Source organism: Archocentrus centrarchus, chromosome 19 (assembly GCF_007364275.1).
Source record: "Archocentrus centrarchus isolate MPI-CPG fArcCen1 chromosome 19, fArcCen1, whole genome shotgun sequence".
NCBI classification, from domain to species: domain Eukaryota; kingdom Metazoa; phylum Chordata; class Actinopteri; order Cichliformes; family Cichlidae; genus Archocentrus; species Archocentrus centrarchus.
The window spans coordinates 26,423,461-26,566,454 of record NC_044364.1 but is presented as its reverse complement, the minus strand read 5'-3'; the positions used below and the strand labels follow the sequence as shown (position 1 = coordinate 26,566,454).

Sequence of the window (142,994 nt, the reverse complement as noted above, 5' to 3'; positions counted from 1 at the left end):
ATAACATAACATAACATAACATAACATCTTTATTTATAAAGCACTTTAAAACAACCAGAGTTGACACAAAGTGCTGTACATTAAAACAAATAAATAACAATTAAATAACTCTTTCAGGTTAAAAAAAAACAAAACAATACAAAAATAAACAGTTTAAAACTATATCCCGCTGGAGTTATAAGCCAAGGAAAAAAGATGGGTTTTAAGACGAACTTTAAAAGTGGACAGTGAAGGGGCCTCTCTAACCTGCAAAGGCAAGTCATTCCATAACTTAGGACCAACAACAGGGAAAGCCCTGTGCCCTCTGAGCTTCCTTCTTGATCTTGGGACCTCCGAGAGCAGCTGGTCTGCTGACCTGAGAGACCGACAAGGTATGTAGGGGTGAAGAAGCTCAGAGAGGTAAGGTGGGGCAAGATTGTGCAAAGATTTAAAAACAAACATAAGAATTTTAAAATGAATCCTATAATAAACAGGCAACCAGTGAAGTGAGGCCAGGACAGAGGTCATGTGCTCTCCCTTTTGAGCTCCCATCAAAAGTCGTGCAGCAGCATTTGGAACCAGCTGCAGATGTGAGAGTAGTGACTGACTGACTCCAAAATAAAGTGAATTACAGTAATCCAGTCGAGATGAAATAAAAGCGTGGATCACTGTTTCAAAATGCTGCCTAGATAGAAATGCTTTTACTGATGCCAATTGCTTGAAATGATAAAAAATGGACTTAACCACAGCTCTGATTTGGCTGTCCAATTTAAAATCACTGTCCACCTTAAAACCAAGATCAGTAATAATGGGTTTAAAATATACCTCCAAGGGTCCCAGGTCAACAGAGGAGGACTCACAGGAGCCACTGGGTCCAAACACCATCACCTCTGTTTTCTTTTCATTAAAATTTAAAAAGTTCAAGGCCAACCAAGCTTTAATATCACCTACACATGCCAGGAGATGTTTTATGGAATGGACATCCTTCTGCTTCAAAGGCTTGTGCTGCCTGGAGTTGTTCGAACCATTTTACAATTAAAACGGGATCATATGGGATTAGCTTTCACAGATAAGACTGAAGAATTGTTTTTGAAAACAGAATTTGCAGACGTTGCAGTGATATAGTCCACGGTGCACCTCCAAACAATGAAGTCAATCTAATTTAGCTACATTGGCTTGAACTAACAACTCAGATACAAATAAAGACTGATTAAGGTCAAATTCATACCTTCTGTTTGTTGCACATGAATCTCTTTTTGCATTTTGTGCTTCTTGGCCCCTTGTTTTTTGTGTAATAATAATAATACATTTAATTTATGAAGCACTTTACAAAAGTTGGATATAGCGCATTTTTTCTGTTTTTACCTTTTTAACCATAAAATTTTATTGTGCAATAAAACATGAATGTATAATTTTAGTATACAGTTTTACTGTTAAAAGAAGAGTTGATCAGTTTCTATTGCAGTTTCTTATTTTAATTTGTAAACTTTGTTCCTTTTTTCGCCTTAAAAATTGTCATTAATAATGCTTAAAGTGATGAAAATCAGTGAATAAAAAAAATGCTTTTTTGAATTCAGAAACCTGCAGATATTATATATACATGTCAGGACCTGGTTATTGTAGACATTTCTCATCACAGTAACAATGTTATAAACATCAGTAGGTGTAAACACTCATAATAACAATAGAAATACATAGGCTGGTTTGATGCCTGCACCCTAACATTCGTGGATTATTTAACATTTATAATTATCAAAGAAAATTACATTAATTTTTGTGCGGCGTCTAGGTATATCTGTCTATGTCTGTGTTCCTTGGTAGTAGTCTCGTCGCCGAGGTGTCCGTGCAGATGCCTGTTCAAAACACGGCAAAGGACAATAAAGCTTCTGAGGAATTCTTTGAGAGAGAGGGTGTCCCGTTTGAATCTGCATCACCTCCTGGGATGTATTCTTGGATGAAGTCGGACAGAAATGTAAGCAGTGTGTTGTTGCAAGGTGATCGGCGGTGATCGACTCTGCGCAGGCCCGGTTCACTTCTTCACTTCACTTATTATTTTAAAGAAGAGAGAAAATCCATGGACACCATGAAGGACGTGGATTATCTGCATCAGCCAACCAGTGGCAGACTGCCTGAGGAGAAGCCCGAGACTAAACGCCTCGGTGCCCAACAGCAGCAGGATGCTGATCTGAACCGAAGCTCTGGTAAGAATACAAACACATTTAATGTTTAATAAAGCTAGCTGTTAGCTCGTTTTGTGGATTACTGAAAGGATGATTCACATAAAAATGTTTGTTAAGCTGTACAAATGCAAAAATCTCAGAAGAATGGAGCTTGTTGTTTAATCTGTTAATCTCAAATGTGGATAGTAACGTTTAATACAGTGATCGTGACGGATTAAACAAAACCTGGCGGAACTCAAAGTTGACGTACAGTGCAGCATCCGGACGGTTTAACAGCGCGCACACAAACATTATCTTGTAGTTTAACCTCATTAGAAAGCAGAGTTTGATTTTTGGATTGATTAACTTAATAAACACGTGGGGCGTTAACCCACTTAAACTTCAGCAAGAGTTTAAACGTTAATAACGTGTTAATAGGATCCAGCTTGGTATATAAAATCTAATCTTTCATATGAAGCATCCTGAAAATTAAAATAACAGGTGAAAGTGAGGCACTTTCAGCGGATTTTTTTCAAGCGGAACACTGAACTTACTCTGGATCAGAACATGTGTATATCATGAGGTGAGGTGAAGAGAAATACACTATAATACCTAAAGTATTTATTCACCCATCCAAATCATTGAATTCAGGTGTTCCAATCACTTCCATGGCCACAGGTGTATAAGCCAAGCACCTAGGCATGCAGACTGATCCTACAAAGATTAGTGAAAGAATGGGTTGCTCTCAGGAGCTCAGTGAATTTCAGCTTGGTACCATGATAGGATGCCACCTGTGCAACAAGTCAATAACAACTTCATAGCATAGGACAATAAATAAGGAAGTTGTTACATTTTAAGTTACATAAAAAGAGCAGCTTCTTCAGCCACTAATTACATTGTAAAACAGTAGACATCGCCAGAAATAGTATGATTTACTGTACTTGCTGTAACTTTCTTATTTCTAGTTCAATTTGCATGATTCTGGTACCATTGGAAAGCTTATGAGCTCTACAAGACTATACTACGCAAATTCCAATATTTAATAGTTTCAATTAAAACATGACTGGCTGAAAAAAATTGAAAATATATGGTGAGGAACAATAAATGCCTTGACTAATCAGAGAACACTATTTTGCTCACATGACCACATAGTGCTTAACCGCCAGCTGCCCCACAATGACTTCCGCATTAAAGAAAACAAACTTTGCATTATCAGATTTTGATGAGATTAGGCAGAAAGTTAGAAAACATATTAAAGTAATGCCCTTTTTACCTATATGTCATAAACTAGGGATGCGCCGATCCGATATTCAGTATCGGTCCGATTATGACCTAAATTACTGGATCGGATATCGGAAAGGAATAAAAAATGCAATCTGATCCGACCCACATTAGCTACATTACAGTTCTTTGTTATCGTCTTCTTCTTGTGGGTTTGCGGTTGACCAAACCAGCTTAGAGATGCATTACCGCCACCTACTGGAATGGAGTAGGGGATCAGGAGTTAAAAAAAAAAAAACCCCTCAGATTCTGAAAAGTTCTCTGTCACTGCGACGGATTCCCTTTAACATCATGGATCATCGCTGACATATTTTTCCACGCCTCCACCACTCTCTACCGTGTTTGTGTGTTGTGCTCGCTGTGCTGAGAATATCAGCTGTTATTTTTCGCTCTTTTTTTTCTTTTTTTTTTTCAGCTCCCAGTTTGCTAGCAAGCGCAGCTATTAGCACTGGTGATCGTCCGGTACCGGAAGGACCCCTTCCCCGTCAAAATATTTTTTATACTTTAATCCCTGATTAGTGACTAAATATTGACCTGCAGTAGAAACGTATCCAGGAGAATGCTTGTGAATACAAAGCATTACAACAGTACGCTCACACAGCCCCCAGTTTTTCAACATAAACACTGATGATGCAACAACAGCAGTCAGCTGTTTTACGTGCAGTCTGTCTGCACAAGCGCAAAGAGGCGGCGCCGGTGAGCTCAGATGGAGCGAAAGGAAATGTTTTTCTAGCGTCCGAAAGAAGCTTTTTTTCCCCCTGTAACCTCCATTAAACCTTTACTGGGAAACAGCTGGAGGTCCTTCATCAACCATCTGATCAGTAAATGAAGAAAAGAGAACTTTGTAGCTGTTCCATCCACCCTGTTTGTTTCACACAGGGAAAAACTGCAGTACAGAAGTTAAAATATAGAGATGAACTGTTAATACGAAAAAGTATTTCTTATCCAGTTACTTGGGTAATCGATGGAATAATCGATAAAATACTCGATTACTAAAATAATCGATAGTGGTAGCCCTAATGAAATTTGCAACATACCATAAACCAATGCACCACCTTCTCACATAGGAGCAACAGGATTCAGGTGATAGAGCGATTGTTGTAAGTAATTAAAGTTTATTTATATAGCGCTTTACTCAGAGAACAAGTCACAAAGTGCTGTTCTGTAATTAAAACACAATATCAAAAACAAAACATATAAAACACCATGTTAAAAACATATTAACATTACCATATTTAAAGAATAAAAATAAAGTCAACAGAAAGCCTAGTTAAACAGAAAAGTTTTCCAACTGTTTTTTAAGATGCCACAAAGTCAGCTAAACGAAGCTGGAGTGGTAAACAGTTCCAGAGCTTTGGCACCACTGCCTGAAAAGCTCTGTCCCCCCTGGTCCTTAGTCTTGTATGTGGGACAATTAAAAGATTTTTATTTAGTTGTGTGAGATACTTTTGACTTGTATCCAGGCATTTAAAAACAATTGGGTTCTTTTTGTTGTTGTTTTTTGTTTTTTTTGTTTTAAAAAGATTGGATTTGTATCGGTATCGGCAAATATCCAAATGTAAAATATCGGTATCAGACATTAAAAAAGTGGTATTGTGCCATCCCTTTCATAAACATCTGATCCAGGTGGGTCATCCTACACCTCTGGTATTGGGGTTCGGGTGGGGCTTCGTGGGCCTGGCTGGCAATGTCCTGGGGTTGCTGTTGGCCCTGGGGGGAGGGGTGTCTGCTCGCCCCCACTTCAGAGGGTGGGTGGATGTGGATGAATGTGTGTTTTTCCCAGCAGCCTTGTGAAACGCTGAGGACATGCATGCTACCACATTGCAATCATCAGCTTTAGTGGGGATTGTTACATACCTGATCACAGAGCAGGTTCAGTGGATGCTGAGGTGCATAGTGCACACACTGAAAGAAATGTAACATTGACTCAACTTAAAAAAATTGAAGTAATCTGTCACACCTAATATTTTAGCATTGACCAAATGTAAATAAATCTATTAGTGTAACCTCAAATTTTTAAATTCATGTAAACTAATTTATAAAGGTGAAGAGAACTAATTCTTTCAAATTGTTCTAAATCAAAATAAATACATTGGCGTTATTACTCGATGTAAATATTCTACTAAACCTAACCTAAAAATGTAAAGTTGATGTAAACCACTGAAATGTTTGAGCATATTATTTTTTTTTTTTTAAACTTGGCTTAAATACTGTTATAAGTTGTTCATAATTTGTGCATTTTAGAAACTTTTATTTATGGTGCGTAGGTGGCTTAGTGGTTAAAGCCAGTGCCCACATACATATGCCATGCTGCGGTGCAGGCGGCAAAGGTTCGAGTCCCTTTTTTAAAAAAAAACTTTTATAACATTTTGATTTAAACTCAAAACATTTCTTTACACAAACATTTATTGTTCAGTGAACATCCAAAACATTACATTTATTTGAAAATGTATAAACATTAACAGGCCTGTCGAACAAAAATGCTCTTTGCATTATAAATTGAGAGAAAAAAAAACAATCAAAATATGTCTGCAGTTTTAGTTAACATACTTTGGAATGGGTCCTTGTTAAACCTGCTAAGGAGAACCATACTAAATGTCTTCGTAAAACAAAATCAGTAGTTGCCCCCTTTTCAAAACGGTCAATATAAAATATGTTATCAAAATAATACAGTGAGCGCTATTTCAAAAGGAATTATCATCAGTTCCATAACTTTCAAACATATGGGTGGGGAAGGTTCAGCCCCTTTCTTGGCCTGAAAAACAAACACTGCAAGTCCAATTGCTCTCCAGTTTTTCAGCACAGTGATGATGTCTCTAAACTTAGGTCGTTCTGCAATTTGCATCTCTGAATGCGAACCTCATAAAAGGTAATGGATTCATTTACCAATAGAAAAGTAAAATCAAGTAAGTCAAATTCAACAGCTGTGAAGTTGGGTACTCAGCCTATAAACCTTTGGGGATGTAGTTTTTTCAACCAAGCTCCGTCAGGACTTTTTGAAAGAGTTCAAGAGTCCATCCAGCCATTCACTTATGCTTATCCAGTTTGGGGGGGTGGGGGGGTGTGCTGGAGCCTATCCCAGCTGACATAGGGCAAGAGGCAGGATACACCCTGTACAGGTCACCAGCCTGTCACAGGGCTAACACAAAGAGAGACAGACAACATTCACACCTATGGGCAATTTAGAGTTTCCAGTTAACCTAACCCCAGTAAGTACGTATCTTTGGACTGTGGGAGGAACCCAGAGTACCCGGAGAAAACCCACACAGACACAGGGAAAACATGCAAACTCCACACAGAGAGAGAGAGAGGGGCCTGGATGGAATCAAACCCAGGCCTTCCAGATGGTACTCTAACTGTGAGGCAGCAGTGCTAACCACCACGCCACAGTGCTGAGTTCGAGAGGGTGCTGCTGCAGATTTTTAATCAAGAGTCTGTGATTAGTAAGGACAAAGTGAGGTCAGCTATGAAGAGTATGACGAGTGGAATAGCAGTTAATTCAGATGACATACCTGTGGAGGTTTGGCGATGTCTAGGAGAGAAGGCTTTTTAAACTGATTGTTTGCAAGGGGGTTGGTGTGACGGAGGAGGATGCTGGGATAGGGTGAAACGGAGGCAGAAGCTCCACTGTGGCGACCCCTAAGGAAGGAGATCTCTCTTTCTAGTCCCTGTTTTTGATCAGGTTAAGGCTTTTCAGGGATCTTTAGAACAGCCTGATAATAAGGAATTACAGCACACCAGCCTACTAGCAGTAACAGCTGTATGGGTTCGTTTTTCAGCATCAACCAGCCTGAGAGAGGATGTTTCTAATTTTGACAGTATCACGCAGAAGAGAGAAAGCAGTGCTACAGGTGTGTAGTGTGTGAGTAAAAGGACATATTGTCAAAAAATGACTCAGAGGTTTCTAGAGGTGGAGAGCATGCCATTCAAAGGCAGTATCTAATTACACGCCATGTTTTTTACGGCATAATAACTTTGGTTTTGTCTGAACTAAGAAGTAGAAGTAGGTCATCTCAAAGGCATACCTGTAGTTTAACTCAGGGGCTGGCAACCTGTAATCAGGAAAGAGCCATTTGAACCCAGTTTCCACGGAAAACAAAACAGTGAGAGCCGCAAATACTAGCGGAAGCCGGGCTACCGCGAGTGACGCATATATTGAGAAACGAAAATAAATAAATAGATAAATAAAATGATTTTATTTTAATATTTCAAGATCACAATAATGTTCCAATTTAAAACTACAACAAAAACTGAACTGACAAAAATAAAATGCACTTCAAATGGATACTTATAATTTACTTCCGCGAGCTGCACAGAGCCGCAGATTAAGCCTGGATGAGCCTCATGCGGCTCTGGAGCCGCAGGTTGCCAACCCCTGAACTAACTGATATATGTTGTCTGATTTCCTACATGTATCACACATAAATATAGCTGGATATTGGCTTAATAGCAATGACAATGTGAAAGTTTTTTTTGTTCAAAATAATATATAACATCTATATAATGGTTTTTTTAAGCTGAGGGTCAAAGTTCTGTGCTGTTGTACAATAGTCAGTTTTTCATTATGTCCATGTGTTTCAGTGTCACCTGAAGATGTTCAGCAGCTGTTGGTTATCAAAGAAGTTCCTCAAGATTGGAGCCCCGGACAGGACCTGCAAGCCCCTGACTTTCTCTACATAAAGCAGGAGCAGGAGGAACCCTTGAGCAGTGAGGAGGGACAGCAGCTCAATGGGCTGGAGGAGGCTGATCTCAACAGGTTACCATTCACTATTGTCACTGTGAAGACTGAAGATGATGAAGAGAAACCTCAGTGCTCATATCGTCATCAAAGCCAAACAGAAGACTTCACACAGACAGCGACGCTAACAAACTGCTTACCTAAAAAGATTAAAACAGAAATTGAGGAGGACTGTAGAGGTCTGGAATCAGCCTGGAACCCAGATCTAAATTGTCATTTATTACTAAATAATAAAAAGGCTTTAGACTCTTCTGAGACTGAAGTCAGTTATGAAGATGATGAAGAGGAGGAGGTTTGGCAGGAACCTTTGTCAGATTCTGGACCTGAAACCGAAATGGGTGGCATAGCCTGGAAGGAGAGCCGTGTACCTGAGTCTGAGTTTGTCGGTGATGTGTGTGTTAAAACATTTACACAACAGGACAATCAGAAGCGACAAACCAGAGGAGAGAAATCATTGGCTTGTGGTGTTTGTGGCAAAACATTTAGTTGCAATACACATCTTAAGAGACACATGACGGTCCACACAGGAGAGAAACCCTTTAGTTGTGAAGCTTGTGGAAAAAGATTCGGACTTGAATTTACTCTTAAAACACACATGAGAGTCCACACAGGAGAGAAGCCATTTGGTTGTGAAGACTGTGGAAAAACATTTAGTCGTAACACACATCTTAAGAATCACATGCGAGTCCACACACAGGAGAAACCGTTTAGTTGTGATGCTTGTGGAAAGACATTTAAATTTAAGTATAGTTTTAAAGTACACATGAGAGTCCACACAGGTGAGAGACCTTTTGGTTGTAGTGTTTGTGGTAAGGGATTTACAGAACATGAAGGTCTGAAAAGGCACATGAGAATCCACACTGGAGAGAAACCATTTGGTTGTGATATATGTGGGAAAAGATTTGGACATCAGAATGCGCTTAAAAGACACACAAGTGTCCACACAGGAGAGAAGCCATTTGGTTGTGATATTTGTGGGAAAAGATTTAACCGAAGCACGCGATTTAAGGAGCACTTAAGAGGCCACACAGGAGAGAAACTGTTTGGCTGTGATGAGTGTGGGAAAACATTTAGTTCTAATACACGTCTGAAGAGACACACAAGTATCCATAGGAGAGATAAACAGTTTTTGTGTGGTGTTTGTGGTGAAAAGTGTTCAACATCTGAGCAGATGAAGCAGCATGAAAGTTCACACATGTTACTGCAGGTAGAGACTATAAAATTGTAGGTTCTCTTATAAAATTTTAGTGTATTTGTAATATTAACAAGCTTTTTTTTCTTATCTTCAGTGAATTTAAAAAAATAAAACAAAAAGGGCAGCACGGTGGCGCAGTTGTTAGCACTGCTGCCTCACAGTTAGAATACCATCTGGAAGGCCTGGGTTCGATTCCACCTTGGCCCAGGCCCCTCTCTCTCTCTCTCTCTCTCTCTCTCTCTCTCTCTCTCTGTGTGGAGTTTGCATGTTCTCCCCGTGCTTGCGTGGGTTTCCTCCCACATTCCAAAGACATGCACTTATTGGGGTTAGGTTAATTGGCTACACTAAAATTGCCCATAGGTGAGAATGAGAGCGTGAATGTGAGTGTGAAGGGTTGTTTGTCTCTCTGTGTTGGCCCTGCGACAGGCTGGCGACCTGTTCAGGGTGTACCCTGCCTCTTGCCCTATGACAGCTGGGATAGGCTCCAGCCCACCCGCGACCCTGAACAGGATGAGCGGAAGCGAATGGATGGAAGGATGGAAAACAAAAAAATCCCAGAATATTTCACGTGTTTTGTCTTTGTCTATAAATTTTCCTCAGGAATGAAGGACATAATGTTATGACGTGGTGTGATTAAAATGCATACAAACTTATATCTAGAAAATTAAACTGATTAGGTAAGCTATTCCAAGTATAATGTATATATTTTTTGTAAAACTGGGAGATAAAGTGTCAGAAATGTCATTTACTCTTTGCTGTGTTGTAACAATGTTTGCTGCTCTTATAGTGAGGTCATTTGTCAAAGATTTTTAAATGAAACTTTAAACTGCTTCAGAAATGTTAATAAAGGATATAAAAAGAACCCTGTGATATTGAACTATACAACTTACATACATACTTATTTGCCTCCCATAAGCAGTGTCTTCAGTGTTCAGCAAGGGCTTGAGCAAGAGTAGAAAAAAGTTAGAATTTTTTTTTACTGTGAAAACCACAAACATGTTTAACAAACTATTTTTACAATTTAAAATACAAATATAAGTTGTAATTTTCTAAAACATGCATAAATATAGCAAACAAACTTATATACAACTATTTACATTAAAATACTGAAATGCCGTAGGTGTTTTTGTACAACTACTTACAGAATAATCACAATAAGATCCATCCATCCATTTTCTTTTGCTTATCCAGGGCCAGGCCATGGGGGCAGCAGCCTAAGCAGAGAAGCCCAGGCTTCCCTCTCCCCAGCCACCTCCACCAGCTCATAAGGGGGGTCTGAGAGATTATATCTCTCGGCTGGCCTAGGAACGCCTTGGGTCTGCCCCAGGGCCTCCTCCCAGTAGGACATGCCCAGAACACCTCACCCAGGAGGTGCCCAGGAGGCATCCTAGTCAGACGCCCAAAACACCTCAACTGGCTCCTTTCGATGTGGTGGAGGAGCAGCTCTACTTTGAGCCCCTCTGAATGGCTGAGCTCCTCACCCTATCTCTAAGGGAGAGGCCAGCCACCCTTCGGAGGAAGCTCATTTCTGCTGCTTGTATTTGTGATCTCATTCTTTCGGTCACTACCCAAAGCTCATGACCAGAGGTGAAGGTAGGGAAGCAGATTGACCAGTAAATTGATAGCTTCATTTTTACGCTCAGTTCCCTCTTTACCATGACAGACCGGTGCAGCATCCGCATCACTGCAGACACAGCCCCAATCTGTCTGTCAATCTCCCATTCCCTTCTCCCATCACTCATGAATCAGACCCCGAGATACTTAGACTTCTCCACCTGGCACAGCAAATCATTCCTGAGCCAGAGTGGGCACTCCACTCTTTTCCGACTGAGGACCATGGCCTCAGACTTAGACGTGCTAAGTCTGAGGCCACTTCACACTCGGCTGGGAACTGTTGAACTGCAAGCTGGAGGCCACCACCTGATGAAGCCAACGGGACCGCATCATCCGCAAAGAGTAGAGATGAGATTCTGAGGCCACCAAGACGAAAGCCTTCCTTCACTTGTCAGTGAATATTATGAACAGAATCTGTGACAAAGGGCAGCCCTGGCGAAGTCCAACACCCACTGGAAATGAGTCTGACTCATTGCCAGTAATAGGGACCAAGCTTTCGCTACGGTTGTACAGGGACTGAATGGCCATCAACAATGGGTCAGACACTCCATACTCCCGCAGCACCCCCCACAGGATACCAGTGTTATAATAGTTTTGGATTTTACATTATAATTTAGTTTTATTTCATTCTAACTTTCTTTTCTCTAATTCAGTGATCGAATTAGTTTTTAGAGTGGTTTTACTTATTTTTATTAGTTTTTATTTTTTTGTTTAATGCTCAGTTTTAGTTTAGTTTTTGTTAGTATTAGTTTTTCATACTTTATTTGTCAGGTGCAAGATTCAAGATGCAAGAGTAACTATTGTGCAATAAGACCTCAACAATTATACCATTAAAAAATTATGCTAATAATTATTAGCATTATGTGCTAAATGTGTGTAATATTAAGGACACACATCAACATCATGAGACATCAACAGAGAGCAACATAAAGAAAAATCCAATAAACTTAAACTCCTAATAAACTCTTATCTTAAAAATATGTATCTCAAAAATTGAAAAATATGAATAAAAATTGTACTGTTGCACACTGTGACCCTGTGTGCTATATTGAGATTCATAGCCAGCTAAACTCGCTCTTACATCACTTCCTCCGGAACCCTGTTGGTGGGAAAGAGGCATTTGTCTTTGTTGTGAGGTGGTGCAAGTTCTGCATGTTGGTTGTCAAGCATTTTCTGCATGAATTCAACAAAGTGTGCTTTCATTTCTGGTTTCTTGTGGAGCGTACGTTGCAGGGACATGAGCCACTGGTAGGCATAGGACCGGTTGTCACGAAGTTTGCATCTGGGGGTTTGAAATGGGAGTGGTGCAACCCAGCTGTTAGTGTCATCTTTGAAGAATCCCTCCATCTTCTTCAGGAAGATCATGTCTTCAACAGAATGAGTGAGCTGGTTGTCTTTATTGGTGCGACAAACCACAGCCTCTCCTAAATTCTCAGCTGTGAGCTTTTCGTGTGGGTGAACAGGTGGCAAGTTATTGGAAATGGTTTTGGCTTGGCTCAGACTAAAGTCCTCCTTTACACTGAAGCGACTGTTGCAGGGAGGGAGATAGCTTGGGCGGCCATTGTCCAATACATGTGTTTTCAGAGCGTTCACTTCACTTGGCTTGTGAGTGTTGACGAGACACACCTCACCGATGATGACCCAGCCCAGGTCAAGCTTCTGTGCAAATGGGTCATTGTGTTTACCGTTAATTTGCTCCCTCACCTTGTAAACTCTCAGAAGGTTTCATCCTATTAGCAACAGTATATCTGCACTTGGGTCAAGAGGTGGTATTTCAGCAGCTATTGCGTTCAGATGGCGGTGGTGTAAAGCAGCTTCTACAGTGGGTATCTCTTCCCTATTGTTGGGGATGGCATTGCACTCTATGAGAGTGGGGAGAGGTAAACTCATTTTTCCATCTAATGACTCAACTATGTAGTCACATGCTCTTCTACCAGTCACTTGTGCTATACCACTACAGGTTTTCAGTGTGTATGGTTCAGTTGGGCTTTGTATATATCAAATACGTCAAAAAACTCTGTCTTTGCAAGAGACTGGTTGCGTTGATTGTCGATTATTGCATACATTCTTTTGATGTTGTCTTGCTGACCTTTGGGATAGACCTGCGCCAAGCAGATCTTAGAACAGGATTTCCCTGCGATTTCGTTTCCACATACCTTTGTGCATGTGGCAGTAACATCTGAGTCCTGTGTTTGTTCTTTGTTTGCTCCCCACCATGCTCTCTATGGAATGAGGGAGGCTTGGACATTTGTGGAGCAGGGCCAGAGTAAAGAGCTGCCAAGTGTTTCTCACTGTCGCACTCTTCACACTTCATCGTGACCGTACAGTCTTTTGCTCGGTGGCTGGTGGAAGCAAGGCAGCGATAGCAGATGTTATTGTCTTTGACCAGCCTTTTCCTGTCGTCAAGCAGCATAGTTCTGAAACCCCTGCATCTTTTAAGTGGGTAGGGTTTGTGACGTATAGGACACTGTCTTTTAATGTCTTTACCTGCTTCTTTGGTCCTGGATCTCTCTGGTACTACATCTGTCTTGTGCACCATGACTAATAGCTTTTAGTTGTAGTTGATTTCCCTTTTTTGTAGCTGGATGTGTGATTGGCATGCGAGAGAGTTGTTGTGGCGAAGCTTGGGTCATTCCTTGCTTTGGCTTGACCTTTCACAAATTCCACAAAGAATGAGAAAGGTGGGAAGCTAACATGGTGGTCTTTAAACTTTGACCACCATTGTCCATTTTTCTTGGAGATGGAAGGGCAGCTTCTCTACAATTGGACCTACTCCTTTGGCTGTGTCAAGGTAACTTAACCCAGGTAAATATCCATCTAGCTTTGCGGCTTGGAGCTCACACAGTAGATCTGACAGGTCACGAAGCTTGTGTGGTTCTTTACTGAGAGCTTCAGAAAGCTTTGTATTCTGGCAAACAGGGAGTTTTCTATTGCTTCTGGTAAGCTGTAACATTCTTCTAGTCTCATTCATATCATGTTCAAACCAGCAGGTGGATGCTTTATGTTGACTGCTTTTAGTCTCAGGACCTAGCCACTTAATAAGTAGATTCATTTCTTCACTGGCTGTAAGACCAAGGTCCTTGATGGTACTCTGGAATGTGGCTTTCCAGCTAAGGTAACTCTCTGGCTTATCATCAAATTTAGACAGCCCTTCAGTTACTAGCTGACTCTTAGCTAGAAATCTGGCAAGGTCGCTTATTGTGCTGTCAGCATTATTATGTGGGCTTAATCCCTGCTGTGGCATAAAAGGGTATTGCACTGGTTCTTGTTTGGGACTAAGGCGTGTGTACATTACTGGTTGTTTGCATTGTTCATTCTGATGTTTGCTGTCATCATGTTGAAATGTGTCTCCATTGTCTTGAGCCAGGTCAGTATAATTGTGTTTATTTATGTATTCACTCACTTTTTGCTCTGGGGTTGTGTGTAGGGCCAAAAATCTCAACTCTTCCTTTGAGTCAGCTATGTCAAATTGAGCTGCTGCTGACTCCATCATGTCTGCTTTAGCCATGGCTGCATCAGCTTTCTTTTGGAGATGGAGTATGCCAAGAGATGCTTCTAGTCGGGCCTTTTCAACCTTAAAGTGTTCATCTCCTTTTCAGCGTAGGCTAATCTGGCTTTTGCTGCTTGAGCTTCTGCTTGTGCCCATGCTACTGCCATACTGGCTCGGGTTAATGCTGATGACCTACTTGAACATCCTGCCAATGATCTAACGGTAAGTTTTACTGAAGACTTTGAAGACTTCGTTGAGTGAGTGGACCTTGATTCCTCATTGTTTTGACCTTCAGCCACCGACTTCTCCATGGTTGGGTCGAACTGCCACTCATTGTCCCTCGTCAAGTGCTATGATTTCACTGTACTGTTGCACTTAATGTGACTCCGTGTCCTATATTGAGATTCACAGCCAGCTAAACTCTCTCTTACATCACTTCCTCCAAGGACCAGGCACATGTTGTAGTTGGACAGGATTTAATCTAAAAAAGTGTGAAACTGAAACAATCAAAAATACAGAAAAAGTACTCAGTATACAAATTATAATATGTCCACTTAAATCAAATAAACATCCCCTTTGATATTAAAGGCACATTAAAGGGTTCATTTCAACGTAGCAGTCGCACTGCATGAACTCAGATTGGATTTACTAGATTGACACATACAGCATATCAAAACATCTCAAACTTATTTGAATAATCACTTGCATAATATCTAATAATCACAGACAACCTTGAAACTTACTCATATTGCCACTCAAAGGGATAGAAAGGAACAGATGGCTTTGGGTTGGCAGAGATGTACCATTCTTCACTTGCCTCATGAGAAAACCTACTGCTCATTCCTTCTATTCACTAATCGGCTCAATATAGTGAACTGTGTACACGTGCGCCCCTATAGGCCTGGAGAAACAAAACTTAAAAACAGTTCCAGTACAAAAATATTTATCTCAAGAATAAATTGCACTGCCCAGCACTAGATGCAGGTCCAGCTTCAGTGCAGTAGATTAAATTACCTCTCATGTGGTGTAAAACATCAGAACACAGCAAAACATTATAAACAAGAACAAACTGAACTGAACCCTGAGCATTTGAAGGAAGCTCAAATACATCTTTTCAAGACTGTGTGTGTTTGTATTTTTGTGTGTCACATAGTGGTATGGACATGCAGTCCCAATAAACAAATTTATCAGTGCATCCTCCTGCTCGCAGTGTTCCTGTGTATTAACTAGCCAGCAGTTTTTTTGTTTGTTTGTTTTGCTTAAAATGGTCCATTATGGCTGTCACCGTGCTGCATAGCTGTGATGCTGGTTCTCCGACGGAGCTGCTCAGAGAGGTAGCTTGGTTAGATACTCGCTAATTAGACTTCTGTGCTGGGTCTTTGCTTGGTCTAGGTACACAACCAACCGTCATTTATTCTTGTGTGAGCTGCATTATGTGTGTTAATTACCTTGTGGTTGTGTGCTGATGTTTTACCTGTGGCGCCGGCTGACAAAAACAAAAAGTCCTGGGACTTTTTTCCCTCCTGGGTTCTCCCTCTTTGTGGGCAGTTTTTGTTTTGTTTGTTTTTTTGTTTGTTTTTTTGTTTTGTTTTGTTTTGTTTTTTTTTGGGGGGGGGGGGGGGGTGTTTTGTTTTTGGCTGCAAACATAATTGTCCTAGATTTTTGTGTGACACACAAAAATACTGAAGCTGGACTTGCATTGGGCAGTCCAATTTATTCTTGAGATAAATATTTTTATTAATATTTTTTTGAGAAAAATTTTAGGAGATAAGAGTCTGTTGGAAGTTTAAGTTTATTGGATTTCTCTTTATGTTGCTCTCTGTTGATGTCTCACGATGTTGATGTGTGTCCTTAATATTACACACATTTAGCACATAATGCTGCTATCTTGTGAACAGTTGATTGTTGAATAGAACTTTTTAATGGTATAATTTGTTGAGGTCTTATTGCTCAATAGTTACTCTTGCACCTTGAATCTTGCACCAAACAAATAAAGATTGAAAAACTAAAACTAACGAAAACTTAACTGAAACTGAGCATTAAATAAAAAATAATAAAAATGAGGAAAACCACTCTTAAAAACTAATTAGATTACTGAATTAGAGAAAAGAAAGTTAAAACGAAATAAAACTAAATTATAGTGTGTGTGTGTGTTCTCAATAAACCAAAGGGGGAAAAAAAGAAGAGTGAAGGTGCCTGCGTAGGTGCCTGTCTAAAACACATCAATGGTAAATAAATGTGTGCAGCTCCAATGCTGATGCGACCGTACAGAAATGTAAACAAGCGGTGATCGATCCTCCTGATCGACCCTCCTGGATCATTTCTACAGTTTATTGTAAAGAAGAGAGCATGAATGAACTGAATTGTGTTCGCCGTAACAGCTGCGAGAGTGAGCCGCAGTTCAAAGTCCATCAGCTGCAGGAAGGTAAGATCATCACCGTGTTTGTCCGAAGGAAACGGCTCGTTAGCTGCTAGCTCGTTTTAGGGTAGGTGTAATAAATTATTCACCTGAGAACCGGGCTTCTTATTATCCGTTAATATCCTACGAATCATGTTAAAACGGGTTAAAAAATGCGGAACGGAACGGCAAGGGTCCTGTGTGGTACCCGGACGGTTTACACTGCGTACACAAGAGAGTTAATTTGTAGTTCAACAACAATAAAAGGCAGCATGGGGGTGTTTGATTTCCGGTATTTAAAGTGTTGTGAGTTTTTAGCCAGTAATCTGTGAAACAAACTTGCAGTATCTGCATTAATGATATGAAGGCATTTTGAGCCAGAACCAACATTCCTGCCAAGATAGAAGCTGTGAGCAGTTTTTAGCAAAGTCACTTTTATATCCTTTATTTAAATATCCTTTAGTTGTCCAGCATTAAAAATGTCTTTTCCACACAGATCTTCCAAGAAGGCTGCAGACATTGCAAATAGCACATTACAGCTCTATAAAGTTATTCTAAGTGTTCAAAAGGATTGAACTGATTATAATGTATGTATGAAAATAATAAATTAGACTTATATGGTGCTTTTCAAGGAACTCAAAGAAGCTTTGCAATTTCATGTACACCCCAATCATACTTGGCAGTGGTAAGCTACTAATGCAGCCACAGCTGCCCTGGGGTAGTCTGACAGAAGCATGGCTGCTGATTCGCACCTACAGCCCCTCCGACAACCTCACACTTAAGTGTCTTGCCCAGGGACACAACAACAGTACGCGCTCAGTCAGGGACTCGAGCCAGCGACCCACCGGTTGTGAGGTGAGCACCTACCCACTGCTCCACTGCCACCCACGGTGATAACACAGAGTCATAAAGATACTTGTAAAACAGGTCATTTCTTTATTTTATAATGAATCCTGTTGACTGCAATCTGTTTACCAACATAAGCAAAGGTATTATACACAGAAACGTCAGAGATCATCTTTTGCACAAAGGTGAGTTATTAGGTGAAAACCTCAGACATTCAGATGGACATTAGCACGCACACAGGAGCAAAGGCAGCTATAACATGTACAACAGAATGAAAACACAATAAATGTGCAGAAATACAAGCTTGACCCTGGAAGATTAAAAACAAAAAAATCACAAGCTTATATCATTTCTCTTAATTTCATGGCAGCAATGCTGAGCATTGTATGAATTTAAGATGAAGTTAGCTGGGTTATCTGTGAAGGTTTTGTATGGTGATTTTTTTTTTTTAATCTTTTTCATATTATTTTGTGTATTTTGTAATAAGCTGCTTCTCTGTTGTTGTTGTTGTTGTTAAAGATTTGAAATGTAATTTTTGTTTTCAGCTGAAAAAAAATTATTTAACATATGCAGGCCCAACCTCAGCCTTTCACCAATGATTTATTTTATTTCAGAATTGCTCCAGTTGCACTGAATATTTCTAAAAATCAAAAACACACAGCTTTATTTTTTCACTAATAAAACTCATATCACTGTCATTTTCATATCACTAAGGCACGCTCCCCCTATGTGTTTAAGTCTTAATGATGTTTCCCACACTTTAGCAAAGGTGTCACTGTAACTAAAATAATATTTGTTGTGATTTTTCTTTAACCAAAATCAGAAAAATTATTTATGTTTGAAATTTGATCAGGTTTGTGTTTTGGAAGTGAAATATAATAGGTCTGTTCTGCTGAAAACACCAGCTGGTACTCAGGCCTTACATGCGTGTCTTATGCCGTTGAAATTATCCACAGAAATCATTTTTGCAGCCATAATAACTCAAAACATTTATTCTAATTGTATCACAAGTTTAAATCCACAGGACTCTCTGGCTGGGTGGCACTTAAACACTGTAATCTATGAAAACTGTTTGAGTGTAAATGTATTAAAGCAGCAATATGCAGAAACCAAAACTCATTTACAAAACTAAAAAAAAAAAAAAGTGAATGAAAAGTAAAATGAAATTCACCATTATGCACGGTTTATCCATAATGCTTCAAACCAAACTTTACCCCTAAAATACACATCCTACCATAACAATATGGGTAAAATGTAACAAAATACTTTTTGTCTCATACAATAGTTGTTTTTATCAATAAGGTTTGTCATGAAACAGAAATCTGAGGTTGGCAGTGCTGCACTGCTTTATTATACTTGTAAAATCAGAGCTGTCCATATGATGTCTGTTTGTGTTTCAGTGTTTCCTGTTGATGTCCAGCAGATGTTGGTGATCAAAGAAGAGGTTCCCCTTCAGCCTAGCCCCTCTGAGGACCAGTGGGGCCCAGAACCCCTGCACATAAAGGAGGAGCAGGAAGATCAGTGGACCATTCAGACCCCAGAACACCTTAAAGGGCTGGAGGAGGCTGATACTAGCAGGTTCCTATTCACTGCTACTCCTGTAAAAAGTGAAGATGATGAAGAGAAACCTCAGCCATCAGAGATTAATTTGCATGAAACAAATAAACAAATAAAAACTGAAACTGATGGAGAGGATTGTGGAGGGCCAGAATCAGCCAGAAAGCTAGATCCAAAAAGTAATTTACAGCCAAATTCAGGTGAAAAGGATTCAGACTCTTCTGAGACTGAAGTTAGTAATGAGAGTGATGAATGGCAGGGACCTTTGTCAGATTCTGGACCTGAAACTGAAGACAGTGACAATGACTGGAAGCAGAGAAGGGTTCCTGAGTCAGCGGAAAATAGCAATGTGGGATGTGATGCTACCAAAAAACCCTTTAGCTGCTCTGAGTGCAGTAAAGATTTTCTCCACAGGCAGTCTCTCTACAGACACATGAGAATCCACACAGGAGAGAAACCTTTTGGTTGTGCTGTTTGTGGTGAGAAATTTAGCAGGAAGACACATTTTAAGACACACATGAGAGTTCACACAGGTGAAAAACCATTTGACTGTGGTTTTTGTGGTAAAGGGTTTAGCCAAAAGTCTAATTTTAAGGAACACTTACGGGTCCACACAGGAGAGACTCCATTTGGCTGTGATGCTTGTGGAAAAAGGTTTAGAGTTCATTTTACTCTTAAAAGACACATGAGAGTCCACACGGGAGAAAAACCATTTGTTTGTGTTGACTGTGGAAAAACATTCAGTTCTAATACACATCTTAAGACACACTTGAGAGTCCACACGGGAGAGAAACCCTTTGGTTGTGGCATTTGTGGTGAAAGATTTGCACAGCAAGGGGTTCTGAAGAGTCACATGAGAGTTCACACAGGAGAGAAACCGTTTGGTTGTGCTGTTTGTGAAAAGAGATTTAGACAACAGAATACTCTTAAGAGACACATGAATGTCCACACAGGAGAGAAACCATTTTCCTGTGGCATTTGCGGTGAAAGATATACAAGACAGGGAAGTCTGAAGAGACATATGAGAGCACACACATGATAGATTTTCTACAATTGCAGCTTCACATGACAAACATTTTGTAGGGCTCCTTGTGCCTATACATGTCTAACCCTTTAAATGCTTAGCTTCTTTAACTGTCTGGTGTTGTCTGGCAGAGGGACATAGTTGCTGTAGTTTCTCTGGGTACTGGGGTTTGCTGGGTGGGACTTCGGGCTGCTTGCATTTGAATGTATAAATGGTGCACACAAGCGCAAAGGTGGTGTACACTGTAAAAATAAAAACCACATGACAATCTATCTGTCGCCTGTGCTAACCTCCAAAGTACAGTTCTCTATTCTGTGGTGTCATTGCTCAAAAGAAGTTTTGCTATTATTCATACCTAATTTACTCTCTGTTGCATTACTTTTGTGTTATTCTGCAACATCTTGAGTTAACAATTGGACACTAAACTTTTCTTATGCCTAAAAATCTGCAAAAATCCTAACAAGAAGGATGTGCAGAAACTCTTTCTTTTAGTTGGTGTTTTAAGTATTTGCACAAAACAGAGACCAAAGTAGATGAAAAATAGTCAGCGGGGCTCTTCACAGAAGAAAGATAATTAAAAAAAAAAAAAAAAACTTCTTTCAGCTTTTCCCTTATTCACAAAGGGCACCACTTGAGCCACATTTAGTGTCTCAGCTCCCGTGTTATTTCAGCCCGAGCGTCTCTTTTTATTTATTTATTTACTTTAAAATAGTCGGCATTCTCGTGGAAACACCTTGGAAATCTGCACCTTTTCTGGCTCCCTCCTCTGAGACGCTTATTTAAGTTTGTGCAGTCTGACTTTTTCCTTTTTCCTTGCCTCAGGTCTGCAGACTTACAACAACATTGTCCCTGCTCTCTCAACTTCAGCTCCAGGTAAACATGTGTCCTTATATAGAGAAATGCTGTATGCAGATTCCAGGCAGTGGCACGATCCTGTTGACTTCAAATGAGCCTGATTTACTAACTATACTCAGTGGTCGGTGCACGTGTCATAAATCTGACAGTGATTTTGTGCACAGGTAAAAATGTTTCCACGTACAGATTAGTAAATGAGGCCCATTGTTTTCATGAAAGGTACCATTTAAGTACACACAAAAAAGGAGGGAATGTAAATTCCCATTTTTAATACAGAATATCATTTAGTGTGTGAACTGTAACTTTTGTCTGCCTCCCATAAGCAAATTCTCCAAAGCTGGGTGCTTGTTCAAGCATCATCTTTTTTCTTTTAAAGAAGAAAGATGATGCTTGAACATCATCATTGTTCTTCTTTTAAAGGAGAGAAGGTGAATTTGTTCAGTGGCTTTTTTTATAACTGAATGAACTTTAAAATATAACATTTTATTCAACAAACATGTATTACAGTTCACTTTAAAGTTAAACTGACAGAAATCCTAGAATGAGCAAAACTGAACAGTGTTTTTATGTTGCATTTGTGATTATAAGGCCTTTAACTCTTTAAATAAGGCTTTTTTAATTTAATATTCATTTGGATGTTTTCTCACTGCAATTCAATGGACACATTGAGCTTATGGTCAGAGGTTGTTTAGAGAGTCTTAACAGTAACACTGACATTATGAACCACTGATAATGACCCAGCTAGATGTTTTCATTTGTATTTTCTATTTTTCTTTTCGAAGTTTAACTGCTCTATGTACTCCTGTGAGCTGTCTTCTTAATAAAGATTGAACTGAATTGAAACAGTTAAGACTAGAGCACTTCTGATGAGGTCAGCAGGGGGCGCAAACTGCTTTGACAACAGTCCAGGGAAGGCAGTGATTCCTGAAACAGTGGATATAAAATATGAACATCTTGAAGTGTGAAACTGTGCTCGTGCAGTATTTTTATAATAACATTATATAATAACATAGTAAATTTAATCATGATTTTAAAGAGAATCCATCAGTTTAAAAAAATCAGAGCCCTTTTTGACTGTTTTTAAACATGTTGAGAAACATATTTTTCTTGTTCCTCTTAGAGTATTGATATCTATTATTAAAGGAATTCTGATTGGATTTCGAATGTTTTTTATTGTTATTTTTGTTTGTAATATAACAGTAGGAATTAGGACCCTACACTCTTCTACAAGTGGGTCAAAAATGGTACATCTTGGTTTTATGCCATTTTTGTCAGTTTAGTGACGAATAATTATCTGTATTATATTTTGTATGTTTTGATCCACACAAGAAGGATTTCATGTTTTAAATTTTTTTTATTTTTCACTTTTCAATTTTGAAAAGAAAACAATTCACAACAGCAGGGACAAAAAAAAATGTTACCATCCATTTTATGTGTGTGCACACAAAATAAATGGCATTATTTTGGCCTCCAGTATCACTGTGAGAAGTCATGGATTCATTTTTGACCAGGATATGTCATTCAATGCACATATTTAAAAAAAATTATGTAGGATTGCTTTTTTGCATTTGTGTAGTATTTCTAAAATTAGAAACATCCTTTCTCAGACTGATGCTGAAAAGCTAATTCATGCATGTATTACGTCTAGGCTGGACTATTGTAATTCATTACTATCAGGCTGTCCTAAAAGCTCCCTGAAATGCCTTCAGCTGATCCAGAATGCTGCAGCTAGAGTACTGACAGGGACTAGAAAAAGAGAGCATATTTTTCCCATATTGGCTTCTCTTCATTGGCTGGTGACCCTGAACCCTGGGGGGGGTTCCCATGATGCACTGAGTGTTTCTTCTTCATTCGCATCTTGTCACTCTGTTTATATTCCACTCTGCATTTAAACATTAGTTATTATTAATATCTGACTCTCTTCCGCAGAGTGTCTTTTGTCCTGTCTCTCTTTCCCAGCCAGTCATAGCAGATGGCTACCCCTCCCTGAGCCTATTTCTGCTGGAGGGAGATTTTCCTTCCCACTGTTGCCAAGTGCTTGCTCATAGGAATTGGAAGTTTGAGGTAGTAATACAAAAACTGTAAATGCATAAAAGAAAAGTAAAAAAATTAAATGGCATGATATCAGTGGCATGTTTTGTGAGGAATACCTGGAATATGAACTGATACGTTTTTCACTACAAAGATATCACCGGATCATTTTTGGATCATTGGCCGGTTAGATAATCGAGCAGTTGGGGTACCTAATAAAGTGTGTGAGCATATATGCACCCCTTTTTGTTGCTCTGCTTTAAAGGGTGACAGGGTGACAGACACTCCATAACAGTAGGTGGTGCTAATGTATCAGTTCCATAAAACTCACAGAAGAAGGTGTCTCTGTCGATGCCTGCTTAAAACCACAGACATACATATGTCTATGCTTAAAACACAGAAGACGTCAGTGCAAGGTTTACTAAATGATGGAGGAGTGTGGGCACTTAGCGTGACTCTGTGTCACCTTACTGTCAGAAACGTGGGCTGCATGCTTTTGTATAGCGATGGGTGCTCATGGGTTCTGCGCATGCCTGGTTCATCTCTAATGAGCTTGCGGTTTATTTTAAAAGGAAAGCAAACATGAATGAAGTAGATTATTTCCAAAAGCACAACACCGAGAGTCTGATTTCTGAAGAAAAGCCCGAAGTTAAACTTGTGGGAGTCCCTCGGCAGCAGGATGACGCAAACCAAACGGCCGGTAAGAGAAATCTTTAATGTGGAGTAAATGAGAACTGCGAGCAGGGCTGGATGAACAGAGGTTCTCTTGATCTTAGTCAGTCACAGATGCCACACTACAAGGTTTCCAACGCGTTTCAGCCCCGCTGCTCCTCACAGCTTATAAGCAGAGAGCAGACAGTGAGAACAGAAAGAAACAGGAATAAATTACCTAAAAATGAAAACGAAATGTTAATCACGTGAGAATTAACAGTGTTTCTGTGTTTTTATGTCTAATATTTTTGCTAATATTGGTAAATAGGCTGTAAATCTTAATCCTCAGATGCACGAGCGACTGGACCCTACACTCTTCCGCAAGTGGGTCAAAAATGACATGTCTTAGATTCATCGTGTTTTTATACCACTTTAGTCATTTTGGTGAAGAATAATCCTCTATTTGAGATTTTGTATTCTACTTTTGTCCACACAAGAATGATTTCATGTTTTAAATATTTTTTATTTCTCACTTTAAAATTTTGAAAAGAAAAAAGCTCAACAGCAGCAACAGGAAAATGTCAGCATCAATTTACATGTAAAATCTCTATCACATGTCCACTATGCTGCTATGTTGTTGTGAATGATCGGACAGTGCATAGTTTTGAATTATGGGATGGCATTTTCTTCTTTCCTTTCCTAAATGATGCTCAGGTGTGTCCTGTGCTAAAGGAGGTAACAAAGGAAGCACTGAAGCACATTTCCTTATTAGTATTCAGAGACATCCAGCTTGTGCGTTGATATTTTAAATTAAATGTTATCATTTGAGCTTGCCTGAGAGTTTTGTGTTTGTTTTTTGTTTGTCTGGGCCTGCACTGAAAAGTGAGTTTAGCATCCCCATGTATGCTAATGCCTGCAATCAGACTCAGAGGTCATATGAAAGCAGTTATGAACTAGATAAGTTAACCGAGGGTTTCTTAATGTCAGTGTGAACAGGTTCATATAAAAGAGGCAAAGCATGTGACAGTCAGAAAAATGAACAGATTTGCTGGCACCTGACTGAAAAGGCCATACTCTGGGATGGCCAGCAGAGGACCTCGATGAGGCACATACAGTGTCGGATCTGAACATGCTTTTGTGCAAGCCTTAAAAGTCAACAGTAAAATCTGAAAATTGATTCTAAAATGAATGGATATCCAATGAAGGAGTGATGTTCTCTTTTTTGGTTTTAGTCTGGCTGCTACATTTTGGACCAGCTGTACTCAAACGTGTGTAATAAGTTACAATAATCTAACCTAGTGGCGATAAAAGCATGTAGGAGGGTCTCTTTGCTTGAGCCAATCTTTCTGAGTTTCCTAAGCTGTGTAAAACAAGACTGGACAACTGTACTTACATGCTTACTAAGGTGTCTATCAAAAGTCATACCAAGGTTTTTGCAATATTGGCCCAAATTGAGAGACAAGGAGCTCAGGTGTGCTGTTAGAGGAACTGAGGCCATTTTCTTGTAGAAAAGAGTAGCATTCTTTCCTTTACAGAACAAAAAATAATTTTCACTTTGTTATCCACCTCAACAGAAATAAGAGATATTTTTAAGTTGAACCATAAAACACAAAAATAGAAAAAAAAAAGTCTAGTCTAAAATGAGTCTTTTAATAACACCTCTGTATGCATTGTTTGGCATGCTCATTTAAAACATTATATATTGGCTCCTTTAACTAAAGTCACAGTCTATAATGTGCATGTGTGTCACAGTGTTACCCGCAGATGTTCAGCAGCTGTTGGTCGTTAAAGAAGAGGTTCCCTGGAGCCCCAGTCTGGACCAGCAGGAACCAGAGCATCTCCACATAAAGAAGGAGCAACGGGAATTCTGGAGAAGTCAGGAGGGACAGCAGCTTAATGACCTGGAGGAGACCGATATCACCAGCTTACCTGTGAAGAGTGAAGACGATGAGGAGAACTTTATGTCCTCTGAAGACTGCTCAGAGGCCAAAGTGCCAAACAGCAGCTCAGCCAAACAGATGAATACAGAAACTAATGGAGGTATACAGCAGTCAGATGTTAAGTTGCACACTGAAGAGAAACCATTTGGTTGTGACAGCTGTGGTAAAGCATTTAGTTGCAACATGCATCTTATAAGACACACGAGAGTCCACACAGGAGAGAGACCTTTTGTTTGTGATGTTTGTGGTGAAAGATTTACACAACAGGAAGTTCTGAAGAGACACATGATAGTTCACACAGGAGAGAAGCCATTTGTTTGTGATATTTGTAGAAAAACATTCAGACATCAGAATACTCTTAAGAGACACACAAGTGTCCACACAGGAGAGAAACCATTTGAATGTGGTTTCTGTGGTCAAAGGTTTAGCCAGAAGACTCATCTCAAACAACACGCAAGAGTTCACACAGGAGAGAAACCGTTTAGTTGTAACAACTGCGGTAAAACATTCCGTCGCCATGCACATCTTAAGAGGCACACAAGTGTCCACACTTGAGAGAAACCATTCAGCTGTGGAGTTTGCAGCGAAAGATTTACCAGACAGGGAAATCTGAAGAGACACATGAGGGTCCATACTGGATAGATACTGTACACTTACAGTTTGTTTTCGATAATACTTATCTCATCTATTCTTTCATTCTTTGTATATTTATTACAACATCAAAACCAAAAAATGAGATTACAGGTCACCCAGATTACAGGTCAATTATTGACCTATCTTAGGGAGAGAAACATGAAACTTTCAGACTGTTTGATGCCAAAAAAAAAAATCCCAAGATCAGCAGTGAGGACCAGCACTTTTGAAATAATGCACTCTGAGGAAACTAAGATGGAGTTATTTGGCCACATTAGCAGATCTAACTGGGGATGGGTTAAAAATGCTGGGTTCAAAGCCTTGATGCAGGTTGGAGAATTTTTGAACAGAAAGGCAGTAAAATACCTTTTTCATACTGATGTTAGAAAATTATGGCCAAATATGCAACAAGAAATAAATGATTTCCTATAAAAATACTTTCAGAGGTTCATTGTCTGCATGTTTTTTTATAGACTGTTACATTTGTTGAATAAATGACCAAAAAAGCTAATTGCGGTGTTGTACTGTTTGTTTGTAGAAAGTGTATTGTAGCAATGAACCCCCTATAAATATATATATATATATATATATATATATATATATATATATATATATATATATATATATATATATATATATATATATAAATAAATAAAAATGGGTACAGGGATTCATTGAAACATACTGTATTTCCATGCATATGTATATAAGGCAAAGATAGTTTTTACATTTCTGATAATCTTGAGTTTTTCCTTCCTACAGTCGCCAAGTGCTTATTCATAGAGGGTCATTTTGACTGTTGGGTTTTCTCTGTATTATTGTAGGGTCTTTACCTTACACTTGCCCATCCACATAAATGGGCGAGTGTGTCAAAACTTTTGACTGGTACTGTGAATTGAATTGAAAATTAAGCTGTTGCCAGACAGGCGCTCTCCAGGTGGTATTACATAGTGGATCAATATCTGATGGTATATCTCAGCATTCATGATTCATCAATTTTGATGAGATCTTCAATACCACTGGCAGAAAATCCTTATCCTTGTACTCATACATAGTTTTAACTATGAAAATGTGACTTTCCCTGACAATGACTGTTGCAGAGCTACTCTTATAAATTCACATGAGCAAAGGATAGCAATGCCTTTGAACATATCTAAGTGGCTCTTTAAATCTAGAATGTCCCTGCAGTTTTGCTGTCTCCTTGTCCTGAGTGAGCATTTTTGTAACTCTACATCCTCCTCTACTGCTGACATCTACCCTTCCAACCAAGTGTCGGATGTAAAAGGTTGTAGCATCAGGCTTAAACGTTCAGTTATACTATTGCTTTTGCTCTCAGGGAATGTTGAGACTAATCCAGGCCCTGATACACCGGTTCACTGTTATACCCCTGCAGACTTTAAATCTAGAACTGGTCTTGGATTAATTCATATAAATGTAAGGAGTCTATTAAATAAGATGGATTTGTTAAAGGTCTGGATAAATTCAACAAATGCTGACAGTATTGTCTTATCTGAAACCTGGCTCACCAAATCTGTGCTTGATAAGGATATTTCTGTTAATGGCTATAATCTTTATCCTGCTGATCGTCCAAGAAAAGGGGGCAGTGTTGCGATGTATATCAGAAGCAATTTTAACGTTAACTTAGTACTTAAAGAGTCAGTATCTAAGGAGCTCGAGTTGCTTGCTCTTGAAATAGAATTAACAAAGAAACACCGTATTATGTTGGTAGGATGTTATAGACCGCCATCTGCTTCTAAAAATGCATTGTCTTCCCTTGTTAAGTTCTTATCACAGCTGAAATACGGCAAATTACTTTTGGTGGGAGATTTAAATTGGGATTGGCTCACGCCTGCATCCGACGACCTGAAAGCACAATGTGATTCTCTTAACCTCACACAATTAATTAATTCCCCTACTAGACCCAACCCTAAATGTTCCCAAACAGGAACACTCATTGATTTAGTTTTAACTAACATGCCTTCCAAATATGTGGCAACTGGTGTCTTTCCAAATAATTTGAGTGATCACTGTGTGATGGCGGTCGTGAGAGACACAAGGCTTCCTAAAAGCAAGCCACACTTTGTAGAAAAGCATAATATGAAAATGTTTGTTGAACAGGCCTTCTTGCATGACCTTTATCATTTTGATTGGGAAAGGATTGCTCTTTTTGATGTTGTTGAATTAACTTGGAGTTACTTTTGTGATAATTTCAGTCGTATCATTAATAAACATGCCCCCTTGCGCAAATTCAGAACTAAAGGCCGCCATAATCCATGGTTTACAACTGAATTAGCAGACATTTTGCATGAGCGAAATTCTGCATGTGCCAGGGCTCGTAAATCAGGCCTGGAAACTGACTGGCTTTATTTTACACAGTTAAGAAATAAATTTACCTCTCGTCTCCAAAATACAAAGGCTGAGTTTTACTTGTCCATGACTACTGAAAGTCTGAAAAGTCCAAAGAAATTTTGGAAAGCAGTTAAATCTTTATCGACTACCTCTAACTTAGTTAATCTTCCTTCCAGTATGCTGGTTGATGGAAACAGAGTAACTGACAGAATAGATATATTAAATTGTTTTAACAAACATTTTATTTACTCTGGGTTCTTGTTCAACTCTAAAAACCCTGCTAAACAACCAACATCTAGTGAAAATGCCTTTAATGACATTCCAACAGCTGACAGAACCACTGGTAATATGCAGACTTTTAATTTTACACCTTTTTCTACAACAGAGGTTGCTAAAGCTCTTAAAGACCTTGATCCTAATAAATCACCAGGACCAGATAATTTGGAGCCCTTGTTTTTAAAATTGGCATCTGAAATTGTAGCAGCTCCAGTGTGCTACATTTTTAATCTTACTTTATTGACCAATGTAATTCCAAAAGTTTGGAAATCTGCATTTGTTATCCCCCTTTTGAAAGGAGGGGATCCAACTATTTTAAACAATTATAATCCTATTTCCTATTTCTAAACTGTCTGTTTTAGCTAAGGTTCTTGAATTTCTTGTCAGTGAACAAGTAAAATAATTCCTCACCACTAATTCTATCCTATCGATTTCGCAGTCAGGATTTTGCAAAAAACATAGTACTACCACTGCAGCCTTGAAGGTTATACTTGAAGCCTTAGATAATAAATAATGTTGTCTTTCTCTTTTTATAGATTTTTCTAAGGCCTTTGATACAGTGGATCATGATATTTTAATTGAACGTCTTGTAGCAGCAGGGTTTTCTGTACATGCAGTTGGGTGGTTTGCAAATTATCTTAAAGACAGAAGCCAGGCTGTCTACTTAGAGGGTGTTTCTTCTGAGGTTCAGTTTGTCCACAAGGGGGTGCCCCAAGGTTCAGTACTAGGCCCTTTATATTTACCTTGTATATAAATAATGCTGGAATGAATATCTCAAATGCAGCCATTCATTTTTATGCTGATGACACAGTCATATATTGCTTTGCACCTGCGCCTGCAGAAGTGTTTGTATATCTGCAGAATGCATTTAATAGAGTGCAAGAACAGCTTTGCCAACTGCAGCTTGTTCTAAATGCTGATAAAACAAAACTTATGTTCTTCACTAGCTCTAAATCAGCAAGATCAAGTCAATCTGTCATTGTCACGAGTAATGGTCAACAAATTGAACTTGTATCTACTTTTAAATATTTGGGGTTCTTGATTGATGACCAGTTGTCTTTTAAGGCACACGTTCAGTATACTGTAAAGAAACTGAAGTTTTTACTTGGATTTTATTTTAGAAATAAGTCTTGCTTTTCTTATAGGGTGAAAAAGAAATTAGTGGAGTCAACTTTTTTTCCGGTCATTGATTACGGTGATCTGTTACACATGAATGCCTCTGCTCAATGCCTCCACATGTTGGACAGTGTGTATAATGGTGCACTGAGGTTTATTACACACTGTGGAGCTCTAACTCATCATTGTGTCTTATACAATAAAGTAGGGATGGCACGATACCACTTTTTTATGTCCGATACCGATATTTTACATTTGGATATCAGCCGATACCGATATAAATCCGATATTTAAAATTGATCCAGGCATTTAAAAACATAAAAAAAAGAAGAAGTCAACAGTCTCTCACACAACAAAATCAAAGTCTTTTAGTTGTCCCACATACAAGACTAAGGGTGGGCAGAGATTTTTAGGCAGTGGCACCAAAGTTCTGGAACTGTTTACCACTCCAGCTCCATTTAGCTGACTCTGTGACGTCATTTAAAAAATAGTTGAAAACTTTTCTGTTTAACCAGGCTTTCTGGTTTCTGACTTTATTTTTATTCTTTTTCTTTTAATATGGTAATGTTATTATGTTTTTAACATAGTGTTTTCTGGGGGTGGGGGGGTGATATTGTGTTTTAATTATTGTACAGTGCTTTTCTGTCTGTGAAAAACGCTATATAAATAAACTTTACTTACAACAATAACTATCACCTGAATCCTGTTGCTTCTGTGTGAGAAGGTGATGTTTATGGCATGTTGCAAATTTCATTAGGGCTGCAACTATCGTTTATTTTAGCAATTGTGTATTCTATTTATATTCATTACCCAAGTAACTGGATAAGAAATACTTTTTTTCATATTAACAGTTCATCTGCATATTTTCACTTCCATACTGCAGTTTTCCCTGTGTGAAACAAACAGGGTGGATGGAGCAGCTACAAAGTTCTCTTTTCTTCACTTACTGATCAGGTGGTTGATGAAGGACCTCCAGCTGTTTTCCAGTAAAGGTTTAATGGAGGTTACAGGGACGAAAAGGCTTCTTTTGGACACTAGAAAAACATTTCCTTCTGCGCCATCTGAGCGCACCGGCTCCGCCTTTTTCTGATTGTGCAGACAGACTGCACGTAAATCAGCTGACTGCTGCTGTTGTGTCATCAGTGTTCATGTGAAAAACTAGGGGCTGCGTGAGTGCAATCTTGTAATGCTTTATATTTACAAGCATTCTCCTAAATACGTTTTCTCCTAAATACTGCAGGTCTATATTTAGTCACAAATTGGGGATTAAAGTATCAAAAAATATTTTGACGGGGAAGGGGTTCTTCCGGTACCGGACGGTCACTAGTGCTAATAGCTGTGCTCTCTAGCAGTATGTCCGGGAGCTTAAGTAGAGAAAAAAAATAACAGCTGATTCTCAGCATGGCGGGCACAACACACAAACAAGGCAGAGAGCGGTGGAGGCGGAAAAACATGTCAGCGATGATCGCTCAGTGTCAAAGGTAATCCATCGCAGCGACGGAGGATCTGAGGGGGTTGTTTTCTAACTCCTGATCCCCCTCTCCATTCCAGTAGGTGGTGTTAATGCAGCTCTAAGCTGGTTTGGTCAACCGTAAAGTCACAAGAAGAAGAAGACGACTGAGCCCTGCAATGCAGCTAATGTGAGCGAAACGTTATTTAATGTATTGGATTACATTTTTTTATTTCTTTCCGATATCCGATCCAGTAATTTAGGCCAGTACCGAACCGATACTGAATATCGGATCAGCGCATCCCTACAATAAAGTAAATTGGCCATCTTTATATGCGCGCCCCCTCAGACATTGGTACGAGTTGATTTATAAGGCTATTCTTCAGATGATTCCACCTTTGTCATCCCTTTTAATCCTGAATAACAGGGCCTACAGTCTCCATTCCCAGGACTTTTATCATTTTACTGTTCCCAAGGTCAGAACAGAAATGGGGAAGAAAGCTTTTAGATTTTCTGCTCCGAGTACATGGAACTTTTTGCAATCAGAGCTTAAGCTCCAAAGTCTGGTATGACTGAATGTATTCAAATCAATGATAAATTCCATTACAACCAGGCTCCAGGAGTGCAAATGTTTTTAATGAGTGCAAATGTTTGATTAGTCTTGCAGACTCTTCTAACTAATTTTAAAAATTCAATTTTTTTTTTTTTTTTTTTTTGGGTATATTTATGTAATTTTGTGTTGAAACTTTATGTACTGCCCTTCTTGGCCAGGTCTCACTTGCAAAAGAGATCTTGGATCTCAATGGGACAAACCTGGTTAAATAAAGGTTATAATAATTGTAATAACAATAAAAATACACATTCACCCATTCTCACACACACTTCACACACACTCCACATACACACACATTGTGTTATATATCCTTGTATATATTTATATAACTTCCTGTAATGCGCTGACCAGCGGCAGCTGTCACAATGTCGTCAAGCACCTGTGTTTGATGACAATAAAGCCTTTTGATTCCTTATTTGCTGCCAAGTTATTTTACACTGCTGGAAATGTGCCTAACAGAATACAGAAAAATGATCACTATTGTTTGGTAATTATTGTAGAGAACATAAATAAAATTTCCCTTAGATCTGGCCTAAAACTGAACCTCTTTCACTAGACTATCCATTATTGTTAAACCAATAAGGAGCCATACAGGCAAAGGTATTTGTTGTGCCCCACCCCCAGTTTGCAGCCTGGATAAAGTGTAATAAAATATAGAATGGTTGCAGTAAGAAACCAGGTAAAATGTGAGGGAATGTGCTCCTCCTGTTCCTCATGCACAGAAGCAGATGCCGGTCCTGCTGCTGGGTTGATGCCCTGTCCAGCTCTCTTGTTACCCTCTCTCCTGGTATCTCCTCCACACTCTTGAAACATGGATATGCCATTGTAGCAGAGCTGCGCAAGCTGAGCTAGAGGAGAATCACTCAGGTGGGATAAGGTGAGCGCTATGGCCACCTGCTGAATCATTCCCTTTGTGGAGTATCTTGTTGTCACTTTCATTTGCCCCAAAGCAGGTGAAATGTTTCTGCTTCCTAACTGGACACATAGATATCCCTAAAGTTTAACTGAGTTTGTGCTATACTGTGATGATCAAGTATGCAAACAAGGTAGTTACATAACATCAACACTTAAGTAATACCTAATTAACCTGCAAAACTGGATCCACGCCACGCACATATGGTTAACCTGTGTGTTATACGAAGAGACAGCAAGGCCCTTCGTATCAGGTGTGCCATCCTTCAAGGTTGCTTTTCCTCATCCTGGATGAAGAATTGAGAATGTAAGGAATCTGTTATGTGTACAGAAAAGAATAAGTGGAGAAGATGTGGTTGCATTTATGTCCACAGCTAATGACTGACCTCTGATCCCAGTGTGTTTGTGTGCTCTGTCACCGATGCAGTGCACTGATTTTAACATATAAAGATCATCTTTTAAATAGGATATAATTAGAAACTCATTTGGTCTTGTTTCTTTCATGTAAGAAACATAAAATAATGGTAAATAGACTAGTTTTTTAAAGAAGAAGAAGAAGAAACAGCTTTTATTGCCCCACAGAGGGGAAATTTGGGTGTTACAGCAGCCACAGTTATTATAAATATAAATATAATAATTTACATGATTAAGAAAAAGAATATATATATATATATATATATATATATATATATATATATATATATATATATATATATATATATATATATATATATATATATATATATATATATATATATATATATATATACATAAACAAACAAGATTAAACATCATAATAATAATAAAAATAATACTAATAATAATACTATATACAATGTACATGATGTGCCTGTGTGTTGAACCTTAACAGGCCGGACTATTTACAATATATTATCCTACAATGTGCAGGTTATTGTGGTTTTGTTGGGAGCAGTGATGGTTATACAGTCTTACTGGGAGGAAAAACACGTTTGCATTTACCTATTCATACAAGCACTTCCTTCTACAGCTAAGTGCTTTCTATCTAACATTCACACACATTCATATTACTACAGTTGCATCCAGTAGAAACTTGGGGTTTGGTATCTTGCCCAAGGATACTTTGATATGCAGACTGGAGCAGCCCGGAATCAAATCACCAACCTTCTGATTAGTAGATGACCTCCTCTACCCCCTGAACCACAGCCATCCCAAACCTTAAACCTTTACTGTCATACAGTAACTTGGAACTGTGAGTACACACTTCAAATCTCTCCCACCTTGATTATTATTTTCACAGGAATCTCATTCTTGATGATCATTACGTTTAATTTCACGCCAGATACCCTTCTGAATGCACCCCTCCCCATTTATCCGGGCTTGGGAACAGCACTAGGAGTACACTAACGAATGGCCCCCCAGTGGCTGGGTTTGACCCCTTTCTGAGAGTCAGCTCAGGTCGAGCGGTTTGGAGACCAAGTAGGAGAAGCAAGGTTGTGATAATTTGAACATGTGCATAGAAGGGAGAGTGGATATACTGGACAGAGGATGATGAAGACAGAGCTGCCAGGCAGGAGGAAAAGAAGACCTCAGAGAAGATTGCAGGTGAGGGTGAGGTAGATGACTTTTTATGTACATCTCTGGGCTCTCCTTAGACTGTCTTCAATTGGTCCAGAATGCAGCGGCCAGACTTCTAAAAACCCAATGAATTAATGTAAAACTGTATGGTTGACAGCGTGTCTCTATGCTGGTGTCATGGTCTGTGTTTCTATTTGGTTACTGAGAACTTTACACTAAAAATACACTTTAAAATGATTAGATTTCTTTAAAGTCTAACTGTAAAAGACAGTGGATCCAGATATTTTTTCTCGTGGAAGAAAGTCTTTCTGGAACATCAGAAAGTTTCAAAGCAATCACATCCTGTTACTATAACAAATGTAAGTCTGAGAACATTTTGATGCATTACAAGAAACCTTTAATAAAACACTTTGAGAGACAACATGCAAACACAGCAGTACATGCACAAAGTAGTGTTCTCATCAACAGACAGCTGAGAGTAATTTGTATTTACAGTACATAAGTTTTAACAAAATCCACTGGCTAAAATGTACATTATATTACAAAGTAGTATTTCTCAGTAAACCTGCTAGTAACATTTAGTAAAAGAGAAGAATTCATCTATTTCAAATCACCAAATCAGAATCCATTCTTTTAGTGACACTGTTGCTACTTTATCACCACCGAGGTGCCGGTGCTTGTGTCGGTTTCAATGAACCTGCGAAACTCTTAAGAACGAGCCTGTGTTTCCACCGTGTTTCTGTAAACTGCTCCTTTACGTATGAGTGTGGGCGGGTCCTCGTCTGGACACAGAAGCTGAAGAGCGCAAACGTGGGAGAATACGTCCCCCTTTCTTGTGCTGCGCACACTCCAAACAAAACTACTGCAGCATCTGTGTGCAGCACAGAGGTAAACACAGACAGCAATTATAAGCAAGACAACAAGGATGCACTTTCCGTCCTTTTATCAGTGATATGAACTGATACAAAGCAGCAAGTTCACCCCTAAGAGCCCAACCTAATTCACAGTCATGAAAATCCCAGGGCTTTTCTCATATAATACACACCACCACCAGTGAAATACTGGTAGAAAACTTTACGTTGAGATGGCAGAGTCACACCCTTCTGCCACTTTCGTCAAGCGTTCTTGGTTTGAGACCAGCTAGCTTGCAGGGCCCAAGTTGAACCTATTTTTCGCCCAAGCACTGACCACTGAACGGTTCAAATACTGGCACCTGCACCGGCACTGGAATGCCGTCGGTGAAAAAGCAACCTGTATGGGAACTAGCATAATCACTGAAATGTTTTCTGGTCAGATGAGCTTCCTTCAGAGCCACTGCTAGTCTCCCTGGGCCCTATAACATCAAATACATTATAAATAGTCTTTATATGAGCACAAGCATTGTAGTGGACTGACATATACAAACTCAGGGAAACATTGCAGCAGAGTTAATACAGAGTGCAGTCTTAAATGAAGTGTTTCTAGAAACAGTACAATCTATTTTCTGCTTGGGTTCTTTAAATAACAAAACCTTAGGGTAAGCCTCTAGTATTTATTTTGTTTAAAATATTCTAAACTATGCACTAAAGAAAAAGAAAAATGAAACGATAAAAAATCCCGGGGCTCTTACAAACACACACATGGTGAAAGAACCTTTCACAGCAAACATGCAGCTGTAATGTTTTTAGTCTGCGTGGACTCTCATATGTGAATTAAGATGCGTTTTACGATTAAATCTTTTGCCACACTCATCACAGTGAAATGGTTTCTCTCCCGTGTGGAGTCTCATGTGTTCCTTAAGATGTGTCTTTTGGTTGAACCTTTGCCCACACTCATCGCAGCCATATGGCTTCTCTCCTGTGTGGACTCTCAAGTGAGTCTTAAGATCTGTGTTTCGGTAAAACCTTTTACCGCAATCCTTGCAACCAAAAGGTTTCTCCCCAGTGTGGACTCTCATGTGTGTCTTAAGGTGTGTCTTTCGTTTAAATGTTTTATCACAGTCGTTACAGTGAAAGGGTTTCTCTCCTGTGTGAACTCTCATGTGTGCTTTAAGATGTGTCTGCTGGTTAAACCTTTGTCCACAGTCATCACAGGCTAATGGTTTCTCTCCGGTGTGGACTCTCATGTGAGTTGTCAGATTTCCCTGTTGGCTGAACCTTTTACCGCATTCCTCACAAACAAACGGTTTCTCTCCAGTGTGAATTCTCATGTGTGTTTTAAGATGTATCTTCTGGTTAAATCTCTGTCCACAACTACTGCAGCTAAATGGTTTTTCACCTGTGTGAACTCTCATGTGTGTCCTGAGATCTGAAGTTCGGTTAAACCCTTTACCACAATAGTCACAACTGAATGCTTTCCCTCCATTGTGCATTTTCTTGTGTCTCTTAAATTCTGACTTTCGGTAAAATATTTCACTACACTCATCGCAGACAAATTGTTTCACTCCTGTTTGGACCACCTGAGAATCTACATTTTGCATTACCTCAGAGCTCTTATCACTCAAACAGCTAGAAGGGCTTTGTGCTGAATGGCATGTCAGCTGTTTCTGAAGACACTGCTTGTAGATAAACTGTTGACCCCACAAAGTGCAGCTTAAGAATTTTTTGGCAGCATTACAGTCCACATCAATATTTAAGTCTGACTCAAGTGCCCTGCTCTCCTTCCAGCCACTGTCGCTGTCTTCGTTTTCAGGCCCAGAATCATCAGTAGTCTCAGAATAGTCTGAAGCCTTTTCATCAATATTAGGTTTAAACTGATGATGTAGATCTGGGTCACTGCTTGATTCGGGTCCATCACTTTCAGGCTCTGCATCTCTGTTGTCTTCAGTTTGGCTTTGATGAAATGGTAAAAACTGAGGTTTTTCTTCATCATCTTCAGTTTTCACAGGAACAGCTGTGATTATGACCTTGATGATATCAGCTTCCTCCAGACCATTAATTTGCTGTCCCTCATGACTGGTCAAGAGTTCCTCCTGTTCCTCCTTTATGTGGAGGGTCTCTGGGTTCATGCTGGTCCAGACTGGGGTTTCACTCATGGGAAACTTCTTTAATCACCAACAGCTTCCAAAAATCTGCAGGAAATACAGAGATGAGAGAGAGCAGTTAGGGATATAATAGTGTGGATATTCAAACAAGAAGATTTCATGTTAAACAGTTAAATCCACTTGAAGAGCAGATGTTCAGCTTTAATTCAGCAGGTTGAACAAAAATGTTGCATTAACCATTAAAATTAAAGCTGATTTTATATGCAGCCCCTATTTTCAATTAAACTGCACAATTAAAAACAAAAACTTTGATGGGTGGGTGTAGGTTATTTCTTTATAAATTAATGTAATAAAAGGGGTGGGGAGGATGCCAGGTGTGGCATTTGCATCTGAAAACTGGCTATAAACCAACAACATCTGGTCAAGGAAGATCTCAATGCAGGTAAAACAGTTCATCTTTAGGCTGAAAAACAAAAAAGATAGAAATGGCCAAATCACTGGTTTGTTGCACCTTCTAAAAAAGTAACTCACTGAACAACATAAAAAAGACCAGAACATTCACAGAAGATGATGGTGAATGATCGAAGGATCTCTGGCAAGGAGGTTAAGTATAGAGGGCCACTTTCATTTAGCATAATATGAAATTTGGACAGTAAAGTTAAAATGTTGTAAATAAAGTTGGCATTTCAGTTAGTAGTACCATGGCTGCCTGTGCATTTGCCCTGTATTGATGTATTTGTGAAGTAATAGTTCAAAATCAGTGACATCATTTCTTTTTAGTGCATGAACCCAGTGTGGTGATAAACATCAGTATTTTGAACAGATCATGCAAAAAAACCCAAAAAAAACCACTTGTCTCTGGTAATAAACTTTAGGAGGCAGTGATAAGTGGATGCAAATGGATGGATGATTCTTTACCAGCAAGGCAAAACTGGACATTTTGGGTCATATCTTCACTCATACACTTCTCAAAATGAAATAATAAAAATTGGAAGACATAGTCGTATAGTTCTCAATGTAATGGCACAAACTGAAGGACTCAATTCAAAGAGAATTTTGAGCCATTTCTTGTATTTACTCTTGTGTGTTTTTATTTTATTTTAACAAGTTAGTTTTGATTTACTAGTTCCTTCCTGATGCAGCTCCCTGGAGCTGTTTATCTCCTCACAGGTTTAAACCGTGTGTGTGTGTCTGTGAGTGAGTGAGTGAGTGAATGAGTGAGTGAGAGAGAGAGAGGTTTAACCAATACATGCGTTATTTTCTATTTGTTTATTTGCACGTGTACCGATGGTGCCATATTTCCTTATTTGTTTGTATTTTCATATTTTTATTATTAAACTTTAAAGGTAAAAAAATATCGGATAGGTTACTGAAGTCCAAAAAAAACAACAAAACATAAAATGTGGGATCAGCCCTAACAGGATGTGAGTGTTTCTGCGCTTCCGGTTCGGACAAAGACGCTGGAAACTGTCCGACTCGCCATCTGCTCTCTTCCCCCCCTGCGGCTGCGGCCTGCTGCCGTCCGTTATTCAGAAGCAGTTCATCTGAAACGAGCCTATAAAATCTACAAGCGCACAAATGCTGCATTTTATCGCAGTTATCCCCGCAGACTGAATAAAAAGAACTTATACTGTAAAAATAACTTAGCTGTGTGCGCGCTGTAAACCGTCCGGGTGTCCGTCATACCCTCCCCGCTGAGTTCCGCCGTTTTCATTCGCGTTAATCCTTGAACAGTAACGACAAAAATAACCTAACTGGGCTTTGTTTTTTGTCATTCGTGAACCGATTGGGATTAACGGGAGCTAAGATGCTCCGTTCTTATCGTTACTTCATCCACCCTACGATGAGCTAGCAGCTAGTCGTTTCCTCCCGGAGATTCACTCCACGTTAAATCTAATTTTTCTTACCACCGGTTTGGTTTGTAACGACCTCCAGCTGCCGATGGACTCCGAGGGGTCTAATCTCCGGCTTTTATTCAAAAAGACGGACTCTCGGTGCTGTGCTATTGAAGGTCCACTTCGTTTATTGTCTCCTCTTTTTTCCCCGTTCTTCTTTGGTGAAGAGTGGATGACAAAGCGCGTTACCACCACCTTCTGGATTGGAGTGTAGACACCCAGAACTGCAGCCTTTGCAGCAAACCTTTTAAGCTGTATTTATGTGATTTGATTATATACATTCACTTTCGCTGAAATTAAAGGTCATTTACATACATTTACATATGTAGTGTGTTCTACTTCTGCTACAAAAGGTATTGTACAGACAATCTTCTATGACGCTGTGATGACATTGTCTATCCTTCATGGTGTGGTCTGCTGGGGCAGTGGTACCTCCGCTGGGGACAGAAAAAAACAGGCTCATCAACACTGAGGTGCCCTCCTGACCCAGTGGAGGTATTGAGTGACAGGGGAATGGTGGCTAAAACATCATCCCTGTTAGAGGACACCTCCAACCCCATGCAGGACACCCTGACAGCACTGAGCAGCTCCTTTAGTGACAGTGTGTGAAGGAGGTTTTTCCTTCTGGCTCCAGTCAGACTCCACAATAAGCAACAGCAGGAAACCACATGTACACATTGGGGACTGATAAATCACAGTGTGCCGTGGTTTTCAACCAGTCTGTGCAATGTTCATCATTCCATCTCTGCTGCAGTTAACATATTCAACCCCTGCACATTTAAACATCCCATTTTGCTGCTATTAGGCACCTTAAGATAATAAACCAGTAATTTATCTCCTTATTTTATAACCAACCAGCAAAATTAGCATCACAAAGGTCTTTCACTGACAGCCTTTTGGGACAGATAAAATGGGTCTAAGAATTTCCTGGATGTATGTGTGTAATAGCTTATAACAGGGGTGGGCAAACTACAGCCCATGGGCCACACCTGGCCCATTTGTCTTTTTTATCCGGCCCGCCGAAGATCGGTACAGAATTGCCCAAATCAAATCATATCATAATTATGACTGATATCAAGGATTCTGAGAATTGCTGCAACAAAACTAACACCAGACTTCAATGCACTGGCAAAAACAACACTGTTCCCACTAAAAAGTAAATGTAAATAGCGTCACATCACTGTAATGCCTTTTTTATGTTTATGTTTGATATGTATGCATCTGGTGCTGGCCCTGCCCTTTTGTCAAATTTCAAAAAGTCAATGTGGCCCCAGAGCCAAAAAGTTTGCCCACCTTTGGCTTATAGCAGTGTTATTTTTATGACATATAACATATAAAAGCTCACATGTTAACAAGTAGTTATTAGTTATTCCTGGTTCTTATTCAGCTGTTTGCTTTTGAATTGATATGGTGAGTCACTGAGCTCATATTGCACCTCACTAAGATCTACTGAGACCTGTAATTTTGTGTTCGAGAGCTTCCAGGGATTCATGCCACCTAAATATTCTACTGCCAGGAGGCTGAGGGGGAGCACCGCTGTAATCTGGTTTCTTTCCACAGTCCAGAGACATGCATGTTAGGTTCACTGGTGATTCTAAATTGGCTGTGAGGTGCATAGTTGTCTCTCTGTATTAGCACTGCAACAGCCTGCTGACCAGTCCAGGGTGTACCCAGCCTCCTAGGATAAGCTCCAGGATTGGATAATGCAGTTAAGAAAATGGAGTGATGGATAAACACTGTCCATATTTTATAATTAGCGACATTCAATAATTTCTAGAGCCTTCTTCTTGAACTTTGTTACAAAAACTTTTATCCCAGCTGCAAAATGAAGTGTGGCATGCTCTCAGGCTATGACAGAAAGAATCACAAACCCATTGAAATATAGATTTTATTTTTTTTTTTAAAAAGAAAAAAGGATAAAATCAGTCAGTCATTTTACTATATATGAACAAAGTCTCCTTCTTTACTTTGTAGAAATGATGGAAACACTGCATAGCTTTTTCTGCACTGATTTAATTTTTAAAAAAAAATAATAAAAAGCACATTTTAAATACACACACATTCCCTGATTTGAGAGTTTTTGGTTTCTTTACCTTCCCTCCACCTCAGACCATGTGTCCTCTTTAGAAGTACATCCATGCAGTCGAGTGACAATAAATCTCAGCGGAGTCCCTCGTGGTCAGAGAGAAATTCAGGTGTGGTGGATTAACAAGCAGGTGAGTCCAAACTGAAGCAATAACCTCGTTCAACTCTTACGGTAATGAATACAAACTGCTGTTTCACATTGAAGGCACTGAAAGTCCAGTATTATGATTTAAAACGCAAACAAGAAAATAAATTAAATACTTAATGTCATAAATCTGTAGCAGTGAGCTTAAAGCCACAGTTAGTGAATCCTTTCCCTTTTCATTCCACAGTAAAACACACAGACTCAGATTATTCCCTCAGAAAAAAAAAAGGACCTCAGTCACTGCCAGCAGTGCTCTGACCATCTCTGCAGGGTGGGGATATTTTAAGCACATTGCCAACCTGATTCCAATCTTGCCAACATGTTGTGTCACACAATACTAACTTCTGATATGTGATATGATCTAAAATTCTCTGTTTTTGTGGTTTGCTGGTTTAAAGGTGGGTAGACTGCATGAAAGTCAGTTTGCAGTCCCAACTTCAGTTAGCAGCAGTAACAGAAAGGCTCACAGGAAAGCTAAATATCACTGAATTACAGACCAGAGACTGTGGAGGTAAAGGAGAAAAATAACCTTTTACAATAGAAAATCAATGCCCCTCAAGAATGCATGACTATTATTGTCTTTACAGTGTAAAGCCCCTTGAGGTGACTTATTGTGATTTGGTGCTATATAAATACTATGTGTATTAGTGCTTCAGACACTGACTTCATTATTTGAAACAATTACAGAATTAACCCATATATGACAGAAAGTAAGAAGTCCAACTGTATTTCTTACAGTCTGAACCACAGTGTATAGCAGATCATTTGGTCCAGACCAGCAGCCCTTAATCCAAAATATGTTTTCACCTTTTAACTTTTTTTTTTATTAGGATAACAGAACCTATTTTCCTAACAGTAGCCAAAACAAAGCTTCCCATGATAGATAAACATTCTTTAAATGTTAATTAGCAAAACAAATCATTGTTGAACAAATCTTCACCCTGAACAATAACAGTTGTCCTTTAAAAAAAATAATTCTCATTTCCTCCTTGAAAACATTTTTTTCCTTTCAGGAAGCTGTGAAATGTCATTTTGATATGCGCAGAATCAGTACATCTTGTTTCTCTTATGCTCTGGCGACTCGTGTGCAGACAGCGATGTGATGCATTTTCTGGTCATCTTCATTTAGTTGCGCATGTAGAGCCGTATGAGGCCGGCCTTGTGCAGCTGCTGCCACAGATCCATTTCCATACGCAGGTCGTGGTTGGCATAAAAACCCACAGGGTGATAGCTGCTGTCGTAATAATGGTCAGAGTAGTTCTTGTAGTCTGGGGTCATGAAGCCATACGCGCTTACCTTCATCAAAAAAAAAAAAAAAAAAAAAAAAAAAAAAGGACAAATAAATGACCAAAATCTGACACCTGGTGACCTGCAAACTCCTGCTGCAAAATCAAAGCTTACATGTTGTGACTTGACCCTCTCGGCTTATTTTCATTCCCTCGAGTTGAGAAACAGGTTTTCACAGAGAAAACATGCAATTAACCAGACAGGGAATCTGTGTGTAAATCATGCAGCTGACACAGTAAAGAATAAGAACGCATCTCTGTGGCTGTCTGACGCACAGCAATTTATCAGAGATGCAGTACAAGCTTCCACATAACAGCTGCTCAAAGTCAAAACAGCCTTCGGGGGCAAGTGCAACCTCGTCTCACCACACAAACAGTTGAGTGATGGTAACGTACCTGATCGCAGGTGTGCAGCGCTGCCAGCAGCATCGTGGCACCAGTTGATGGACGGTAAATGTATTTATATTTGGTTTTCAGAGTATTTGATCTAAGGAATCTGAAATCAGAAGATCACAACATGAATAAAGCTGTTGTGAGAGCTTTAGGAACTGAAATTTCACACGCAGAAATAGATCAACACCCCCCGAGTCACAGTAACTGTCAGAATGCTTGAAGTACAGGTCGAAGAGGATTAGCTGCAATCTTCAATTCCAGCTTATTAATTAATCAAAGACCCAGACAAAGCTTTAATTCTTTTGAAAGCCTGACTCTTAGTCTTGTGCATCCTAATTGGGAAAATCAAAAACCTGTTTTATTTCTTATTATCTATCGTCCACCTGGTCCTTACTCAGAGTTTCTGTCTGATTTTTCAGACTTTTTTATCTGATTTAGTGCTCAGTTCAGATAAAATAATTATAGTGGGGCACCTGGGTGGCTTAGTGGTGAAGCCAGCGACCACATACATATGCCGCGTTGCGGTGCGGGCGGCGCGGGTTCGCGTCCCGGCCTGTTGCCAATTTGCCTGCGTGTCTTCCCCTGTATCTTTCCCCCATTTCCTGTCTCTTTCCACTTTCACAAAAAAGCCGCTGTGGCTAAAAAAAAAAAAAAAAACTAATTATAGTGGGTGATTTTAACACCCATGTAGATGCTGAAAATGACGGCATCAACACTGCATTTAATCTACTCTTAGATTCAATTGGCTTCCCTCAAAATGTAAAGGAGCCCACCCACCACTTTAATCGTACTCTGGATCTTGTCCTGACATATGGCATTGAAACTGAAGACTTAACAGTATTCCCTGAAAGCCCCCTCCTGTCTGATCATTTCTTAGTAACAGTTACATTTACTTTAATGGATTACACAGCAGTGGGGAATAAGTTTTATTACAGTAGAAGTCTTTCTGAAAGTGCTGTAACTAAGTTTAAGGATCTAATTCCTTCATTGTTATGCTCTTCAGTGCCAACACAGTGCAGAGCAGCTACCTAAACTCTGCTCCCAGTGAGGTCGATTATCTCGTCAATAGTTTTACATCCTCACTGCGTATAACTTTGGATACTGTGGCTCCTCTGAAAAGGAAAGCTTCAAATCAGAAGTGCCTGACTCCGTGGTATAATTCGCAAACACACAGCTTAAAGCAGATAACCCGAAAGCTGGAGAGGGAATGGCGTCTTACTAAATTAGAAGATGCTCATTTAGCCTGGAAAAAGAGTTTGTTGCGCTATAAAAAAGCCCTCCGTAAAGCTAGGACATCTTACTATTCATCATTAATTGAAGAAAATAAGAACAACCCCAGGTTTGTTTTCAGCACTGTAGCCAGGCTGACAAAGAGTCAGAGCTCTGTAGAGCCGAGTATTCCTTTCACTTTAACTAGTAGTGACTTCATGGATTTCTTTACAAATAAAATTTTAGACATTAGAGAAAAAATTATTCATAACCATTTCAAAGATTTATCTTCATTTTCAGCTGCTTTCAGCACTGCTGATATTTGTTTAGACTCTTTCGCTCCAGTTGATCTTTCGGAGTTAACTTCAATAGTTACTTCCTCCAAAGCAGCAACATGTTTATTAGATCCCATTCCTACTAGACTGTTCAAAGAAGTCTTTCCAATTATTGATGCTTCTATCTTAAAAATGATTAATCTGTCTTTATTAGTTGGCTATGTACCACAGACCTTCAAGGTGGCTGTAATTAAACCGCTACTTAAAAAGCCATCACTTGACCCAGCTGTCTTAGCTAATTATAGGCCAATCTCCAACCTTCCTTTTCTCTCAAAGACTCTTGAAAGAGTAGTTGTAAAACAGCTAACTGATCATCTGCAGAGGAACGGTTTATTTAAAGAGTTTCAGTCAGGTTTCAGAATTCATCACAGTACAGAAACAGCATTAGTGAAGGTTACCAATGATCTTCTTACAGCCACTGACAGTGGACTCATCTCTGTACTTGTCCTGTTGGACCTCAGTGCAGCTTTGATACTGTTGACCATAACATTTTATTACAGAGATTAGAGCATACTATAGGTATTAAAGGTACTGCACTGCAGTGGTTTGAATCATATTTATCTAATAGACTCCAATTTGTTCATGGAAATGGGGAGTCTTCTTCAGACAGTAAGGTTAATTATGGAGTTCCACAGGGTTCTGTGCTAGGACCAATTTTATTTACATTATACATGCTTCCCTTAGGCAGTATTATTAGAAAGCATTGCATCAATTTTCATTGTTATGCAGATGATACTCAGCTTTACCTATCAATGAAGCCAGATGACACACATCAATTAGCTAAACTGCATGAATGTCCTAAAGACATTAAGGCCTGGATGACCTCTATTTTCCTGCTTCTAAATTCAGATAAAACTGAAGTTCTTGTACTCGGCCCCACAAATCTTAGAAACATGGTGTCAAACCAGATACTTACTCTGGATGGCATTACTTTGGCCTCCAGTAACACTGTGAGAAATCTTGGAGTCATTTTTGACCAGGATATGTCCTTCAATGCACATATTAAACAAATATGTAGGACTGCTTTTTTGCATTTGCACAATATTTCTAAAATTAGAAACATCCTTTCTCAGAGCGATGCTGAAAAGCTAATTCATGCATTTATTACTTCTAGGGTGGACTATTGTAATTAATTATTATCAGGCTGTCCTAAAAGCTCCCTGAAAAGCCTTCAGCTGATCCAAAATGCTGCAGCTAGAGTACTGACAGGGACTAGAAAGAGAGAGCATATTTCTCCCATATTGGCTTCTCGTCATTGGCTCCCTGTTAAATCTAGAATAGAATTTAAAATTCTTCTCCTCACCTACAAGGTCTTGAATAATCAGACACCATCTTATCTCAAAGACCTTAAAGTCCCATATCACCCAGACTGCTGGCTTACTTGTGGTTCCTAGGATGCTTTAGAGTAGAATGGGAGGCAGAGCCTTCAGCTTTCAGGCCCCTCTTCTGTGGAACCAGCTCCCAGCTTGGATTCAGGAGACAGACACCCTCTCTATTTTTCAGATTAGACTTAGACAAGCTTATAGTTAGGGCTGGATCAGATGACCCTGAACCATCCCTTAGTTATGCTGCTATAGGCCTAGGCTGCTGGGGGTTCCCATAATGCACTGTTTCTTTTCATTCACCTTATTTACTTTGTTTATACTCCACTCTGCATTTAATCATTAATTGTTATTAATCTCTGGCTCTTTTCCACAGCATGTCTTTCTCTCCCCTCAGCCCAACTGGTCATGGCAGATGACCCCCCCCCCCCCCGATCCTGGTTCTGCTGGAGGTTTCTTCCTGTTAAAAGGGAGTTTTTCCTTCCCACTGTCGCCAAGTGCTACTCATAGGGGGTCGTTTTGACTGTTGGGTTTTCTCTGTATTATTGTAGGGTCTTTACCCACAATACAAAGCGCCTTGAGGTGACTGTTTGCTGTGATTTGGCGCTATATAAATAAAATTGAATTGAATTGAATCTGTGGCCCTCTGTGGCTGCATAGGGAGCTTCTCTCAGCAGCTCCCTCTGTTTTCAGCTTCTGCTTCTCCTTTAATCTCAGTTACAGATTTGGAAACGTGAGCATCGCTTTCATGAGTGAGAATCTGCTCACCTGTTTCTGAGGTAGCGGATGAAGTCAGGGTGGTACATCTTCAACTTGTCTGCTGACACATCCTCTCCAAAATACTTCATTGGACTGTAAAGGAAATATGACATTATAAAAACACAAACACTGTAGAGAATAATTTTTCTACAGAGACATGAGAATATGTACAGTGCCTTGCGAAAGTATTCGGCCCCCTTGAACTTTTCAACCTTTTGCCACATTTCAGGCTTCAAACAAAGATATAAAATTTAAATTTTTTGTGAAGAATCAACAACAAGTGGGACACAATCGTGAAATGGAATGAAATTTATTGGATGTGTCAAACTTTTTTAACAAATAAAAAACTGAAAAGTGGGGCGTGCAATATTATTCGGCCCCCTTGCGTTAATACTTTGTAGCGCCACCTTTTTCTGCAATTACAGCTGCATGTCACTTGGGGTATGTCTCTATCAGTTTTGCACATTGAGAGACTGAACTTCTTGCCCATTCTTCCTTGCAAAACATCTCGAGCTCAGTGAGGTTGGATGGAGTGTGTTTGTGAACAGCAGTCTTCAGCTCTTTCCACAGATTCTCGATTGGATTCAGGTCTGGACTTTGACTTGGCCGTTCCAACACCTGGATACGTTTATTTGTGAACCATTCCATTGTAGATTTGGCTTCATGTTTTGGATCATTGTCTTGTTGGAAGATAAATCTCCATCCCAGTCTCAGGTCTCTTGTAGACTCCAACAGGTTTTCTTCCAGAATGGTCCTGTATTTGGCCCCAACCATCTTCCCATCAATTTTGACCATCTTCCCTGTCCCTGCTGACTAAAAGCAGGCCCAAACCATGATGCTGCCACCATCATGTTTGACAGTAGAGATGGTGTGTTCAGGGTGATGAGCAGTGTTGCTTTTACGCCAAACATATCGTTTTGCATTGTGGTCAAACAGTTCGATTTTGGTTTCATCTGACCAGAGCACCTTCTTCCACATGTTTGGTGTGTCTCCCAGGTGGCTTGTGGCAAACTTTAAACGAGACTTATTATGGATATCTTTGAGAAATGGCTTTCTTCTTGCCACTCTTCCATAAAGGCCAGATTTGTGCAGTGTACAACTGATTGTTGTCCTATGGACAGACTCTCCCACCTCAGCTGTAGATATCTGCAGTTCATCCAGAGTGATATGGGCCTCTTGGCTGCATCTCTGATCAGTCTTCTCCTTGTTTGAGATGAAAGTTTAGAGGGACGGCCGGTCTTGGTAGATTTGCAGTGGTCCGATACTCCTTCCATTTCAATATGATTGCTTGCACAGTGCTCCTTGAGATGTTTAAAGCTTGGGAAATCTTTTTGTATCCAAATCCAGCTTTGAACTTCTCCACAACAGTATCTCGGACCTGCCTGGTGTGTTCCTTGGTCTTCATGATGCTCTCTCCGCTTTGAACAGAACCCTGAGACTATCACAGAGCAGGTGCATTTATACGGAGACTTGATTACACACAGGTGGATTCTATTTATCATCATCAGTCATTTGGGACAACACTGGATCATTCAGAGATCCTCACTGAACTTCTGGAGTGAGTTTGCTGCACTGAAAGTAAAGGGGCCGAATAATATTGCACGCCCCACTTTTCAGTTTTTTTATTTGTTAAAAAAGTTTGACACATTACAATAAATTTCATTCTGAATACTTTCGCAAGGCACTGTAATTAATTACACATTCACAGTTTTATGTAATTAATTTACTCTCTTCTGTGTTTTAAGCTCCAACAACTGATGACCTTCCTGTGCAGGACGGTGGCTCCCATTTTTTTATTAATATTTTTATTATTTAAATCTGGCTTCTTGTGAGCAAAATGCAAAAAAAAAAAAAAAAAAGTGCCTCAAGACTTTTGTGCAGTACTACAGCCATGTGTATAAAGACTTTTAAAGAGTCTGTGACCAAATATCAGCTATAAGAGTGAGTTTCTTTGAGTCTGTTCATTAAATTTTAGTGGAAGAAGTAAAACAAGCAAAAGTCTGAATTCAACTGAAGTAACTATCCTAAATAACGACACATGAAATTCAGATTCATTAATTGCAAATCATAAATGCGTGAACAAATATTTTCGCCTTCCATCCAAAATGTGTGTGTCTTTTTTTTTTATATTTCACCAAAATGCTGGAGTAGCCAACAGGATACGGGCACTCCTTGGGCCTTGATACTGAGTTTAAATAAATAATCTAATAAATACAAGTAAGAAGAAAACATGAGTGATGCTGCAGCCTGTAAAGTGCTGCTTACTTCTTGCCCTTCTCACGCCCGCTCTCAACTAGCGTGTGTGTTGCTGCTGCTTTCATCAGCAGGTAATCTCGATCATGATCCGGCAGGAAAATGTAGCGCGTTTCCTGTTGAGCAGCAGCAGAGCGTGGCATGACTGGTTTATTAATTCATGTTCTCACTTAATAAAGACAGATGTTTAGTTTCTGTTCTCACCTTAGACACAGGGGGGCCTTCGTACCCAGCACCTGCGTAGCTCTGTATGGAGTTCATTAGAGTATTTGTGGAAAACGTGTAGTGGGTGGTCCGAGACCCCACATCCTGTTCAAAGCCCTTAATAACTGCCCCATTGGTCCTGAAGATCCCAACAATTCAGAAACACATAAGAAGAAAGAAACAAATGGAAACAACAGTAAGTGCTAAATTTAAATCTGACAGAACATCACATTATTTTTGCTATATTTTCATTGCAGAGGGAAATTTCTCTCCACTGAGGAAGCTCCTTATGCAATACGATGAGAACCTACCTGAAGACATAGTGATGACTGTCAATCTCCTTTCCTTTCTGTGAGTTTTTCAGTATCCCTCCATTCCCCACCAAAGCACAGCGTCTGCACTCTGATTTATTGTCGCGAGTCTTCCAGTCATCCAACATCTGCCAGTTAGCAGAAGAGTTGAGGACGGAGAGAGTTTCAACCAGCGCTGTTGGCACAGAAGGACTGATTTAATGTAATTTGTTTAATATTTGTATCTACCCACATTCAGTTATTTGACTGTCCCCAAAGAGCAAAAAGAATCCCAGAGGTTCCATGTGGGCACACAGATTCCATCTCTACTTGATAAGAGTCGTGCATTTCCTCAGTGAAATTATGCGGAAATACTCAGAGTCCTAAGTCTGGATCTGACAGGATGTTTAGACTCATTTTCCTGTTGTCCATATAGTATTTATAGTATTTGTGTAGTTACTGTAAATTTACTGTATTTATATTTTCAAAGACGCTAAGAGTAAGACTTAAAATCTAACAGAATTTGTATCTTTATACATCATTAGCATTTTTATCTTATTTTGAAGAGATTCTTATTTTGATATTTAAGCCCATATGGATCCCATCCATAGAGCAGCTGAAATTGTGTTGGGTCCAGACACAACTGAAAAACTGTTAAATTGAAAAAGATTTAAATTCATGAAATAAATACAAAATTTAGAGCACGGCTGTAAAACAACACATGAGCTTAAAACGTGTTTTTTTTTTTTTTAAAGGGGAGGGGATAAAACAACTGGAGGCCTGCACCAAGGCCCAGTACAAGATAAATAGGGATTATTTTGAATTGTGAATCATCCAAAGCTTCTGTAGTAAAGTCTAAAAATAAACATGTGGAGTTGGAGGAGAGCATATGAAGTTCCACTTGGTTAGAGGAAAATTATATTATAGTTATACAATATAAAAATGTGTAATTACACATTATCCACACATATACGTACACAGGACCATGCTCAAAAGCTTTGTAGTTTTAATCCTTTTTGGGGGGGGGGCTCATGTGTACATACACACACACACACACACACACACACACACAGTGGCAGGAAAAGCTTGGGAATATCCAATAACATTAATGATGGCAGCATACAGGAGGAATTGGTTCACTCAACTAGACAAGATCATCATTAGTTTTATTGAAGAAAAAAAAAAGTGTGTGCGGTCATTAGGAAATCTCACTTTTGAAATCGATCCCTTCCCAGCCATGTGCTCCTGGGTAACGGCTCAGACGCTGGTGTTGTTCACGTGTTGCATGTTTGGCCCACTGCAAAACTGGAATATTTTCCAGAAATCTCTCTCCAAACTCAGTTTTCCCGACCCGATCTCGAATGCTGTCTGAGCAGTCCTGTGTAGAGCAGATAACAGTTGTGTTGTTATCAAACCTTGTGCAGAAACTCTTTTCTTCAGACCAAAATGCAGTTACTGCATGTTCCTAATGATGATTATGAAGTCAACATCATTACTTCACCTTGGCAGGATGTGCAACCTCAATATTAACCTACTAATAAGAGTCTCACTGGGTGCAATTACCCAGTAAGTTCAGAGCAGATAGAGAACAGCGCAGGAGGGATGCTGAAGGTTTCAACCATCAAGAGGCATTATGAAATGTACAGAGGCAGACTTTGATCCATAAAACAAAAGTAGAAGTAACAAGGAAGTATGAAAAAGTTATTGGAGTGAGTGAAAAGCATGCAGGTGTTATCAGAGAAGTGTACTGAGTAGGGATGGCACGATGCCACTTTTTTATGTCCGATACCGATACTTTACATTTGGATACCGATATAAATCCGATATTTAAAATTGATCCAGGCATTTCAAAACATAAAAAAAAAGAAGTCAACAGTCTCTCACACAACAAAATCAAAGTCTTTTAGTTGTCCCACATACAAGACTAAGGGCGGGCAGAGTTTTTAGGCAGTGGCACCAAAGCTCTGGAACTGTTTACCACTCCAGCTCCATTTAGCTGACTCTGTGACATCATTTAAAAAAATAGTTGAAAACTTTTCTGTTTAACCAGGCTTTCTGGTTTCTGACTTTATTTTTATTCTTTTTCTTTTAATATGGTAATGTTATTATTTTTTTAACATAGTGTTTTCTGGGGGTGGGGGGGTGATATTGTGTTTTAATTATTGTACAGCGCTTTTCTGTGAAAAACGCTATATAAATAAACTTTACTTACAACAATAACTATCACCTGAATTCTGTTGCTTTCTATGTGAGAAGGTGATGCTTATGGCATGTTGCAAATTTCATTAGGGCTGCAACTATCGTTTATTTTAGCAATTGTGTATTCTATTTATATTGATTACCCAAGTAACTGGATAAGAAATACTTTTTTCATATTAACAGTTCATCTGCATATTTTAACTTCCGTACTGCAGTTTTTCCCTGTGTGAAACAAACAGGGTGGATGGAGCAGCTACAAAGTTCTCTTTTCTTCACTTACTGATCAGGTGGTTGATGAAGGACCTCCAGCTGTTTTCCAGTAAAGGTTTAATGGAGGTTACAGGGACGAAAAGGCTTCTTTTGGACACTAGAAAAACATTTCCTTCTGCTCCATCTGAGCCGGCTCCGCCTCTTTCCGCTTGTGCAGACAGACTGCACGTAAATCAGCTGACTGCTGCTGTTGTGTCATCAGTGTTCACGTGAAAAACTAGGGGCTGCGTGAGCGCAATCTTGTAATGCTTTATATTTACAAGCATTCTCCTAAATACGTTTTCTCCTAAATACTGCAGGTCTATATTTAGTCACAAATCGGGGATTAAAGTATCAAAAATATTTTGACGGGGAAGGGGTTCTTCCGGTACCGGACGGTCACTAGTGCGAATAGCTGCGCTCTCTAGCAGTATGTCCGGGAGCTTAAGTAGAGAAAAAAAAAATAACAGCTGATTCTCAGCATGGCGGGCACAACACACAAACATGGCAGAGAGCGGTGGAGGTGGAAAAACATGTCAGCGATGATCGCTCAGTGTCAAAGGTAATCTGTCGCAGCGACGGAGGATCTGAGGGGGTTGTTTTCTAACTCCTGATCCCCCACTCCATTCCAGTAGGTGGTGGTAATGCAGCTCTAAGCTGGTTTGGTCAATCGTAAAGTCACAAGAAGAAGAAGACAACTGAGCCCTGTAATGCAGCTAATGTGAGCGAAACGTTATTTAATGTATCGGATTACATTTTTTTTATTTCTTTCCGATATCTGATCCAGTAATTTAGGCCAGTATCGGACCGATACCGATACTGAATATCAGATCGGCGCATCCCTAGTACTGAGCAAAACTAAACACTTAAGATGATATTACTAACCTAGGAACGATAAGCGCTTTAAAAGCCACCCCCTGAGCCTGGATGATACTGTGAACCTACAGGCCGCACCTTGGAGTGATCACACCTACAGTATGTCTTTATAGCACCTATAAGCAACTGATGCGCTACCATGCAGAGCTCTTCATTTCTGGCACACCTCCAGTGCTATAAATAACATTTATAAGTTAAAGCAGTGCAATGAAAGTGCAGCATTTACCTCTAATATGAATGCAGTGGTATAAAAGTACCAAAAGCATGTCCTAAATATAATTAGTTTACTATTTATAAGTGGAAACAAAGAAGTCAGTGAACTACTTTATCTCGATCTTGTCCTCTCCCCCTGGTTGTCTGTCTGTGCAGTCATTAATGATTTAGCCCATTTGAGCCGTCATGTTGGTGATGGCTCAAATCTCGATGGTCTTAATATGTAGACTCTCAACAACAACTTTGTTTTGTATTCTTTGTTCCAGCTGCATACGGTTCCATTTAAATTTATTTTTCTCTGCGGTTGTACAACTTAATTGGCTCTATTTCAGTCAACATGAACATGGTTTTAGTCTACAGTGTGTACATAGCAGGAAATTCACAGGGTGTGAGATGTGCAGAGACTTCGAGCCAGAGATGAGTAATGTTTTAATTAAACCAGTTATACATTTCTTTTTCCTCATTTTACTCAAGGGATCATATGACAACAAAACCTTTGTTTGTTCAGGGTGAGGAAACGTGGGATTCAGGCTCCAAATGATGTGACATTTATTTCGACTAAACATTAACTGGAAAAAAACAGATCCACCCTGTAACCACAGCAGCCACCTTATGACAGCATCTCAACCCATGACTAAAACCAGATGTGTGAGAAAACTTTAACTCAGCATTGCGCAGATAATAAACCAAATCATGTGATAGGCCACACATTTACAGGGTTTAGCTTTTACTACCCACTGCTTTCTTTCCCACCACGGTCTCTCACACTAAAGATTTTGTTTACCATCATTCATTTTATGTGGATTCATGAGTATTAAAGCCTGATATGTATCTGTGTCACAGAGCTTAATTGTTGTTTATTAAAAACCATGAATGAGCCACAGTCTTGCACTGGGTGACCTGTTTCTGCATTACAAGCACGCACGCACACACGCACGCACACACATACACACACATTCATGATTTATTTTTCTAAGATGTATATTTTAGAAAAATAAGACTGATGAGCATAAGCCTGAGAGAGACACAGTGGATTAGTCAGAAGGAGATAAAAACACTAATAACAATGAGTGTTTGGGATTTGTTTACAATGGAAAAAAAAAAAAAAAATTTTTGGCAGTTAATAATTTAGCGTATGAATTACCAAAGTACAACAAGATGGCCCCTAGCCTTTTTTTTTTTTTTTTTTTTGTTTTTTTGTTTTAAAAGTCTTTGGATAACTGTCCAATGCATAGATTTTATATAGAGATAGATGTAACTTCCAGGTCTGAAAAGTGAATGAAATGTGGCTTTAAGCTCCCAGCAGGGCAACATCTTAGGTTAAAACAGCACCAATAATAAAAACAAACAAACAAACAATAAAACAAGTCAAACTTTACATAACCATATGAGGTCAAGGTCATATTCCTGATGACTTTATGTCCTCAGTTGCTAGCTTCAAAGCTTATGGCCATACTACCCTGAGCACAGCTGATCTCATATTATCTTGAAGGCTCAACAGGGTGTGCCAGATTGGACTGTTCTGCATATTTTCCACAGTTTGAATGTTTTCCTACATATGATGTGCAGAGCAACAGGTAAGATTCAGGGCTACATGTAGCACACACAAACAACAAGTGTAACACGGCAACAAAATTAGAGAAAGTGTTTTACAAATTAAGGGATCTACAGATAACCTGTGGTTTGTTGTAACAGCAGAAGAATGGTTCAGAGGCACAAATGTAATTTTGGGAGAAATGCAGTCTCATATGTATCAAAGTAAGGAAAGAGGACAAAACAGGGAATGCTCATTCACTAACAACTTGGTATTGACAAGATGGCAATGGTAACAACTCACAACAGGACTTCACAAACAAGCTCGTGATGTCATAGTGGTAGTGTCCATCTTTCACATGAAGTATATGGGCCAACAAATGGGTCAAAATCTAGATAAGTAGTGTGCTTGAACCAGTAAAGGGCAGCACACACCTTTTCACATGTTCCTACCCTATGAAGTACTGCTGAATATGTTAAGTCTGTAGTGTTTAAAATGCAGGGAAAACACTGGAAGACCCTTTAAGTCTTGGGAAAGGTCCTGGGCAATAGTTCCTAGAGCTAAGATCCACTGGAGTTTGATGAACCTCTTTGGGTCAGTCACCTCAAAAAAAAAAAACAAAACAAAACAAAAAAAACAGCTTGAGTACAGTTAGAGCTTCACGTGTTGAGAATGAACACATTTATTCAGAGCCATAACTTTAACCAGCAGCAATTACATTGCACCGAAACCTAACTGGGAAAACAAGTTAGCTTATATAAATTTCTTGGAGACTCCGATCGCTGGACTAAAAACAGCAAGAATTTCATCACCATTTCTTTGACAGCTGCTGAAATCAGATAAACATTGAGATGCATCTCATACCCATTGAGATGAAATCCAAATAAGCAGGCTGTGTACAGTTAAGGAGAACTCACCGTTTGTGGAGGGATGTCTTCACTCATGTAAAAGTCTCCTATGAAGGGAGGCTCTGTAGGTTTGGCTGCCTCCACAAGCTTCTCTGTGGGTCTTTGTATGTCAATCCTGGCTTTATTCTCTTCTTCAGACCTGGATTTGGAGGTTTCTGCATGTTTGATTGCCTGCACAGGCTTCTCTGTGGCTCTTTTGGTATCGATTCTGGCTTTATCATCATCATCAGACCTGGACTTTGGTATCCCATCATCCAGGACTTGCTTTTGCACTATGTGAGTCTTTAAAGGTGGATGTAAGGTGGAGACTGGAGGCGGGTAGGCCAACTGGTCACTGTTGCTCTGCCTGTTAAGAGGTTTCTCAGAGTCTCGTGAGTTGCTGTGGAGACAGAGCAACACTTAGTTGTGAGCCCAGCAAGACACAGCCGCACATCCATGATATAAAACCCATTTTAATTGTAATTTTTAAAATCCTCCTAAAGAGTCAAAAGACAACTGCAGTTTATTTCAACTTCCAATTAATCCAGTTTAAGAGATTTGAACCCAGAATAAAATATGAACTTCACAAGTTCAAACACATGACCTATGAAAGATTTTAGGATACAAACTGGTTCTTTTTATACATTTTAAAGGTCATTTAAAATGTACACAAAAACATCATTTGCATGCATATCAGTAAATATTACATGCATGAGTTTTGTTTTGCAGAACACCATTTAATCCCAAAACAAGATGTCAAGTTTTTTGTGACACCCTGTTTTGTGGATGTCAAAACAGGGTGTCACCAAAAAAAAAAAAAAAAAAAAAAAGGAAGGTTCCGAGTTTCAGGGATTAATCCTGAAAGTGAAACCAAATCAAAATACCCACATAAATAAACTATTTTCCAGTGAAAATGCTGACTATATGAGAATATTGGACTTTGGATTAAATCTTCATTTGATTAGAAGTCCCAGGTTTTGTTATTATTCATCTATTTGTCCATCCATTTTCATCTGCTTATCCAGGACCAGGTTGAGGGGCCAGCAGCCGAAGCAGAGAAACCTAGACCTGCCTCAGCCCAGCTACCTCCTCCAGCTCATCTGGGGAAACACTGTGGCCTTGCCAGGCCAGACAAGATATACAGGTGCTGGTCATAAAATTTAAATATTATGAAAAAGTTGATTTATTTCAGTAATTCCATTCAAAAAGTGAAACTTGTATATTATATTCATTAATTACACACAGACTGATATATTTCAAATGTTTATTTCTTTTAATTTTGATGATTATAACTGACAACTAGTGAAAACCCCAAATTCAGTATCTCAGAAAATTAGAATATTACTTAAGACCAATGCAAAAAAAGGAATTTTAGAAATGTTGGCCAACTGAAAAGTATGAACATGCACAGCACTCAATACTTAATTGAGGCTCCTTTTGCCTGGATTACTGCAACAATGCAGCGTGGCATGGAGTCGATCAGTCTGTGGCACTGCTCAGGTGTTATGAGAGCCCAGGTTGCTCTGATAGTGGCCTTCAGCTGAATTGTTGGGTCTGGCATATAGCATCTTCTTCTTCACAATATCCCATAGATTTTCTGTGGGGTTAAGGTCAGGCAAGTTTGCTGGCCAATTAAGAACAGGGATACCATGGTCCTTAAAGCAGGTACTAGTAGCTTTGGCACTGTGTGTAGGTGCCAAGTCCTGCTGGAAAATTAAATCTGCATCTCCATAAAGTTGGTCAGTAGCAGGAAGCATGAAGTGCTCTAAAACTTCCTGGTAGACGGCTGCGTTGACCTTGGACCTCAGAAAACACAGTGAACCATCACCAGCACACATGGCGCCCCAAACCATCACTGTGGAAACTTTACACTGGACCTCAAGCAACATGGATTCTGTGTCTCTCCTCTCTTCCTCCAGACTCTGGGTCCTTGATTTCCAAAGGAAATGCAAAATTGACTTTGATCAGAGAACATAAATTTGGAGCACTCAGCAGCAGTCCAGTCCTTTTTATCTTTAGCCCAGGTGAGACACTTCTGAGGCTGTCTCTTGTTCAAGAGTGGCTTGACATAAGGAATGTCTTGCATACGTCTGTGCGTGGTGGTTCTTGAAGCACTGACTCCAGCTGCAGACACACAGATATCTTCAATACTGAACCTTTTCACAATATTCTAATTTTCTGAGATACTGAATTTGGGGTTTTTATTAGTTGTCAGTTATAATCATCAAAATGAAAAGAAATAAACATTTCAAATATATCAGTCTGTGCATAAAGAATGAATATAATATACAAGTTTCACTTTTTGAATGGAATTATTGAAATAAATCAACTTTTTCATGATATTCTAATTTTATGACCAGCACCTGTATATAATCTCTCCAGCATGTCCTGGGTCTGCCCAGGGGCATCCTCCTGGTAGCATGTGCCTAGAACACGTCACCCAAGAGTGTGTCCATGATCTTGTTCTTTCAGTTACTACCCAAAGCTCACAACTACAGGTGTGGGTAGGGGCATAGATCGACCGGTAAATCAACAGCTTAGCTTTGAAACTCAGCTCTCTTTTCTCAACAACTGACCAGTGCAGAGTTCACGTCACTGCAGCCGGAGCCCCAGTATGCCTGTCAATCTCCCGCTGCCCTCTTCCCTCACTCGTGAACAAGACAAAATACTTCAACTCCTCCACTCGGGGCAGCAACTCGTCCCAAATCCCACCTTACTCTTTACTCTTGGTAAATATATTTTTACCTTCTATGTTGTTTACTTGTTTTCCCCACTTTAAAAACTTTCAATTGCAGATTTAAATACATATTTTTCAAAATTTATAAATATATGAAATATAAAACTTTGCAATGATAACAGGTGATTTCTCAGAAGGTTTTATGAACTTACTAAGTCACAAAACCCTCTTTGTGAACAGTTTATAAAATAAAATTAGTGTCACACCCACACTGTGCTGTTAAATAAACCTAATTTATTTATGAAGAACGATATTAAGGATATTAATTTGCTACTGTTAATAGGAGAAACAAAAGTGACACCAAATATTCAAGTCATGAGATCTAAAGGCTTTAATGCTCACAGTAAAACTTCAGCTTTATATTGCCAGTAAAGTCCTGTTAGGGAAATCATGATCATGTGAGAATTATGCAAATTAAACATTTCAGTGTCTTGAACCGCTGTGTGTTTACATCCCGTTATCTCAGGGAACAGAACGTTAGTCATCACCCTGTTTTTATGAGCCTGATGCACCATATGCTGCTGATGTCACTGAGGAGAAAGTAAACATTATGAGGCTGGAAACCAAGGCACAAATTCTATAAAGAAGCTGAATTAAAGTCTGTTGTAAGGTTGAATGTAGATCAAAGGTTGACTCGCAGAGAAAAGCTTGTGTATGTTTTGCATGCTCCAGAAAGCAAAGGCCTAATGATGAGCAAGGCTCCAGGGCAGAAATTTATTGTTTGTCCCCAAAATGACCCCCACTATAAGTGACAGTTTCCCACCCAGAATCAAATCAGGATTGTAGGCTGTGCCTTTGTTCCTTTGAGGGGAAAAAAAGAAAAGGCATTTAGACATTTTTAAATAAAAAATGGAAAAGAAAATGCTCACAAATGTGAATATTTGCTAGTTTTCTTTGAGAATCAAGCATTAACTGACCAATATTTGAAGACTAATGGACACCCAAACCCAAAAGAAGTCTGTGGTGTTTCACAGTCACAGAGCTCAGACAAAAACTCCAAAGAGACACAAAATGACACTAAAATAAAAACTGAGCATAGGATTAGCCCATTCAGACACTGCACAAAATCAAGCTTGAGCCGCGATCCTGATGCATTCAGATGGCAAATCTCATATAGGACAATCTTTTTACACTATTTTAGTCTACCTGTAGTAGCTGAGCATGGAAGCTACTTTGCAGCCCCCTTCCACCCCAGCTCCTCTTTAAGGCTTAATTTATAGCACTGTGTTGAATCCATGCCAGTTTTTTCACATTACTAGCAACACTAGCTAAACTGAACTCATTGTTCAAGAGGTTTAAGCTCAAATTTCAACAGAAGGAGGGACACTCAGGAACTAACTGTACTGTCAGTCACGTCAGAGCAATGAAATCAAGCTAAACTGCACATTTCTACGACAGAATATCAGACTGGGAGAGTTACAGCCTGTTATATTTTAACAGAAGGTTGTACAGTTGTTCTAATCAATTTATTGCGTTTAGACAGCAAACAGAAATCACACCTGTTGCAGTCTGCATCACTGCTGCATGTGCCATCTTTCCTGAGATGATGCACATCAGGCTACACTCCAGTTTATACCAGCATTTCAGCTCCTCTCTCAGTCTTTCAGAGTAGGTTAACCTTCATAATAATGTTATTATTAATCTCTGGCTCTCTTCCACAGTGTGTCTTTTGTCCTGTCTCTCTCCCCTCAGCTCCAACTGGTCGCAGCAGATGACTGCCCCTCCCTGAGCCTGGTTCTGCTGGAGGTTTCTTCCTGTTAAAATGGAGTTTTTCCTTCCCACTGTTACCAAGTGCTGCTCATAGGGGGTCGTCTGATTGTTGAGTTTTCTCTGCATTATTGTAGGGTCTTTACCTTACAATATAAAGCACTTTGAAGTGACTGTTGTGATTTGGTGCTATATAAATAAAACTGAATTGAACTGAAGATTTATTCATTACCCAACACACAGATTTTCACTGAGGCAGCTGTAGTTGGAGCTGTAGTTGGAGCTGTAGCGTAGCGTTGCAGTTAGTCTGGCCCCACCTCTTTGAGCAGACCAGGATACAGTACACCATAATCACAAATGAACTGGACTTTAGGAGTCAAACATGCCTGGCATCAGTACATCTTTAATATATCTGTTGTATTCTATGCTTGTTTTGTATGTATAAATTACTGCAGATGGAAGTAGCAGTCATCTTTCAATTCAAAACAGATCCAAAAAAGACTAAAGCAGCAGTCAGTCATGAAGGAGTCTCAAAGGTGGGAATTGGGCCTTTTATTTCTGTGTGCACAGGGCCCCATTGTGTCTTAATCCATCTGTGTGTATTATGGGATTTTTACTCTTCTGCTCTTTGATATTTCATGTCCCTACATGAGTCTTTCACATTCATTGCTGTCTCTTTATGTGGCCCATTTCTTCTGTTTTAATGTTTGAATTCAGTGATCTTAACCTCCAGTTCCAGATTGAAGCTGCAGCAGGAGAGTGAAGTTTATTCATATGGTGATTTTGTACAAAAGGCATTCAGATCCCAGGACAGCTTTTAAAATCAAAGACCTCTGAGCTTCAAAAGCCCACACTCACCATTTAGTGCCTGAAACAGGCCTCTCAGAAAGAAGTACCCACCCCCCACCCCGGATTTAATGCATCTAATGTGGACGTGCTGCCTTTTTAAACCTGGAGCACTGGCCGGTGTAACAAAGCTTACATTTCACATACATGTGTGTGAGAGACCTCCAGTGAAATAACTCCGAGGGATTTTTTTCATTAGTGCGGCTGGAGCGCTGTGTGGTTCCTTTGTTGAAACTACAATGATACAAGTGAAAAGGGGGGGATAAGTGCTGGTTACAGAAATCTCCTCATACCACTCATGATCTAAGAGTTTAACCCTTCACTGTTTCTCTGCACTGTCTGACCTCAAGTTCAGTGTTTGGACAGTTGTGTCTGAACCTGAATGTCACTACCATTTGGTGTTTAAGAGAGGAAGAGCCACCTTTTCTTTCCCTTCCTTTTTTGGGGGTTAGTTAGCATTTCTAAGAGATTGCAGCACCAGATTTCATTTACAGAATCTCTGAGAAATGCTTAGCGCTGATTCAGGCAGTTTAATTTTCAGACTGGGAACTACAGCAGTTTATCTGAAGGCCTACAGGAGGAAGTGGAGTCCTTAAGACTTTGAGTCATTTAGCTGCCACGTATGATCCCCAACTGTAGCCAAGTATATAGTGCTATATTTTCAGCACACAATATTTATAAATATCCCATTTCCATAGAAACTGTAAATGAACTCAGACAGTGGGGAAGTGAAAGGACACGAGCATCTGATGGACAAACATGAACATTTTTCGTGACTCAACTCAAGAGTTAGCAGAGATATATTCAAGAATCCCCTGGAAATTTTTCCTTTTATAATCATTATAAACATTTGATAAACATCAGATTTTCCCACTTCTCTTTAACAATTAGATTCAGTTACTTTTTAAACAAGCAAACAGGACTCTTAAGCTTAAACCTCAGCCCAAGAGGAGGATGATGCATAGATTTAGTTCACATTTTGAAGGTCACTTATTTTCATAGAATCAGTTCTGACATCTTTGTGTAGATGCAGCATTTTTGAAGACCTTAATTACTAGCAAAAAGATGGTATGGTATTACATTACAGGAAGTTCAGAACTTTACAATTCAGTAAGCTTTAAAGTGTTTTAGAGTTTAAAGACAAAGAAATTTGCCTGTGATGGAACTGATGAAATGAGTTGCATCATGAGAAACAGGAGCAGGCCCAGGATATCTTAGTGTCTCCTACTTACTGTTTAACTTCTTAATCCTGTTACCAGCTGCTTGAATGACGAACAGTACAGACAGATATCAAGTGACTGGTTTCTATTTGTATTATACTCTCCGCTGACATTAATGTAAACATTTAAATGGCTGGTTTTTCAGTGTGTCTATGTACCCAGGATTACAGACATCCTGTCTCATCTGCTAACCCTTGTTCATGAGTACAGAATAATTTGTAATCTAAAATTGCTGGACAGTTACCAATAGTTGAGATCATATTTTGGCAAATGCGTACCTAAAAGAACGTTTGCCTGTATGCAGCAAAAGCCTGCTCCCATGTGATTGTTACTAACAAAGTTTCCAGTACCATAAATCTGAGAGTCTACTTATTCACATGTTGTATGCAAATTAACATATAAATTAATTGGCCTTTGATGTGATTACTGTAATGACAGGATGTAATATGTAGTTATTCTTGCAAAAAAAAAAAAAAAAAAAAAAGATTTTTCCTACTATTTATTGTTGGATGAACCTGTGGAGTGTGTGCAGTAAAAGTTGAAAGTGCGTTTGTATGTATGCATGTTTGAGCATTTATGGCAATAATGGTATGTTATAAAGTCTTCTTGTGCTTTCTTCTAACCTTGCCATTTGGGTTTTCCTTCTGAAGGAAGTGTGTGTGATTGGCGTGATTTTAGTTACAAGCAGTGTTCCAGTTTACGGTTTGAAGGTCAGAAGGTCAGCGGTTCGATTCCTGGCTACTCCAGGCTACATGCCAATGTATCCTTGGGCAAGATACTTAACCCCAAGTTGCTCTCCGACCGTCCCGTCGGAGTATGAATGTGTGTGAATGATAGTTAATTAAAAAGCACTTAGCTTAGCAAACATGGAAGTGCTTGTATGAATGGGAGTGCATGGGTGAATGTAAACATGTTGTAATAGCGCTTTGAGTGCTCATACTGAGTAGAAAAGCGCTATATAAGAACTAGTCCATTTACCATATTTAACTGTTTGTATAACATCTGTGTACCAAACATGTTGTTACTGGATATTGTGCATCACTTTATGGTTGTGTTCTCTGAATGCTTCACAGATTCTTTATCAAAAGTCTTATTATGAAACAGAAGGTACCCTAAACCTGCTCCCTGAGTATCTGTGTTTATTTCAGCTTGATGACTAAAGCATTTTCTTTCATGTTTGTACTGAGAGAGGACAAATGCATGTGCTTCAAATATTGCATTTCCTTCCTGAAGTCTACATTGAATCTAGCTTCCTGCACACCTTTTATTTTGCTCTTCAGCAGGTGAAACACATGATCAGCTAAATCTACATAATTTGTTTAGGATTACTGTCCTGCTGCCATGCCCAAAAACTGAGAGAAGATGTATGAGAAATAGCTACAGGTCAAAACTTCAGCTGGATCTGAGAGTCCAAACAACAACGAGCTGTCGGACATTTTCTGAGTCTGAACTCACCTGCTCGTTCTCTGTATGAAGCTGTAGAGAGGCACCAGAGGCATCTCCAGTGTCAAAGCTAAGACATAGACACACAGGAGGCAGCCGACGGCGAGCGTGCCAAAAAGCAGCCTCTTGTGCAACCCCATCCCCATCATGGTGTGCGCAACTCCGGCTGGCAGCCTGCGTCTGCTCGCCCTGCCCTCCACTCAGCCCGCAGAAACATGAGGAGGAACAGGGTGGAAGCTGAAGAAGAAGCTGTTTCACTCGACAGGGCAGCTAGGAGAAAAGGCAGGGTCCTGGTGTCGATGGTGGGGATTTACCCACAACAGGCTCTGGGCTCCGCTCTGAGCTTCTCTCAACACAACTACAGTGAGAGGCAGATAGAAAGAGAGTGTTGGAACAAGGGCAAACACTCAGGAGGGGAAACTTTATCTTTCAGCGTCCACAGAGTGCCAAATAATCCCTTTTTAATGAAGCCTTTGCCTTCATGCCCCTGAACACAAAGCTCGGAGTCACAATCTTCATCTCCTTTTACATCCTGCTCTTAGTTATCTACCTTCTGCTCTTACACAGAAAAGAGGAAACACTGCAGCTTCATACAACATCAAATATATTGTAAGCAAAGTTTTAAAAGAACAACAAAAAAAATTAAAACCGCAAGCGGTGATATCGGGCCCTCGCACTCCGCGCGCGTCGACCTGTGGCGCTCGTCGACCCGTGCTGCACTCGGAGGTTTTGTGATCGTGATGGGTCTCTAGAAAGTTGAATTCTTTTATAGGAAAAGGTATCTTTTGCTCTCGGCATAGACGCAATGGAATATTTGGGGGTGTGGTCACGGCTCCAGCATGCAAAATAGGGCATGGGTCTGATTGACTTTTTTGATGGGCTGTTTGTCTAGATGATGTGGAGCCAATTTGGTCTCACTGGGTGAAATGCCCTAGGAGGAGTTCATTCAAATAGCAGGCCTGAAAATGGCAAAAATTGACACTTTCAATTGAAGATGCTGGACTTCCTGTAGGGTTTGGAGTATGGCTCCAAGAGACTTTTTTGTATGTCTTAGGATGTTACATGAGTGTGCAAAATTTCAGAGCTGTAGATAAAATGTAACTCAGGGGCTAGCTAAAAAACATGGTATATTATGATATTTAAAGCTGCCAGTAGGGGGCGCTCTAACGTTTATGGACTTTATGCATGTCAATGTGTTCAGGGCAGGAGGCTTATCAAATAGATGAGGATTTTGTAAGGAATGGTGAAAGATATTTCATGTATTTCAGAGCAAAACTAATTCTGTGGACGGTCATACAAATTTTCATTTGCTTCTGTAGGGGGCGCTATTGCGCCTACAGTCTTGAATCTGTAGTTATGGATTCAGCCTGGGTGTGTACATGAGTGATTAAATTTTCAGCCTGATCAGACAAAGCATGTGCGAACAAGTGCACAAAAAATTTTGGTGGTGAGGGAGAAAAACAAAGGCCAAATTTAATGGGCTGGTGTGACAAGGCCGTTTAATATTTTTTAAAGATTTCCACAATAATTGATGGGCTACTTGTGTAGATGATCTGGAGCCAATTTGGTGTCAGTGGGTGAAATGCCCTAGGACGAGTTCGTTCAAATAGCAGGCGTGGAAATCGCAAAAATTGACACCTTCAATTGAAGATGGCCGACTTCCTGTAGGGTTTGGGGTATGGGTCCAAGAGACTTTTTTGTACGTCTTAGGATGTTACATGAGCCTGTACATTTTCATACATGTAGATAAAACGTAGCTCCGGGGCTACTCAAAAAACATGCTATTTTAAGATATTCCGAGCTGCCACTAGGCGGCGCTCTAACGTTTATGGACTTTATGCATATGAATGTGTTCAGGGCAGCATGCTTATCACACCACTGAAGTTTGAGCCAGATTGGGCAAGTTGGCTTTGAGTTACAGCCATTTTTGTGTTCATGGCGAATCATCGAACTTTGCCGTCCCATAAGGGTCACGCCCTTTTGTCAAAAAGTCACAGTTTTAAAAACACAGTAAGTCCAAGTTCTTAAGGCTTTCCAGGTGAAATTTGAGATGGTTCTGCTAAACCACCTTGGAGCTGGACCTCCAAGTGTAAAATATGACATTTCCTGTTCCCACTAGGTGGCGCTGCGACTGATATTAAATATTGTCATATGTATGTGTTCAGGGGGGCACCCTCATCCTACTGGAGAAGTTTGATGCACATTGGATCATGTAGGTATGAATGAGAGGCAATCAAATTTTCATGGCGAATGATCAAAGTTCAAAGGGGCATAAGGACCCCTCCCCCTTGGCAAAAACTCACCATTTTCGAGATTTAGATTCCCCTGGGGGTGTAGGTTAGACAAACCAAATATGAAGATGATAACGTCTAAAACCTCTGAGTTATTAGAAAAAGTGTGAGGGCTGCAAATCGCCAAATTTGCATAATTAATTCAAAATGGCGGACTTCCTGTTGGGTTTAGGGCATGGCTCCAAGAGGATTTTTTGTGCGCCTGGACATGATATACATGTGTATGAAGTTTCATTCATGTACGTGAAACACAGCGGTGGGGCTCCAGTTTAGGGGGCGCTAGCGAGCCATTTGGGCGCGCCCTTGCCCGAGCCCATTAAAATACTTAAATTTTCACCAGGTGTGACGCATGTGCAAAGTTTCATGAGTTTTTGAATATGATAAAGCCCCCAAAAAGCCAATTCATTTGCCTGAATAATAATAATAATAATAAAAAAAAAAAAAAAAAAAAAAATAATAATAATAAACGAAGCAATTACAATAGGGCCTTCGCACAGTTCGTGCTCGGGCCCTAAAAAACCCAAAAAACAAGCACAAACACAGGAAGCCAGGCTCACACACGTGTTTTGGCCAGATGAACATGTTGCTCTAAGTCCCAGCACAAGTTGAAGGCATTAACACTGAGCAGTGAGCAGCTCCCCTCTCAACACCCCTGTGTGAGCATGCTAATAAACTCAGTCTGAGACAAACTAAACTTCTCTCAGGTCTGGAGCTGCTGTTCTTAGTCCAGATCAATTCAATTTTATTTAGATAGCGCCAAATCACAAGTCACCTCAAGACACTTTATGTTGTAAGATAAAGACCCTACAACACTCCTAAACAACTCTGTGAATCTAGAAAAATCAAAATAAGGCTGCTGATGACTGTGTGTGTGTGGGTGTGTGTGTGTGTGAGAGAGAGTGAGAGACAGATTCCTAGGGTTGTGAGAGTCCTGGCTGAGGCTAAATGGGGAATGGAAAGAATGTGATAAACTCCAGCATCTCTGATAACAGATGTAACCCGAGTGAATAAACACTTTTTCTACTTAATAAAACATCTTTAAAGTGATTCAGTAAGTCATAACATGGCTGACAGAGAATTACAGAAAAATATAAAAGAGGAAACAAAAACGCACATGCATCAGACTGTGACCAATCATGACTCAGTCTGTTTTACCCTGAAAGCTCCACGAACACACCAGCAAAAACTGAGGATCCACTCACCAGCAGCAGAGCTCCCGTTTCCTGCGCTCAGTGTTTCCTTTATGGTGCTCACAGTGTAGACATTTTCCTCTAAGTTAGCAGATCTCTCTGTTCATCTACTGTGAAGGCTGCACCGCCAGCCTCGCACTGTATGGGCGGGGCCACTGTGAAATGAGCAACAGCTGCTGGCCAACCCCTGAACTCCGGAGCATGGGCGCGGGGCGGGGGGCGAGCTCACAGACTGCACTGATACAACACAAAGTTCTATCGTGTGGTTAAGCCCACTGCACAACAAGGAAGGCAGTGTGTGTTTCAGGCTTTGTGAGTTTTCTCTGTTCTGTGACGACTTTCTTAGAAAAATAAACTTTCTTAGACGTCTGTCTTAGAAAAAGTGTAAAGCATGAAGCGGCCGGCAGGAAGACGTCTAGTCTTCTTTGTGTCCTCTGAACATCCTTGAGGCTCCTCCTCCACTTTTATTCGGAATGCAGCGACAGGTAATCAATAATCAAACTGATTGACATTACACCTGTGATTCCGTTGCCTTTGTGGTTCCTCCTGCTGTTTTCATGTAGGATTCCCTGTTTTACTTTGAAGGCGAGTTGTGAGAGGGTACACAAGACCAGAGGTGGAAATGAATTTAAAATACTTACTCAAGTATTTATACTCTTTTGTATTTTAGATGCAAATATTGTACTTTTTACTCAGAACCATCATTTTAAAACTATGGTTGATGCTGTGTTATTATAGGTAAACCCAGCATTATATAAGTCATTAAAATTATCTCCAGCTGCGACATTTTTTTTTTTTTTTTTGCATTTTTGGCCACAGCGGCTTTTATGGGCAGTGGAGAGAGACAGGAAATGGGGGAAAGATACAGGGGAGGACACGCAGGCAAACTGCGACATTAAAGTGAGAAACTCATTAACGAATCAATGATTTTCCATTTTCTTCCGCTTATTCAGGGCCGGCTCGCAGGGGCAGGAGCCTAAGCCGAAAAACCCACACCTCCCTCTCTCCAGCCACCTCTTCCAGCTCATCCAGCCTAGCGATATCCTGGGTCTGCCCCGGGGCCTCCTCCAGTTATGAAAATACCTAGAACACCTCACCCAGGGTGACTTAATAATAATAATAATTCCGTGTCCAGCCCAGGTCAGTGGCTCAGAGTTTTACTAGCCCCATGTATATTTTAACTGGCCTACGGGGAAAAAGCTTTTATTTTTAAATATTCCTATTTTATTTATATTTTATATGAATCTAAATCCACATGTTACAAAACCCTTGAAATAAATATGGTCTAGGACACTCCCTGCCCCCCCTTTAGACTCGCACCTCCTTGCTGCAGGTATCTCTGCATATGAAGCAGGACATCAGCCTGTCAGCCTGACACGTTTGAACTTTTAGTAGGAGCTTTTCACTGTGTAAAACAAACATGGTGGATGGAGGAGCTGCAGGGTCTCTCTTCTTCTCATTGGAGCTTGTTTATCAGGTGGTTTAATGAAGGACCTCCAGCTGTGATCACAGGAACAAGAGCTGCTGTTTCAGTGGAAATTCAACACATTCTTCAAGCATCTCCCAAACCTCCTCAACCTTCATACCACACTTGGTGCAAGGAGCTCCACCATAATAAGAGTCCAAAAGGCCTTGGACTGGACTGGTTCAAACCATAAAAATGAATCAAATACACATATTAAAATGCAAAGACCTCCTTAAGGACTTCATAAACAGGCTGCAACCACTGCATGTTGCCTGAGTGAGGGATATCAAAGCCAATTTTCCACAGTTTCATATCAAGGTCAGTTATCTTCCAGCAGTGCCTGCTTATTCCTTCCTTCATGCCCACAAGTATCTGGTACAGCTTACTCAGTTAAATCCTCTCTTGACTCTGTATCACAGCTGCAAACAGTTCTAACATTCAGATATTCCTAACCAATGAACACTTAAAACTTTGACCATGTGAGGTTATAAATCAGAGACATTGTAAAAGCGAGAGACATGGCACTCAAACATAAGCTTTTAAAGTTAAATTTCCCACATGACCCAGGCATCTGAGGCCAGTTATGAAGTGCTTTTGTATTTTCACTTATTTAAGTTTAAGTTTTTGTTTTCATCTCAGTTGAGCTTCAGAACATTTTCAGATTCATTTTTAGTTTTTGCTTAAAAATATTTCCTTACAGTTGAATTTTTATCAGTTTCAGTGTTAATCTTTTTAAGATGGTAAAACTGGTGTTCGGCACTTGTGCCACTGGTGTCAATCCAAACTTGACCCACAGTCACACAAAGTCTCAGTAAAATCAGTCACGATGACAAATTTGACTAAAATATTTATTTTAAGTTAATTTTCTGTAGTCCAAATTTTGGTTACATTTTTGGAATAAAAATGTAACCAAAATTAAGCAAAGGGAGAAATGATAGCATGCCTCTCAGTTTGTTGCCTCTTATGTAAAAAGACAGGAAATGCACAACTAAAAGTGAAAACAGTTTCAGTACACACACCACACCACACCATGGGTGAAAGGAAATAAGGGCAGAGGAGAATAAGTGGGTCAGCTCTGCACACTCGGTTCCAGCTGTGGAGGCTGAAAAATCCCCAAGATGGTTTTAACTCATGTCCACAAAAGCAGCTGAGAGGAGAGGGGAAAGTAATTACTAAACTATTCATGACAAACAGCTGGAATATTAGTTTACAGATGTTTCAAGAATGACATTCTGTAATTAAACATTTAGAAGGCATCCATAAATCATTTCAAGCTCCAAACCAACAACAATTTTGCCTCATTATCTGGACTCCAGAGTGTCTGACACTTCTTCATCTCCTGCTCATGAGTTATGGCCTGAGAGGGAGAGAGAGAGGCATGATGGGAGGGCGGAGGACAGAAACAAGCAAACAACTGTTTCCCCACAGCGAACAGAAACGAGGAACACAGGGTGTCTTCCAAACAGTCTTTGCTTTTTATTCTCTTCACAGTTTTTCAAAGAATCATATTGAATAATCATTTAAAAAAAAACAGTCTAAAATAAAACAAAACTATAGTGCGTTGAAGAGCTACAGATGCCGAAATGCTGAACAGAAGAGAGCTGGAATGATTTGTATACAGCTGCAGTCAATGTGTGCATGTGTTTGTTGGTCTATCTGACACCACCAGGGTCAATTCAGGTCACAATGGGGAGGAGTGGTGGCACGCAAACACACAAAAGAAAGGCTCATTGGCACTTGTCGGATGGGCATGCGTGAGGAATGCCAGCTCACACATCGCTGCCCCTGTCGGGTCCGAGGCCAGCTGCCCTTGTCCGCAGCAGCTTCGAGGCCTCCAGACTGACTCACAGTGGAGCTCAGCGACCGTGTGACACATCAACCAGCAATATGGGAGTCATCTTCTTTTATCTGTGCTCTGCAGGGAGTGCTGACATCGATTTAGGTTTAATGGTTAACTATGTGACCAAACTGAAGCTACATTAAACCAACAGGCTCCTGGCAGATTACATTTCACACATTGTGGCTTAGACAACTTAGAGGTCAGAAAAAACCTGACGTACTGTATTTAGATAGACTAAAAATGGACCGGTTATGGTCTCACATGACACTTGGGAACTGCTTAAATGTTCCTCGCAGAAGGAATAAAAGAGTTTGTTTTGAGAAGGGTTGAGAACAACTTGCTTCACATCTTTGACCTTTCTGTGGACCAATTACACTACAGACAGTATGAGTACTAAAATAAATAAAGAAGCAAAAATAAATATTTTTTTCATCTGAGGTCTAATTTGGAGGCTGTGGGGGCCTTTGCTGTTACGTCATATTGTACCTAAATAACAGGCCTTACTTCCAGGTTTAGAGTTTCTCTTGGCAACAAACTCTTGTTACAGCTGCCCCAGCCCTCCCTAACTCGAACTATGAACCGCCCTGACTGCAATGTTTCCCTCAAGGACTTTCTGCATCTGAGAGGACCTTTGACATAGCTTCAGGGTCAAGAAATTAAGAAAAGAAAAAAAAAGTGAACCAGAAGAGTGTCTGAAGACACAGACTCAGATGCTACATGTGTTTGAGTCAGGGCACCCTTTTCCCTGCTGAATTTGATGCTTTTCTTCACAGGCTCTTAAGCCATGGCTCTAAACATGCGCCTGGTCACATGCTTTGTGCCCCCTTAAATCCACCTAACCACACTGCTCAGTCCCAGCTCTGCTTTCCTAATCCTATAAACATTTTCTATGCACATTCCTCCTTTCCTCCACCCCGATCCTCTTTTTTTCTTCCCTACATTCAGAAGCCACTCTGCAATCATCTGACCACAAGCTTCCAGTCAGACGTTCTTCTTTCCTCTGCTCGGTTTCCTTTAAGTTGCCTACATGTCTCCAAGCGCTTTCTAACAACATCTTACAAGCTTTCTAACTCCCAGCAGGTCTAAAACCAGTGTTAGTATGTTTCCAAAAACTGCTTCATTAGGTCTCAAGTTTGGTTAAAGACATAAGAAACAAAGTGTTTAGAGCTGTTCGCAGGACTGCATTGAAGAGGGGGGAGGTTATGGATCCTGTAATTAGTGCTGGCCTTGAGGGGCTGCTGGGACAAAAAACACATGACTCAACTCATTTAAAAAAAAAAAAAAAAAAAAAAAAAAAGGGGGGCAGAAGCTCTGCGTCAGCTCTGATGCTGACAGCTCAGATGAGATGAGTGACCCTCTAGAAAGACGAACAACCCCCACCATGTCCCACTTCACAACAGCGCAGGCCTGGGCTGGTTGAGAAACATCTGGAACTGTTCGGAGTAGCACATTTGTGGGGAACAGGAATGTTCCCCAGGTAGGAAGAGGAAAGAGGAAGTACATTCACAAACGCAAAACAAACAGTAGGATGTCCACCTGGTCTCTGGCATTTAAATGAAGTTCCAACACAATATGCTCCTTCATGGCTGGAGAAGTGTGGGCAGGGGGTGGGTTATACAGTGCATTTACTAATTTTTGTATTTTCAAAGTGAGGTAGGGCAAAGTTCAGTCACTTGTTCAACTTTCTAAGGATCCAGAGGTCCAGTATCACAATTGTTGGAGCCTGGAGCAAGGGGGGGGGGGGGCACTGATGAAAAGGTCCACAGAGAGATGAAACCTGCACTTCCTGTCAGTCACTTCTCCAGCAACTGCTTCCTCTGCTGTTCCCACAGGGCCTCCAGGTGATCCGCTCTCTTCAGGGCAGCCTATCAGAGGAGAGGGCAGCGTTTAGACATGTCTGTCAGTCACTCCTCATCACTGTATTTCATTCATGCTCTGGCAGACAGACTGCGCCCCCGTCTTACCTCGTGCTGCTTCCGGAGATTATTGACTGTTTCTTCCTTCTTCAAGATGGCTGACTTCACTCTGGTAATGCACAGGCGAGAGGATGTTAATGAACTGGGACATTTCTGGGTTATAGGTTTGGATTTGCTCATTTTAATTCCCAAACACAGGAGCTGAAACATGTTAAATTAGTAAAGGTGCTTTTTGTAATTATTCCCCTTAAACTGAACTCTTTCACCAGCAGGTGCTGAAATTTAACTCCCCATTTCTTCAAGATGTTTTACCTCTTTCCTCTACACTATATCTTCAAGATGTGTTTCTAATGAGCAGTTTCTTCAGATTCTGTTGCTCATCACTTAAATAAAACAAAAACTGTATATTTTTAGACATTTATACTAACATCATAACTGGAAAGCACTTTGGATCAATTCCTGCAGTTTTTAAATGTGCTACATGAATAAAAGTAACGCCCTTACAATGAAGCACAGGACAACAGGAGTGTTTGCCGCCTTAGTGAGATTTCCTGATGTTTAGGATAACCTGGAAACGGAGCCTTGTTATCTTCTATAATAAGGTGATAATTTAGGCAGTAGTGTGGTAGCAGCTTATGTGCCGGTCCTTTCCCGTTCCAATGTGGCACTGCGTCTTTAAACAAAGTCAGCTCCAGCTTCCTAGGAATGACTTGACTCATCTACTTACTCTGATGAACTGAAAAACAGACATTAACATCCTGCATCAGTGTTGGATGTCACTGGGGTTGCAGCCAGGTTCAACATCTTTCTGTTCAGGACCCTGAACGCACTGAACATCATGCTGACCTTAATCAGGTCACCTTCAGAGTCGCTCCAACCCTCCATCCCACTCATGTTTCACTTTTTTTTTTTTTTTTTTTTTTAAACAAACTGGCATTGGCAGAGCTGCTTACTGTAAGTTTCCACCTTTCATTAAGTTTGAGGTGCACTTTTAAGCTGTTTGCCAACATTCCTCTTTGCACCTCTAACAATACCGACTGAATGTTTGGAAACTGCTGCTGACCTAAATCCACTGATAGATGGCTAAGAATGGTGACTTAGTGACAGTTTTTAACTTTCACACACATAATGATCACCTCAATAAATCACATTAAGTAATTCATTTGATGTATTAAACAACAATGGCTGAACAGACTGCAGCATAACTTAAATGAGACCTCCCCTAACTCTCCTGGTCATCCCAAACAGCATGTAAAATGAAGGACTTGGGTTGGATGCAGCATTTCATCCCTCCATGCTTCACTTAAGTTCCCAGTTTCAACAGAGCCATACTAATTAAAAGTAGTTAAAGGCTGTTTCAGTAGAGAATTATGATATTTGAAATTTAATGAGGTTTTTAGGGGTTGAAAAAAATAAAGCTCATGTTATTCACATCATTTTGTTGTTTTTGTTTCCTACCGTTGGTGTACTTCAGCCAGCTCCTCCTCCTTCTCCCGTGTGACCCTCTCCACTTCCAGCCGCATCCTCGCCCGGACTTCTGATACCTCCACCTTCAACCTGCGGTTCTCCTCCTCCGTCATCACCAAGCGGTCTGCAAACTCCTGCCTTATCACCTCTGCCAGGCTGCGGCGCTCCTCTGCCAACTTGTCCCTTGCCTGATGAGAGCAGTCAGAGAAACTGGATATATCTAAATCATATTTCCTATTTCTATGTCTATTTCTCATTATTTAGTACATGTATTTTATGGCAAACAATTTTAAATCATGTGTAACCCTCAGCCTTTTCTTTTCTGAGTGATGACCTTACCTGTGTGATCTCTTCAACCTCCTGTTCTTTCTGTCTAAGCATGGCCTGCAGTCTGATCAGTTCTCCCTCCGTCTCCATTTGCTGCTTCCTCACTTCTTGCTGTTTCTCCACAGCCACCCTCTCAGAGCGCTCCAGGTCTCTCAGCTCAGCCTCATACTTTTCCCTCACACGCTTCAGCCTGTAAACGGAATGCAATATGCAAACTTGAGTGACATTTGGTATATTGTTATTCCCGAACAAAAATTAAATACAATTAAAGGATGTTTACATTAGAAGATGATCTTGAACCAGATGGAAATCACAGCTAGTAAATGAGCCTGCCATCTAAATATGGAGACCATTCATATGCTACGACTTGCTCTGAGCAGCCACCTGTCCCCACATGGTGATCTGACCCCTGAAAGTTTACCCAGAATGGACTCAGAAAAAAGATCAAGCATCCAGGGTACCAACGCTTGTTCCTCTACATCACAGACATTAATTTGGTGCAGTTTATTGAAACTATGATATATCGCATGATGCTGATGATCAGAGTTATAGAAAGAAAAAGAAAAAAATTGTCCTTAAATTGTGACACTTGGAATGTCTTGGAAGTTAAGAGGAATCCAGCACATGGTGTCTTTGGGAAGATGGGTGGGAATTCTCCCATAGTTTTGTATTTAGGATTCTTTAAGTGCCATGTCTTCGCCTTAGAGGCGCCCACGCACACACCTGTTTTCTGCAGCCCTCTCACACTCCTCTTTGTCTTTGCTGGTCTCCTCCTCCAGCGTCCAGATGGCGAGCTCTATCTCTTTGTCACGCTCTCTTCGCAGTTGTTCTTTTAGCTCGCGCTCACGCGTCAGCAGCCATGCTTCCTGTGGACACAGAAACAGGCCTGTTGTTGGCTCCACACTAGGAAAACTGAAATCTAACACACTCGGTTCAGACTCATCTGTCGTTGTGTCCTTTTTAGTTCTTTATCTACTGTCAACAATGTTCCTACAAATCCACAGCATCATCCACATGTTGTAAGCTTGATCAAAGTTACGTTAATCCTTCTACTAGGTAATCTACTACCACAGGGGTCACTGCTGGCCTTGACCCCTGTAGTAGTAAAAGGGTTAAATCAGAAAGCTGCAGGGTGGAGGTCAGCTCCAGAAAGCTGGAAACCTGCCAGCTGCCTGTGCTGAAACAAAATAGAAAAACGTTAAAAAGAAGCTCTGCTTTTGTCCTCTTCACATGGGCCACACATTTCAATGCTGCTTCCTGAAAGTGATACACAAACGGGAAAGGGAAGGGACTTTTCCCCCCACATGAAGGAGAGGATGACCTAGAAATCTACACATCCATTAGTAAAATACTTTACACTTAGCGTTTTCAGTAGTCACACTTCAAAATGAAGACTGAGGGAGAGCAGATACAGGACAATACTACACAGATTTAAGGCAACAAACCTCTTTCTTCTTGTAGTTTTCTTCCCACGCCTGCTTTTCAATGTCCAGACGCTCTTGTAATGCCTTCAATTCCACCTAAATACACAAATAACACTCAGTGTGAGACTTTCAGATGGATGCTCATGATGCTGACAACACACAGATTTGATTCACAGCAGGTCTGGAGATCCTGAAGATCCTTAATGTTAGTCTGATGTGTTCACAGTCCTCACCTGATGTCTCCTCTCCTGCTCCTCCCTGGTCTTGTCCAGCTCTTCTTTGAGGGCTCGTCCAGCCAGAGAGCTGTTTTCCTCCAGCTGTCTCCGCAAATCATCAAGCTCGGCACGCTGCCTGTTGCACAAACACAAACAGCTTTGAAGGAGGACAGCCATATCCTCAAATCCAGTCCTCAAGGTCCGGTGTCCTGCAGGTTTTAGATGTGTCCCTGATCCAACACACCCGAGTCAAATTGCTGAATTACCTCCTCAGTATGCAGTCAAGTTCTCCAGAGTCCTGCTAATGACTTCTATATTTGACTCAGGTGTGTTGGATCAAGGAACACATCTAAAACCTGCAGGACACCGGACCTTGAGGCCTGGATTGGAGGATCCCTGATTTACACCATAAGTCAAAAACCAGCTGACTTACTAAAGATGTGTTATTTGGAAAGGGATCCTATAAAGATATCCCTTGATAGACATGTGGTCCTGACCTTTGACCTTACCTTGCAGCCAGCTGAGCCAGCCTCTCTTTCTCATCAGCGATCTCCTTGTAGAGACGCCTCCGCTGCTGCTGCAGAGACACCTCCTCCTCCTGAAGCTGCTTCTCATATCTGACACAGACACACAAACAGACAAATAACTACATGTGACTCATGGCACAGAAGCTGCAAAAAAGCCCATAAAAACAATTAGAACGAGCTGACAGAGCAAACAGGTGTCTGAGAAACCACTGCTGAGAGCCACCCATCCATCCTCTTTAATAGGGTCGTGGGGGGGGCTGGAGCCTATCCCAGCTGTCACAGGGCAAGAGGCAGAGTACACCTCCACAGGTCACCAGCCTGTGTCACCAGTTTCTACCAGTGTGTTTCTGGCATGAGCTATATGATGAAAAGCCTAAATCTTTATTTTTATCTTTCTGTCATTTAAACACTTCCAAAAATATTCATGCAGAACAAACTTTTATGATCAAAGGTCATCTTAGCAGGATGTCTACAGGACTTTAATTTAAGACCAGCCTTGCAGTGGAAATACATAGTACAGGTATCCTCACATCCAGGCCTCGAGAGTTGGTGTCCTGCAGGGTTTAGATGTGTCCCTGATCCAACACACCTGAATCAAATGGCTGAATTACCTCCTCAGTATGCTAATGACTTCTATATTTGACTCAGGTGTGTTGAAGCAGAGACACATCTAAAACCTGCAGGACAATGGCTCTTGAGGATCCCTGACATAGTAGGTAAGTAAAATATACTATTCTTTGCGTCAGCACACTGACGAAAGTACCTAACTTTAACAAGTCACATTATTGTACTAAGTGAAATTCCATTGTTTCAAGTTTGCATTTTCCATAATCTTAAAGATTTCCACCAGTGAATTCCAAGAATTTAGGCCCTTGGGCCAACACTGACTCGGTGCAGGACTGAAGCACTGACATGTTTTTATAGGTGTAAGCTAACCCATCTAAAAGCAGCCTGAAAGGATCAGTAGAACTATAAAGGCTTTAATGATGCTGTTGCATTGGCAGGGCTTTTCTTGCATATGTTGGTGGAAATCTCCAGGACTGAAAAAAGTTTTTAACCATTTTTTTAAGTGGGATTAAATTTACTCAATACAGAATGTGTGTGTTCATCAAATAACAGGAGAATAGGTCCGCAGCAGGACCTGGAAAAAGTTATTCATGCTTTTATTACTTCCCGCCTGGACTACTGTAATTCTCTGTACTTTGGCATAGATCAATCATCTGTGCGCCGCCTGCAGGTAGTCCAGAATGCGGCAGCTCGTCTTTTAACCGGTTTAAAAAAGCATGAACACATTACCCCAGTCCTGTCATCCCTTCACTGGCTCCCTGTCCGTTTTAGAATCGATTTTAAGATTTTATTGCTTACTTTTAAAGCCTTAAACGGACTGGCACCTTTGTATCTGTCTGAGCTGCTTCACTGTCACACCCCTGTAAGAGCTCTGAGGTCATCGAACCAGCTGCTCTTACAGAGGCCTAAAACTAGACTAAAACAGAGAGGTGATCGAGCTTTTGCAGCAGCAGCACCAAAGCTATGGAACGATCTACCTCTCCATATCCGCACAGCTCAGACGATACACACATTTAAATCTCTATTAAAAACACATTTCTTTTCCTTGGCATTTGGCTGCAGTGCTACCTCCTTTTAGATGATTGTTTTATGGTACTTGTTTTAAACGTTTTAATTTTTAATTTTCTTATGTTATTTATTGTTCTTAATGTTTTTATTTATTTATTTTTATTTTATTATTTTATTTATTTATTTATATATTTTTATTTTTATTTAGTATAGTCCTTGGGGTTACAGATCTTGTACAGCACTTTGGTCAACGTCGTTTTAAATGTGCTTTATAAATAAACTTGACTTGACTTGAATATACTGACTCAAGTTAAGTAGGCCAATCATGGTCAGGTGTGTAGTCATCAGTGCATACAATCTGCCTTTTAGTGTTTAAGTTTGAACACAAAGCAAAGCTGAAAATAAAGCCATCACCACAATGCCTCTACAAGCCTGACTGCTGCCTTTGTTACATGAAGTTCAGGATCTGGCTGCTGGACTGGGGTCAGCATACAGTCAGCCTAAAGACCACTCTGGGCTTCTCACCAGCTTTGTGTTAGCATGCTGTCTGTGCAGATGTTTGCACAGAGCTGAGCTGTTAGTATTCTTGTCCTTTCACGCAGTAAAATAAAAGTAATGTTCATATCCTGCGCTGCTCAAGTACCTCACCTTTTTCCTCCTCCCTGCACAAATTTAAATCTGCTGATTTTTAGCACAAATGCAAGAAGAAAAAGGCATGTTTGATTTGTTCTATCTGCCTCTGAATCTCTGTAATACAAGTTACTGAATGTGCTCCAAAGTAACGTGTTACACCCAACACTGGGAGGCCCACAGTGAGCAGGAAAAGTCATTCATACAAACTGAGTCCAAGATAATTGAATACTTTTAAGGCCTTGCATTATTCAATGTGACTTTAAGATATTTGAAGATAATTGCCCACAGATGTACTATGGGCTCTCGACTCTGAAACTGCTTCCTGTGCGTTTGTCCTTTTTCTGACTGAAGGTGCTGCGTCAGTTGCTGACATCAGATGTTTTTATTCCTGCATTTGTTTTGTTTTTTTTAAAACCCACACAGAGCACAAAATTTAATCCAAAAAAAAGCCTCAAAGTACTAATGTTTCAGGAAGGGCAGCCTATCCCAAAACATTATTGCATTGAAGTTTTTTTTTTTTTTTTTTTTTTTTTCCCCCCTCATACTGTGACATGCCCACCTTTGTTTGGCTAGCTCCCTCTCTCTCTGGCACTGCTCCTCATTGTCCCTCTCCAGCTGCTGGCGGAGCTCCTCGCACTGCCGGATGTAGCGCTGGGCTGCACGGTCGTCTGCCTGCAGCAGCTCAGCCTCGTGGAGAGTCCGCAGCCTCTTCAGCTCCTGTTTGTGTTTAGAGATCAGCTTCTGGATCTCTGGCTCCAGGCCTGAGGGGGGAGGAGTAAGAATTAAAGGTTCATGTTCTGGACAGGACATTTTAATATACAAGTTTGTTTTTAAATAAAAGTTCTGAACATGTTACAAGTAGAAGCAAAACCAGGAGAGAAATACAAACAGGTCTCTCAAGCCTGCACACACACACATCATCAGCTCTGGCTGAGATTTTCCATGGAACCAGCTCCCAGCAGACAGGGAACACTGGAACAGCACGGCCACGTTCTGCAAACTGAAACTGTTTGTTCATTTTGCCCTTAATCTAAAGATAAATACAGAATTACTGCTGTATTTATATTACTTAGTTTATTTACTAGCGATTGACTGTATAAACACCACTTTTAAGCATATAATTCAACATTTGGTTCCAGACACTGACTAAGCTAAAGGAAGTGAAGGGCCACACCATGAAGCAAATAGACACAGCAGATCATTTTACCCCAGGCCCCAGATTATCTGTGCTGAGACATTTTTATTAGAAAAAAGCTTTTTGCCAAATTTAGAGGACACCACATTGAACATAAAGTTGTCTTATATTAAACAATCTACTTTAATGTTGTATTAAGTTCTTAATTAGCTCACATAAAGTTATACGTGGCTGTTACGAGTGAACTCAAATATTTTCCAGCTTTGCTTTCACTAGTTTTGGTCTTCAAGTTCAAAAGAAAGGACTTCGTGTTCACCTACAGTGGAGCGCCCTCTGTTGGAATCTAATGAAACAGCATTAGACTCATTATGCATTTGCTTTGATTTTATTTAATGCAGCGCTGCTTTCATGAAACTTTTTGGTTGTGCCCTTGTGTGATATAACCAGAAGGAATCTTTGAAGTGCTTAGCAACATTAAGCTGCAAAGATCTGGAAAGTAAAAAGGTCTGAGTTAAAATCAGTACTGCAAAAAAAAGCAGCAGCTGTGTCAGCGAAATAAGTCAACGACCTATTATATATTCCATCATACAGTCTCATACGTTTTGTCAGAAAACAGTGATTCATTTGAAATCTAAGCATTTTTTTGTTTCCAATGAGTAAAGGTGGCACCAATATTTTTTTTTTTTTTTAAACATGCCTCAAACAACTTAAATATCTGATTAAAATGTCTGCAGCGCTGTTCGACTACAGCAGCTTTACAATGTGAACAAAATTGTCATTGATAAATTGAAACAGGGTGGCATCCTTCACCCTGTCCTCATTCGTTTGAACTGAGCTTTGGTGGAGCCGATGTAATCTCAGATTTCCAGGCTCTGGCTGCACTACCTTTGACTGTGATCTCTTTGATCTTCTTGGTTTTCTCATCAATCCATTTCTCCCGTCTGATTTTCTCTGTGGCACTCATCAGGTCTTTTAACTTCTTGATCTCCTGTTGAGGGAGGGAGTCAGGAAGGGGAGAGGGTAAACCTATGGTCCACAGTTTAGCACCACCAAGAAACTAATACACAAGCAGTACAATATTTGTACTACTGAACAAAGTAGGGTGCTTTTAGGTGACTTTTGACACTGGGAGAGCAATGGTGGAAGGTAGGTAATAAGAGGAGAAGTAGGGCTGAAAACCTTGGGAAAGACTGTCAACTTTTTAATGTGAATGTTGAGATAAATTAAAAAGACTCACATGCAGACAGACTGGCCAAGAAAAATGGTGTGGGGGTGGGCAAATGAAATGACAAATAATGGAAGAAGATGAGGAGATGGCTGTGCCAAAGATGACTGGGTTAGAAGAGGGAAAAAGTTACCTCACACAAGGGGCCGAGAATTTGCCACACCTAAAAGCGGGAAACAAAACAGATGTACAGACGAGGACAGAATCAAACAGTAAAGAAGAAGAAGAGACAATTAAACAAAAGTAGTGCTGTAAGTAAGCCCGATACAGTCACACAGGAGGCAAAGCAAAGGCAGAAGACATCTGCTGCTCACTCACCATTTCATGCTGCTCCTGCATTTGTGTGATCTTCTTGGTGTACTTCTGGTCCACCTGCTTCAGTTCTCCCACCACTCCTTCACAGCGCTCACTCAGAGCTTTTTTATCATTGATGAGCTAAAGGAAAATCAAACAGGCGAGAACTGTTATGTTTGAGAAGCCACTGAAGCATCCAAGACTGCAAAGACTTACATGAGCTTGTTTAGCAGCTCTGTGTCTCTGCTGGGGCCAGGCAACCAAACCAGCACTGAGGCCTTTATCACCATTATGAAAATATTGGACCAGCAGCCAATAAAATGTTAAGCTTTTCACCGTTATTACATTTACTTTTCTATGCCAAAGATGTAATCAGTCACATGATATTAAAACATAGTTAATATGCCACAACAAGTTGAATAGTGCAGAAAATCAGTCCACAGATCCTGAACACCACTCATCAAAAATAAATACTGGTTTCACAGCTGTGAATATGAATGAATAACTAAATGACCTGATCGATGAAGGTGAGGTGTCTCTGGATGGTGGATTCATATTGTTCCTTCTGGAGCTGGAAGTTCCTGCTCAGCTCCTTCTCGGTCTCCTTCACATGTCTTATGGTCAGCTCTCTCTGCTGGGCCTGACAGTAATGAAACAAATGTCATCATCTAAAGCAGGTGGAAGGGCTCAAAAACAGTATCGAGTGTTAATCCTTCCCACCAGAGCAGTCTGCAACATGTTGATGGTGCGTTTCTTCTCCTCCAGCTCCAGTTTGATCCTCATCATGGAGCTGGTGACTTCAGCAGCGGTGGCCGACACCTGCTCCACACCGGCCAGCTCCTCCTCAGACAACACAGCCTGAGAAAGATTCAAGAAGCCTTTATTGTCATTATATGTAAACATATAATGAAATCTGTGTTCCAGAACACCCATCCAAGAGAAATACAAACAACAGACAGGGGGGACAGGTGTCTGAGGTCGTGCAGCCATTTTGCCAGCGCTACCTTTACAGGAACCAACACACCACCTTTTAGTTTTAGAAAATACAGTGATGGGATTAACATAATCTGGGCCAACTGACTCAGAGAGCATCTAACCACAATTTAAAGGGCTGGTTTAGCTAAAACAAAATCCACAATCGCAACACAGCAAAACATGTGGCAGACATTTTAGCAAGATGACTTTTTAACCAAGATAACAATGTTTTTATTTTTTATATATATATATATATAAAAAAATAATGATGAAATGTATATGTATGTGTGTTGTTTCTCTAATGACCCAAAAACAATTCCTAGATTTCTGTTAAATAAGGCAAAACAGGCTCATTGATTCTGGTATAGGCACACCATTTTAAAAGCGTCCCTGGAATGTCAAGGACTTCTGAACCAAAACGTTTGAACAGCCAAGACTGGTCAAAAAGTTACAATTTCTGTCAGTTTGCTAAATGAATGACACTGTGGTGCTTAAACCAAACTAAACACTAAATATTTCAGTCCCTGACCTCTCTGTGTGATCCTGAGGTGACCGAGCGTGGTCTCTCCTGCTCTGACTTCTCCATCTCATCCAGGAAGCTCATGATGCTCTGCAGCTTGGCCTCAGAGAGCAAGGCGCCCCCGTCTGGCAGCGTAGGGTGGTGGCTCAGCTGGCCATGACGCTCCAGGTTATCAGTAGTCAAAGAGTTCAAGTCCCCATCCTTTAATGAGATATAGATTACCATAGCATATCATAGCGTCATTAATTTACAATGTTTCTCACAAGAAAAAAGATTAAAGATTAGTACTACATAACGAGTAAATGAGTACTGACCTCATCTATCCAGGCGTATTTCTCTTTGTGATAGCACTTGGGCTCTGACAGCCTCTCCGGCTCCTCCTCTAACAGCTTCAGGGTGTCCAGTAGCTCGTTCAGGGTGGTTTTAGACTGAGCCCTACTGGACAAGCCTCCCTGCCTCTGGTCCTCCACACTCACTGACCTTTGCAGAATCTCCTAGAGCACAGAGAGAGTGAACATGCTTAAAACATGATCAGATACAAGAATTAATAACTGGAAATTTATGCTGAAATAAGAACGGTTTCATTATTTACTTGGGAACATTGAGAACCTCTACGATTGGACAGAGCTGGGGAAATGGCTCTGAAGCTGAGTTCGCCCAAATCAGCCACAATGTTTAAATTAGAGTCTGTGAAAACAAAGCCAAAGCAACACTATTTATGCAACTGTACCTTTGATATAGCTTTAGTCTCAAAAAGGTGTTTTGGGGACACAGACACAGACCTGTGTTCTTGGTTTTGACATCTGTGGGTGACATTGGGCTGTTGTTGCTCGGAGAGGCTGGACTTTTGTTTGTCGGGGAAATCTTGGGCACTTTCTTGCGTCCTACCACACTGGTCTGCCTCGAATTTTCCAGCTCCACTTCCAGCGCATGTGTCTCAGCAGCGTGCTGTGCTCTTTTCTGCTGCAGCCCCTGCATCGCACCACCAGAGGGAAACAAAGGATAACTTTTAAAGAGAGAAATACTTAAAGCATTACAATCCAGGGAATATTTACATTTAAATTCGGAATTAACACAAAGTACGTACATTAGATGTGGTCACTTGGGGGGCAGTGAGGCAGGCCAGGAGACCTCCATCTTTACGGATTAGTTTCCTGTCGCTCGCTTGATGCTGCTCCAGGGAAATCTCTTCCTCCGCTTGGTCCTCCTGCAAAAAAAAAAAATGTATTTAAAATATCATGAAAATGAAGACAAAGAATCGATCACATGGAGAGCTAAGTGGGGAAGTATGAAAAGTAGATTTAAGGACCTGGGAACACCGAGAGCCTCTGGGATTGGATAAAGTTGGGGAAATGGCTCTGAAGGTCAGATCACCTGTGTCAGCCACAACATTCAAATTGGAGTCTGTGGAAACAAATAACTCATCAGTAAACATATTGCTGCTACATTATTCATGTTTATTCATAAGAATGCAGGTAGCTGTATAATAAAGCTATTTATTAAATAGCTATTTAATAAAGCTATTTAATAAAAACACAATGACAACCCAGACTTTCTACTCTGTATGTTTTATGTACATAAAGTTTCCTCCAGGAGATTTTTCAGTGACTAGAAACCACTTTCTATAATACTTGTTAATCAAAATAAGGCCCTGTGTCCTGTAATGGCTTCAGGAACAGCTGGAGATAAATGAGGAAAAACATCTGGACCTGTGTTCTTGGTTTTGATGTCTGTGGGTGACATCGGGCTGTTGTTGCTCGGTGAGGCTGGACTTTTGTTGATTGGAGAAATCTTGGGCGGTTTCTTTCGTCCTACCACAACGGTCTGCCTCAAGGTTTCCAGCTCCACCTCTGGCATGTGCTGCATCTCTGCAGCCCTCTGGGCTCTTTTCTGCTGCAGCTCCTGTAACAGACCACCAGAGGGAGACTAATGTAATGTTGATGATAAAACTTTGCAGCACCCATGACACACAACAACAATAAAGCTACTTGAATTTTTGAAAGAATGTCTCTGCTACATACGTGTATGAAAGTCCAACAAAACAGGCTTCAGAGTTGCATTATTGGAAATGTAACATCCAAGACTAAAGCTATCTGAGTCTGTACTTTGTTCAGTCTCCCAACTTTCTGCAGTGAAAATAATTGTAATTTGAGGTGAGTACCTTGATGGCAGCGAGGCGGGCAAGACGAGCCTTCTCCTCACGAATCCGTTTCCTGTCTTCTTCCTTCTTCTGCTGCTGCTCCAGGCACCTTTCCTCCTCTGTTCTCTCCTCCCACTCCTACAATGGGAGAGATGGAGACGGTGTCAGTGCAGGAGCAAAAGAAAAAGTCTAAACCAGTTAAGACCATGGAGAAGAAAAGGTGACCCATGAGGCAGCCTGCAGGCGCAGGCACATACCTTTCTTTTACTGGCAAGGATGCGTTTGAGTGCTGCCTGCTTTGTGTGTCGGCTCTTGGCATGGTGTCTGTACCAGCGCTGAATAGTGACTGCAGCCTGGTTTACCTGCTGAATAAACCTGCAAATACACAAGAGAAGTGCTGACAGTCACAGGACAGAACACTAACAATTCACTTTAATTATATTTAAAGAGTATAAGTTCACAACATGGGAAAGAAAAGAGACAAAAGAGGAGAAGTGGTCAAAACTGGGTCCAAGACTGAAGGTCAGGAGCCGCTTTTCCACAGATGGGGTTCTGGTGCCGGTGCCAGTATTTGAACCGTTCAGCGGTTTTTCCACCACCAACGCACTCGATGCTCGGGCCCCGCAAGCTAGCTGGTCTGGAACCAAGAACACGTGATGAAAGCGGCAGAAGGGCGAGACTGCCAGCTTAACATAGTTTTCTATTACATGTGTATTACACGAGAAAAGCGAAGCGATTTTCACGGCTGTGAATTAGGTTGGGTCTTAAGGCTGAACTTGTTGCTGGCAGCCCCTCCCCTACCCACCCTAGTGCTCTCCAGGCTTTAAATGTGCTACTGCTTTGCTGAGGTGTTTTTTGGAACCTTGTAAGGTGTTCATAACAAACACAGTACGAGATGATTTTTTTGAACCTACCTATCCCAGTGTATCTCTTTCTGTTTTCCTGCTAAAGGTAGCGCCGGTAAAACGGCTGCATGACCTCAGACACCTGCCCCCCCTGTTTGTGTTTGTCTCTATGTTTGTACTTCTTGGATGGGTGTTCTGTTAACTGTAATTTCCCCATTGTGGGACTAATAAAGGTATTCGTATTGTATCAGTTCATATCACAGATAAAAGGACGCAAATGCTACTTTCCCACCGCCAAGGAGCCGGTGCTCATGCCAGTGCTGGTTTCAATGAACCGGTGAAACGCTTAAGAACCGGCCCGCATTTCCACCGCGTTTCTGTGAACCACTCCTTTACATATGAGTGTGAGTGGGTCCTCGTCTGGACACGGAAGCCGAAGGGCACAAACGTGGGAGAACACGCTCCCCTTTCTTGTGCTGCAAATGCGTTTTACGGTCCAAACCAAACTACTGCAGCATCTGTGTGCAGCACAGAGGGAAACACAGACAGCGATTAGAGCAAGACGACAAGTACGCACTTTGTGTCCTTTTATCTGTGATATGAACTGATACAAAGCAGCAAGTTCAGCCTTAGAGCCCAACCTAATTCACAGCTGTGAAAATCGCTTCGCTTTTCTCATGTAATACACATGTTGATGTTGATGTTGAGACGGCACAGTCACGCCCTTCTGCCGCTTTTGTCACGCGTTTTTGGTTTGAGACCAGCTAGTTTGCGGGGCCGGAGTTGAACCCGTTTTTCGGCCGAGCACAGAGTGCTTCTGCGGTGAAAAACCCACCTAACAGTTCAAATAAAGGCACCGGCTCCAGAACCCTGTTGGTGGGAAAGAGGCTAAAGTGCGTACTTGTCATCTTGCTCGTATTTTGTGTCTGTGTTTACCTCTGTGCTGCACACAGATGCTGCAGTAGTTTGGTTTGGACCTTAAAATGTGTTCGCAGCACAAGAAAGGGGAGTGTGTTCTCCCACGTTTGCGCTCTTCGGCTTCCGTGTCCAGACAAGGACCCGCCCACACTCGTACGTAAAGGAGCGGTTCGCAAGTGCGGTGGAAACGCAGGTCCATTACTAAGCTTTTTGCTGGTTCTTCTGGGAACAGTACAGGCACCAGCACTGGAACTCTGGCGGTGGAAAAGGGGTAAGTGTGTCTCATTAGACAGTGACTTTCTTGGGGTTTTAGGGCCAAACTTCAGTTTTGCCAGTATTGAGAGGTAGAAAGTTACCAGACTGAAAACCACAGAACAGCTGACATACACACAGTGGAAAGACTCTTCTGTGGGTCTGACCTTTCAGCCTCCTCCTCTGTCACCTCCCTCCTCCGCAGCAGGACAGGGCTGCCATGCTGAGCAGACACTGGGGATTTGTTATTGGAGGCGAGGGAGGCAGAGGAGAAATTTTTCTGGGACTTAGTGAGGGAACCATTCTCCAGTGACACCTCATCATTCGCTGTGGCCTTCAGGATGTTACTGAAAGAAAAAAAAAAAAAAAGGAAAATGAAAAAAAAAAAAAAAAAAAAAAAAAAGATGTTTCATGTATTTGCAAATGAAAGTGTTTTAATTAAATGTGTTTATACTGTGAACTGACTGTGCCAGTGTTGAATGTAAAGAATGTGTATGACTTGTCACTGAAGCTGTGTGAGGGAGCAGCTGTTTCATTTCAGGACATACTTGAAGGATGGCTTCTGGTTGGAGCTCTTAGGTGTGAGCGGCTTCTCAGAATAGTTGTTGTGTAAGATGGTGGTGACGGAGTTACCCACAGCTCCCTTGTTGCTCCTGGTGAAAAATGACAAAACAAAAAAAAAAAAAAAAAAAAAAATCACAGGACAATGACAACTCACCTTTCCTCCACTTTATCCTCCAACAGGCTTTAAAGTAACTGGCATATACTATGACACAGACTCTTATCCTATTACAAATTCAGCCCACGCTGTTTTCCTCCTGACATATTTCATGGAAGAAAAATTATTGTGTAGGTGGAATTTTCTGAAGACAGTATCAGCTGCTGTGATCAACACGTATGAAACACGAGAAGCAGCTAAACATTCCGAATGCAGCAAGAAGACACCTGGACTATTGTGTGTGTGTGTGTGTGTGTGTGTGTGTGTGTGTGTGTGTGTGTGTGTGTGTGTGTGTGTGTGGATGTGTGTGAGATGAGGCCCACCTGTTGTTGGCGGTGAAGGTGGCAGCCAGAGCAATGCCAGGCTCTCGTTTCTTCAGGCTGGTAGGAGAGTCCACGCTGCCGGTGCTGCGGGAGCTTGAGTGCAGTGGGAAAGCTCTCGGCTGGTCATCCTTAAACACAGAAAACAGTCATTAAACCCTGAAATATTTCTGTGTAGGTTCTCAGTTATTCAGGTCATTCAAGCTCCAGAGAAACCCTGAAATACTGCAAACCCCAACATGCTGAAAAGTGTACATTATTGTGCATTATTGGAAAGACACAAAGACTTTGTTAAACATGGTTAAATGCAGCACACTTTGACTATTTAGCATTGTTGAAATGACTTGAAGGTTGTTAAGTGATAACGTATTGACAGCGGTTCCAGATCCAAGATTCTCCTGCACTGGATGAGGATCTTATTGCAGAGCTTTGCTGTTTTGAATCATTCTTGCCCTCAGGTTTTAATAAGTGCTCTTCATGTGCTGTATGTCTTTAAATTATGCTTTAAAAATAACATTCAGAGTACAGGCTACAGCCCACGGGCTCATGGTGTTCCACACAAGAAATGTTTGAATGCCAAGAGTTCAGGATCATGTCTTTTTCATAGTGAGTAATCCAACACATGCACCTAATGTCACTGGTATTTAGTTTTCAGTTAGGTAATATCAGTGCTGTATACTTTAGCTTTTTAGAAATACAGTCAGAATATGGTTTATTGTCTGTAGACGTCAACCAGCTAACTTCCTGCTAGCTAATTTTTACATCTGCTAAAAAAGCTGCTTTCAGCTGCTAACTTATTCACAAGGGGTCACCACAGCTGCACATGTCTACATCTGCTAAACCTTGTAAATACTCATCCTCGTGGATGCCTGGACATTAAACTTTGTGACACCTGGGAGAACAGGTGAACACCACACTGATTATGGGGGTGGCTGTGGCTGAAGTGGTGGAGTAGGTGGTCTACCAGTTGGAAGGTTGGTAGACTGATCCCTGGCTCCTACAGTCCATGTGTCTAAGTATCCTTGGGCATGATGCTGAACTCTGAATTGCCCCAATGCAGCCATTGGAGCATGAGTGTGTGCAAATGTTAGGTAGATAAAAAATAGATACAAATAGATAAAAGCACTGTATGAATGTGTATGTGACTGGGTGAATGAGACTTGTAGAAAGGTGCCTGTCCATTTGCCAGCATTTTATTGGAGTTGATGGACCAGTTTCCCCTCTCAGTGTTTGTTTTATTTTGGGAACTGAAGGAGAATTTGAACCTGGAACTGGCTATTGACATCCAACTTACCAAGTGGATATCAGTGTTTCCTGAGCATCCCACTCATTTTTATTGGTATTTTTTTAATCTGTCTAAGAGAGAGCAATGCCGTATACAGCTGATGAAGCACTGGACAATCCTTATAAGTCCCATCACTGCTAATGTGTTAACTCCAGCTCCTCCAATCTCATGCAGTGTTAGCTAAGTTGTTATTATGGCAGCCCTTGATATTAATTAGCTGCTTCTCCAGTGAAATTCTGGTTGAACATGCTTCAGTTCCACTGGCTTGAACTGCAGTTGGTGATGGTAGTGATGGCAGAACATGGACTACTGTCACCAAAATGTACTTGAGAAAATAAAACTTTTTCAGAAGAGAAACCTACTAGAAGCTATATTAAACAATTATTTTAAGAAAGCTGTAATAAGAGCCACACATATAGGTGCATATGCAAGCCCTTCCACTACCACATCTGTGGGAAACAGATGTGGTAGCTACGATGGCACAGTGACAGTGAGGTTGATGATAAATACCAGGATGTTCCACGTGGTTCTGTCTGGTGAGGTCTTGCTGAGGCTCGCCAGTTTCTTGCGTCCATCAGAGCTGCTGTCAAACAAGGCCAAGTAGTCCTCACTCTGGCCCTGACTGAGGAAAACACGAACCAGCTGCAAGTTAGACCAAAACCACAAACCTATGCTTCAGTGGTATCCTTCCATCTGTGTGGAAGGATACCACTAGAAGAGAAGTGTTACAAAGCAGTACTCACATTACTTTGTCATTGTAACATGACAAGTTACTGCTACTGTTACTTTTGTTGTGACAACTAAAAAGAAAATCACTGACACACTTGCCATATTCCTGCCTCCCTTTGACTCCTTGTTAGATGGTGGAACATAATCAGCCCTAATGACATGTCAGTGCCTTTGTTAAGGTCAGCTGGCAAGATGACAGAGAGGAAGGCTGTTACACTGTGGAGGTATTTGCATTCATTTGAGCCACTTTGACAATAAGCATCTGTCTGCTTCACATTTTAAAGAAGCACCTGCAGCCTAAGTACAGCTCCAAAACAGCTTACATGTGTTACACTACTGGATTACTTTGTCAAGGTGTGCCCCCTGACATACACCTGTCAGGTTATTAATATAACGGCCAGCCTACAGGTTCTCTCAGGCTGCTTGGGAAGCTTTGTGGCAGTGCAATGTTTAATAAATGATTACTTTGGGAACTGTTTTGTTTGATGGATGCTTTTTATCCCTTGGCGCACGCTGGGTCCCTAACTTCAGTCATCAAAACTATGACAACCTCTGCTCTTAGATAACCGGTTACATTTTCATGATAATAAACTCGTAACAAACCAAAAAACTGAAGGAAATGTCTTTATTGCACACACAGCTTCCCTTGTGGTGATGTGGAGCTGTTAATACCTGGCTAAGCATGCTAGTCTGTGAGAGCTGTAATGTTTAAAGGTTGTTCATAACAAGAGAAGTGGTAAAAAAAAAATTTGAAAAACTGAACAATGGTTTTGTTTTTTTCTATAATTCCACTATCTACAGCTTAGAAGATGAGAACTGTTTTGTGTGTTTTTTTCAATTTGGTTGAACTTTTTTTTAAAATCTAACACGAGAGCTGATACGAGGAAGAAAATTCTTTCAAATGTAATGAAATGCAGTTGAGAGCACTATCCGGGTGGCTCAGCAGTGACACAAAGCAGAAATGTGAGCTGTGGCTTTTAGTGGGAGATTCTGTGATAAATGTTATAATGACAGCTGCAGAAATGGGTCTCATCGCTTTCTCTTACAGCCCCAAGCACTGGAATTCAATATGCAGCAGCTGACTGTCGGGGGGGGGGGGGGGGGGGGGGGGGGGGGGGGTAGGCTATGGATTCCATGTAAATGTATGCATATGTTGATCCCACAGCTCATCATGCAGCCTTAAATAGCTTTATGCACCGAGCCGTCTGTCGTGAGGCACAGATGTAGGGTGACCTCCTGTCTGGCCTGGCCTCTGCTCGTGTTTCTGTCTGTGTAAGTGTATAAATGAGCGTGTGTGTCTGTGAGGGGTGGGGGGGGGGGGGGTGAAACCAGGTGGCCCAATGAAAAGAAATCTGATTACACTATTCAGACTGCACATTCCTCCACTTTTTGCTTTAGGAGGAGGAAGCAACAGAGAGGGATAGGGGTGGTGAGTGACCCAATGACAGCCCTAAAAAGACTCTGGAGACTTTTGGAGGGTGGGGAGGTGTTTAAATGTCTTTAAATATAAAGCCCCTCAGCTTTGTGTCGGGGGGGGGGGGGTTGCAGCTGCTACACAATAGAACTGCAGCATGCACACACACACACACACACACACACACACACACACACACACACACACACACACACACACACACACACTTCTTCTCCTTTCACTGTCTCTTGGTGGAAGGGGGTAACCTGACCCCAGAGGTCCCAGCCCTCCCCCTGTGATGAGGGACAAAGCGAGTCCCTGCACCCTGCAACAGCCACCCGGCACCCCTCCACTCCTTATCATGCAGGAGCTGGCGCGCCAAAATTTCCATTGTCTGAGCTGCTGGAGCTTCAGGACTGCCAGCTGTTGCTCACTGAAGAGAGACTCTCTGGTTTAAAGAGACAGTTCCTAAAACGCACACATGGTTTCAAGATGGCAGATTATCCAAGACGTAACAAGTCCTTCATATTTCAGAAGCATGTGTGTTAGTCGAACGATCATCTGATGATCTAATGAAGCCTGTGAGGGAGGCTGATTAGGAGAGTATGTGTATCAGTACAAAATGTTCTGAATACACTCCAGTGTGTCAACGTCAGAGATAAGGGAAAATAAAATCAAGCCTGCAAATGCTGTACCCTCACAGTGTGTTATTACTGTACTATGGAGCAGGGCATGCTGTTTATCAACTCCAGGTTTAACTGGGTTTTCAGTGCTATGAAGGTGATTCTTACTGCTGTACACTGCTGTGGTAAATTATCCAGAAAATAACATCACCATTCCTGGAGGAGCCCTCAGACCTCAATGTGTGGATAGAAGAGGGTCTAAAGTTTTTTGGGTTTTTTTTAGAGTGTCTAACATCTTTTTCCTCCTCTAAATTCTCAGGAGAAACTTTTTTTTCTGTTGGCTTCAAACAATTTAAAATAAATTTTATTCTTCTATAAGTAATAAGTAACAGTACAAATAGGGCACCTACTTGTGGACCTTATATCAAATTTGTATGTAGGCTAAGTCTATATTTGAATTCTGTTTTTATTTTTATTCCTTACCCTCAGACTGTTCAGCACCACTGGGGCTGCAGCTAAAATGAATGAATGGCTAAAATCTAAACATTAATTTAATGGCGTTTTTTTTTTTAATCTTATTGACAGAGCTGTGATTCTGAGGAGTTTGTTAACTTACAGATTCAGTTTTTCATCCTGGTTCAAATTGACTGAACTTTATTAATATAGTAGCTCTTTTCCAGTCTTACTGGAAAACCCACATACATTCACACAGCGTTTTTAATATTCTAAGTTTCCTCTCACACATACTCATACTCTGAGTTACTGTCAGTCTGTATTATGCGTTTAATCTCGACATATTTTCTAATACTATAGGTCATCTTCTTTTGTAAACTCAGCCGCTGTGCTGCCTGTTAGATACTGCCAATGACGTCCCTTTCATGTGAAGATTGATAAAAGCTGGGTTGATTTATTAAGTTAATAATCTGACTGCAGATGTTAGCAGATGTGAAGCCAGATAATTAAAAGACATCTTGGATGTTTTGAACTCAGAACACAGCTCTGGTGTGTATAAAATGTATGTTTGCACCTTAAACTGATGTTGGCCTGCTGGTTGACCTGCGTGGTGCTGTTGGACCGCCTCAAGTTCTTGATGGATCGGGAGCTGCCAAGGCTGGTGTCACTCTGCAGATTTAAGATGACTGAAGACATTATGTGAAGAACTGAGAAAGACGCACTCCTACATTTTGATTTGATTATCTGTGACTCACTAAAGTGTTGCGTTTGCCTCTGCTGTCGCCGGCCACAGAGACCGACACAGAGCGAGAGAAGTATTTCCCTGGTGACGCACTGCTGGGCCTTTTGGACATAGACAGCGGGGAGCCTGACAGGCTGAGATCCAGGGCATCTCCTGGGACACCTGTGGGGATGGACGAAGGACTGCGTGTTGTATGCATCCTTTAAAAACCTGGAATACAGTTAAATCAACACAATGAACCACACATACCACTCCCCGGAGACTCAAAGTGTGAACCACAACAATAAAGGAAGTAACAGCAACTTTTTCCTCTGACCGCTTTGTCTCCCATGGTAACCAACAACACCACTCACTATTCAAAAACAGAGAGATGTACAGTCTAAACAATTGAACCTGACTATGTAACACAAACAAGTTCATGGCTTTGCAAAGTGTGAGAACTGCATTTTATTATTAAGATGCACTCCTGTTCCAGCATTACTACATAAGAGTAGAGTGTCGGGGTATATTGCTATTGGTGATGACCATGATATGTAAAAATGAAAAATATGTAAACATATAATGAAATTTGCGTTCCAGAACACCCATCCAAACAGGGGAGACAGGTGTCTGAGGTCATGCAGCCATTTTACCAGCGCTACCTTTAAGCAGAGTTATGATTATGATTACAGACTCACTTTGGAATTGAACACAACTCTCTTCTCTTTCAGTACCAGCTTATTTGCAGGCTTAATGGATAAATGCCCCAGTTCAGAAGCACAAAAAAAGAGCTCATGCCTCCACAATTTGAAATCAATCATTAATAACAAAAATGATGCAAGCTGGATTGTATGTAAGTAGAATAACATCAGCAAAATATTAATTTCACTTTACCTTAAAAAAATGTTTAAAAAAATCCTAGTTTCACTCCATTTTTATTCACCTGGATGTCTGTGTCTGTGCCTTTATTTTTATACAGTTTTCCCAACCTTCCACTTTGGAATCTGAAAATCTCCTGTGACCCACCCAAACCTTTAATGACACCTCTAATCAGCACACGCCTTCTGGTCCCAGCCACAAGTGCTCACCTGAGATTCTCCACCAACAGTCAAGTAAAGTGATTGTCTGCCAAAAAAGTGGTTGGTTGTTTTTAAATTGTTGTAAATTACTTTTTGGGCTAAAATCTGCAAAACATGTCTAACATTTCTTTCATGAATGATATGAAGTCATTCTGATTAAGAAACAACATTCCTGTCACAAGGTAGAAGCTGCGACCATTCTTCACAAAGTGCTTTTATATATTCTTTATTTATAAGGGTAAAAACTGGCATCGACATTAAAAATGCCCTTTTTTCACACAGGTCTGGCCAAGCAGGCTGCAGAAATGGCAACAAATATAACATCGCAATTCTATAAAAGATATTTTAAGTCGCCAAAAAGTACTGGATTGATTATAATGTAGATACAATAATGCAGAGTCATAAAGAGACTTGCAAAAACAGGTCATTTCTTCATTTTATTTTACATAAATCCTGTTGACTACAGTCTATTTACCATTATAAGCTGGTCCGGGTCCGGGCCATTTAACCTCAAAGTATGTACCGGCTACTTGTTTATCATGTAATCTGCGAGGGTCAAACTATAAATAAAAGGTTGTCTGGGACATGAAAATGCGGTGTCCTTGTTCTGTTAAAGTCTACCTTTCTTTATGCTCGCTCCGGACAATTTGGCAGGTGTATATTTGTTAGCTGCGTTAGCCAATCGTCCCAACACAAAAAAGAAGCCTAAATCAAGTGTTACACTGAAGCAAAATAAACCCCCCACAGATTAACGTTAGCTAACGTTAGCTCGGTCTCCTGTTGGCCAAACCTGTGAAAATCGGCCTCTTTTGCCTTTAAAGGAGCATTAAAACAAAATTATTTATCAATACATTGCCTTGGACTTGCAGACAAGCTCGGCTAACAGCTGTAATCCAGTCCTGATGTGGCTCAGCTGCACAGAAATAAATACGGCTGTTATTAAAATAGTCTGGTTACAACTCACTTCTTTAACGTTTCTCCAATCAAGCAGCTAAAAACGGAAGGCAGTAACGTCAACGTTAAGTACTTACTTTAAAAGCTGTATGGCACCATGGCTGAGGAGTCTGAGGACGACTCACGGTTATTTAATCCCCAACACAATCCTCCGACAACCAGTGAAAGTACTCCGTTGACTCACAGCACAAATATAACGCGTCAACATCATCGCTGTGGCAACAACACTGATAATCGACGCCCCTCGTCGTCTCTGATTGGAAGAAAACAATATAAAGAGTCTTCATGCTTGCACCCGATTGGCTGCCCAGTGAAGTCTGTCCGCTGCGCATATTTGAGGGCGATTGGAGGGGGGCGCGTCTCAAACCACGGTTTGGTTGACAGTGCAAAAGGAGGCGTGAAGGCAAAAAAGATATGTTCCCAAAGTTATTAGAAAATAACGTCCACATGGCTCTTTTATATAGTAAGGCCCTCCGAGAGTGAGCTAACCGAGTAGATAAAGTTTCCTTTTAACAGAGCCATAAGCTCCATAAACCTGCTTCAACTATGTTAGTAAGACTGACGACAAAGAGTGGTCAGAGGCATTAAGAGACATGGCAAAGATGGTGGTTGAAGTTTAATGGGGAAAGGCTTATGAAACTTTATTTTAGGACAAAGTCAGAACCATTTTTTAAAAATCATATTATGTCCAAAATAACTGCCCAAGTATAAGCCAGGCTAAACTTAGTTCTATCCTTGATTTGGACCCTCCCACCCAGTCTTGTGATTTTACTCTGCAGTGATTAGACATGACTACTAATATGCCCTATAAAACAGTTATTATAAACATAATGTGCAGCTTTATAACATTTATTAGTGCACTTCCCAGTATTTATGAACAGTTTCTAAAGTTTTCTAAACATTACATGCAACATTACAACCAACTAATAAGCACTTAGTAAACATTTATTCTCATTTCATTGTGACAGTAAAAAAAGCATCAACTGAAGTGTAATTAACTATCAGACGGTGTTTAATCTAACATGTTACCCTCAGTGTTCTGGTGCGTATAACAACAGTAAAAGAAAATAAGAAAGCCAAATGAAGAAATTAAAGTTAAGATATAAATCTAACAGACCCATCTACAATAATTAAAAGCTAAAATATGCCTGTAATTTGTAATTTGTATATAAAGAAAAGAAAAACTGAAGAGAAAGAAGAGTTCATTTCTGGATTTTTCATTGAATTATTAAGAATTGATCACTTCGTGTTAAGTGGATTTTTCTTTATCAGTCTAGTTTAATTTCTCACTAAACCCAAAAATGTATTTCTTTATAGTCAAGGAAAATAGAACAATGACTTCTTCTTCACAAAAAAAAAAACAACTGTGCAATATCTTTAAAATCAAGTGAGCTTGTTTCCATGCTACCATGTCTTTATTTCCATGTTCGATGCTGCTCTTACTTTGATGCTTCATATGTATAAGTGATTGTCGTGGTTTCTGTTCATACTGTATATGCTGAAAGGTTGAAATAAAGTTTCAAAACGTGCTGGGAAATACCTCATCAAATACCTTATGTCTGTTCACCTATTAATGAATGTGTTCCCTGATTAGACATGGCACACTTAATAATAGAAATTTAGCACCTGTATTTACAATATTGACATCACAGAAAGGCACATTTAATCATAATATAGCTAAGAAAATGGAATTAATAATTACTGACAGCCAACTCTAGAAACATTTCTGCTCTCTATCTCTTTTTAAACTCCACAGCTGTTTTCCACACGTCAGCACCCTGTCCCAGTGTCATCTCCTCTGGTAGAGACTCGAGCTCCAGCAGAGGTGGAAGGTCTTTCACCTCCAAATGGCTCTCTAAGGTGGACCTGATGCTGCAGAGAGCAGGGAAAGAGGACATGAAGAAAACAACTGTTAGCACTACATCCATTGTTGTCACCCTGAAGGCTTCCTATTCACCTCCCCACCCAGCTGCTGCTGCCTCAATAGAAATGACCTGTGGCTGAGGAGATGCAACTTAAGTAGCTTTCCTCTGACAGATGGCTGCCTGGAGGGGTCACGCTCTGCTCCTGGAAGTCAAAAGTCTCCAAATCCCAGGGGGGGTGACCTCCACACTTTACTCTGATAAAAGCCAGTGGATTCCTTTAGACTAGGGTGCTAATCTTTAAACTAACAAGAGGCACACTTATTAGAAAAAAGTCTAAGAATAGCTTTTGGGTAATCTCAGCTGTAAAAACATCAATAATGCAAATGTTTTTGTGTTGTTTTACCATTTGGTGTGCTACCTCCTACAACAACTATTCTCACAAATGGTGCAACTGGTAAGGTATAGCTCTTACTCCCAGTGTGCTTGGTAAGCCTGGTCAGGCACGGCGTTGCTTGTCTTCAGCAGAAGAATTTCATGCAGCTCCAAAGAGAAGGTGTCGACATCTGTGACAGCGAGGAACGCCTTCAGGCTTTTCCTCTGCTCCCCCGACAGCTTCTGCTGGAACTCAGAGGGCAGTTTCTGAAACGGATCCTGAAACATGATCATGAATTTAATTTAATCTTCTGGATGAAACTTGATTTCAGACAGACTTTTTTTCAGTGTTTTTCCGCATATCAGTGCTTCATAGCTGGAGAAAAGAATTCTTTATGCTCAGTTTTTTATTGGGGTCAAATTCTGGGCACCTGCTGTGTCAGACAGGACACACTGCAGCCGCGAAGAATTCACTCTCCACAGTGTGGTCTGGGGTCAGTCCCTGGCAGCCAGCAGGGGTCATGAGTAAAAGTACTGACTCAAAAACAAATGATGTGGTCACCATGGGTGGAGTTTTAAAGAAAGCTGGTAAAGCCATATAGTGCAAAACATTCAGTTGTTCATTACTTTTCACCACACTGAGGACATTCCATGAATTTTATGATTTTCTTCAAACTCACTTGCTTCCTGTTCAGCATCAGCTCAGATTTCCAACAAGTCAGCAGCTGCCAGGTGAATATGCTGTGTTCCAGTTTGCTTTCCACAAGACCCTAAAAAGAAACAAACCCATTTTAAAAGTTTTCACCTCTCAATCACAGCTCAAGAATACTTTAGATATAAGTGTTTATGTTTAGCTGCACATGAACGCAAATGGTTCATGAAATCTCATTATTGTTATAACCGACAACTCTCTGTCTTTGTAATGAGCTGTCATTTTAGTTCTAAATTTGTTTTTGCTTTTGCAGTTTACTTCCTGTTTTATTTTGAAGGCTAGCTCTGCAATTGATCCTTTTCAGTGAGACTGGTTTTTCTTGTTGCACTGCACCTTTAAGTCAAAATAAAGTTCCTTTATTTCAGTCGAGTTTGTGACAGCCATTGGTCCTCTTTTATAAAATTAACAGTATGACCTGACAGAAACTAGGGGAACAGGTAAAGACTAGATGCCACAGAGAGAAGGATAATTAGATACAGCTGAACTTGATCAGACACTAATGAGGATGTGAAAATAAAAGGAGGGATTTAAAAATGCACATGACAAACTAACCTTCAAATTAAAACAGGAATTAAACTTTTAGGGAGACCAAGAAAATAAAGTGAGGGAATGCAGGAGAAACAGAGAAGGGAAAACTCTGAGAAGTACAAAAAGAAGAGAAAAACCTTTCAGAAATTATAACTGAAACCACAACACACTTACATGGCTCCTAAAAGCCATGAACATGTCATCAGGATGAAAAGAAGAATTGTAAAATCAACCAAATCTGCACTGCAGTGTTTGACAGCAGGAATTCTACTCACATTATGTAAATAATGGGCATGCAAACAAAGTGATTGCTGAACATTTATGTGTAATTTCCACAGAACAGATCTGTGTCAAAACTTCAACCAATAATTGGGGTTTTCATAGAGAAAGGGTGCTGTAACACCTCACAAATCACAAAGATCAACAGCATCACATTCTCTGCATCATTATACCTTCGCTACAGTGCTTGAAATCTGCAGGCCCATCTGCAGTGAATCCGTAAGGTAGGACAAAAGCTGACCCTGGGCATCCCCGCCCATTTTCCCGAGGAATCGGAGGCCGATTTCCACCACAAAGACAGCATCACAAACATCCGTGTAAGAGCGCAGCACCATTTTCATGGCACTGCTCACCGAACCCTTCAGCGGTTCCTGCAACACAGAAGCTGTCAGCAGTCCGGAGGAGCAGAACATCAGGGGAAGAATTTGACCTTGAACAAAGTGGCCTCACAGAAATCCTCCAGAGGAACTATTGTGAGCATTCCTCAGCTGGCATTTGTCAGTTCCAGTTAAAACCACATAATTTAAATGGTTTTACCTGACGAATCTTTCCTCTGACTTCAGCTAGAACCACGGAGAAGTCCTGCAGGTGTCGGTTCAGGTACTTCGAGGTGTCCTGATTTAGACCAAAGAGATCAACAGGTCAGCAGACCTTTGGGTTTACCTGACATCCACATGCAGCTGTGGGATTATTTTAGATTCCTACCGCTTTAATAAGTGGTTTTCCAGCCAGGAAACGGCGGGCCAGCTCGGTCTGGATGCCTGGCAGGTTGTAGCTGCTGCCGGTCTCCCCACCTTTCTTCAAGGTGTACTGGCAATGGGCTAAAACCAGGGGCAGCAGCTCTCTTTCTGGGTGGCACAGTGTCAGCTGGGTTTCTGATATCCTCTCCAAAGGAATGCTGTACTCACTGAGGAATGAAGGTGAAGTCTAATCTGAGATCATCAGGTACTGGTGACAAAACTGTGTTTTTTATAGGCCTTTTGACATAATTACTTGCATAAGAAAGGACAGCACATCTCCAGAAAGTGCAACATTGTCACTGAGCTGATCGCACTCACTCAAGACAATGATTGTAAATTGTAAATCCACCAAATTCACCAGAGTGTTTCCAAAGCAGTTCTCTATTTGAGGATTGCTGATTAATCTGGTAGTTAATCAGCAATCACTTCATTCCACTTTTTTTAATCATGATGTAAACAGCAACATGTACATTACTTTACAACTCTGTTATTTTTCATCTTATGTCTAAAATCTAGCAGCAGTTTAGAAGAATTTAGTCCATTTATTGATCATTGAAAGTTACTGGCCACCTTGTTCGATCAGTTTTTTTAAATGCATCTCAATGCAAAAAGATTATTTCCCAATTAGAACAATTTAGAAAGCATTTTTATTTTTGATGTATAGTATAAAAAAAAAGCTCTCTGGTGTCAATTTAGTTACACCTCTAATTAAACAGTTAAGTAATTAAGGAAGATGATGCAGCCCTGCAGCCTTGATGCTAACTAAAAACACCCATGAGCCTTTGCAGCTGATATTGGACTGACCTGTTCTTATTACGCCTCAGTGTCCTCGCCTCTCTCACCAGGCTGTTGTGAGTCTCAGACAGGAAGTCGACCAGAGTTTGGAGGACGGACCCCGGTCCATGTCGACACGGAGTCAGAAACTCTCCCGAGCTCTCAGCTGTCACCTCCCACTTACACAAGTTCACATCCACACCCAAATCTGCTGCTACACACACACACACACACACACACACACACACACACACACACACACACACACACACACACACACACACACACACACACACACACACACACACACAGAAGCAGGACAATGAAGATGTGCCATCAAAACAACACAAAGTAACCAAGCTGAATTGTAAAAGTCTTTCTGTATAAATTCAGGCAGATTTTTCTGGAGGGATAATCTTCCCTCATGTCACTCTGACCTCTTCCCAAAACATTTGAATCTTTCTGCCAAGCACAGTAAAACAGTGCTCCTTTATATCTGGTATATTTTCACTCTAATGATTTTATGTGGAAGAAGTCACATATGTACACATTAACCAGCATCATATGATAACTTCACTTTGTTTACATTAAATATCAAACTGGTAGAATTCTTTCAAACTGGAGTTAAACATCCTTTGGAATCACATCTTCATCATCCTCGCTCTCCTCGACCTTGCTGCAGGTATTTGTGCAGCTGCATGTTCTTTGGCCCACTCTGACCAGTCTCTAAGTGTTCTAATACTGGACTCTACATTTTCCTTCACAACTGTCCGAATGAACCAGGATGAGGATTTTGGAAAAACGATGACCCAGACAAAAAACTCTCCCACATCCTAAATTGATCTACTTTCACTCACTGCTGCCCAGAAAATATTAAGCAGACAAATATATAAAATTTCACTCAATATTAAGACACCAAACACTGAAGACTTCCCACTGTTTATATTAAACACTGTGGTGGGAGACTAAACACCGAATAAACTCTTAGAATCTTTTTTAGTAAACATATAACTGAGTTGTTCTTATTTAATCGACTCCCATCAACCTGCAGTATGTTTGACTGCACATATTTAAATGTTCATGGATTGAATCACAAAATTTTTTTTTCTTCCTCAGCTTGGTTTATACTTTACTTAGAATATTTTGTCTATATACAATGTCATCTTGCATTTCTATGTTAAGGGGGTGTCATGAGTGTCCCAAAATATGATCATAAGGTGAATAACACCATTAACCTAATTTCCTGAAATGTTAGGGGTTTAAATAATCCAACCAAAAGAGCTCAAATATTCTCTCATCTGTGTGATTTGCATGCTGATATTTTATTTTTACAAGAGATGCACATTAAACACTCGGAGGCCTTAAAGTTTAGATGCAACTGGATAGGACAAATTTATCATTCAACTTTTTTAGCCAAAGCATGAGGTGTGGCAATTCTAATTAAAAAGAATATCTCCTTCCAACATATTTAAACTTATGACTGGTACTATTCTGACTGTGCATGTCACTTTCCTCAACTTACATGCACCAAATTTTGACAACCCCGTTTTCCGTCTAATACCTGATCTAGCAACAATGAATCTGATCTCCAAGCTTTGAAGCCTGGCTCACAGACCTCTCAAACACCCTGTATATGGAAAAAAATTCAATTTGAATTAGCAGGGACATTAAACAGATTCCATCAGATTTGGCAACCTTTTCTGGATCATATCAATCTGCAGAAAGGACTCTCATGACACCTCAATATCCTAATTGTGTTTGTATATCTATTTGTCTGTAATTCAAGTATAGTTTAACTAAAGCTGTAGATGACTGTAGGAAATGTCATGGAAATGTACAGGAGTTTTGTTTTGTTCTTTTTGTTTGTTTGTTTGTTTGTTTTTTCTCTGTTTTGCTTTTTCTCTCCCAGCCTGCTTTGGGAGAGAGGGGTGGGAAGAAGCGGGGCAACAGTTCTGGTTATCATTTATATCGATGTTCTGTTCTGTACACTGAAAATAAAATTTAAAAAGTACTTAAAAAGAATTACATATTTTAAGTTAATTAAGTTAAAAATTAACTTTTAAAGTCATTTTTTATTGTATTTTATATATTTGTATGTTTTGAATTACACTTTTTAACTTTACTTAATAAAATATGTTAGTGGAAATAGTTGCAGCTGTAACATTCATATTATTGGAAAGACATATAGTTTATAATATAAAATAAAATACACTAATGATTGTCAGACTGTACACTGTCCATTCATTCCTTGGGTTTAAATGTGACAGTAGAAATGTAAATGCTTACAGTTGTTTGCCACGTCTGCTCTGAGGCAGTTCCACACCCTGATGAATCTGTCCACTCGCTCAGTCAGCATCTTCTTCTGGTACCCTGATAAGGATGATACAGAAACTCAGTTCATGTGTGTGTGTGTGTGTGTATGTGTGTGTCTGTGTGTGTGTGTGTGTGTGTGTGTGTGTGTGTGTGTGTGTGCGTGTGTGTGTGTGTGTGTGTGTGTGTGTGCGTTATGTTGTCGTTGATGTGTAATCATAGTAGAAAGGCTGATGTACCTGCTGGTATCTGCAGTAACCTCTGTGCAATAGTCTGAGGTGTGGAGTGTGACGCCAGAGGAAACACCCTCAGCAGGTCAGACTGTAAAGCAGCCAGCTCAGGAAGGTGATGTAACTGCCGCACACAATGAATCTGAGAAAAATGCACAAACCCAGAGTTGTTTTTTTTAGGTTTTTTTTGGAGCTGTTGTTCCTTATCTGCGTTTAATGGCTCCACTGGCCTCAGAGATTTTTATTACCCCCTAGCCAAGAAGGTTATGCAATTGATTCGGTTTGTTTGTTAGCAGTTTTACTCAAAAATAAATAAAATGGATTTCAGTTCAATTCTGTTCATTTTTTATATAGCACCAAATCACAACAACAGTCACATCAAAGAGCTTTATATTGTAAGGTACAGACCCTACAACAAGATTTGTATAAAGATTTTCCAGACACTGGGCTTGGCCCAACTCCACATCCATATCCTCAAATATAAATCTTCATTTTTCTCAAGAAATATCACAAAATAATCCAGATATTAATTAACAGTATGGGGGTAGTTTTCAGCCTATTATGGTGCTTTCTTTTCTCTCTTTCCTGTTTCTGGACTGCCCATCCTGAACCTGCTTCAAACAGTTCTTACTATTAAATGGGAGCTTTTTTCCCTCCTCATTGTTGCTAACTGCTGCTCAAAGGCAGTTGTTGGGCTTCTCTTTATAATACTGTCAGGTCTTTACCTCATCATGTAAGTGCACAGAGATCAGTGTTATGAAATGGCGCTATATAAATAAAACTGCATTTCATTTCAACAGCAAAGACTGGAATTACAGTGTAATGCAATGTGTATGAATATTCACTGTTTGTAAATGCCTGTGTAGGTTCTCAGTCATCCAGGTCAGGGTAGTAAAGCCATCAGTCAAGGAGACTCAAAGAGTACAATGGCTTAACAGTCAAAAAAGGGGAGGCATGATTTTGTTGATTCATTGTAGAACATAACCACTGAATATGCAACCCCCTCAAAGCATAGACACAGTTTGTTGTTTGGACTTTTTGTTTGAAAACTGTGAGTACATGCTGATGCAACAGAATTTACACCTGAGACATATCAAGCAAACTGCTGTTATGCTGGCTTATTAAAAGCTGGCACGGTCCTCCTTTGTCTCTGGCGCTGCTTGCTGTGTTCCTGCGTGTTTGTGTACACTTGTGTCTGTTGTGTGTAGATCCCTGGAGGTATTGTCCTCTCTGGTTCAATCTGCTGCTCATAATTCAGTCACTTGTAGCATATACTGTATACATCAGCCTTCCATCCACTTCTTCTTGATTTTTGTTTCCTTACTCAATAAAATGTAAGGAGATCTTCCATTCAGTTCAACTTCATTTATACAGTGCCAATTCACAACAACAGTCAAGGTGTTTTAAACTGTAAAATATTAAAATATATGCTTTAAAATATTAGAAAGAGAAATCCAACAATCAGACAACCCATTATGAGCCCCAGTTGGTGACAGTGGGAAGGAAGAACTTTCTTTTTAACAGGAAGAGTCAGGTTCAGGGAGGGGCAGCCACCTGCTGCATGTTATTGGTATCTGACAGTGAATTATCAGTTTTTGTGTTTTCATGCTATGGTTAATGATGGCTTATTCTGATTTAGATGTAGTAGCTGAATTTTTACATTCAAATTTTGACTTCTGTGAAATGTGATGCACACTGGCCTGATGATGACTGATACCTTTTTAAGAAACAAGCTGAGCAGAGGTAGACGGCGGCGTCCCTGCATTTCTCCCACCAACTGAGAGAAGCGCTCCACTGTCATGATCTCAGGTAAAGTCCAGAAGGAGGAGTGGTGCGTTGGGCAGTTAGAGGGGAGAGACAGCATTTTCCCAGGATCCCCGAAGAGGAGTTTCATTAAGGGGTTTCCAGCAAGTCCATCATCAGCTCCGATTCTTTCCTGAGCTTCAACCAGATTGTTCTGCAAATCCTGACAAAAGGTAGAAGAAATAAAAATTTATCACCCCGAAGCACTAAATGTCTTTGTGTGTTAGGAGTCCTGCATCTAGTTTCAGTGTCAGACTTTACTTCAAGCACTGGGTTGATGGCAGAATTACAGATGAGCTTCTCCCACTGCTCCCGGCTTTGCCTGGAGGATAAATTGGGTCTTGCATTGCGGGAACCTACATTAATGTTCAGCAGAGTTAATGACACACATATTCTACAGCACCATTAGAAGCAGCATACATAAAGTCATTGTTGAATCACCATCACCTGCAGGAAATCTGGCCAAAATCAAATGAATTGTAACTGCTGTGTTGTCCATGTTCTTATCCAGAGTCTGGCCCAAAACCTTCATATCTTTTTCAAGATGTCGCCACAGGAAGTTGAAGACATCCGACGGCAGGGGGTGAATCAAGCCACCGACTCCCTACAACAAGAAAGATCAAAACAGGAGTATTATCACATGATACCACCCTGTAAAATCAGATATATGGAAACCCAGGGCTCAGGTAAAGTCTCACTCTCTGATTTTTGATGGCACCCTGGAGCATGGCGAGGTGGGTGAGCAGCCGCAGGATGCAGGACTGAGCGTAAGTCATCTGCCTCTCTGGGGCTTCAGACCGCTGATAAGCCTCTCCTAAAATGTGTCCTGTCCGAGTCTGATCTCTGACATTTCAGATAAACATGGAGGGATGCAAATATTAGATATACAGATATATAGGTAGGTACTGACAAATTTGCTTAACAAAGAAATACCCCGGCACTATCTGCTGTGTAAATCCATGTACTGGGACATGTTTTTCTCCACCAATTGGCATTCCACAAGGACACCTTGATCTAACCACTGGTCTTCCACACTATGGGACACATAAATTCTGTTAAATTCTGTTCTTGTGCTGCTGATTCTGTAATATAATTTACTTGTTAAATAATTTACTTTTAATTCTAGCATTAAGAAAAGAGTAATAGTCGATACCTCTCCCACAAAGCACGGATGTCCATTGGCACATGCTGAAGTGATAAAAAAAGACATATTTGAAAAGGTCTCAGTAACAGGAGTATCACAAGCTTCACAGTGTGAAACGCTTACTGTACTGCTGTAGTTGTCCCTCTCTCAACCACTGTCTGGCTTCACTTGTGTGATCATCTGGCATGGTTGGCAGGAAGGAGTTCTTGGAGAAAGAAGTAAATTGAGTTAATCCCTTTATTCCCTTCCTTGGGACTTCATCATTTAGCTAAATTTATGAACTCTAATTTATGACCTCATGAGACATTTTAAAAATCTGCAGAAACCTTGCCAAGCCTTAAAAAACAACAACAACAAAAAAAAAAAAAAACCAAGACCCTACATTTCACATAATGCAACCTGACTGCATCTTTTATTTCCTGGTTTTATAAAATCCACATGACATTCTCAGGGTCAGCCAGAAGACATTAAACTGTCATTCACAAGATGACGGGTGGGCCCTCTGATCTGTAAACTGATATAGTCAAGGCCCAGTATCAAATAAATAATAATGAATATATTGAACTGTGAAACATGCAAAGTAGAATAAAAAACAGTGTAAATGGTATAAATCAGGGGTGCCCAAACTCCCGACCCTCGGGCCGCTTCTGGTCCCGCCCCTACTTCCGGTGCACAAATTGATGTCAAAAATAACATACAATTTGGCCCTTTAAGTTACTTTTTTTGACATTTCGCTTAACCCTCTTAATTGGAGGGGAAAGCAAATGGTCAAAAATGTAACTTAAAGGGCCAAATTGTATGTTATTTTTGACATCAATTCGTGGACCGGAAGTAGGGGCGGGGCTGGAAGCGGCCAGAGGGTCGGGAGTTTGGGCACCCCTAGTCTAAATGACTGAGATAAAAAGTTTCTCACGTTGGCATTCTCAGGCTGGAAGGCTAACTGATAAAGAGGAAGTAGCAGAGGATTTTCACTGAGCAGCACAGAGTCCAGATGGACCAGCAGCTCCAGGAGGGTCTGCCTCTGAGCTGACAGATCCGGGCTCATATGGAGATGTGAACGTAGTCCACCAATGTGACGGGAAAGAAGTGAAATGCAGAAATCCCTGAATTCCCTCGATTTGATGTTTTTTCTGAGGAGCTCTTCCACCCTCGCTGTCTCCTGTAAATTCATGCAACATGCCAGATAACTGTAGTGGACATTAAAACTAGCCAGATAAAAATAGTCAGACTTTAAAGTTTAAAACTAAGGTTTTATAACTTGCAATCTGCACCACAGCTTGGATACGAGTCTTAACCTTCAAACCTTTATTCTGTACTATTTTTACCAAGGCCATAAATCTGAATGAAGTCTATTCTTTAACATTTACAAATCTTTAAAAAAGTTTAAAAAGTTCATTAAATGTGATATAAAAAATAAATTAGAGCATTAGTGTCTTTTTTTAGTCAACTGTGGCACCTCCTGTATGCAGCTAGGTTTCAGGGTGAGAAACTCAAAACAAACCAGAAGGTTTTTTTGTATAATTTTAAAGCCAGATGTAGACCCATAAAATACAGAATCAGTGCCTACTGTCAAATATCAGCGTATGACTGACATGACACAAGTGGGCTTTAGACAGTGACCTGTGCAGAGGGACATATGTTGGCATCAGGTGACTTGTAGCGACAGGTGATGTGTCTGAACAAGGCCAGTGCCAGGAAGCTGATCTGAGAACCTCCAAGTTTCTGCAGAGAAGTACAAAATAAAACAAATATTGAAGTGAACAAGCTGAAGCTAAATCAAGCTTAAGGAAGCTTGTTGTAAACAGCTGAATAGTGTGAAACCTCTGCTAGATAAACAAGTTAGAAATGTTAAAAAAAAAAGGTAGAATTAAAAAAACTGTTGAATGAGAGTTTACATGCTTCAAAGGACTGAAAGACTGGATACTGAAACTCTGACTTAAACTATTTGGATGCACACAGATCATCTGTTAGCTTTGAGAGATGCAAAGAGGACAAACAGTCCTACGATTTGAGGGTAAAATCATGGCTGCAGAGTGAAAACTGTGGACATAGCTGCAGTTAAAGGAGAAAAATTTCAGATGAATATTTTGATTTTTTCCCACTGACACTTGATGCCTCAACATTTCATACAATACACACCCAGTGCAAACTCTGAAACGGGTGGGAAAAAGCATGAAACTTAAAAGGGAATGAAAGAAAAACATAAAATATTTTTTTACAGTTGAAAACAAGTCAAATAGATTAACTTCTTGGCATCATTTTAAAGTCTGAATGATGTCTGTAGCTGAAAATATGTTGAAGTGGTCGTAAGAATGCCTTGAGGCAACTGTTTGTTATGATTTGGCGCTATATAAATAAAATTGAATTGAATTGAAGAGTAAGTTGAATGAGGATTTGAAAATTCTTTCCATTAAAATACATAGTAAAGTTTTTTGTGAAATAAAAGGATTATTGGAGGTGTTGGAGTTATGGTATAAATTCCATTCTGTTTATTATGAATTATCATATCTTCTGTTTGTATATTTTCTATAAGTTGTTTTATGTACATATGATACTGTTGTTTTTATGTTTGAAATGGAAACACGTGGTGACATTTTTTACAAAGGAAGTTGTAGTTAGAGAATACACACATAGGACACGTGTCTCGTATACGCCATGTTACATGCACATTCTACAGGATACTTACTACCATATATGGTAAGGAAAAAGCCAAGAATGTTGTTTATTACATGCTGTAAACTGCATTTGGTGTAACCCACGTGATCTTATTGTGAAAGTCTGAATAAAAGCGCTACGCAGGAAGCAGTCCTTTGGGACAGATAACTTCCGCTCAGCCGCGAGCTGAGTTCAAGGAACGGATCTCTGCTCCTTGCGCAAGTTCAAAAAGAGTTGTGTGTTTGTTCTCTGAGTTATTAAAATGATCTGAACCTATCAGGAGGAGAATAGATGGAAGGATGGAAGGTGAATATTTTAAAAAGTACAAAAGTTCAAAATCAGAAAAGTACAAGTAGACTGCTTAGAAAAGAAGCTAATTAATATCCTCATCCACCTCCTGTGATCTCTGGAATTTCCTCACCTGTAGCTCTGTCACAAAGGCGTCAGATTTGTTCTCCAGAAGAACCTGAGCCACAGCGTCTCTCATGGCTCGATAAGGCGCCCCGCAGCAAAGGAAATGATCCACATTAGTTGGAATTATTCTCTATAAGAAAAAAATGAATATTTTAGCAATTAATTTCTAAACACCCTGCTTAGGCTGCTGAAACTGCAACCTAGCCTTCTGATAAACGCATGGATGGATGGATTCTATGTTTGTAGATATTTTCTTACCTGAAGCTGAAGCAGCTTTGGAGGGAAGATCCAGCTCCAGGCTGGGTTGTTCATCAGGAACAGTATGCAGTCCATACCGGAGCATCTGTGGAGAGCTCGCAGCAGGTAAACCCTGAGCCAATCATTACGATTGTACTCACACACACCCCTCACCTGCAAAAGGTACCGATCAGTCTCCATTTCTCCACCTTTGAATGCAAGAGGAAAGAGTCATAATATCTGTAGCTCAGTAGGTAGAGCAGGTCACCTACTGATTGGAAGGTCAGAGGTTCGATTCCTGGCTACTCCAGGCTACATGCCAATGTATCCTTGGGCAAGATACTTAACCCCAAGTTGCTCTACGACCGTTCTGTCGGAGTATGAATGTGTGTGAATGTTAGTTAATTAAAAAGCACTTAGCTTAGTAAAAATATGGAAGTGCTTGTATGAATGGGAGTGCATGGGTAAATGTAAAAACATGTTGTATAAGCGCTTTGAGTACTCTGACTGAGTAGAAAAGCGCTATATAAGAACTAGTCCATTTACCATCCCTGTGATAATTACAATTAATCCAAATTCACAGCACTAGAGCAGTAAGTATCAAATTTCAGGCATGCATGTATACGTATATATATGTGACTAACACACCTTGAGCTGTGGCTCTCTCCAGCAGCTCTGCAGCAGTGCTCAAACATATTCTGAGCCTGGCAGTATTGAGCAGGAACTCTGCCGGGTCCTCCTGCCTATCTGGAGTCTGTTTCCTGGCAATCCTGCTCAGGAAACTGATTTCTGTTTCTGTTTGCTGGTCTCCACTCTGCTCCACTTCTCTTGCTTTGGAGCACAACAGAGAGTCCTGAGTGACAAACAGAGCACAGTTAGTTTAGGTTGTGTAAAAGAGGTGATGTTCTGAGAAATAATGTACAAAAGCTAAAAGTTGAATTCTCTCATATTGTGAAACTTCGGTAACCCTTTCTTTTAAGGTCCACCCTTAGGCCTTAACTATCCTGTAAGTAAATTTTAGTTATGTGGAATTACGCCGTAATTATTTTTAATTACGCCATAATTATTTTTACTATGGCTGAATTATTTTTAATTCTACCGTAATTAATTTTTAATTACGGCGGAATTGAAAAATAATTACGGCGAAATTAAAATTATTACGGTGAAATTAAAAATAATTACGGCAGAATTAAAGAATAATTACAGCGGAATTAAAAATAATTACGGCGAAATAAAAAATAATTCAGCCTTAGTAAAAATAATTATGGTGGAATTAAAAATAATTACGGCGGAATTAAGAATAATTACAGCGGAATTAAAAATAATTCAGCCGTAGTAAAAATAATTACGACGGAATTAAAAATAATTACAGCGTAATTCCACATAACTAAAATTTACTTACAGAATAGTTACGGCCTAAAAGAAAGCTTTACCGAAACTTCTGCTAAATTACATAAACAAATTACAGAGATATAAACAATATAGGTGAGAATTTTAATGCAATGAGCACCAAAGAGGAAGAGAAGTCTGTCTTTTTTCACCTGGAAGCAGTTGACAAACAGCAGGTAGAGTTCAGTGCGGTCTTCTTTATCAAGAAGATTCTCCTCCAGGTTCTTCAGGTAGGTGTGAATGTGAGCCTTTGCCTGGTCAAAACTAACAGATATTCTCCAATTAGCTAAAACATCACAGCCTGAAAGTTCTGGTTTGAAACTTTCCTGAGGTCTTGGTGATTCTGAATTGGCTGTAGGTGCAGGTGTGATGTGGATAAAGCTTGTTATCAGACTGTTGCTCTGAGCCTCATGCCATTAAACTCCATTGTTTTTCCTTTGGTGTAGGTATTCTGCCTGTTTTATGACACTGCCCTGAAAACTTCTTGGTTTTTAGTCTGCTTGGTTCTTACAGCCTTTCATGAGATCCCATCTTTGTTTTCTTGTTTTACACAGATTTCTTCAGTGTCATTCATACCCTCACCTGTACTGCAGCAGCAGTTTCGGGAGCACAGATCGGACCACTGGACTGTTATCCACACACTCCAGGAAGGGAGTGAGCTCCCTGGTCCTGTACACGTCTCCTGCAGCACACAAAGGAACAACTGAGGGAATGCCTCACTGCCACAGCTTTACTGGTTATACACATAATGTCAATGACAAATTCTCTCACTGACCATTAGCAGAGACGAGTAAAGAGAAGAGCAGCTCCACCACCCCTTCTCCAGGGCTCTGACCCTCTGACAGACAGAACCTGGACACCACCTCCAGGAAGAAGGTGTTACAGCAGAGTCTGATGGCTGCCTGCTGTTCAAGTGATGCCCTGAGCCACACAAATGTATACAATGAAACATTATACAGAAGAAAGCCTTCAGACTTTAATAACACTGCAGTACAGACTGACTATGAGTGAACATGAAATTATGAAATCCAGTGTTAAATTATGCAGCTCAAAAGCAGACGCTTCACCAAATATGTGGAGCGCCCTCTGTAGGAATGAAGCTAAATAGCACTAAAGACATAATACAATAATTTTACCCTAAGATTCAATAACATAATGCTGCCCTTTGTTGATTTTTATGGAGTTGATTAGTTTTCATTTTTGTCCCAGGTGGGTCAAGTGGAGCAGTGACAGGTGCTCCCAGGTAAAGAGGAAAACTGTTTTTTGACCTTGCATTGTGCAATATGCAAGCATGAGGATATGCTGAATATGTTTTTAATATAAAGTAATATCTTTAACACCTCAGTATAAACATATTTTTTCAGCCTCCTTAGTGGTATTTTAAACAAGTTACATGACCCACTACATATTCTGCATTATTTTTTCCCCACTCACTTGACGGTGGCAGAAACAGTTGGGTTGAAGTTGGGTGGCAGCTCATTCCTGCATTTAGGGCATCGCCTGTGTGCCTGAATGCAGCGCTGGAGACACGGCAGGCAGATAACGTGCTGACAAGGCAGGACACACGGGTCTTTGAGCTCAGAGAGGCAAACTGGGCAAGAAATGCCAAACCTTCACAGAAACAAATCATTATAGAGGAATTATATAACTGTAAAATAAGATCTAGCAAGATATTCATTATCTGATTTTGTAACTTAGAACTGATTTAGTTTGCTTAAGATTAACACATGGGTCTTAAAATTACTGTCAAATTAAGCAACAATCAAGTCTTGTATAGAAAGAAGTGTTATGTAGGCAGAGTCTGACCTCAGATCTCTGCTGATGCACTCATCATGGAAAGAATTGAGGATGCGGATCAGCTGCTGCAGTGTGTCCACACTTCTTACATCAGGAGACTCATGCATCAACTGTTAGAAAATCAGAAAAGAAAATCATCTACAGTTAAATCTCTTAATGGTTTAAAGTGGCTTAAAATGACCCTGAACTGCGCTCCAGCACCCTCAGTAATGAAACCTGACAGACAGTTTAATGCAGCACACTGGCTCAGTGGTTATCACTGCTGGTTCATTGCAAAAAGGGTTCTTCTGTGTGATGTTTGCACATTCTCTTCGCACTTGTGAGGGTTTTCTTTAGGAATTGTTAGTCCCATTATCAAAAACATGCTAAGTTAACCCTGGACACTCTCAATACATAGTTTAACACTAACTAGGGGCTGGAAAGCATTTTTGTTGGCTCATGTAAAATTCTACTGTATATACACTACTCACAAAAAGTGAGGGATATTTGGCTGTTTAAACAGTCGTCCTCATCATGAACCAGGACATTTATTGGTCAATTCCAGGATCAAACACCTGTTGTGACTTTTGCCGTTAAGCTCCTCGTTAGAAAACAGTAACTTGTGCAAAAAGTTCTGAAACATTTAACAGTTGGACGTGTGCATTCAAAAGCTTATAGAAGGTCACATTAAGTTTGCCTGTAAAGGTTTGAATGCATTTTAGGCTCGTCCTGAAATTTCACCCAAAAGCCAAATATCCCTAACTTTTTGTGAGTAGTGTATATTGGAAAATGAAGATGGAGATGAAGCGAATCATTCTTCCTGCTGTCAGTCTAAGGATTAAATCTCCCTTCCTTAAACTGGAACTATGATAATACAACAAAAACTGTAAATGTGATCAGGCTGTTATCAGCTAGAGACATTTGTGAAATTCAGTATATTATCACAGAAACCTTGTTGCATATTTTGAAGAAAAACACAGAAGCAGGTTTTTTACATACGTTCAGGTGAAGGTTGCAGTATTTGAGAGCCAGTTCTTTTAATCTCGAGTCGTCCTGTTTAACTTTACAGATGACATGCTGGACAAAACACATGACGACCAGCATCCCATGCCACAGTGATCTGAAACGGCAGACAAGATTAAAAATTAACCGAAGACACACAAACATTTTTCTTTTTCTTCTTTACATCTTGTCACTTTGACTCACCTGATGGAGTCCAGGTGTTGCAGACAGCCAGGGCCACACAGGGCACTGTATTTCTGACTGAACGCTCTATCCAGACATGGCTGCAGTAACTCCACTCTTCTCACAAAGGACTCACACTCATCCAGGGAAGTCACAGTCAGAAGTTTGGTCTGCTCAACACAGATACCAAGAGCTAAAATGTCCTCCACCTGCCAAAAATAAAATACATAATTGTTATGAAGATAAAAGACTGTTTTATGTACCTTTTGAACCTGTTTTTAAATGATGATGATGAGGACCGTTTAAATGAAGATTATTCACCATTTCTTCCGGTTCCCTCTTTGACCCCTGCTGAGCAATGTCGGTGGCTAGGTGGCGCTGCAGCAGAAATATGTGGCAGAGGGTGTCTAGTCTGGGTTCAAAATGCTTTGAAGCTGCCATTATCCAAGCAGGAGAGAGGTCAGCGATGGTGCCCATAGACGTCTGAAGTTCACACACGCAGCCCAGCAGGGCCTTGGTGAACACCTATATATGATATGTATAATTAGCATCACTGTAAAAGCATCAGTGTTAGCCAAACAGGCTTATTTTCAGCAGTTCTCCATTGACCGGGTGTTAGATTAGTTACAGAAACAACAAAAAGACAAGACGCACGTAAAATGTTCACAGGAATGAAAACCTAGTAAAGGTTTATAATGACTGACAACATTACAGAGATGAGGTAAAAGTCAGACAAGATGCGACCTGCAACTGTTTTATTACCGCACACAGCACAGCATAAAGAAAGAAAACATCGACATGTGTGTAACACTTATGGTGTTGATCATCACTGGTGTCTATAAAGAGTGTTTTCATGAGGATCTTATCATTTGCCACCTTTGAGGGCGGTTTACCCAGGGACTGTGCTGACAACTCGTAACAGAAACACGTTTGTTTTTACCAAACATTTTTACCAAAAATATTAGAAATATTTAATATTAGAAAGTGTTGGTGATCTGTTCGTTTTCAAGTTGGTGGAGGAGATCCCAGCAGATGGTATTTGATGCAATCACAGGACTTTCCAGGAGCATTGAGACCAGTGCACAGCTGCTGAAGATGACTACTTCAAATAGGATACCAGCCACGTACAAATCTGTTGTAGTTTTTGCATTTTATGAACTCAGTCTTGGTACTTTTTCTTTTACATATTACTTATCTAATAGCAGGGTCATCTACAACTTGGAAGCTCTTATTGAGATCAAAAGATGTTTTCTGATCAATGTGTCCCAAAGATGTTTGTGATGTATGATTATGGTAACTGGAGGCAAAGCTAGTTTATATACAGAATGTACAGTTTTTATCAATAGATGAAAATAAGCTGTTTCATATTTAAAATGAATTTGGATTTTTCAACAACTGGAAATAACTCAAAATGTCTTATTGAAACATGACAATGTCTGTACCTTTAGCTCGTCCTTTGACTTGATTTTCAAACAAAGCAGCAGGAAGTCTTGCAGATAACGGTGGCCATAATCCAAACGGTCCCCATCTGAGAGTTTCTGGAAGTGACTGCCCAGCCTGCTGTTGTTGAAGGTGCTCACAAACTGGAGGATCCTCTCTGTGCCACCTTCTTGTGTTACTGAAGTCAAAAGACAGATATCAATTTCAGCCTCATGTACATACACTTCACTGGTCCGATTTGTTTATGAGTTTACACATTTAGTTATGAACCTGGCATAAATTCAGATTCTTCCCACAGACTCTCGAGGTGCATGCTGATGAGCCAGCTGAATGGGGCCAAGCAGGGCTGCTCTTCATCATCCAACGTGAAATAGTGCTGCACAAGCACCTCCTGATCTGACTCACTGGAAAATATTATAAATAAAGAAAAAAATATGCTTTATGCTGATAAAATTCACTCTTTTTATTACACAGATGAACCAAAACAGTACCAGGACTCACAGGTGAGGTAACTACTGTAACAGCGAGTCTGGTCAGGGATACAAAACCAACTTTTGTAGGTAACGTGTTGGATGTAAGAGAACTGGGCAGGCACAAGGACCTGAACAATTTAGACAAGGACCAAATTTCTCGGAAACTGCGAAGCTTTTTGGGTGCTTCTGGTCAGTGAACCTACCAACAGTGGTCAGAAGAGCAACAAAACAGTAAAACAGTGGTCAAAGAGACACAGCTTAAATTATGTGCTGGCCTTGGAGGGCCAACAGCATATGTTAGAGATGTGGTCATAATGTTTTGGCTCAACAGTATATACATCTGAGGTACAGTAATGCACATTACCTGGAGTTTTGGAGCGGTGTTAGGTGTAAAACCTGTGAGTCTTCCAGGATGTCCAACCACAGCTGTATCAGGCCCTGACTGAGCCTGTCATCAGAGAGCAGGTCCAGATTTGCATACCTGTCCATAATCTCCAACATGCTGGCCAAGATTGGGGTCACGGTGGACTGAAGACAGCGCCAAAGGGTATGCCTTAAATCCAAAGATAAGAACGACAAGTTTATTTTCTATTTATTGCTGAAAATAACTCAGAAGCCCAGAACACGTTCACATGACACTGAAACCTTGATGGGACAATCATTCAGTTTCTTGATCATTAATTAAACCTTGAAGTGCTGGAACAAATTCCACTGATAGAAAAGAAATATAAATTTGCTTTAATTAAGGCTACAATTACCTTGTTAATGATCACATTATATGTATTATATGTACTTCTTTTGATTAACTGATCATTTGTTTTGTGTTTAAAACGCACAAAAACAATGAAAACGAGCACAAAAGAACATCTTCAATTGTTTGGATTTGTTGTTTTTACTTGAAAGATTCCTGAAACAATCAAAACACAATTATTTTTAAACAATGGAAAAGTGTTTTTAAGAAGTTTTATATTCAAGGTGGGATTCAGACATGTACAAAAATATATACAAAAACACACAATTATAGTGTATAAGTGCCTCAGTTGTACAAGTGCCTGAGCAAATAGTAAAAACATCCAATACTACAGTATTTGCAGTACATCCTCTCCAAAAACTGATCATTTTACAGATATTTAGTCTTTACTGGAATGAAGGACTCATATTGTGTAGTCAGGTATTAAAAAAAAATAACATCTGACTGATTTGTTTGATGCTACACTGTGATGAATCATGTTTACCTCAGAGTCCCCCCCTCCTGCAGAGCCTGGCGTTTCTTGGCCTCTAAGCTCACCCACTCTTTAGGAGCACCCATTGTTTCTTCTTTTTGTGCCAATGTCTCAGCCAGTCTACTCAACAATAACCTCTGAAAGTGAACTTTAAACAGGGTGTAGTTTGTTAGACATAAATGAAGAACAGGCTGAGTGGTATTATTCATCAAATCCTTTCAAAGTTCTGCAGATGCATTCGGACCATTTTGTGCTGTTGGGCAATGAAAGTGTATTGTAGCAACATATAACCTGAAATTTGCATTAGATATTTACCTCCTGTGCGCTTCTGATCAGTTCCCAGAAGACTCAGAAGGATGTGCATCCGCTCCATACTTCTCGATGCCACGCCATCAGGGTCCCTCAGCAAACCCACTGCTTTTTGGATGCATGACCTCACTAAAGACAGACTGTGAAGGTGAGCTCTGTTGCCCTGTACACAAAGTGACTTATGATATTAATTTTTCAAGTATAAACATTAAAAAAAAATGTGTTCACCATCTGATTACATAATAACTCACGTCTCTGTCTTCGTCAGAGGCCTTTCCTCCCCTCACTGTTTCTCTGTCTTCATGGTTTTCTGATGAAGATTAAAAATACTATTCGTGAAAAAAAATGCAGGTTCAACTGCCTTTTGAAGCCAAAACTGGCTACATATTTAGGAAAAATGTACTTAAGATCTGAATTTGACTCTTTCCAACTTTAAGATTAAATAAACTATCAAAAACATAACCTCCTGGGTGGAAGTAATAACAGTATATAAAAACCAAGCAGCTGTGACTGCACTCTGGATTATTAAAGCTAGCTGGTGCAATATCATTGAGTACAACAAATTTTCTTACTTTGTCCTGTGGTATTAAAAGTATTTAACTTCTCAGTAAGTATTTAATATAATCACACAAATATTGCAGCACCTTAAATGAGTGATATTGGGAAATTAAAAGGTACTGTTCCTAAAAGCTAACTGGCTTGGCTTAGCACAGTTGCTGCATCTTCCACCTGAGCAGCATCTTCCTCAGATTAGATTCACCTGCTTGTATGTAAGATACCTGTATCTTATTCCTGTATCTTATACTGTTTAAATGAGCAAGAAACATACACAAAATTATCTTTAATCCTTCATTTTGCTGTGGATGTTTTAGGTTGAAACACTGTGTTGTATTAGGTCAGTCACAATGATAATTAATAAGCTTCAGCAGAGTGGAAATGAGTTTTTATTTCTTAGAGTTGTCATTCTCGCTGCCATTATAAAACTATCTAATTGGATTCCCATGTAGAGTATAATAGTGTGTTCATGCCGAGACATTGCACAGTGTTTACCTGTGGGCGCAGGTGTGAGAAGGCTGCTAATCAGAGTTCCACAGAAAGCCGACAGGTTCAGGCTCATGTCCTCTGAATCCCTCAGGTCATCAATATGCACAGAGTGCCAAACTCCTTCGATAGAAAAGATAAAACATGGTGTTATTATTTTATACATCTTGGATGATGCAGTAACTGAACAAATAACTGTGGTGCAACAGTGATCCTGTTTCCACTTAGTTCTCACCTCCTTGGAAACCAATGTACTGGGAATGACTTGGAATCCTTGAAACCTTCACTATAAAAATCACCCAACAGGTGTGATCCTCCAGTGACATCAAATAATTCATGGTGCAGTACCTGTTGGCAGACAAGCACAACTCAAATGCCTACACTGTACACTGAAACCAGACCTGTCCATGAGTTCGACATTGAGACCTACTTTGCTGATGCAATGAGCTCGCTGCTGCAGTGGGATTCCTCGAGGTCCATTTGGATTAGCAGAATATGAAGAGAGTGGCCAGCATTTTGAAGGAAGCCCCTGAAACAGATGGATGAGCAAAAAACTAATTAATCCTCGTCAGCTGGCTCTGATACGTCTGTATAGTTACTGTCATCAAAAACCTCTGATATCAAAGCAAATGCTACTCTGAACTAAACCTGTACAGTAAGCACCTGCAATGCTACCATGTTCACATTACAACAAGCAAGAGCTACGCTTTTCTGTTTCATTGTGTCTGTTCAGACACAGTGAAACTCTGCAATCATCAGGTAAAACTTGAAATTACATTGTCTTCTATATTCTTCATAATTATAATAATAACTGATATAACACATATAAACTTTCTTTGGGCAGGTTGAATTAAAATATTAAAGCCTGCACATCCATTTCTAATAATAATCCCATCTGTGATTGACACACAGTCCTCAATGCTCTTAAAAAAAAGAAAAGAAAAACAACAGGATTAATTCAGATTCATTTTACTGGAATAAAGACATTGAAAGATATGTCTGGGCTCATGTCTTTAGCCCACTAAAATAAAGGCCTTTGATCAACCTACCAAACCTACTGTGCACGGACTTGGGTTTTTTTTTTTTTTGGGGGGGGGGGGGGGGGGGGGGGCATTTTTTGTTCATAATTTCTTTTTTCTTTCTTTGTTTTCTTTTTACCTACTCACACTCATTTTGAAAGCGCTGTCGCTGCTAACCAGCTAGTCCCAGCCCTTTCTGTCTCGTATTTTCTGGTTCACTGTTCAGGTCACTGTTATCATTTAGATGTTTTCCCAGAAAGGATCTCATCCCCCTGAGAACAACCCCCTGGACCACAGTTGGTGACACTAGCTCACTGAAGATCTTCTCCAAGCTGAAGGACTGCTCTAATCAGAAACTGCAGCAGATGGAGAACTGGTTCATGTGCTATTATGTCAACAAGTGAACATTCATTTAAGAAAGTGTATGCACACAGGTATGTATTTGTGTGCACATGCCCTCTCCTGTGCTCAAAACAGAATCTATATCTGTAAGAAACACCGTGGTCTTAAATATTTTGAGGAATACCTGATAGCTGTATGGTTAATTGAAAAATGCAGTGAAAATGTCAAAGTACCAATGCTGCTTTTTTAAATAGTTGGTACCGGATTTTATTGCAGAAGGAGATTTCAGTGTCGAACTGGTGGAGCGACAGCAGGAGGATCCTGTCTGTGTGCAGTCCTAAAGCATGGGCTGCAACCTTTACATCTGATCTGGTTAACAAGCTGGAGAATGTAGTAACCTATACAAAACCACAAAGCACACAGTGCAGTAAACAGATTGTAAGGAATGTGAAGAAGTGATGAAAAACAAGCTAGTGGTTTGTTATGTGCCTTACCTCAAGAAACTGGCTGGACCCCTGATACTCTTTCAAGCAGTCTTCCAGAAAATCCCGAAGTGAGTGGTGATGCTGTAGCTGGAAGTACAATTGCTGGAATTTCTCTGTTTCCTGTTTTGCTAAATCTGAATACTTGAGCCTGACCACAGCATCAGGGGTAGCACAGTTTAACAAAAGACCTTTGGCTAAATCCAAGACTTTCTCTTCCTCATTTTTTCTTGCAGACTCAACATCATTTTGTATCTCCATCATCTCTTCGCTTTCTGTCATCTCTATGTCATCGTTATATATCTCAGTGGATTCATTATCATTCTTTTCCACTGCCTCAGTTTCTTGATCTGTATCCATTGCATCACCCAGCTGATCATCCTCGAGTTTAATAACATGTTTCTGTGTGTTTGTCTCAAGTGTTTTGTTTGGCTCTTCCTGTTGATGCTGTCCTTCTTGAGTACCGTCCACTCTTAGTGCTCTCATTTTCAGTGCTTGTAACAGAGCGCTGGCACAGGCATCACCATGGAAGCCAATAAAAATGTCGGATAGCTTGAAATCTCCTGTGGCCTCACCAGAGATTTCCATCACCCACTTTCTCAGTTTGTCGAGAACTCTGTGTTGCCATGCCTCGAGATCGGTGCTCCTATCCACTCTGTGTTTTTCCAGCCTGTTGATAAGCGGCACTGGAAACTGTTCATAGACCTTCTTCTGGTCCTCCACAACCACCAGTCTGAAGTTAGTATGAACACGACATTTGACCCTGTGGGAGCCAAGACCCAGATCAACATACTGTTGCTTACTGAGGTAAACATAATACTGGTTCAAGGCATCATAGAGGCTTTCATAGAGATTCTGCATGTTGAGGAGGATAACAGTACGTCCGGTTTCCATGCATGTCTTGACTCGGTTCACATTACGGCAGATTTGGGCATATTCCTGATCCTTTGGAAATCCTGAGCCAAAAATTATTTCTGGCGGTGGATAGTCTCCTTTGGCAAACACTTGTTGCTGAAGGATATGGAGAGCTGCATTGTTGGTGGTGAGTAAAAGGAGGTACCGGCTCTCCTCAATGGTGCCATGATCAAGATTCTTTTTCACCATTTGCAAGGTGCTTGGTCTGGGAATTTCTGTAAGGTTACTGATAACCTCTTGGAAAAATCTGACAGGGTCAAAACCCTCTGGCTGTCCACTGAAGTTACGCAAGATGGCCTCTACCAGCTGTTCACCATCCGGCTCTTGCTGTGTGGATTTGACTGCAGCAAAAAGCATTTTGACAAGGCTGTAATAATCCCTCAGGCCAAAGAACTGATTCTTTGAGGTCTCCACACAAATACTTAAGAAGGCCTTTGCTAAAGCTGGGAAGAGGTGTTTGATTTTCAGGAGAATTTGGTTTGAGGATGAACAAATGCCCTTGGCAGTTTCAACAAGTTCATCCTCACTTGGATCCCATCTGGATACAAATATCCCTCTGTTCATCTTGGCTGGGTCAAGAGCCCAATTCGAGATGCCAACAAAGCCAACCTTCATGTGTGGATCTGGCTTTTCATTGTCAATGCAACCATCCTCCAAGAGAGGATGAAGGGTCTTCAGTGGCATCTGAGGGGAATCTTCTGCTAGTCCTATCTCATCAAGCACTACCACTGACACATACTCATCCATATTTTTGTCCTTCTGAAAGCGGGCACAGTTCCTGAATGTCCCTATGATGCCCTCTGGGCTTGAGTGAGGGCTGCACTGGAAGGAGACCATATGAACTTGCTTGAGACTCTTGAATAGCTCACAGTGGGAATTCTGTCCCTGCATGGCATCAGCAACCACAGTTTTAGCAAGTGACTTGGAGCTGCCAGGCTTGCCAACCAGAAACAGTGGGATCCTGAGCTCAATGCAAACCACCATGAGAAACACATTCTCTTTGAGTGCAACATTTTTGGCTATGGTCTCCCTGGTTTTTATGTTCTGAAGGAAGAAGTCTTGACAGGAAGAAATCTCTTTCTGCAGTGCGTCTAAAGAGCGGAAATGGTCTGGGAAGTACCTACAAATGTTATCCAGGTACTCCTTTTTGGTTACCAGAGATGGGTAGTAGCAGACACCAACAGCAAGAATCAGGCACTTCAGTGCTTTATGATCCTCACTAAGATGGGTGCACTTGCTGAAAAGGACATCACTATGCTGGTAAAACCAAATTAGCACTTTCATGGACCTCTCCACATCTCTGAGACTCACAAAACTGCACTCATTTTCCCGACTTCGCATGTATTTCTGGGAGGCTGCTAACACATTTGAAATGATGCTCTTGCATGTTAGTGGCAAATGATGGTCTACAACTTTCTTTTGGACAATCTGTTGGATGTAGGAAAGCTCAGTTGAATCACTTAGCTGACCAAAATCCCACACCAAAGAAGCCATGCTTGGAGGCAGAGGATGAACTCTGTAGACCAGCTGCCTTAGAGGAACTTTGCCAAGTCGGTCCTCTGTTTCATCAGCTTTCACTCTATATCCTAATCCAGCACGTTCCAAACGTTCCACCATTTCATATGAGTGCTTCCTGTAAGGGTTGCAGGCAGCTATTACTTTTAAGCCACTGTTAGCCTTTAGAGGTTGTCCTTTCACTGTGCGATCACACAGGATTTCCTTGATGGCAAAAATGGCCTCTGTGGTGTTGGCTTCGTCGAAGAATAAAACGGTGTCTAGATTGTGCATCTCACGGTTCTTGTGAGCAAGTGCCTCAGCCTCCTTCACCTTTCTGTAAATCATTTCTGCAGTGGTTCCACCATGGACTTTGACAAGTACCATGTTCGTTACTGATCTCCCCTCTCTTTGCAGAGTACAAAGGAAACGGACTAATCTGGTTTTTCCACAGCCAGTCTCTCCCATGATGACAACAGGAATTTCACATCGGAATCTCATGTGTATGGCCAGCATCTTCATCACATTGTCCGCAGTGAGCTCATAAGTAGGGTCTGGATCAAATCCGCTGCCTGTAATTCCCTTCCTTGCGCCAACAACGCATGAAATCCTTTTGATTTTGTCTGCCCGGGGCAACTGATCAAAGTCCTCAGTAAGAGAAATTCTCTGCCGTTGCAAACCTTGAAAAAGCTCTTGTGACATCACATGGCGTATCAGGACCTTATTGCTGCGAGGATCAACGGCATTCAGTGTGTTCTGCCAACATTTTTGCACATTAAAACCAAGGAAAGACATTGACATGTGGTCCGCATTGAAGAAAATGTATGGATGAGACTCATTTTCCCAGCGCTTACGAATCGTCAGTCGGGCCAGAAGGTCCTCTTTCTGATTGTGATCAATGTGCGGAATGGGACTTTCATCTGACGTGCTCAGAGAAGGTGAGGCAAAATCTCTTGCCATTAGAATCATAAACTTCACAATGAAGCCTTTGAAACCAGGAAGCTGGTCAGCAAGAAAATCTCGATCACAGAAAACTGAGTTCTCACAGTCTTTCAGCTGCACATTGAGGAACCAGGAGAAGTTTTTCAGCTCACCCCAGGATGGATTTTGCATTCCACAGTAAGACAGGAAGAGATTGAGGCAGTCATTGGGATCCCCCACTCTGGAGCCCTTCTGGTAGTTAAAGTGATCCAGATTCTGATTCTGCTTGTAACGTTTTAAGTACTGATAGGGTCTTTGAATCCCCTCACTGCAAAACTCCTGTTCATCCATCAGTGGATCAAAGGTCTTATTTGTTGATAGCCTTCGACTGGCCAGCAATTGCATAACCTCTCTTGGAGGTCTACAACGAATGGTGGGCAGAACATCAAGAAGTCCAAGCCTCATCTGCATGAGAAAAGCAAACATAAAAAAAAAAAAAAATTAAATCAACTGGAGCCTGATTGTTCACAAGGTTTACAGAGATAATTTAAGTTTGCAAATTTAGGGAAATTTGAGGCACTGAATTCAAATATATATGACTCACTGAGACTGTATAAAAGATGGGTGTAGCCAATGCAAAGTGCCTTATGCCTGCATGTCTTCTAATGGTCAGTAGGAGGTAACTCCTCTGGTTGGACATCCAGTAGTTAAACATGTTATATGACTTTGGTTATATTTTATGGAATATAAACCCTTTTTTGTTATCATTCAAGGTAACATACACTCCAGCAGTGGCCAGTTTTCCCAAAAATTATTTGTGAAAATATAAAAATATGTTAGTAGCCATTACATTACAGTTAAAAAGTTCGTTTTAACTGTAATGTCATATTTAAAGAGTGTAATTAAAGACATAATATGGCATTTAAAACAATATTGTTCAATGAAGTCGGAAAAAGATATTTTTACCTCTTTTGGCTGGTTTTGGCGGGAAGCATATGTTTTGAGGACCTCAACAGTAATCAAGTGAGCTGCATTTCTTCTCCACAGCATGCCATGACTGTCGTTCAAACAGCCCAGAACTGTCAGGTGGAACAGGAGCTCCTCTAATCCTGAATGAACCTGTTAGACATCCAAAGTGAAAAAAAAAAGACAGCCTGTCAAGTACAATCAACAGCAGAACAAGCTATCAGCAGCTATAAATGATCACATGCTTACTCCAGCAGTGTCAATGTGCAGAAGAACAGGATCCTGCTCTCTCAGGGGTGCCAGTTTCTCTGAGAAACTCCTAATCAGTGAGTCTCTGTCAACACATGGCTCAATCAACTTGATACTGATATGTTTTGCTCTGGGAGAAATCTGCAGGAACTTCTCAAACAAACGATCAATATAAAGGGATTTCCCTATGAATGAAAAAAAAAAGATCTCAGTACATTTAAATATTGTTACTGAAGTACATTTTTGCTTGTGTGAGGAAAACAGAGTACAACTAAATTTTGTTGCCACTTGTAGATATGTATATGTAGTCCAGACCTGACTCTGGACTCTGACCCATACACATCTAAAATCCCCAAAATTTCAAAGCTAAGAATAACATCTCACAGGCCACAAGCTATTTTATGATATTTTGTTGTTAATGTTGTATTTAACACAAAAATTAATGCTTATTTAAAGATTTAAAATGAAATGACTGTCCTGAAGCTAATGCTAGCCCATGCAAAAAGGAAAGAATAAAAAGATTTCTATTCAAGTAATGTATCAAAAAAGAAGTTATGGAAATATCTGTCATGTGCTATTGTGTTAGGCAATCCTACATTATCTACATTATTAATCAAATAATCTGTTTTTTTGTTTAACAAATAGCCAGAAATAAAAGGAAAATAGACTAGTGTTAAGAATGCTAACACAGACTCACTACATGCATTCCAATCATGCTTAAGTACCAAGAAAAGCCTGAATTAGAGTCCTCCTTACCGACAGCAGGGCACTCAGATGACACCATCCAGACTGAGAGCTGGTCTGGAGAAACCTGTGCGACAGGGTTTTGTCTGAGTGTGTTTTCTGTAAAGTGGTGATGTAGATATTTCCTTGCAGTGTCCGCTGTTAGACCCACACCAGCTTGTACTTTATCATTGCTGAAGAAAGAGGGCACATATCTGTGCTGGTGCACAACCGGACTGACTATGACCAGGCGATAACACGGGCCAGCACTTCTCTCAAGACCCTCAAAGAGCTCCCCTAAAGCTACACTGACGTCATATCCGAGCAGTCCTGGATTGACCAGAGAGTATATCTTCCGACAGTTTTGTCTGGAGCCTTGACTGAGAGCTCGGCGGAGAAAGATCTCCACCTCCTCTACTGTGGTTTCCTCTCTGCAGACTAGAACCTCATCAGCAGATGGCAGAGGCTGCTCTGGACTTTCCATGTAAAAAGAAAGAGTGGTGGTAAAAACCTCTGCAATGGGACACAGAATGAGATTGGGCTTTCCTTCCTGGAGAAGTGCTGGAAGATTTCTGATCATGTGTTGCTGGTTCATTTCAGAGAGGCAGAAGAGGAAGTTGGCCAGAGTCAAGATATCCAGTGACTCACTGAGGAAGCACGACATGTCTTTCTTGAATTGCTCCCAGAGATTCTCAAGACTGTCCTCCTCATCAGTATGATTGGATTTCTGGACACCATCTTCTTCATCATCTGAAGAAGACTCCATCAAATCATAAGCCTTTTCCATGTCCACTTCACTTTGTTGTGCTGAAGCTGGCATCATGTCATTGGAATGCTCATAATACATTTCATCATCATCATCATCATCAGATGAAACATCTTCCAATTCATCAGCGTTTGAGGTCATACTTCCTGCATTAATATAGGCGTCTCTGATATCATTTAGCGTGCACTCCTGCTTTATGGGAAAAAGTAAGTGCCATAACTGCTGAGGAACAGACGCCTGTCGTTGACACACTTTGTTTATCCAGTGGCACAAATAAACCATCTGCTCTGAGGTGTAGTGGTTCAGCAAGCCATGGCTGGAGCGCATTTTAGTGATGAAGGAATGCCATTCCTTTTGGCATGTATCCATGGACTGAGCAAGCTTCTCTAGCTGCTTTGTCACCTCACCGTAGTACAACATCTGTTTACCCTTCAGGGAGAAGAAGGTGACTCTGATGGACGGTTGCTGCTGTTGGCAGCACTGGACCTCAGTATGCCAGTCTCTGAAGAGCATGTTGCCAGATGTTTGCATCTGAAGAAGGATGGTGCCCAGTCTCTGAACTCCCTCAAACACCTAAAGAACACAAGGACATGACAGCAGGAGTTAAACAGTTAACACTTTCCTAAACCACACACTGGGCCTACAATTGAAATGTTAAATTGCCTTTAGCTTAGGCTGCAGTACCAATGGATGGAACTACATTTATTGCATGAAAAACCATGGAGTATCAGATAAGGTGACTTACAGTCATAGATATTAATCACCTATGTCTTTAAATAGTCAATAACAGGACTACTCTGTCTTTTTGAATACCTTTGAGGCCTCCTGCATCCTATCATCACAACGGATGGAGCTTTAAAGGTGCCAAAACCTTAATTCAAGTACACAAAAAAAGCCTGCACTTATATTATTCTTTTGCATGGTTTTGTATAGTTATGATTACTAACTCTATCACCACTTCTATGCATATTCTGAATTTAATTAATTTACCAACACACATTAAAAATAGAGTTGAGACCTTTTTCAAAGAGTAACGGTCTATAATTTTTTTGTGCTATTTTCTTCACTAACAAAAGTCTTATTTTAATGGTTTAAAAGCCGCTGACCTCTGTGAACCTGTTGACTTGTTCTCTGCCATGCTCCCCTTTGGATGACATGAGCATGAGTTTGTTTTGTAGCTCCAGGAGGTCCTCGAGCTTGTAGCTCTTCTCCTCTCTGCTGCTTTTCACTGTGACCTGCACCATGTTTTGCAGACATCTCTGCAAAAAAAAATATTAAAATAATCTCAGTTTGTATGGCCCAAATCCTGTGTATGGCACAAGAAGACTGTCTACTTACTCTCTGTGTGTTTTCATCAGCCCATCCTATGTGATAAACTCCATGAGCATTAATAGAGGAAGCCAAGGAGAGAGAGGACTGCTCGACAGAGCCGTGAGTCTCCTTCAGTGCTTTCAGCCAGCTCAGCAATCGGGTCGATTCTCTCTGAAAAATAAGCCAAACAATATTATTGCCTCTCTGCAACATCAGCCAGGATTTAGGCCTAAAACTTAGGGAGAAGCTGTAAATACCAGTTTGTCAGGGAGTTTCTCATCCCTACTTTGGGTGTCCCACACCTGCCGAGCACACCTCATGAACTCATCAAAGCCAGCTTGATGGGGAAGGTAGTAGAGCAGAGGGGCATAGCCCATCACTGCATCATGGAAGCAGGCCACCTGATCGATCTCTGTGTCATTCTCTCCAGCAGATATGGAAGCCAGATCCACATAAACCTTCACATCGCTCATGTCTGTTGACAGCAGAAAAAAGTGGTATTTTCTGCAAGGCCACAATATAATTTTGAACAAAAAAATAAAAGAGAAATTACATTTTTCATACAAACATCTTACTTCTAAGGTTCTCTCTGACCCAGCTGACTAGAGTCTGGCTCACTACAAACTCTTCCAGACAGGTAGTGTGCTGCCTGGTGACCGTGGAGAGCTGCTGGCTGGCATGAAACAGGTCGTCACTCAGAGAGCTCAGGGCCCTCTGCTTAAAGGTTTCCTCTTCCTATTAAAGTCATGCATAAAGTTAAAGAATGAAACATTAACATCAATATACATTTTTGGGCTGTTCAGGTAATCTGCTTCTATATGTAAGATGTATATGATGCATTTAGTTTAATCCAACAAATATAACTCTTCACCTCCTCCTCCTATTGATCTATATTTGGTATTTAATTGTACCTACAGTAGCATTCAAGATAGCTAAAGACATCAGGTGAAGGTGTCACCTGAACTTCAGTAGTGCAGAAATAGTGACAGTACACAGTGAAAAAACAAACATTGCTCAGCTACTGCAAAAATGCATATTATGGTAACATCTGCTCAGCCAGCTTAAGAAAAACAGCAGATTATCATTACATTAAGACATGAAGATCAGTCAGTCAGTCCAGAAAATTTCTTTAAAGTTCAAAACCAGCAAACAGTGTGATGATAATTGCTCTCATGAGGTCCACGCAAGGAAAGGCTGACCAAGAGCTTGTCAGTCACCTCAGAAATCAACATGGCGCTGAGATCAGATCACACAGTTCAGATCAGAGCTTTCCAGAGTTCAAGCAGCAAATACATCTGAGTAACAGCTGATGGAAAGAGACCAGGCCTTTGTGATGGAACTGTAGCAATGAAACCAATAAGAAAAGAAAGAAGAAGAAGAAGAGGAAGAAGAAGAAGAAGAAGAAGAAGAAGAAGAAGAAAGCACTAAGCACAGAGGAGGAGCTATAATCCTGTCGGGGGGGGGGGGGCTTAATGGCCATGTTCCTGCAGGGATGCACAATCCCATCTAGTTTCAGCTTAGAGGGAAATTTATTTATTTTTCAGCAGGAGAAGGAGCCAAAAAACACATCCAGGCTCTGTGAGGGTTAGGAGCAGAGTGAGCTAAATCCAAGAGAGATGGTTTGAGATGAGTTGGATCTCAGAGTGAAGAAAGCAGTCAACACATGCTCTGCATATGTGGGAAGTCCTTCAAGATCTATAATATGTGATTTCTTAGTTTGAATGTCTTCAGCTTTGTTTCACAGTAAAAAAATAAATAAATTGTATTTCCAAACTGGTTCTGTCTGTTGATTATGTATCTCTGAGGAAACTTCAAATAGAAAGAATATTAATAATGAATAATTAAAGCACAGAATTAATAAATAAACTATCATAGCGAATGAGAATGGATGGATGGATAAAACTATCATTACTTTTGTAAAATATGAATTCAGTGTTTTCAAACTATATGGTTGGCCTCTGAAGTGAGGCATGCCAGAAGAGTTTGAGAACAATGCTTCAATTAATTATTAATATTCATAAACTATTACCAGTTGGCTGAGTGTTTCAATCTGAGTGAAGCTTCCAGAAAGCTTCATTTTTTCTGCAATTTTCAGCACTGCGCTGGCTGCAGCCGCTGCCTCGTGGAGCTGTCGATACTTCTGGATCTGATCGAGCCTCAGCTTCATCCAGGTCTTCTCAGGTTTGAACCCTTCTGCCTCAGAAAATATCTCCGACATCAGGCTCAGCTCTGTCTTCATTAGCTTCCCATCACCCTGGTCCCCAGACTCCTCCAAAACTTGATCGAGCCGCCTGAAAGTGATACTTGCTTCTGCAATGCTCATGCCGAGGGTGACAAACTCCATCAGCAGGGGTTTCCAGATGTTATCACAGACCTGTGTCAGGGTCACTGGAACAGGAGCTGAGGAGGGATGTCTCGCTGCCAAAGATTCAGCTCCTTTGACCCATGAGGACAGAATCAGGTTGCTGTCATGCAGTTTGTGCATGTCTATGGCCATTTTCAGGGCATTCATACTGATGTTGTACCAGAGGACCCGTGGAGAACCAGCTGTCTTTAACTTCCCTTCAGCATCAAAGGACTGAACAAACAGCAGCTTGTTCAGGCTCACAGTGCAGAGATCTGCACTGTGCTGCTCCTCCAGGGTCAACATCTCAGGAACTATTTACAGAAGAACCATGTTAATGTTCATAGAACTTCCATACAGAGCCAAACTATTAAAATAATTCATCTTAATATATGCTTCATTAAACTCACCTGTGATGCTTTCTGTAACCTTTGCTATCATCTTCATGAGTGTATCCATCTGCTGCTTCCTCTCCATGAATATGTTCAAATCTTTCTCCCTCTGAGCCAGAACAGTGTCTGCAGTAACAGGAACCATCTCAGATTTGGTGTTTTTCTTGTCTGTGGAAAAAAAGATGCAGCTAATATTAATCCATCCATTCATTTTGTTAGGGGTACGCTCTCTTTGTTAGGCGGTTTCTGGCCTGTATAAAGTCATGCTGGCAGGAAGTAAAGAAACAAATGAAGGAACTTAGTTTAAGTAATTCTTCTTTTCATCCCTCTTGTTAATAAAAGTTTAGAATATCTCTTTTATATAAAGAACAGGATGTGTGAAATATCATTATAACAAAAATAAGAAATAGACTGTTTGTGAAGGCTCATACATTGCTGGTAAAGCTTCTTAAACTGCTCCTTATATTTCAGGCAGGTCTGCAGGTGTCCCAGAGGCACGTTTCCTTGAAGCATAGACCCTATCAGAGAGTGTACAGCCTCCACACAGCTGTGCACCACCTGCCCTGCAGTGTCATCCACCTTGATTGACTTCCAGTCACCTGCACCAAAGCAGTAACGCTACAGTCATTATGAAACTTGAACAACACTTAGTAAATATATTTTAAGAAGAAATAAATGATGTACCATCCAACAGTAGATGGCTCATGGCGGACTGAGGATCGAGCACCTGCACCACCACGCGGTCTCTGAACCGCGCAGCTGACTCGACCACAACAGCAGACACAACAGCAGCAGGAAGACCTTTCACCTCAGAAGGTAGACTGCGCATCAGGTCGCCCTCCTGCCCTCTCTAAAAACACAAACAGTATACGTGCAGGCCACTACTCTTTACTGTAAACTAGATGCAGCAGTTCAACCGTTCACTTTTCAACACTGACTTTAATGTGGAGAATTTGTCAAAGAGAGATAAATGCTGTCGAAGTGCTTCACAATCTCTGACTACACATTTATTCAATGATGATGTAAATATGGTGCAGATGTCCAACATTAGCATAAAATAATTTTACTAGAGTAAATTTAAATTTACTCTAGTAAAATTATTTTATAGTAAACTGACCTAAAAGCTAAAATTATGTGACAGAAAAACAAACACTACACTCTAACTCAAATAAAGCAGAATATATAAATATATACAGGACCCATCTCAGGTTTTAGTCTTTGTTCACTGTCAAATTTATAAACAGTCTGAATGTGTTGTTGCAAATGTTACTGAGAGTAGGACGTTTACACACCTTCCCCTGACAAATTACACACACACACACACATATATATATATATATATATATATGTGTATATATATATGTGTATATATATATATATATATATATATATATATATATATATATATATATATATATATATATACACACATATACATATACATATACTATATATATATATATATATATATATATATATATATATATATATATATATATATATATATATATATATATGTGTGTGTGTGTAATGTGTATATGTGTATACATATATGTGTATATGTGTATATATATATATATATATATATATATATATATATAATTACACTGAAATTAATAAAAACTATACTGAAACCAGCTAAATCGAGCCACTGAAACTAAAACTGAAAAATAAAAATTATTAAAAGTATGAAACTATAATAATTCTGGTAGAAACTCACAAAAACTAGAAAACAGGTGAAAAACAAAGTGTTCCAGCGAGTTATAGCTCATGTAATGTTCAAACTAATCAGTTTTGTAGCTCAGACATCCAAATAACTGAATTTGTTATACATCATAAAAACTCCAAGGCTAAATCTTATATTTGACCTGGTAAAAGCATTTCCTGTGATTTATTGTGATTAAGCTGAGTTATTAAAGAAAACTGATAAAACCTTTTGTGTGTACATACAGATAACAGACCAACACCTGAACAACACTCTGACCCTGATGTTGAAGCATTGCATCACTTAAATCTTTAATCTCTGTTTGTTTGGTATTGGAAGCCTTTTAAGAATATTCACCCCAAAGAACAAGCCTAAAACACTTCAGAAATACTCATTAAAAGCTTCAGAAAAATAGAATATATAGATGAATATATGTGAAATATATGAATACAGAAGCTGTGCTCTGAGTAATTTATTAACCTGGCAGATTGCCTTGATTGCAGAGTGACACAGCTCGTTGAAACAGGCCTGAATGACATCGTGGCTTTTGCTGATGGCAGCCTGGGAGGAGTTGAGGCAGCAGAGCAGGACTTTGTCTTCATCACTTGCCTGAAAAATAAAACAGCTCAGATGAGTTTAGAGGGAAAATGTCTGCATGCTGAAACAATCTAGTCTACACATGAACTCAGATGTTTGTAACAGCAATAAGGATGAGTTAATGATGATCAGCACTCAGGCCCTGACCTGGGAAATCCTCGTCCTCAGGTCTTTTTCATGGCACTGTCTCCAGTAAGATGAAACTTCTTTAAAAGAGCACTCGACCTTCAGCAGCGCATCCCACATCTGATAATTCATCACAGGCATTATATTAGATGAAGTGAGTGATTAGAGGCAGGGCTGAGGAGAAACGCTGATTATGTAGTCAGAATAAATTTTCATAATCAGCCCAGGTTAGTGTGCAGTTACATTATCAAGGATTACTTGGTTCCGTTTCATTTTTAGAATGTGACCATTTTAATAATATGAAACCTGTTTTGTTTTTGAAGGAAATTTTCAAAATGATTACTGACAAAGTGATTCACTGATTCATCAAAAAGCATCATAATTAGTAACATATATTGCTTTAATCAACCAGGTTTGCTGCACACCTCGATTTCTTTCGGGTAGCAGAGTGTTTTTGATGATGTCAGAAGAGGTTTTTTAAGCAAATCATATCTCCACTTTGTAATCTGCTCCTGCAATGGAAACATCTTCTTCAGGAGCTCCTGCTCAAACTCTTCCTCTTTGGACTAAAAGGCACAAAACAAAGATAACCGAGTTAAGATAATGCATCATATCGAGGCATTCTGTAAATATGAAGAGTTTTACCTCGTTTCTCAGTTTAGCCTCCAATATTTCTACTAATTTCAGCACCAGCTGGTAGGACAGGACTATGACGTGGTATTGTGGGATGAGTCGTACTAAAAGGCACATGCTCTTTGAAACTTGGATGCTGCTCATGAACGCAGATTTAATGGTTTCACGTTCAATAATTCTACAGAGACAAAGTTAAAGTTACTGAAAGTACAACGCAACAATGCATGAAGCACATTTCAGATGTCATTACCTGTCTTTCTCTTTGATGACCTTCTGCAGGATGTGTGTGAAGGATTTATGAGCATGCTGCATGTAGAAAGGACAAAGATGGTCACAGAGGATTGTTTTAAAGATGAAACTATTATTATGCAAGTTTATATTACATGATTAGTTGTTGGATTTTTTTCACCTTTACATTCTCCTCTGCTCTTTGAAAATCAGTTTTCTCTGCACATTTTCTCAGTCTGTACAACAGACTCTGGATCAGGTGTTCAGCAGGTACTTCTGTCAGCTTTGAAAACTCTGGAAGATCCTCAAATGTGACCAAAGATAACCAGCTCATCAGGAGCACAGGCATCTCTTTAGTTAGTGATAAGTGCTTCTGGACCAGGGAGAGTATCCTTCTGTGATTAAAAAATAAAACACTTTAGCTGATATGATCAAAATTTCAAGGAAATAAAGAAACCCAAGGTGGCGTTGAGACAGACTCACCTTCTCTTATCAGGGTAGGACAGAATATTCTCTCTGAATCTGATGAAATTGATGCCTTGAAGTCCAGACCAGTCCTCTTCTGCAACAGCTGGCCCCACTTTCATTGCATCAGCTCCTGGCTGTCTGAGTCTGAGAAGCAGAGGAATCAGCAGAATGACCTCTGCCACCGTCTGTTGGGCACAGTGGTTTATCAGACCAACCACGGTGCTGAGAGGGGAAACAAACAGTGTGAGGATACAAGCTCAAAAATCAATACCTCAGTCTGTACACCAACATAATGTTTCTGTAAAGATGAAGGTTAAATAACCTTAAAAAGGTAAATAAGCAGCAAATTTAATTTGTACAGTATTTAAACAGTACAATTAACTGGCGCAAACATCGGTGGTGTCCATGAAAACTCTTTGGCCAAACTTACAACTGTGCGTTTGTGACAGAACTCTGCAACCCATCCAGGTTTTTCTTGTCCATTGCAGACTCAGAGACCAGGAGACAAAGCTCAGCCCAGCCTTTAACTCCAAGGTTGATGCGACAGTTTTGGGTAACCATGAAAGCAGAAAGCCCGAGAATGAGAGGACTGGTGTCCCTGCAGGAGCTTGGGAGCTTCTCCTTTGGCTTGCCTTTTAAGATCTGAAGCAAGTGCTCTGAAATCAGCTCTGATACCTGAAAATAAAAATGTGTGATTGGTGGAATATTGAAGCTTCCACAGATCGTTTATACTTTTATATTAAATATTCTTGCTATACCGACCTTGACCTCAGGAGGACATGAATGGTCTGGGTATGCCATTCTTGTATGAGCAGAACCAAGGCTCTTCATAAAATACCCCAAATTGTGACACAGGTTCTCAGTGCTCTGTCTCTCTGAGGGAGTCCATTTCTGGAAGATTCTGTTCAGCAGAGTTGTAGCTGAGGCCTGCCAGGCGTTTGAAATCTCCACACCCTTTGAGTTCTTCCAGCCAAACATATGAAAACCTTTTTGCCAAACACTCTGTGGCACATTGTCACGGGCAATGAAGCCTTCATAAAGGTGCAGCTCTGCATAAAACAAAGACATCTAATCAGTTTAAACAGAAAGACTCAAACCCACACTGGGGACTGATATTATTAAGCTAAATGATTAGTTATCTTACCTTTAACACTCGGGTCTGAAGGAATTTGAACACGCCTCATGGCCAATCCCCAAATCTTTTTACCTCGTTGGTGTACACCATAACAATAAGAACACACCACACCTCGTAATAAACGACTTTCTTCAACAGAGACACGCGCTTCCACCAGATAGCCTTCCTTATTTAGTCCTCTAAACATAAAATATTGAACATTTCAACAGTGTGAGATTTCATGCCATTAAATGCTATGACTTTTTTTTAGCATGCATGACTTTTTTCCTGTCCTTGTAGATCCGGCTTGGTCTACGCTATTTAATTATCGATTCTCTAACTACATTCAGCACTGGGCAAGAATTGCAAAACAAAGTATAAAACAGTGTACTGCTTCAGCTGTGACAGTTCAAATACTCAGAGGTCCAACTCTACAATCCCCTACCTCATTTCTGTTTGCACATTCAAGTGGTGGGTTTTATGTGACATGAAGTGCTGTTCCACTCCAAAGAGCCTAAAGAGGAGTGAGCCCTCCAACACTAAGTCTGCACTGATGCTTCTTCCTACCCACACTCTGCTCTGTGTGATTATTTCAGGACTGTGTCAGTAATAAACAAAATGAAATCATTTTCACTTGTTTCTGAAAAGTTCTTTAGTTCTTTTATTTTACTTATTACAACTGCCGATACTAAAAATTAGGCCAAGTGCAAGCATTTCAGAAATGTTGTAAAGGCCTGAAATGAAACTGAAATGGAACAAGCACCTTTACCAGTAAATGAGAGACATAATTTTAATCCATTGCTCAGCAAAATAAATCATCACAGATACTGACTGGAAGTTTCTCTTTGCTTCAGAGAAAGGGGAACTTGCTGCTGCATTTAGACCTTAATTAAGAGACAAAGTTAAAAATACAAATGAAGTGCAGTGATAAAAAAATTATGTTTTAGGAAAAGATCTTGACAACAGCAACCCTGCTTGTTCACAAATGACAAGTTATAAAATGTGTGACTGATACTGGCCACTAAAGTGGGTCAGGGCGCAGATGATGTGTGTAAATGAGACACACGAGCAGCTTTGACAAAATGGCACTAACGCATACCCGGAAATGAGAACAGTACTATTATATTCTGTGTATAAAATCCATCCATCCATCCATCCATCCATCCATCCATCCATCCATCTCTGTTACAGGGTCGTGGGGGGCTGGAGCCTATTCTATGTATTCCAGCTTGTACAGATTTTATCAATACTTACACAAACTGTGTTACTTTCAGGGGTAAATACTCTTGTTCAAAACCCAGCACCAGTGTGTCACATTCTTGGTTGAATCTAAACGCTCTGTCCAGCACAGCATAGATGTGAATGGTGAACATGGGAGGTCCAGGTGGAGGTCTCACTGGGCTTCGATCACTGTGGAGGTAGAAAGATCAAAGTTTACAGCTTTAGCCCCAGTGTTTCACAAAGCTGTTAAAACCAGCCTTACCGTGTGCTTTGGGATGTTTTTTCTGCCACAGAGGACTGTTTGCCACTCCCTCCCTCTCCAGCTACAGCTTTGGCATAAGACTTTATTTTGGCACCTTCTTCAGTTTGAGATGCATCACCTGAACTTCCTGCTGAGGGATTCTCCTCTTTAGGCTTTGACTTCTTCTCAGTGCTTTGCTCCTTGGCTGACTCTGATGATGATGCTTCTTCATCTAGACCTTTCCCTGATGGAGTCTGAACTGAGCTGTCTTCTTGCAGCCTGGGTTTGTCCTGTTTTTCTTTCACCTCAGCAGCTTTCTCTGTGCTGAGTTGAGTCTTTTCACCTTTTGCCTCATCCTGTTTTGGTACAGAAAAGTCTGTCTGTGTTTCCTGGTTCTTCTGAGTAACAGTTTGAGTCTGTGTGAAATTATCTGTGCCTTTATGCTTCCTTGTTTGAGTCTGAGCGTGCACCATCTTAACATCTTTCTGGTGTCGGTCGTTGCTGTTGTTGTCTTCAGCCTGGGGAACCTCACTGTCCTGGGTTTGGCTTCTTTCAGTCTCCATAGTCTCATTCTGGTCCTTTGTTGTGTTTTCACTTTTGATATCTGCTTCTCCCTTAGCATTTTTTCTTCTCTGATTTCTCCTTCTTCTTCTTCTCTCTTTCTCATGAAATTTCCTGCTGGGGTTTCCCAGTCCATGTTCCTGGGAGAGACATTAATTTATATATTTTATGATGGCTAAAACACTGCTAACATGCCACTCAAAGCTGTTTGTCACGTTATGCATTTTTACCTTATTTTTCTTCCATGGTCTTTTTGCAGAATCCTCAGCTTCCTTGTTTTTCACCTGTGGCCCACCAGCACTGTGGGGGTTTCCTCCCCCCTCCTCCATTTGTAGGGACACCTTTCTCAGGTGAGTCCCTGCTCTCTTTAAATATTACAAGCAGGTTCTGTTACAGTCTGAGAGACATAATATTCAGGTCAGCACTGTTGAAGTGGCAAAATGACTGCACCTCAACTTCGTCATAGGAACAGAAATACCTTAAAAATATATTACACAGCATATGATGCCACAGTCTGCAGTCTTTTTCAATTAATCAGGATTAGTCTTTAAAAAGCCAGATATCCATTTATCCATATTTAAAAACACCCCATTAGATGCTTAATCCTATCAGCAGTCCACATTCATATAATAACAATCAATTCATGATTATGTAAAGCAGCAATCGTATTTTAACACAATAACACTATAAATTCCAATATAATGAGTAAAAACTACCACAAAGTCCCAGAGATGCACTAAAATCTCCTGTGACATTAAAGCTAATACGAGTTCAATGAAATAAAGCCAGTTATTACTGGATAAACGCAGAATAAGTAACGAATGATTTGAAGGTGTCCGTCAGTTGTAGCGACGTTTCTGAAATACAGTTTAATGCTGTGTTTGTTTACCTGTTTATGGAAGCTTGTTCCCGTCCACTGAAATCTGTCCGTTTCTTGAACTTCCTGCTGTGAGCGCCCACGCTAAGGGGTCGTCGACAAAGGTACGACTCACCTGCAGGCGCTTATCTTCCTGTAAGATCCACTTTATCGAGCAAAGCTAAAACTGTTATTAAAATTATTATTAAAATATGACTCGGTTTCATAATCGTCAGTTCAGATCAGTTAATGCGCATCTTTGCAGGGTTTTTCGTCTCGTTTCGGCAGGTAATTTCTTGACAGTCCGTAAACGTGTAGTAATGTTTTCAGTTTCGTTTCTGCCAGACTTTCATCAAACAAGAAACTTATGCTGCACTCAGGTGATCACTTTCAATACCACAACAAAGAAATCCAGCATTTGACAACAGTCATTTATCTGATTTTTTATTCTATTCTCTAAGAAGAATCTACTTTGTCATAAAAAAAAGGTTTTTTTTAAGAGACAAACAAAAACATCCAATACATGTGATAAATGCACATTATAGCTCAACAAACCACGAAAAACTACACATAGATACACAACAGTGATGTAAATAATATTGTGCACCTATAAAACTAAGTAAAAAAATCTTAAGAGAAACTGAACTGAACTAAAATGATCAAACTCCTCTGAATACTACCTGTACCAAAAATAAAAGAACAAATGTGAAATCAGTGTGAATCAAACAATGTGAAATACCAAACTGTAATAACCAAAACTGGCCCTAACCCTAGCTAGAAATGTTCTGGGATGAAACAAAACTGAAATGCACTTTTATTTTGAAGGCACTGTTATTGTCAAACTGAGGACAACTAGAAATCCAAAGGAACCATAATGAAAACATCATGACCAAAACAAGTGATGTCTAACATTATTATTAACCTTTCCATGCTGTATACAGTCAAACATGCCCAGAGACTGAACTCTGCCGAAAGCCAAATGCCAAAAATGGAAAAGCGGATTCATCCTTAAAGTCACACAAATTTCATGATTTATTTATCAGACTGACCTCAGACTTAAATGAGTAAAATGCTATAAGAAGAAGCATCTTTTGATTACTGCAGTATCAGAGCCAACAGTGCACTCTGTTGATGCTTTTTCTCATGTTTTTGGCAGCTGACACTTTTTTTGAGTAGATTTGTGTGAATTCAGAGTTCAGAGGAGCAGCAATGTCTTGGGTTTCTTTATTTCATTGCCATAAAGTCCAGGTTATAAATGTGTTGTGCACAGCTTAAAATGACTAAAGTATTTTAAAGTGAAACTGCACCAGAAAACACAGAGAATTCAAATCTAAGAAAAACATGTAATCCCATCTCGACACCTCGCTAACAGTATGATGCTGTATCAGAACGTTCCTCAATCCTGTGACCCGGCAGGTTTCTCGATTCTCCGAATTACCACTCGGCTCCTCCTTCTGTTAGGTTGAACTCCAGCAGCATCTGCCTCCTCTGGCAGGGACCCCAGGGGTCGGGATTCACCTCGGGGTGTTGCGGGGCTCCTCCCTGATCTCACATCGTCCACGAAAGCCTCCACTCCTTCGAACTTGGTCATGAGCTCAGCAAGACGCTCCTTCAGGGCATTGAACTCTTTGTAGAGATCTCCCAGAGCTTCTGAAAGAGGCTGGATCCTGAAAGGCCACAAAGAAATTTGGCCACTAATTAATTGTGTCCAAATTAGTTACAATAATCTCTACTTTATAGCTTCAAACTTGTTGCTATAGGCTCATGCTGCCAGGGGACTTCCCATAATCCACTGAGCATTTCTCTGCTATCACTGTATTAACTTTTTCTGTATTTGTTCTCTGTACTCTCTTTTTTCCCCCTCTTCTCTTTCACCTCACCCCCCAATCAGCTGCAGAAGATGGCTGCCCCTCCATTAACCTGTTTCTGCTAGAGGTTTCTTCCTGTTTAAAAGGGGGTTCTTTCTTGTCTTCAGAGAACCCTCAGGTAGACACGGGAAAATTGAAGTGCAGCTGCCACCTGTCTCCACTCATTACCACCATAGTTGCACCCTGGGTGATTTCCAGCTGCTGACTGCTCTACATGTTGTGCTGTACGTGTGCTATGTACTGCGTGTATGATGGGTTAAATGCATGTATATACATATAATTGGATGAGTGTGTCCAAATTTTTTGACTGGTACTGTACGTGACAATAGCGTTGTTGTACTTCTAGAGGTGCTTCACACCTGCATTATTTCTAATGACCAGCAGGGGTCACACTTTTATTTGTGAAAAGCAGTCTCAAAAGTCTATGGGGAAGATAATACTCAGTTGGTGTCAGAAAACACTTTCCTAATGAGGTCATGCTCTCAGTCACTAATTTCATGTTGACGTGATGTTCATTTTATCATTTGTGGTCACATTTAGAGGAAAATAACCTTTACACTTCTCCCTCAAGGTTTTTCTAGATAAACCTGCTCATATTAAAGCCGACACTTTAATGTTCTTCAGTTTTAAACAGAAGTACAGATCCTGAAACTTGTGTAACTGGGCTGCAGGAGACTTGGAGAAAGCCTAAAACGAAGACCTCACCTCCCATAGTCGGGCAGCACGGTGTTGTGGTCATGCAGCAGGAGATCTTTGATCTGGGTCATGATGGCGTATTTCCAGTTGTCTAAAACCAGCGTGAGGTTGGCACATCCTTTGGTGTTCACTCGCTCTGCTGCAGGTGAGTAAATCAGGAAGGAAACGTTTTGGTTTTTTTTTGCTTAGCGCTTATTGCGTAAACATTAGTTGTATTGTTTCCAAAAGAAAAAAATTAATAAAAAAAAATTAATAAAAGCAATGTAAAAAAAAAAAAAAAGGAGTGGTGGGGAGGTTTTCAGGTCTTTTAACTGAGTGAAAGTACTAAAACTATGCAAAAAATATACTCACAATTATGCAAGTTTTTTTTATAATATAAAGAGTAAAGCAGAAAAAATAGTTTGGGCGCTGATGAGCTGTTGTATACTAATAAATTGTATACTACGTAGTATATAGATGCATTACATTATTAGAGTTACATCTAATGATAGTTTTCATAATGGACTTGTCTGTGGATTACTTTCTGTATAAACTGACAGGTATGTAAAAATTCATTATGCCATAGGTGTAGAGGAGATGCAGGGGACACATCATCACTCAGTAGGGGGTCTTTTCTCTTCATCAGTCATTTTTTAAAATAATTAAATATGAGTTTTGAGTTCATAGGACCACTGAACCTGAACCACAAGAGGAGTTCCACCATTAAGACATTTTTTTCTCTGAAGCTCTGAGCCACTGTTTTTCAGCTGTTTGCTAACAGCTGGTTCTGGATTTTAGCTACCATCAATGAAACAGTCAAAATGCTTCTTAAAACATCCAAAACACAAAGATGCTTTGAATGAGCAGAAATCTCGCAGAAATACACCTGAGCTGTTAAATATAGTTGAAAAGATAAATTTACCATTTATAGCTGCACATTTACGTAGGTTGCTTCAAAACAAGAGACATTAAACCTTCTTTTTGACCTGTTAATGCCTTACATTCACTCAATATTAGCAGGACTAATACTAAAAAGTCAGGGAAGGCTACAAATAATTATCTGAAAAAAAAGCTGCATTTGTTTTAAGCACTTTTTTTAAAAAAAATTATTTATTTAATCTAAATATATTTAGTCGAGTAAAGAACCTTTCCCTCTGAAATTATGTGCTGGTCAAGTGGAAAGGTGTAGAAATAAAATATACAATTAAAATGCAGTCAAACTCTGCTTAAAGAACAGAAAGAGTAAGTAAGTGAGTGAAATTTAAAAAGACAAAAATGTAATTAAAGAAGAGGAAATGTATCATCTGCAGTGACTTCAAAGATCAGATTTGGTGATTTTCAGGTAAAAAGTTTAAAATCACCTGCAAACTAAATATTTCCATATATTTACAATTAACTTCAGTTTCATTTGAATAACAAAATTCTATTCTGTGTATTTGTGCATAAAAGTCAGAAATCATATAAAGACTAACAATAAGTCCCTCTGATAACACTGAGCTGTTAAGCCTTGCCTTCATTCCTGTAATCCCACTCCGGTCTCCAGCCTTTTTTCTGTTTCTGAGCAACGCACAGAGCTGCAGACAGCACGAGCAGGACTCCAGCGGTCCTCATCCTGATGAGAAACACAACTAAACCTTTGAGAGCTCTCATAGTGTGAAACCATCATCTGTGTGAGATAAAGCAGTCGAAGTAGTTCAGGTAAAGGAAACTTACCTGTTCTGATAGTCAGAGGTAAAAGAGTGAGCACTGGATTAAACTGATGTTTTTTAATCTGAAACAGAAGGCGGGTCTTCAGTCTCCACTCCCATCAGCCAGAACATCATATATCAGGATTTCACTGCAGAGGGAAACCTGTTTTCCATCTCTGTTAACTCAGTTTGAAGCAACAAAACAACACAAAATGCGGTCTGTTTCCATCCAGCTGACATTTTAGAAACAACATTTAATGAGGCAGAAAATGTCCAGAGGAGAAAAAATATTTTGAAGTGTAAAGGTTGCAACGTGAGCTCAGTCCTCTGGGAGCTTTGATGTTTTAAGGTTCAAACTTCCTGCTCTTCATCTGGTGTCCATGTGCAGCTCGGAGCCTCCAGAGGTCCTGATAACTACAAGCATTCCTACAATTAAACACAGTTTATTAGCATTTTATCAGCATGTATCCCAAAGAGCAAATGCACCACTTCAAATGATGGGAATTTACTGAGATGCTTTCACTGTGATATATTTAATATGGAGAAATATTAAATCATTTGATACCTAGTTGTAAAACTAGGTCTACAAAGGCAAATGTTAACGTTTCAGTGACTCGCAAGACTAAATTATGAAGGCTTTAGCCCATATTATGTGGACACTTGTGCTGGTTGGTCCTTCCTAACAACTGTGCATCCCTAACTGTTTCATAACACACACAAATATCTCAATAAATAACTCAACTGATAAATGTGATGAGTTCAGTCAGTTTCCTAATTGTTTACAGGGATCAAACACCTTTTCCAGGGTCAAATTAAAGCACTTTTTAAGCACTTTCATGGTCCATTTTCAAGATTTTCCAGCACATTATCACTGGGATACATATTTATACTAATACATATATACTCAAAATGATTTCACATTTTTTAAATCACATTAAAAAGATGGTATTATGCAATAAGTCACTTGACAGAAAACAATAACTACTGATAGTTAATTCGGGGAAACT

At 40.3% G+C, this 142,994-nt stretch overlaps 7 protein-coding genes across 12 annotated transcripts; 3 read left to right on the top strand and 4 right to left on the bottom strand.

Annotated features, from left to right (window-relative positions):
• Positions 1 to 1,857: 1,857 nt before the first annotated feature.
• LOC115797960 (gastrula zinc finger protein XlCGF57.1-like) lies at positions 1,858 to 9,518 on the top strand. The gene is made up of 2 exons (XM_030754570.1): positions 1,858 to 2,180; positions 8,001 to 9,518. Exons 1-2 carry the CDS (start codon positions 2,054 to 2,056, stop codon positions 9,383 to 9,385), a joined length of 1,512 nt encoding a protein of 503 aa, XP_030610430.1. The 5' UTR covers positions 1,858 to 2,053; the 3' UTR covers positions 9,386 to 9,518.
• A 7,157-nt stretch (positions 9,519 to 16,675) lies between these two features.
• LOC115797968 (gastrula zinc finger protein XlCGF8.2DB-like) lies at positions 16,676 to 20,471 on the top strand. 2 transcript variants are annotated; one of them, XM_030754579.1, is made up of 2 exons: positions 16,676 to 16,881; positions 19,101 to 20,471. In XM_030754579.1, the coding sequence occupies exons 1-2, from the start codon at positions 16,806 to 16,808 to the stop codon at positions 20,294 to 20,296; spliced, it is 1,272 nt and encodes a 423-aa protein (XP_030610439.1). In that variant the 5' UTR covers positions 16,676 to 16,805; the 3' UTR covers positions 20,297 to 20,471. The 2 variants fall into 2 exon arrangements, with proteins under 2 accessions (XP_030610439.1, XP_030610441.1); XM_030754581.1 differs by having other exon boundaries at positions 16,742 to 16,881; positions 19,124 to 20,471.
• A 3,130-nt stretch (positions 20,472 to 23,601) lies between these two features.
• LOC115797972 (zinc finger protein 570-like) lies at positions 23,602 to 26,778 on the top strand. The gene is made up of 2 exons (XM_030754585.1): positions 23,602 to 23,867; positions 25,571 to 26,778. Exons 1-2 carry the CDS (start codon positions 23,684 to 23,686, stop codon positions 26,311 to 26,313), a joined length of 927 nt encoding a protein of 308 aa, XP_030610445.1. The 5' UTR covers positions 23,602 to 23,683; the 3' UTR covers positions 26,314 to 26,778.
• An 8,279-nt stretch (positions 26,779 to 35,057) lies between these two features.
• Positions 35,058 to 39,680, bottom strand: LOC115797964 (zinc finger protein OZF-like). Its single transcript, XM_030754575.1, has 2 exons — positions 39,534 to 39,680; positions 35,058 to 37,713 (listed from the first exon to the last, which is right to left on the bottom strand). The coding sequence occupies exon 2, from the start codon at positions 37,675 to 37,677 to the stop codon at positions 36,328 to 36,330; it is 1,350 nt and encodes a 449-aa protein (XP_030610435.1). The 5' UTR covers positions 37,678 to 37,713; positions 39,534 to 39,680; the 3' UTR covers positions 35,058 to 36,327.
• A 1,802-nt stretch (positions 39,681 to 41,482) lies between these two features.
• On the bottom strand, positions 41,483 to 67,410 carry st6galnac (ST6 (alpha-N-acetyl-neuraminyl-2,3-beta-galactosyl-1,3)-N-acetylgalactosaminide alpha-2,6-sialyltransferase). The gene is made up of 10 exons (XM_030754573.1): positions 67,207 to 67,410; positions 63,726 to 64,071; positions 55,791 to 56,160; positions 51,015 to 51,180; positions 49,824 to 49,998; positions 49,513 to 49,651; positions 49,321 to 49,424; positions 47,065 to 47,148; positions 43,434 to 43,533; positions 41,483 to 43,047 (listed from the first exon to the last, which is right to left on the bottom strand). The coding sequence occupies exons 2-10, from the start codon at positions 63,860 to 63,862 to the stop codon at positions 42,877 to 42,879; spliced, it is 1,446 nt and encodes a 481-aa protein (XP_030610433.1). The 5' UTR covers positions 63,863 to 64,071; positions 67,207 to 67,410; the 3' UTR covers positions 41,483 to 42,876.
• Positions 67,411 to 70,121: 2,711 nt separating this feature from the next.
• cep131 (centrosomal protein 131) lies at positions 70,122 to 95,416 on the bottom strand. 5 transcript variants are annotated; one of them, XM_030754551.1, is made up of 31 exons: positions 95,261 to 95,416; positions 95,086 to 95,142; positions 93,185 to 93,381; positions 93,004 to 93,098; positions 89,721 to 89,832; positions 87,929 to 88,056; positions 87,436 to 87,540; positions 87,055 to 87,234; positions 85,130 to 85,247; positions 84,894 to 85,010; positions 84,442 to 84,634; positions 84,042 to 84,136; positions 83,820 to 83,939; positions 83,515 to 83,704; positions 83,325 to 83,419; positions 83,047 to 83,226; positions 82,742 to 82,933; positions 81,958 to 82,095; positions 81,752 to 81,877; positions 81,262 to 81,378; positions 81,077 to 81,106; positions 80,604 to 80,706; positions 79,143 to 79,344; positions 76,358 to 76,465; positions 75,867 to 75,984; positions 75,655 to 75,729; positions 74,933 to 75,075; positions 74,222 to 74,399; positions 73,874 to 74,070; positions 72,464 to 72,524; positions 70,122 to 72,364 (listed from the first exon to the last, which is right to left on the bottom strand). In XM_030754551.1, exons 3-31 carry the CDS (start codon positions 93,368 to 93,370, stop codon positions 72,293 to 72,295), a joined length of 3,774 nt encoding a protein of 1,257 aa, XP_030610411.1. In that variant the 5' UTR covers positions 93,371 to 93,381; positions 95,086 to 95,142; positions 95,261 to 95,416; the 3' UTR covers positions 70,122 to 72,292. The 5 variants fall into 5 exon arrangements, with proteins under 5 accessions (XP_030610411.1, XP_030610408.1, XP_030610409.1 ...); XM_030754548.1 differs by lacking the exon at positions 95,086 to 95,142 and adding an exon at positions 93,421 to 93,523 and having other exon boundaries at positions 93,185 to 93,333; XM_030754549.1 differs by lacking the exons at positions 81,077 to 81,106; positions 95,086 to 95,142 and adding an exon at positions 93,421 to 93,523 and having other exon boundaries at positions 93,185 to 93,333.
• Positions 95,417 to 95,800: 384 nt separating this feature from the next.
• Positions 95,801 to 137,822, bottom strand: rnf213b (ring finger protein 213b). Its single transcript, XM_030754540.1, has 65 exons — positions 137,790 to 137,822; positions 137,131 to 137,297; positions 136,361 to 137,040; positions 136,132 to 136,287; positions 134,908 to 135,077; positions 134,526 to 134,812; positions 134,194 to 134,438; positions 133,779 to 133,985; positions 133,477 to 133,690; positions 133,318 to 133,373; positions 133,080 to 133,245; positions 132,860 to 133,000; positions 132,456 to 132,554; positions 132,192 to 132,320; positions 130,691 to 130,856; positions 130,438 to 130,605; positions 130,025 to 130,174; positions 129,300 to 129,928; positions 127,846 to 128,005; positions 127,528 to 127,745; positions 127,298 to 127,441; positions 127,066 to 127,218; positions 125,227 to 126,532; positions 124,471 to 124,655; positions 124,222 to 124,374; positions 119,938 to 123,720; positions 119,705 to 119,841; positions 118,513 to 118,611; positions 118,318 to 118,430; positions 118,092 to 118,205; positions 117,293 to 117,351; positions 117,048 to 117,204; positions 116,745 to 116,880; positions 115,874 to 116,062; positions 115,307 to 115,440; positions 115,039 to 115,214; positions 113,918 to 114,121; positions 113,618 to 113,805; positions 113,411 to 113,531; positions 112,442 to 112,542; positions 112,070 to 112,246; positions 111,411 to 111,556; positions 111,218 to 111,317; positions 110,788 to 110,899; positions 109,895 to 110,099; positions 109,268 to 109,455; positions 109,017 to 109,139; positions 107,561 to 107,662; positions 106,854 to 107,099; positions 106,064 to 106,145; positions 105,950 to 105,984; positions 105,730 to 105,830; positions 105,495 to 105,639; positions 105,244 to 105,400; positions 105,058 to 105,152; positions 104,711 to 104,959; positions 103,003 to 103,135; positions 102,740 to 102,823; positions 100,484 to 100,667; positions 99,645 to 99,846; positions 99,477 to 99,554; positions 99,113 to 99,310; positions 98,101 to 98,190; positions 97,521 to 97,699; positions 95,801 to 97,055 (listed from the first exon to the last, which is right to left on the bottom strand). Exons 2-65 carry the CDS (start codon positions 137,227 to 137,229, stop codon positions 96,917 to 96,919), a joined length of 15,342 nt encoding a protein of 5,113 aa, XP_030610400.1. The 5' UTR covers positions 137,230 to 137,297; positions 137,790 to 137,822; the 3' UTR covers positions 95,801 to 96,916.
• Between the last annotated feature and the right edge of the window lie 5,172 nt (positions 137,823 to 142,994).

Coding starts and splice junctions, on each gene's coding strand:
- LOC115797960 (XM_030754570.1), top strand. CDS start 2,054: ATGGACACCATGAAGGACGTGGATTATCTGCATCAGCCAACCAGTGGC. Junction 2,181..8,000: donor TGATCTGAACCGAAGCTCTG/GTAAGAATACAA, acceptor CATGTGTTTCAG/TGTCACCTGAAGATGTTCAG.
- LOC115797968 (XM_030754579.1), top strand. CDS start 16,806: ATGAATGAACTGAATTGTGTTCGCCGTAACAGCTGCGAGAGTGAGCCG. Junction 16,882..19,100: donor AGTCCATCAGCTGCAGGAAG/GTAAGATCATCA, acceptor TTTGTGTTTCAG/TGTTTCCTGTTGATGTCCAG.
- LOC115797972 (XM_030754585.1), top strand. CDS start 23,684: ATGGGTTCTGCGCATGCCTGGTTCATCTCTAATGAGCTTGCGGTTTAT. Junction 23,868..25,570: donor TGACGCAAACCAAACGGCCG/GTAAGAGAAATC, acceptor TGTGTGTCACAG/TGTTACCCGCAGATGTTCAG.
- LOC115797964 (XM_030754575.1), bottom strand. CDS start 37,677: ATGAGTGAAACCCCAGTCTGGACCAGCATGAACCCAGAGACCCTCCAC.
- st6galnac (XM_030754573.1), bottom strand. CDS start 63,862: ATGATGGGGATGGGGTTGCACAAGAGGCTGCTTTTTGGCACGCTCGCC. Junction 49,652..49,823: donor AGTCATCACTATGTCTTCAG/GTAGGTTCTCAT, acceptor TGGGATCTTCAG/GACCAATGGGGCAGTTATTA. Junction 49,425..49,512: donor AAGGCCCCCCTGTGTCTAAG/GTGAGAACAGAA, acceptor GCTGCTCAACAG/GAAACGCGCTACATTTTCCT.
- cep131 (XM_030754548.1), bottom strand. CDS start 93,502: ATGGGAGACAAAGCGGTCAGAGGAAAAAGTTGCTGTTACTTCCTTTAT. Junction 74,400..74,932: donor GAGAGGGCTGCAGAAAACAG/GTGTGTGCGTGG, acceptor TTCCGTTTACAG/GCTGAAGCGTGTGAGGGAAA. Junction 72,525..73,873: donor CTGGCTGAAGTACACCAACG/GTAGGAAACAAA, acceptor GTGCATTACCAG/AGTGAAGTCAGCCATCTTGA.
- rnf213b (XM_030754540.1), bottom strand. CDS start 137,229: ATGGAGGAGGGGGGAGGAAACCCCCACAGTGCTGGTGGGCCACAGGTG. Junction 134,439..134,525: donor CATGTCCTCCTGAGGTCAAG/GTCGGTATAGCA, acceptor TTTTATTTTCAG/GTATCAGAGCTGATTTCAGA. Junction 113,532..113,617: donor CAACACCTGGACTCCATCAG/GTGAGTCAAAGT, acceptor CTGCCGTTTCAG/ATCACTGTGGCATGGGATGC.